Source organism: Melozone crissalis, unplaced genomic scaffold (assembly GCF_028551555.1).
Source record: "Melozone crissalis strain CALT ecotype California unplaced genomic scaffold, PUWL_Pcris_2 ptg000042l_1, whole genome shotgun sequence".
NCBI classification, from domain to species: domain Eukaryota; kingdom Metazoa; phylum Chordata; class Aves; order Passeriformes; family Passerellidae; genus Melozone; species Melozone crissalis.
In genome coordinates this window covers 34,786,901-34,908,796 of record NW_026535820.1, presented here as the reverse complement: position 1 = coordinate 34,908,796, position 121,896 = coordinate 34,786,901, and the positions used below count along the sequence as shown (strand labels likewise).

The following is a 121,896-nucleotide window of genomic DNA, read 5'->3' as shown; positions in this document are numbered from 1 at the left end:
TCTGACTTCTATTTCTAACATTGCTGATTTACATGGACTCTTAATACCCTTAGAGCAATATGAAAAAGCAATATAAACAAATCACCAAACACAAACAACTATAGAGACAAGCAGCTGCAATGAGTTTGCTTTTTGTCTAAGTATATACAGTTGCTAAGGAGACATGTTTAACTTAAAGGAATTCTAATTCACATGTTTAAAAATACAATTTCATTTTTAGATGTTGACTTTAAAACTGCTTTTGTTGTCTGGAAAATACAGCACTGGCTAACCTAAATGTCCTTTTTGAAATATAAGAAATATTTTGCTCGAAGTTCATTATAAAAGAAAACATAGGACAAAAAATATATACTTAGACCATAAAAGATCTTTCAAAGTTTATTTCTTTAGCATTTAAAATACAAAATTGTCTTCATGCTGGATAGTGAATAAAAGACATGTATTTGGGTTTTTCCCATATACATTCATAGACTTAGAAACAACCTATTGTCAGATGAATTTCATTTCCAGTACCATGGTAGGATGAAAAGTGTCTGAGTGTCAGCTTTCTTCAGTATCCATGAGGAGACTTTGTTTGCAATCACATTTATAGATCCTGCATGTGGAACATGGAAGTGAACAGGCTCACACTGAAAGTGATATAGATGTATATATAGCAAGTCAGGAGCCAATCCAATTTAAGGTTTCACTGTAAACTTCTAATACTTCTAAATTTAATGTCTTGTAGCTCACAGGAACAAGGACAATCTCATAAGCTCTTTCAGACCTGCTGTCACCTGGACACACCTGCAATGGCTGAAGTGTATAAAAAGAAAAAGCAGTTCTGTACCTAATGGCAGGCACAAAATAGTTTAGTTTTGGGTAGCAATACCAGAACAGGACTCAAATATTCACCTGCTGCTGCCGGCTCAGGGAGAAAAGTCCATGAATGTCACTTCAGCTTAGGAGGCAGCAGGGTCTCCCTCTGGCTGCAACAAACCAACAAAGAACAGACAGCACAAGCAAGAACTAGGGATACAGTAAACTGAATTCACCAGCCCAAGAGGCAGAAAAGATCCTTCTTTACTGTGGGAAAAGGCCAGCTGCCATGCTGGGCACGGATGGGATTTTCTACTTGCTGGTTTGGAATCAGGAGTTCAGCCTGATTTTTTTTCAGCTGACTTTGGCTCAGAACTGGCACTCTTAAATAACACCCCATTGACAGTATAAAAATAGAGTATTACAGAAGTCATCACTTCTTTCCCTTGCTTCTGACATTTTTGGTCAAAATGAAAAAACTGAAATGTAACACCCTACCAACAGATTATCATACAGCACCTTTTTTGAGATCCCCAAGCTATCTCAAGTGAGCTCTGATGTTCATATGGCTCTGTTCAACTTAGCTCAGAATAAAGCATGATAACTGTGATAATAAAAAAATATCCCAAAGAGCTAAGTTATGTAACAGGAATAACTGAGGTACAATCAGTGCTAAGGTGATTCTACTGTTTCTGTTCCCAGACACTGATCATGTAAAAACTGCAAATACATCTCTAGCCCAAAGTTAGTCTGCACAGGAGTATTCTGCTCTGCCACCCTGCTAAGGAAAGTGGAATAAACAGCCACTGCCACCACACAACTAGTAAAAGTATTTTGCATAATGGACTTGCAAGACAATCTAGGCAGTGTCAACTACTGCGCAGAAATGTGTCAGCATATCTCACAGAAACATAAATCCTCTATTTTATAAGCCTCTTATATCTTCTGCTCTCTTGGTATCACCCACCTCAGTTTAATCACGTTACACATGATAAAGCACGTCACACCATCTGGGGAAAAAGAAGCTACTATCTACAAAACAAATCACTTTCACTTGAAGTAGTCCAAGTAGTTAGTATCTTGAAAGAACCTGAAATGTTTCCCAGAGAAAGAAACTCTCTCAACTTGAGCACTTGAGACGCAGGAAATAGTCACAGACCCAATAGCAAACACATCTAAAGGATGTCCTGTTTGCTGCTGTGTTCTCAGTAGTTTTAACTCAGGATTATCATTTAGACATGGTTTGACCACAAGGTCTTGGTGACCAGCACTGTATATCCAGTTCACCACCATAACTATTCCACAAAACTATCATCTTTGTATCTCTGAGGTGGTGCTGGAGGGTTTTTACCTGTAAGAAGATCCTACAGGGTTCCTGTCATGTTTTGAATACTTTTCTCCATAATTCAAAGAAAAAAAGGCAGGGTGAGAAGATGAAATCTCCACTGTCAGTGACCAAGACATTACTGGGATGTTGCAGTACCTTCAAGAAGTCACCCTCTGAGTAAAGACCACCTGGCTTAAATTCTACCTAGTCAGGACAGCAAAAGTACCTGAATGTAAGCCTTCTTGCTCATATGTGAAACAGATCTTGCAGTTTTGCTGAGCTGATCAATTAATAATTTAATTAATTAGTAACTAATTACCAATGGCACTGATGACAACACTTACTTCCATTTTCTATTCTTCTGGGGCTTTTTTTGTAGCGATTTATTCAGAATAATTTGTTAATTCAAGTCTTCCTAATCAGCTGAGGTTCAGATACCTGAAAAGCAGCCAACTACTTGAAATGCCTGATTCACAGGGAACTTCTGTGCCTCAATATAGCTTTAGGAGCCAAATTTGAATTTTGCTAATGTAGAACTCTTGGCTAGTGCATTTGTAATTTCCTGTTTCTAGAACACTCATGAAAGCTCTTCTAGTGAAAAAACCAGAGGGTTCACATTAGGTAAAGTGCAACATTTCAGAAAGTATTATGATCCACATTCTGAGCTAAAGAAAAATTGAACTTTGTTTGTCAGAACTTTAAACCAGAATTTTGTTTTCTCTCCAGCCTAGTTTAGTCCCATAACATATGCAAAGCTGTGCTTACAGGTTTTTTCTGAGATCACAGGATCTACAGCACATGCTACTGGAGTTCTGCAACTAGTATTTTTTAAGTCATGGCAGGTGGTTTTTTTTTTTGTAATTTGTCCTTTTATGAGGATGCTATTATTGAAGGAGCAGAGAGCAGAAGGTGACTAAAACAGTTAATATGAGAAGCTATAGTTACCACATGGTAATATAAAAATAAGAAGAATAATTTACTGGCAATACCAAAGATAAACTTATCAGGGAACTCATAAATATATAACATCACACCTGCTTTATAAACTTATCAGATGTTGAAGTGCAGCAATGACTTTTACAGGAAAAAGTTTACTGTGTTTTGTGAATACAAAAATACTCCAACCAGCCCAATGCCTAAACTAGCTAACAAAGTTATTCAGCTTGTACAAAGATATTAATAAAGAGCTCTGTGTGACACTTAGCTGTTTACTTTCTGACAGCTGTGTCACTAAAGAGGTTGCATCACTTCCTCACTGCACACGTGTCCTTTTCAACCCCTGTGACCTAAGGATTTATACCTTGAAAATGGGATTAGCAGACACTCACACACGTCTGGTTGCTATTTATCACACCTAGATCATTCTAGCTACAATAAATGCATCTGAAACATATAGAGTAATTAATTAAGATAAAACTAAGAGTACAGCCTAGTTTCTCCATCAGGCTTATAAATTTCCTATGAAGCTTTTTAAATTTATCTGTTACAGCAACAGACACCCCAAAAAATCTGTAATAACACTTGCCATACTGTGCAAGAGACAGCGGTTTAAACATGATTTGCACCTAACAGGCATTTGTTTGGTTTTAATAGGGTTCCATTATGTATGAAAAAATAGACAAACAACAAAAAAACAAACAACGCCCCCCCAAACTTCAGATATTTTGGATTTGGTGGTTTTCTGGGTAACTTTTAATACTTGTTCAGGCATATGAGAAGAGATACCCAGAGCCTTGGCTGGGTATCTCTTACAGTATGTAAAAATTCAGGCTGATGCAAGAACTCTACTGGCAAGGGATGGCAGTATTACATAAGAGTACAAAAATGCTCATCAGAAATGTGAAATGCCTTCACATCACTGCATTTTTTGTGTAAGGATCATTTAAGTTAAATAGTTGCTAAGTCTGCTTATGTCCTCTTGTAAATTCAGGGGGTATTGATAGTACCTGTTAAAATATACCAATCTGCCTGTAAAATCAGTAATATTTAAATGGAAAGCATTTACATGTCAGTGTTTGGTGAAGGGGAAAGGAAGTTTTCACTTCTACTCTGACTCTGCATCAGGTCACTGAAACTTGACTGTCACAATCCAGCTGCTCCACAGTCGATGCCGCTAAAAGGGCTTTTCATCAGGAACTACTGAAACACTTCTGCAGCTGGGGTTTGATGGATGAGCTGTAACAAGAGCATGGCTGCAGTCATGTGATGTGTTACAGGCCTCTGCCCTCAAGAGCCTGCGTTCACCATCCTGCAGTGATGTGGCTTCCCTCTCACTGCAAGGCAGTCTAATATGATATACTACAAATTAATGGAATTATATTAATTAATCTCAACTTTTGTGACCTGATTTGTGATCTAACAATGTTTCCATGCAGGCTGATCCCTCATCCTATCATTCCTCCTATTATGTCTTTATCTCATTCAGTAATTTCTCAGAAGAGGGAGATTCACATTTCCTTCCAGAATCTGTTATTTTGTCTTATGCCTTTTTCTTTTTAATGATTTAATCCACCAATTTTTAAATGAGTTTTAATCCACCAAGAATACTTGCTTGTGCCTTGTGTTGGTCACAGCCTTCTCCAGCAGGAGCTCTGGACTGAGCTCACTGGTGCATGGGACTTTCAGTGCCTCTTTGGGGAGCCTGTTCAAGGGCCCATCAGCTACAGGCTGCAGTGCCCTTCACGGCACTCTTACAGCTGTACTGCAGACAAGTACAGCTATTGCACTCACCACAATTACAAAACACCTCACAAATAAAAATAAAAAAAAGAAGTCAATGAACCTATGGGTTTTCATCAAACAGAATCCTCGAGTCACTCACACCATACATGCAAATTAGACACACTTGTATTTAGCCAACTTCAATCAGCTTTCTTTGCTCTTTCACAGATGTGGTCAATGGATCTCTTTCTTTGGAGCTTCTCTCACTTCAGAGTTGTCCACAGGATTCTAAGCTTACCTCTTTCTTCTTTCCAGACACATGTTGGGGAACTCTCATTCCCCGCATTCTGAAATTCTCACATTTCCAAGCTCACATACAAAGGAAAAGATAACTACCTTAGCCAGCTTGAGCCACGTGCTATAGTCTTGTAGAGATACAATATGTCCAGACTACACCTGCCTTCCCTTACATAATGTGTAACTACAGAAAACAGACCTCAGGGACATCTCCCTGTAACCCTGGGACATCACCAGCAAAATCAAGTGCCTCTACTGGAGTTCTCTGTCTTTTCTGTTTTCAAAACTCCAGTTTCAAAAACTTCCTTCCTCCAGTGAAGGAAGGCAAGCTGTTCACCCCACCTGAAACCCTTCTCCTTGGCTTAATAAGGCATATTGTAAGAGACTTTTCCTAATGCTTGTCTCTTCAATTCATAGCTAGCATCTACCATCCTTGTGGAGAACAGTGTTCCTATTTCCTCTATAACAACTTTTTCCATATTCAAAGACTGTTCACATTCTTCCTTCAGTCTCCTCTTCTTTGGATTAAAGGGTACTTCAGATCTCTTTTTGAGTACTTTCTGTCCTCCAGACTTTATTAATTTACAGCCCATCTCTCTCAGGTGCCCCAATATGAACAGGTACCTCAGGTAAGACCTTATCACATCTTGGTAAAAAAGAAATACCACCCTGCTTCTCACAGGCCATATGCTGATGCACCCCTCCATCACGAGCATCTTTTCTGCAGCAAAGAGTTAACAGTGCTAAGTTTGACATATTCTGTGCCATCCTTGCCTCCAGATATAGCACAGTAATACTCACTCCTCCTCTGTGCAGCTGACTATTCCTACTTAAGTGTAGTTTCTCATACACCTTATTTTTTCCAATCAATTTCTCCTATTTTTCATGATGAATTTTAATTCAAATCTTGCCAGTGAGTCTGTTGCTGCCCTGTGAGCTTGGCTTTTGCTACCTGGATAAATCAAAAATTTAATTATTACCTCCACATACCCCCATAAAGCATATTTTCTTCAATTTTTTTTCCTTTTACCCTCTTCATTAAAGCCAGTTCCAGTTTGGAGACCTGCCACATACAGTGGAGGATTTCTAAGGACACATTCCAATACCCTAATGAGCTTTAAAACACCTGCTATTTAAAAAATAGCTATAAAAGCATTTGGTACGAACAGACATCCTTTGCTAAAATTCTTCCATTTCACATCTAGTTTTAAATTCCTTCGTGGAAGACTCTAGTCTCAATAGTTTTCCATGCACAAAACCCTACAAAACTGGTCAGAAATGACTTAAAAGATTTTTTTGTTTGGAAGCAGAGTTGCCATCACAGTTATTTTGTGCCAGAGTCCTCCCTCCTCTTACTCCTTGAGCCTTCAGTCACATTTCCTAATCAATGAAGCTTTGTGGTTTTATAATAATCTAGATTTTTCTCTGAGACCTCCAGTAGCAGTTAAGGCATCTGGCTTTACAAAAGGAAACATATGTATTACTAATACAAGTGTGGTGGTTGTTTTAAACAGTTCTAAACTATTCTAAGCTTCACATACATTCTATGAAATATATGTAATGTTGCTATAGAGATTTAACTAGCACTTCTTCAGGATGTTCTGCAACTTGCTGCTGGCTTGGTCTCTGAAGTTACTGCAACCTTTTCCAACTTGTGCTGATACACCAAAGTTTCCATGATGTACTCCATGCTATGTTATCTGTATAGGCTTGCTACAAAAGAAACCTGTGATTCCTGATAAATCTCAATAAAATATAGCTCTGTATGCATCTCCCATAAAATGCTGTGTGGATGTGATTTGGATTGGTTATGAGAGAAAAGCACAAACAGTTCAGTTATGTATTTTCAAACAGTATGTGGCATGTCAGTTTGGAAAGAATTCATGTTTAATTGCATCCGGAAGATTACAGTAGAAAAGTGCTGGGGTGAGGGATAAGGAGCCTCTCCTTTTCATTCTACCATGGAAAGAGAAACAATTTTGTCATTCAGCAATAAAAATAAAAAAGGAATCCTTAGCAAGTTTTTGTATTACTGTTTCCAAACTGTTCACTGAAACCAAAACAAAGGGCCAAAGTATGCTTGCCTTACTCAGGAGAATAATTCCCACCAAAATCAACAAGACTGACTATTCAGATATGGACAGCAAAGTTTGGCCCCAAATAAACATCCCCATAACTAGGGAAAACACTAATCACCAAAGTGCACTTTACACCATAGTAGCTACATTTTCTTTATACATGCACAGTTTGTGCGACACTCGGTACATGGAACTAGCCAATGGAATATAAATAAGTTGTGCCGCTTCCTTTTAAATATGAACATTAATAATGAAGCACATTCACATTTTTGCCTTTCAAAGACCTTTAAAAAAAAAATAAAAAACACCTTTCCCAAAGTAACCTGGAACATGTTGTTAAACATAACACATATGATTCAAAGGATGGTATTCAGGTAGAACTTTCACACACAAAACTGGTATTTGCTGTATAATTGGAGTGACTTATGAAAATCCCAAGAAAATACAACCCTCTCACCAGGAGAGGAAGGTAAGAGTTGTAGTGTTAATTCAGTTTCTTCTGCAAGGGCCTCCTTCTATCTCCAGCGCTGTCAGGGCTGAAGTCAGTACAGATACCATTAGGAGCAGAAAGAGATGAAGTCTTCAAGCCGCTCTCAGCTCCCATCTGATCAGCATAGAGATATTCCTCTGCAAAGTGTGGGTGCAACACAGCAAATGTGTAGAAGTCATCTAAAAAAAAAATAGTTGTTGCACAGAATCAGCTCTTTGAAACAGAAGGATGCTAAATTTGAATACTTACACATATATAATCACATGATTTCTTTGGAGGAAAATAGCAGCAGTTAACATAATGCTATCCCCAGTGCTTGTTTTAGCTTTCAGCCTAACTTTATCACATCTGCAGAGCTGAGATGCTGCAAAGAGTTATCTAAGCTCTCTGAAAACACTTCAGGCTTAGCTGTATGAAGGGGTAAACAGACTCAGATTTGTATTAAAATGCATGATGAGCACCACATGCCCTGACATAGCATTTCACTATTCACTGGGGAAGTACAGAAGCCCTCCAGCTGAAGATCACTGAACATCAAGAGCAGTCATTTCTTAAATTCTTAAAACTCTTTTGCAAACATGCCCTTTAATGCTTTGCACTCATAGTTTGCTTCAACCTAACAGCAGCTGTCACTGCTGCCTTCTGCTTTCAAGATTTCAGCATTTTACAAGTCCCAATATTTTAGAGAATAATATTGAGGAGATAATTTATAACACAGGAAAGAGCTCCTGAATTTAATATTAGATAATAACACAATAATAAGAAAAGCCAGATTAGTTCTTGGTGGAGTGGGGAATCTTTAACATCAACAAGTAACATTCTGTGTTGAGAATCAGACACTGAAACTTTGTCTCAATTTGCCTATGTGACTTTATTCAGACGTGATCTGAACACAGCTACTGCACAGGAATCAAGCAACAAGAAACTATTCTTATAATGTAAACTGACACTAGAAAAATCTGCATGTGAATGTTTTCACTAATTCAGTCACCTACAGTGTATCACACACCTCCCACTCCAATTCACTGTGCTATCCCAGAAGAGCTCATGACCAGATGATGATGTGAATTCCCTGGTGTGCAGAGCAGATGACACCAAAAGGAGTGAAGCCCAGTTCCTCCTACAACTTGGGCTGGTATGGAAGAAGGCAAACACTGCAGCTTTCCCTCTCTGCCACTTTTTGAGATGACATGATTTTTCAATACTGCAAAGGGCAAGGGAGCAAGGGAATGCTACATGGCTCACAGGGGCACTGAAGTTGTAGGGCAACCCTGCCTCTGAACTGTTGCAAAGGGAGAGGTGAGGAGAAGGCAATAAACACAACTTTATCCTTTCACTCACAAAAAAGTGGGTATCCTTTATCTACAGTCTATATGGATCTAGAGCATTCTGGACCTGTAACTTCAACAAAAGTTGATGAAGTTTAGGTCATGAAAACCAACATTACCATCTATGTTGAAAAACTCTACACACAACAGGCTGATGGATCATATAAATTATAGTCTTCATGAGGAAAGGGCAATCCAAATTGAACAGAGTAACATTTTGGATACATCTCAGTAAGCCGACATTTTGGGTCCTGCTGAAATAAGTATTGAAAGCATTAAGGAATACTTATTGAAGTTGTACTCAGCAGAGTGCAATGAAAAGTGCTTGGAATCCCATTTGCCTTATTCATCAGAAACGTGAAACAAGGTCATGTAGAAAGAACCAACTATTCCAGCATCTAATCACAGGTCTCATCTTGGAGTTCAAACTGAAAGCAACTGTGAAGCATTAGACTGAAGGAAAAGGTCACCTCAGTCATTAATTTGGGGAAAGAAGGTGATTTTGCTTCCCACCTCCATTAAAAACAAAGAGACAAATAAAGAACCCAAAGCGGAGTTAAGATTCATGTCTGTGTCTTTGCATTAAGTCTGCACATGTACTATAAGAACTTCAAGAGGTTTTTCTCCTACCCTTGAAACACCTACCCTACCACTTGATATTCCTCCTGGAAGCTCTGTGCTCATTAATCTTCTCTAGTTTTTGTTTCCACTAAGCTAAATAACATTATAATCCTGTGGTTAATATATAATTATTTTAAGCAAATAATTTTTCCTTCCCTGATTCCTTATCCATACATATACTCCGAATATGGCCAATTCTCCCTTTTTTCTGGTTACAGCAAGCCAGGCAGTCATCAGAACACGTTCACAGTCTGAATTGTCTATCAAGAGCTGGTGGAGGGTTTCCTACAATTTGACACGCCCTCCTAGAGAACCTACTCAAACTCTCCAGAATCATGTCGTAAGACTGATAAATCTTGCCTCTGTCTATATTAGACTAAAAGGAAAAGCACCACAACGAAAGTGCAACTGAACAACTAAGCCAACTGCACACTGTATAAGAGAACTGATACATAAATCTTTGGCAACCAGAGTGCTTTCAACCATGCAACAAAAATTCAGATTTCCAATAGTTCAGATTCACAACCTCGATTTTGCTCTTGATTATTCTGTTTACTTGCAACCTGAGCTTTACCTTTGAGATGAGATTTGTGTCTTCAAGGACTGCTGTGCATGCAGCAATTTAGGTTTGATACTTCAGGTATTTTATCTTTTGTTCTTACAAGTAAGGCTCAACTTAATATTCCTGCTTTAAATTCCAACACCCTAGAAAGGAGATTGGCAGTAGACTTCTGCTGTGTGTATCCAAAATAACATTAGCTCCATCAGATACAATGCTTTGATTTCTTGGAACTTGTCTGGACAGTATCCTCAGAACTGTGTGGTCTGCAAGTTTTTTCACCTCTCCGTTCTAGTAAGTAAGTGCAACAAATTGAGCATGTGTGAGGTTCCACATATTCTCAAGAAAGGCAAGAGGTTGAATATTGATAGCAGGAATTCTCAAGACAGAAATGCAATACCAAAAGTTTATTTGCAACTTCTAATTCTGTAATCTAGTAACTTGGACATTTACTCCCACTATTAAACTTTCAGATGTGTTAAAATGACATGTTTCTATTATAAAATGAGCACTTCTCTCAGCAAAACCCCTAAGGAAAGTTTCAAAGAAATTATGTAAACATCATCCTGCTATCTGCTTTGTGTTCCATCACAAAAGACTACTCTTGACTGTACGATATAAAATAGTGAAAATGAGGGCCAAGCACTCCAGTGGCCACTGCTGTGGCTTGGTGGTCCAGATTTTCTTGTAATGGGAACATATGATGACCACTTAGGGCAAAAGTGCAGATGAAATGCAACAATTACAGATTAATGTTAAAATATTAATTCTTTGGCAACTCACATGACCTGGTCTGAGTTCACTTGTACATGACTATAAATTTAGCTATCCTCAAACAATGAAATGTGCCAAAATTAAAATTCTGCTGCACTTACCAGCTTAAGATTTGTGCTGGTATTTTTGAAGCTGGTGATTGGAAGGTGGAGGGAAGAGCTGAGTCACTGCACATTATGAGTTGGAAGACAAGGAGCAATGGTGATAAGCAGGAAAAAGGCAACGGGCAGGATGGATGTGGAAATGCTGGGGATGTCACAGAGAGGCACAGAAAGCAAAGGGATAGTACAGCAGGAATCAAGGAGAGAAGACAGTCAGACAAAAAGGAAAGGACAGTGGCAATACTCTCCTGATACTGATTTCAGTAACTTTAAAATATTTATGTATTTGAAGCTTTACATACATATTGTAAGCTTGAAAAAGAGGAATTACTAATGTAGAAACTATGATTTACTAACACAAATATATTATTCTCTAAGATTTTTACCAATTAAATACATACTGATTATCCTGAGGGAAAACAATTAGAACAGGGTATGTCATAAGCACCTCTACTGGAGATACTTAATATGTTGGCTATCAACAACTCAGTTCATACTCAAATGATACAACTAAATTTAGAACCTTACTGAATAAAACATAAATAATCTGAAGTAGCATGTAAATACTCTGACTCCCAGCACAATCTATTCACCCAGGTCTCAATTTTTCAAATGCAACTTTCTCGCCTCCATTCCACCTACACTGCAGACTATAGAATTGGCAGCCTGGTTAACCTCCTCATTTCCTGCTCTCAGACACAAAACAACAAGACAGAGCTAAGGCACGTTTCTTTAAAAATACACATTCACATACATGGAAGTCATAGAACAGAATACTTTGAAGGAGCTAATCCTCATATTATGTGACTTGATGAGGAGGGGAAAACTGAAAATACACAAACATGGCATTTGACACCAAAGGTGAAACTCATTTTTTAAAATGTAAATTTACTTTATTTGCAGTGCTGTTGTCAGTATTGAAGCCACCAAGCCAATTAAAAAAGGTAGAGTTTAATAAAAATGTAATTGCTCTGTCAATATGAATGCAAGCAACTTGGACATTTTGTGACAGTTCAGATGCCGTTAGAATACTTACCATATGTAATCTTTCCTTTTTCCTCTTCATCTACAGCTCTAAAAAGATGTGTAACATCAATTTGTGACACACCCATGGCAGTCTTCAGGATATGAGCTAAATCCTCTTCTGTTACAGTTCCACCTTCTGACTGGTACAGCTATGAATCAAGACAGCAAGATAAATCATTGCAAAGCTGAATGCCAACTCCTATAAAACGCACTACACTGAAGCAAAGCAAATCAAAAAGTTGGTATTAGAAATTCTAGTCACTCTCAGACTGATGTGATGTATCAAGGATTTCAGATTAGTCTGGGTAAAAAATATCATCAGTTCACATGTGTATGCTTAGAAAGTAAAGCTTGCTATAATCAGAAAAAAGTTCTGTGTTTACATGTCTAACCACTGGAATCACCATGATACTCAGCAACAAGACTGCCAAACACTAACATGTTTTGCAAACATATAACTGAGAACAATATTCAGTCCATTGAGCTACATAGTCTGTAATATTGGGAGATATATTTAGGTCAGCCTAAATCAGATACCATTTCTACTTGGTCAGGTGTAAAACTCAAGATTCCTTTGACCAAAATCCAAGAGCAAGCTTGCATTAAATGTCTGTATCTAAATGGTATTAATCAGGAGAATCCTACCCCATATACCAGTGATGGACGCACAATTTTCTACAAGCATTTATTCTAGAAAACAATCATTTGCATACTCTTATATCAGAAAGAGTTAGCTTTATTACTGACAGATTGATAATTATGAATAATTGATCATAGTCTCATTCCATTTTTGCATACATACAGTGTTTTACCCTGAGAAATGGACCTAAATACTTCAAAACATCTGTACCAAATACAGCTTCATTAAGCTTCCTTAAAATAACTCAATTTGCCTATACAATGTGAGGTGAGAGAAATGAGGTTTTGAAATATTTCTCTCTCCTTTTCAAGCATGACAACACTGAAAATATCAAACCATGTAAAAAGTGCCATTTAGGAAACTTCCTTTTAATTTCTCTATATCATTGACAAGGTGGAAACTGATGAGATTGAACAAAACAGGCATAAGTATCTATTTTTCACACAGGCAGAAGCAATTGCCACAAGACAGCACACCTTAGGGGGTTGCCTCCCCAAAAGGGGAATAAAAATATTGAAATTCCATGGATGAAAACATATGCTCAAATCAGGAATCTTGCCTTTTGCCCTCTGGCACCTAACCTGCACATTGTTTCACAGGAATAGGGCAAAGACCAAGACATTTCTTTAATAAAAGCTGCTACATTTTCAGAACAAGTAGTTCAGGTAATATTGGGAGGCCAGTATAAAAACAATATTGACGAGATTTACCTTTATTTAGCAGTTTGGAAGGGAAAGTGTAGCACTTACACTGGAGTGCTGCTCTTAGTCCAAACCTCCTGCCAAGGCAGGGTCACCTAGGGCAGGGTACACCGGGGTGCATCCAGGTGTGTCTGGAATGTCTCTAGAAAGGGAGACTCACAACCTCCCTGGGCAGCCTGTCCCAGTGCTCTGCCACCCTCAACATAAATAAGTTCTTCTTCATCTTGAGGTGGAACTTCTTGTGATTTAGTTTATGGCCACTGCTCCTCATTCTGTCACTGGGCACCACTGAAAAGAGTTTGGCACCATTGTTCTGACACCCACCTTCGAGATATTTATATGTATTAATGAGATCCCCTCTCAGTCTTGTCTAGTCCAAATTAAACATCCCCAGTTCCCTCAGTCTCTCCTCATGAGAGAGATGCTCCAGACCCCAAATCATCTTTGTGGCCTCTGCTGGACCCTCTCCGTTACCTCCTTGTCTTGTGCTGAGGAGCCCAGAACTGGACACAGCTCTCCAGACGTGCCTCACTGGAGCCAAGCAGAGGGACAGGATCACCTCCCTTGACCTGCTGGCCACACTCTTCCCAAAGCACCCCAGGATCCCACTGGCTCTCCTGGCCACAAGGGCTCTGCTGGCTCATGGCCAGCTTGCCATCCAGCAAGGCCCCCAGGTCCTTCTCTGCAGAGCTGCTCTCCAGTGGGTCACAGCCCAGACTCTGCTGGGACTTGGGGTTTTTCCTCCCCAGGTTCAGAACCCTGCACTGGCCCTTGCTGAACCTCACGTTACCCAATTCTCCAGCCTCCCAAGGTCCTGAATGGCAGCTCAGCCTTCATGGGTAGCTGCCATTCCCCCCAGTTTTGTAACAACTCCATATAATGATACTATTTTTCAAGTTCTTCAGTCATACACTAAATACTAACTTTGAAAACTTGTAGCTATATGAAATGTTGCACTTTTCCTGAAAGAAGTAGCACATGGCAGAGGACAGCACCTGCTCAGTCATACACTCATGAATTAACGAGGTCTTTCAATGGCTCCAGGTAACTGTGTTAATATCTTATTGTAGGTGAAGTCAGGACAGGAGGTAGAAAAGGATTAAAAAAGGTTCACTTTCCTTATTTTTTAATCCCAGAAGAAGCAAAATTTCCTCAGCTTGACACTTTTTTTAACCCTTCCAATCATCACTAGCAGGATAAAATGAGCCATACCTGCTTCCCCTTGCTTAGTACTTCCCCTTCTTAATACATGCATAAAGCTTCTCTGCAGTTTTACAGCTAACTTTATATTTTGTAATTAACAAAGTGACTCAAAATTATGTATTATGAGTCAGGGAGTGAAGCAGATAATGAAGAACAGAAATTTTCCAAAGACACAGTTTAATTAATTTCAAGTGCTTCCAGAAAGAAAATAACCATCCAATCTGAGCTTTTTTTCCTCTCAAATGATAAAATTATCCTGCATGTTATCAAGCATGACAGCTAAATTAAAAAAAAAAATTCCACAAATCCCCCTTTACATTTACTTCAAATTTGTTCATTTTAATACGAAGATACAGAGCTGACCAAACAGCACCTATTTTTCTATGCCATTGCACAGCTGAAATGGACTGAGTCAGGACAGAGACTTTTCTTTCTGCTTTTCCCTCAGAAACAGCAATAAATAACAGCAGCTACTAATGGCAGATTTCCCACAACACTTGTAGGAAATAAATATTTTTGCTCCATCCTCCTTTGCCAAATTTATTGGATTCTGGCTGAAGGCTAAGAATGATACCTGTGACACTAAGCATTCACAGGACAGGAGCCTCATTTCTTCAGCAGCACTTATCTAAAGTCATCATGCTGAAGAACCTGAATATAACTACACAGAAAATAAGGTTGCAATGTAGCACCATGCAACTGAATGCTCTGAGCTCCATGCATTCAGCAGTGAAGACAGCATCAAGACTTAGCACTTCTCAGTTTCAGTAACACTGAAGACCATGTGAATTCAAGGCAAAGGGAAAAGATGATGCAGGATGCAGCAGAGTTTGCATGTTGAAACCATAATATTAAAGAAATTAATTGAAAAGTAATAAATCAAGGTGTCAGAAATCCATTGGTTAAGCATTGCTGCTGTCACTTTCCCAAAAAGCTTGCACTAACAATCTATGGTGATGCCACAACAAACCACTGAGGCTAGAGCAAGATCAGGAGCACTTCTGGGAAGCATCAAGTCTGGACAAAGACTGCAGAACCACCACACATACATGGTAAGACTAAGAGGGAAGAAAATTTTAAAAAGAAGAAGAAAGGAGACAGAAAAATCTCTATTAACATGTAGGAAATTAAAAAAGAAATATTTTATTAACTTGAAAAATTAGATTTGATTGAAACATTCTAAGAGTATTAAGTACTACTCAACAGACTGTTTGTTTAGAGGAATCTGTACAACGGACTTGAAGTTTGAAACTTAATTTGCTAAAAAGGATTCTGCCAGAGTTTTACAGAGAATTTCAAACAGCAAGTGTCCATAATTTTACACAACTTACACTTGCAATGTATTCCCTGTTAACAAGAACTCTTAATCTAACTTTCCATTAATATTGTTTTAAAATGTAATCAAGTATCAAAAGGAAATTTGGAAACATCTATTGAGTCTAATGCCGGTATTAGTAATTTCTAAAAATAAGTAAACTACATAGACCAAGAAAATGCAGCTTACCTGAAATGCCAGCTGAATTGTTTCCAGAGTTTTGGATGGCTTACAGACAACTGACAGAGCAATGACAAATTCCCGAATGTCAATTACACCATTTTCATTCTGTGAAGAAAAACCTTTCATCAAAATAGTGCACTTTGCCTGAGAATTTTCATAAATAACTTAAGTTGCTAAAAATGCAGAATATTCAGAAAGATTATTCCATCTGTCATGACCAAAAAACCAGTCTCACTGAAATGAAATCACATGAGGACAAGAACCTGGGTGAAAGCTCTGCAGATTCTTTTCACAGTCTCAGTCAAAAGTCACAGTTTAAATATTCTTGAAAGACAGCACTACTACTGTCACCCCTCACTTGCATATTTAGGATTTTTCCATTAAAGCATCTGAATCAGTGGGCTGAAATAAAAACCAGAGAACCAGAGGACAACATACCCTAATTTAAGCCCTGAATACATGACATCTGCTCCAAGAGAGAACACTGTGGACATATCCACCTCCTGGTCCAGACAGCACCTCATCCACACAAAGATAATCATCATTTCCCCATTCTGACTGATTGCCAGAGGAATGAAAAACTGGCTCACTTGCCAAGATCCCTCAGGTTTCAGGCTCGTAGAAGAACAAGTCATTTATATACAAGGTAAATGAATATCAGCTAACAGACACTGCATTCATTCATCTGCTATGAGCAGCAGCAGAGGTCTAGCCTGACCCTACCTTTCTTCCTCTTCATATTTTCCATCTAGAAAAGAGGTAAGTTTTTGTCCAGCTGATATTCCTTTTAAGTTCTAGCTGAAGGAAAGCTTTATTTAGCTGATGATAGGTGTCCTTACCTTGTTGAAAGGGAAGTGCAGTAAGAAAATTTTATGGTAAAATGCTCAGAAATTAGACCTCAGTGAATTCAATTGAAACAGAAGTAGGCTAAAGTGGAGTTTACCAAAAGCGCTAAAATTCTAAAACTTAATGTTTCTTACCTCATCAAAAAGTGCAAACATACTTTCCAATGTCTGAGAAACTGGAAATTCCAAGTAGGCTGAAAATTCTTTGAGATCAACTTTTTCATTCTTCATTTTCATGGCACTGGCAGCATATTTATCAAGATCATCTTCAAGTGTTTCTGGCTTCAGCCTATAAAGCATAGTATTTTTGCACATTTTAAAAATCAACCCAGTTTTAACAATATGTATTTCAAAATATCAAATGAAAAAATGGATGATTATGGTGTAAAGCATTAAAAAGTCTGGTTTCAGAATTATTACACAACTTTTTTATCAAATAATGTATTTATGTAGTTTTAAAGCTCCCATTAGTTCTCAAGCTGTATCAGGAATTACTGCAAGGGCTTAAGAACCTTGGACAAACTCATGTCCTTTAGTCTACCTTGATGACAAGCCATATGTGCAAGCAGTTCAACAGGAAGAAACACAGTCTAGAACTAGCTAATAAATTCCAATCATGGAGAACTAGGTGGAATTTAGGTCACCTGAAAATGGCTGTATTGTAGGACACTAACATAAACCAATTATGTTTCCAAATTTACTAATGTCACTGAACAGGAAGGACATGATGCATCTTACCTAAAAAAAAAAATAAATCAGGGATTACATAATAGTGATTATACTGTTAATCCTGTTTATCAGTCCTCATTTTTCACATTCAGTCTTGAGTTGGACACCATTATGAGGTAACCCAAACAAAATTCTTGTAGTTCCTACAGCTACAGAATTTCCTTAGTCCTTCCCTATTGCAAAACCAGACATTGATGGATGAACAACTTTATATTTTTAGATATCTACTGTGTGGTTGTTGGCTGGTTTTTTGCCTAAGTCAAGCTTACTCTTTTGGCTCTGCAAAAAAAAAAAAAAAAAAAAAAAAAAAAAAAAAAAAAAAAAAAAAAGCTAACAACAACAACAAAACAACCCCAAAACCAACCAAACAAAAAAGCCCTACTGAATAATCTTACTATGAACAAAATAAATGATGCTGCAGGTATCATGTAAAGAAAAGCAGCTTTCTCCCCAAATACAACATCAAGCAGATCTGGATCAGGTCTCCCCTGAACTGATTCAGGGTAACTTGGGCATCTTTCCACTCAGAAGACAAAAGATGCCAGTAAAGTCTCCTACAATGTCCTTCTGCAGTTGCCTGTTTTGCTGCTTGCTGCTGCAGACAAGGAAAAGCAGTTATTCATACAACTCAGAAGCTTCCACCAGAACTGTTTCCAGACTGCAGCTGGGACTCTTCAGCAGCTTCCTCTCAGCAACAAGAATGAATAAAATGCTTAACATCAGCATTCTGAGGAGCTTCTGAAAAAAGATAAGAGCATTTCTGCTAGGAAGATTATCTGATACATCAGCTCCAGAACTTGATTGCTTGCTGTAGTGACCCTTCCTAAAGATCACAACTCTTAAGTAAAAATACACCTCCCATGGTTTTTGTCATGACCTATATGACTTACCAATATGTACTAACTAAACCGTGCCAAGACCTGTATGTCTGAATTATAAGACTTGAACATGCAAGAATTCTTCCAGAAACCCATGGCTCCTACAGAAAATTCACAAATTCTCTACCCTAGCTTTAAAGCACTTATCTCAAGATTTAGCTCTAGACAATGAAAAAAGAGTGAGACATCCTTCTGCAAGCATTAATTTTCCACGATCAAGTAGAAAAGTAGAAGGAACAATAACAAAAAAAAAAATCCATAGAGGATTTGAGATGCACACAGAACTCATCTCCTCACATGCAGGATTATATGCAAGAAGTGTCCACTGATAATACATCCCAGAGTAGTGGCTGCACTGGATTTTAACTGTAGCACAAGGACAGCTGGCATCTAAATCCTCCCTTGGGATAAGCCCCCACTGACGCAGAATATGTAGTGTATCATGTGTCTCTAAATCAGAGATTTTGTTTGCAATTAATTGTCTCAAAATTCACCTAGAACTGAGGGAGCATTCATTTGGTGGGTAGCACTCAAGAGTTGCAAGATCTCCTCTTCACCAGTAATTAAGCCTGAACAGTTATAGAAGCTTGAAGGCAAAATCTTGTATGGAAAGTCACACAGCTCACCACAAATCTTACAGGCATCTTGTGGTTTATGTTTTGTAAATATAGCAAGAGGTGTAAGGCAATCTCAAAAGCAGTATGTGGATCAGTGAGGCAAACTGCTTCAACTTGAGTATGACAGCATTGTGCTTCTGGTCATCCAAGGTGGGCTCACTTCCCCTCTAACCTTTCAAAATCAGGAAGTCATTAATATGTTGATGACCATAAGCTGCTAAACTGAACTCTTCAGAAGCCAAGTGCAAATTTCATAATAAGTTCTGAACCAATGTGAAAATGTCTGAATGTCGCAACTGCTTTAAAATTGTTACTTTTATCCCAATGGAGGCCATAAATTATAGAAAGCCCACAACAACTGTCTTCCCTCATGAAATCATGTTTGTTGGCTTAATAGTTTCCATGCAGGATCTAGGCTTTATGACATATAAAATTATTTGCTGTTGTGGTGTTTTGATTCATTTTTTAAGTCAGTGCATACTAAAGAGAACAGGAAGTATTCCTGAGTCCATGAAGATGGAAAGGACATTCTTCAAGATTAACAGCTCTGAACATCAGATTTTTCACAGCAGACTTCACAAGGAAAACCAGATCCCTCAAGGTAGAATATTTTACAGCATAATTATCACTATTTTTAGTAAGTATGCTAGTTTTAGCTATATTTGACTATTTGAAAATAAGCTTATTTCTTGCATGCTGGGAACCTGCCAAAAACCTTCAGAGAGCTGGAAGAACAGCTGGATCTTGTAGCTAGCTACTGGAAACTACAAGCACAGAGAAACATGCCCTAAGCCAGAAAAGACATTCAACTTTATGTCTGCTGATGTACTTATGTGCAACTTCTTGCCATCATAGAGCATGTATACTGAAAAACTGCAAAACTGACCCTCTTGAATACTCTTGGCACACCCTGCCTTGATCCACAAAAGCAGGGGCTGCCATGGTATTTGCTGTCATGCCTGATCCTTGATCACCTCCTGTATTGGAGAGCATTGCTTTTATCACAAATGCAGAAGGTAAACACCCTCCAGAGGTTTTTTTCCTTGTTATAGATGACCTCTGAGCACTCTGAAGTCACAGCACAGGTAGTTAGCTGTGAGGGTTTTTACTCTGGAGACACAAAGTTCTACCTACAGTCTGGCCCATTTCAGACACACATGGAGAGCAGAAATCTGCATTGTTGTCTGGATGGTAGAGGCTGTTGAGCAAGAATAGACAGGCACCAGGCCTGAGATCCTTGCAGATCTTGGTAGCTTACAGCTGCATTGACTAAAAGGATCCTCATGGTCAACTTGATGAGGTAATATTGGCAATTAGAACAAACAGAAACTTGAAACAATACGAGCAAATAAATTCAAACCACAACTCAAGGATCTCCTTGCGGGAAACTACCCGAAAGCAACTCATAAGAAGTATTTCATAAAAAGACAGACTACACTTAATTAACTATATTAACACTTCCTGAAGGAGAAGATATTCAAAGAGGTTTTAGTAAGGCACAAAATACAAACAAGATTCAATGTCCAGAACATGGCAATAGATTCAGTTCAAATAAAAATAGAGATTCACTTTACACAGTGGGAACATCACTTACAGAATAAGTCATCAAATGAAGCAGAGGATTTACAATGTATGAAAAAAAAAAGCTTTAACTTAGACTGCACATAGTTTAGCAATTAGCTTGGTGGTCAGACAAACTATCAGACTGAAGAGAAACACGACTCCTTGAGGAGCAATGAATGCACAATTTGAGAAGATAAGTCTATGATCAATTGATGTCATTGATAAAGCAGCCATTTTATCACAGAGTTTGGTACAAGCCAGTTGTACAGCCCAAGCTCTTCCTTAGATGAAGCATGAGAACTCATTGCTGTGCCTGCATGGATTCTGGACTGGATCCCATCCAGCTGAGCACAGGCTAAGCAAATTTTACAGACAAGGATAATGAATCCTGTAGACACAATGTGCACAGAAGTAACTCTTCAGTAGAGCGAACTGAAGTGAAAGTTGATTTCAAAAAATCAAAACCAAAAAGAACTCTGAATTTGCCTTACTATAGGAATCTTAAAACTGGATCTTACCTTGAAAGTATGTCATTGCTCAAAAATAAATGTTAAGACTGGATGAAAAATCCATTGGATAAAATTTACTTTTCCAGTTATTTAGGGGTGCTAGTGGATGATCTTAATGCCTCCCTGACCTCAAAACCTTTGAACAAACAGCAAAATGACTACATTATTATCAAATGTGCATTAGAGATGAAGTCATATTACAATCTTCATCCAATTGTGCCAGAAAAATACCAGCATAATATCCTTCTTATTGGCACATGCCCAAATTCAGAGAGGATTATATTTCGCCAAGGATTAATTGCTCATACCAGAGAGAGAACTTCTGGGCTGCAGTGAACCTCCCTCACATATGCATGTAACTGTTTCAGAGGCCAAAACAAAAGCATAATTTGAAAGAACAGCTTTAAATTGAGCAGACAGAAGCCAGACAACTTAACAAGAGGATTAAACTGAATCCCAGGATTATCAACTGCATAATAAGAGACGTGGGTGGTTGGTTTGTTTTGTTTCACTTGTTTTTCTTCCTTAGTACTGTAAATTCAGAGCCTTTTAAACAAAGTGAGAATCTTTATTTTCCCCTATAAGTCTCTCCTGTCCTAATGGAAGTTTTTCAGATGGAAGCCCTGACAATAGATTAGTACATGCTTGTCATCTGAATTCATGATGTGTGCTGTCCTACATTCCTTATTATCCAACAGAGCTTTTTCTTTATTTTCATTTATGTACACAAGCTGAAGATGAAGGAAAAAATTAGTGAAAGGAAATAAAATACACAATGGAAACATTAGACTATGCTCTGTACTTTCAAGTAATGAGACAAGAAAATGAAAAAAGGTCTTGCATATTGAGAGTTAATAGGATGAGGCTGTACATTTAGTTCATAGTTGCTCAATAAGATCACCAGAGAAGCAGGAGAAAAACTGGGAAACAGCAGCAAGTTCTACTACTTGGTTTAGTAATGCAAATTGTAGTAAATGTAAAAATGTAGCAAAAATGTAAATTTTTCAGGTTTGCTGAGGCTTTTTTGAAAGGTAGAGCTAGCAGGAAATGGCACTATGGGAAGAAAGAAGAGAGGACCCACGCTGCGTGCACTGAGCTACAGCTGCATTAGAAAGTCCATCTGGCAGTGACCTGCTCAAAAGATCAACCACCACCTTGTCCTTCTCAGGAAAGGGTGACCCCTCTGTCCTCACTATTACAAGGTTAATCCAGCCACAAGATTGCTGTTGGCAGCATTTGTTTTCCCTCCACAGATGTCACAGGAAAAGACAATTGACTCTCAACTGTATCAAATGTTAGGAATCCCACAGTATTCCTGATCCTCTTCAGAAACTGTCTTCTAGCTCAGGAATGAATGCTTCACACTCTGCTCACTTGTCAGATGGAAAATAAGAATTTTACAACCAACTCTATTCATTAGGATTCAGGAGCGCTGCTTGCAAGTGGAGTACTGTTTTAATTTTACGCTTGTGTTCCCCTGATTGTATGATGACAACACTCCATTTATACTCATAAATGCAATATTGTTACATGATGGTAAAAACTACAGATATATATAATAAAGATGCACCTTACATATAAATATTGTATATGCTCACCCAAGGCTTCTCACAAGCTTTGCAAATTCTAAAAGACATGTATCTGAAGGTAGACGAAGCTGTCCCTCAGCCAAAGCCAGCTGACAGTCTTCAAACGTGTAGTCTGTCACTGGAACTCCCAATGCCCTTGAATAAACCAAAGAAACACTGTAAACAAGACAGTAAGAAAACTGAACAGAATAATCACTTTTTTCACAGCAAGAAATCCTGTAACAACTATGCTTTCAATTCTGGAAAACTATAAGGAAGAGACAATAAAGTAAGTTTATACAGAGAGAACGAAATATGGCACTTGATCTGTTGCAGAGCATCTGCTTTGAATGAGTCCATGAAAATATGCAAGAACACAAGTCAAAAATTAGGCAGTGCATAGACTTTCATAGACAAATTTCATATAAGTGAATATCTAGGGTTTCAAAATGTTTAATCTAGAACCCAAATATATATTTATTAACAAATGTGTCCAATATTTTTATTATTGATTTATTAATGTGTTAGCGCAATCACCTGAGCAGAACAGCTATTATCTTCAGCTAATATTAATATTACACAAAAGGCAACATTTCTCTATAAAGAACAGCTAGAACACAACATATAAAAACAAGCAGAGTTAAGCTCTAAGCAAACAAGTTATTTTTAAATATTTTCTACATTAAGGTAGGAAAAATTACTCCCAAGTCTTTATACACTAAACAATTCAGTACTGGTTTTGGTTTCACTTCTAACTTGACGCTCCAAAAGATAATTGATGGAAATTCTGATATTGTAGCTGCCCCGTATTTGCTGCCGCAAAGTTGACAGAAAGAGGTGGTGTGAAAGAAGACTTTAAGAATTCAGTGTACAAACATAAGATGCAATTTAGAAAGCCAACATAGCTCCATATAAGCTACTCATCTGCCACATTTTTTATTATACTTGATTTTACTTATCATAGTAAGGAGCATTATCTCCTTTATGCAGCTTTTTCTAGTTTGATGAAATCTTCACAAAATTTGTTTAGTTACCTTAATTCTTTTCATCTACAGTTTGCCTATCATACTGCTAACAACCTTTTTCATATGTGAAGTTCATATACACTAATGGCAAGACTGATGCAAAACCCTGAGGTCTGCCACACTAATTTTGGCTTTGATGAAAACTCTGCATTCAATTTTCTGCTTTACTATAAGCAGTTTGATCTGTAATGGCAGTTACCTCTTATGCAAACAATTTCTGTCAAACAGTCTCTTCCTCAGAATCTCATTCCAAGGCCTTTGAATAGCAAGGTAAATAACATAAGCCAGTTCTCTTCTGTCCAGGGACTCTGACATATAGGACATGCACCAGACCTTAAAGGTACTGATCAGGGCTTCTCTCTTCTCTTTGAGGCTGAGAAAGGCAAACATTTAGGAAGAACACCTCACTAATAAATATTCAAGCTCTAAAGTACCAAATGTGGTAAAAAACCAGATAGTACTTATAAGCTATTTATGCACAAAACAAGGAATTAGAAGGTAGTGATCCTGGCTGAATAGCCTCCCCCTTCCTAAGAAGAAGAAACAAAGAGAAAGAAACAAAAGACAAAGCCCACTAAACCAAATTATTTAGGTACAGAGAAAAGTTATCTTACAAGCAGAATGTTGAAGATTAGATTGCCTCATACTGGTGATCTAAGCAATTAAATCCCGTTCCTCTAAAATTTTCTCTGCTTGATCTGTTCTTGTTTCATCAATCCACTCCTCCTATGAAGTGTCCCAGCAGTATTTGTAAATCAGTAAACCACCTTAATAGAATGGACAAGATTCTTATAATACCTCACCCCACAGACTCATGGTAAAATACAGATGAAGAACTCCCCCATGCTGTGGGGATTTAAATCCATTTCCAAGTTCAACCTGAGTTAGAGATCAGGTATTGTGAGCATGTCAAGACTTCTGTTTTATAGTATTCCATACAGTATTATGAAAGATGCAATATGTGATGTAATATATGTAATCTGTATTATAATAATCTGTATTAATATATGTAATCTGTATTATACAAGATGAAATCACTGGTATTTTACAACACAAAATTAATTTTCCTCAAAAGAAGAGAAAGAAGTGGATGAAAGAAGCAGAGTCTATCCAGCCATTTGAGATTACTTCCTATTCCCATCTTTTGCACTCAATCATCCCTATAGACATCCATGTCAACTGTCTCCAGCAAGGACATGCTACAGACAGTACTACCCAGAGCAGTTCCATAAAAGAATGACACAAAGATCTAGCCCAGCCAAGCACATTACACCAAAATTCATCAGTTCTCCAGGTCACACTAGATATAGCATGTAACAGAAATACAGGAACTTACAGGCAATCAGCTGAAGCACAGGGGAACTACATGCAAAAGGGGAAGCATGTTAAAAATAAGGAAACTGAAAGAGTAAAGTGTTCCTCTGTTGGACATATTAGGAAATTGGAGAAGTGGTGAGACACTTAAATTCTGAAAGGACAGAAAAAAAATAGTGTAATTGAAAATGATTAAAGGTGGCGATTAAAATAGAGAGGCTTTAAAGAAACAGAAGAAACTCAAGCATTCTCCGAAGTGAAATAGAGAAGATGGACAAGCTAAAACATAACCATAAGGTGGCAAGCCAAAGCAAGAAACAATAGCTTGTTAGAACCAAAAGCAAGATGCTGTTCCAACACATTAGAAGAAAGATGACTAACAAAGATCAGGGCACTCAGCCTGGGGGGAGGGTTGAAGCCTGACTGACTGCCAGCCCAGCACCAATGCCAGATTTAAATAACTGCTAAATAATGGTCCTTGAATATGTTGAAGGAGCCTAGCCAAGAGAAATTTTTAAAAAAGCCCAAAACAAACAACAAAAAAAATCAAAACCAAACTTAAGATAGAAAATAAATTCCAAACAAAAGCCTGGGTCATTTCAGACTCAGCCAAACCACAAGGGGAAACACATATTTTTATAGCTTTGTGCACCCCTTATAAAAGAGATGGTAGTTGGGCCAGAATTATATTGCTGCTATCAGTGAAGGAAAATCCCCACTACAATTAATACCTACATGTATGTTCAATGCCAACACAAACACAAAATGGGATTTAGAAAGACAAAAGCAGCTTCTTTTGTTCATCTGTTGTAATTTTCAAGCTGCTGGACTTAAAAAAAACCCAAACAAGAGGGTACATATACATCCAGACTTTCACAATAACAAAGGTCAGAAGTGAGGAAGGAAAGAAACACTTTTGCTCAAAGCAAAGTTCAATCATAGAACCAGCCAAGGCCAGATAGAGTTCAAGGGGCTCCTGAGCTCAGAAGACAAATCACAAGCTGTATAGAGCTAGCAGCTTTAAAGGACCTTGATTTCAGCTCAGAATGTTGAAGAAACTGAAACTGGGCAACATATAAAGTTCATTATTTATGCTAAGACTTGTGAAATTTTTAATTTCTTAGAAGGAAGCCTGGCTTATTAGAGTTCACTGTAAGGCCTCGGTACAAGTGCAACTCACAGGATTTTCTACAGAACCAGTTATCAAACTATTCCAACTCATCCTCCAGGGCAATCTTTTTCTACTTCAATTGGGGAAAAAAAATATCATTTCAATTTGAGATGCAAATCATACATACAATCTCATATTCTTAATAAACTAAAAATAAAACAACTTTTCCCATATCTTCATTTGAAAGATTTTCCCCCCTCTTTTCTTCAAACTACCTCTACTTTCACACTCAGTTCATGTGAGCATAGCCTTTTAACTAGTCCAGCAGATTTAAATGGCCTGATACGAATGTCTCGCTTGACATACCTTGAGACTTTTTCCTTCCCTACCCTCCCCAAGGTGCTGGCTATTCACCTATCATCACATCACACTACATCAAGTTTCCAAGTCAGCAAGTTGCTTGAAAATAATAAACTCAAATGAAACAAAGCCCCAAAAGCTTTCCTGCAAACCCAATCTGAGAAACACAAGTTATACTTGTTATATCCTGATGTCTTATATCAAACAGCTCTCTGTGTCTAACATTTGTGCAGTCATAATATAAGATGAATTATTAACTTCCTCATTTTCTGCATACCAATCCACTATGCATGCAAAACGCCAAACATAAACAGAATGTGACTGCTAGAATATTATGTAAAGTGAAAAAAAATAGTGCAGGCAATATTGTGACATTTGGAATCTACATTTCAACAAAAAGATTCTCAAAACGTTTTACATTGTTCATAAGCAGAACTATGAACTAATCAAGAGAACATTCCACAGGCTGATCAGAAAAACTCCCTTAAATCAGCCATAATCTTTATCGGGTGCTGAAAACATTAGGATTCTATCTAAAAGTACCAAATATGTAATTTGGTATTTTTCTTCATTACTGGATGTTCAGCAAAAAGACACACAAAACACAGTGGACAAATAACTCCAATTATTAGTAGTCATCTAATCTAGTCATCAGTAGTACACAAACTTCCTGAACCAGAGACCTTTTGTACCACTATGTTTTAGAATCACCCATTAACCACGTTTTTCACAGTATAACTCAGCTCTGATGAAGTAATTTTATCTATCTGGTAATGAATGGCACAATTTTGCACATTTTAAAGACTTAGTCTTTTTACTTTTAGCTGATCTACTGTTGAGTGCTTTCCATCTCTCCTGCTATGAAAACTAAGACTTCCTTTAGTATGCTTTTTCAGAACACTGGGATTTTCCTGACCTTCAAAACAACCCTCCACTCTCTTTTTTTCCCATCCTTTCCCAAGCTGAAGTGCTGCCAACTATTTAGTTTTGGAAGGCCAGAGAAGATAGTCCCTTTTCTCTCCTCAGACTACTACTTTGTGACATTCTCCAAGCAAAAGAAGGTCCAGTCATGAGTGTGAAGTTCACATAAGGAATCTATTATCTCATAACAGTTTAATTTTTAGACAGAAAAAGAAGTTGCCAATGACTGTATTCCTGCCTGGTGTTGTTTGAAATTGGGTTCTGTAATTGTTGATTTTGTAGACTTGCACATCACAAATCTTCAAGGGGTAAAAAACAGAGGAGGTTCGCCTTGCATTGTCAGCATTCAAAAACCAGAGTGTTGCAGTTCAAACCAGAGTGTTGCAAAATATTACTTAACATTTAAAAAAATTATTTCTTCCTTGAGAAGCTAAATGTAGCAAGAAGCTGTACAGTTAACCCTGTTCTGTGACTATGTTCTTCACCTGCCACACTCATAGTATTCACAAAAATGAACAGAGTGCACAATGTCTCTCATCTCCATTTTTGTTTATGGCATGAAACCCAAACAATGCACAGAATTTTTAGGTGGGAAAAGACCTATGAGGTCAAGTCCAACCTTTGACTGTTCACTGTCTTTTCAACTAAACCATGGTGTCATGTCCAGTTGTTTCCTGAACATCTCCCTGGCAGCCCATTCTGATACTTAACACTTTCCATGAAGAAATTCTCCCTGATGTTCAACCTGAACCTCCCCTAGAGCAGCTTGAGGCCATTTCCTCTCATCCTATCACTGCCTGTGCTGGACAAGAGGTGAATCTACAGCTTGGAATAACCTCCTTCCAGGCAGTTACAGATCCCCCTGAGCCTTCTTCTCTCCAGGCTATACAGCCCCAGCTCCCTCAGCCACTTCTCACATGATTTACTCTCTAGACCCTTCACCATCAATGCTTCAAATGGATGCTTGTTAACTCCAGCACTACAGTAATTCCACTTATACTGATGCTTATGGCTTTAATGGCATAAAAATGCCAAAAACCCAGTTTGGATTTCAAAGCTGAATGGTGAGCATGCAAACAGTACCTGTGCAGAATCACACAAGGAATTTCAGACAGCACAGGCACAAAACACAGCAGTTTTTCAAAAGCTGGATTCAACAGGCCACTGAATACAGCAAATAGCCACGAGTCAGACCAGTAAGCTACTGCAAACTCCCATCCTCAAGGATACTCTTCTGCAACTCGCATTGATCTATCACATATATTGGCAAAGATCACATTCTGATGCTGTCAGAGCTTGCAAGAAAAAAACCAAACCCTGATTTTGACTGTGTAGAAGATGACAAAAGGGAAGATGGACACTGAAGACTACCTTCACCAGCATGCTGGATAAAAGTACTCATTTTTCAAAAGCAAAATGTAATGCTCATATGTCAAGCTGGTAAGTCAGTGCTTTAACTGTATGACATGCTCCAACACAGGGAAAGTGGTCCTGGCAAGCACCTGACAGAAAACATCAGGAAGGCAGATGTTTCAAGTTCCGTGTCTAACATGCTGCACTTTAATCAATTTCAGCATCTACTGCAAATATAAAAGCACATCTTTAAATGTTTCTGTAAGTGAGGAAGAAAAACAAAATTACTGGACAAATGCAAACTGGACTATGACATTTTGCTATTTCTACAGGAAGGCTGCCTTTCTGGGCTCACCAAAAATGAAACTTCAGAACTCCTGGAGAGTGTCACACATGTCATTACAGTGCTGAGTTTAACACTCAAAAGATCTAGGAATACAAAATGCTCAAATCAGGAGTACTGAAAGAACTTAAGTTCTGAGGTGCTTACAGTTTTGAAAAACAAAGGGCCAAAGGTTTCTGGTTTCCATCAAGTTTCAGTCTCAACATCTGCCACATGCAAAAAAAACCCAAACAAATTTGCAACAATTTGTCTTCTATTTTTTCCCAAGCTGTACCACCCAACCATATTCTTCCCTATTTTGAAGACAGTCTTTAAGAGAAACTAAAACTAAAGGAAAACAACTTGTGTTTGCACGTGAATAAGTGACCTGTGGGTCTGTGTATCATCATCTAGTCAGCTTAAATCTGTAATTTCAGCTGAGGTTACTTTAGACTTGCACAAAGAACCTGCAGTGCAGATTTTCACAATCAGCTGCCTGCACTACCACTGGCTTATTTACGTACAAAATGAATTTTTGCAGCTAACTAAAAGCTAAGCTACTGACATACTTCTTTCAAACATATCTGAGTCCTAAAGAGCAGCAGGGTAACAAACTTGGTTTTCCCCCCAAAGTGGCAGTAAAAGTTATCTACTTTTTCCTTCAAACAGAATTTCTATACCCTAAATAGTACTTTGAGTACAACTAAGAGATGTCTTTCAGAATATGATTGCTCATGAAAATTAGGCACTTAAGAACAGTAGCAGATGGGTACAACTCCACAATGAAAAGAGGCAACTAATATATTTTCTTTAGGGGAAAATACTCCAAACAAACCACAAAACAAATGATTCTTTAAATAGCTATCAGTAAATTAAGAACTATGATGCAGCAAAACAACATAGGTAAAAATGCATAAAAATTTGTAGTTAATGCAGCTAAGAAGCATAAGACTTTTTAATGCATAAGAGAAAATACAAAAAAATAATGTAACCAACTACTAGCTAAGGATAGGAAAATTGTCATTAGGAAAAAAACTCTTCTGTCATGTGCAATACTTACATTAGCAAACAATTAAGATAACAAATCTTATGAATAAAAGTAAGTATTTCCCAATGCTCTAAGAGTGATGGAGATATTTCCTCTAGCACTGAGAAATTTTTAGAAACAAATACTTGTGATTACAAGGTCAAGTGATTTGTTCCTAATAGTTCTGGAAAAGCTGGGATTGAAGTTTCAAGTGGCTGACAATTTTACAACACTGACATAGTTACAGTAAACTATTACTTATTAATTTGAAGATTAAAAAAATCCCAAAAAACAACATGGGCCAGAATGTTTGACACTCCAGTAGAAAATATAGAGAAGAAACTGTGGAACTCAAGAAATTACCAGACCAAACACGGTTGGTTGGCTACCATCAACATCAGATGATAATAGGTTATGCACATGAAGACCAAAATGATGATTTTGCTTAAGTAATAAGAAAGTAAGGCAATATAATATTTACCTACATGGCATTACTTACTAGTAGGGTGGTTTCAGTGTTTTGTTAGAGCCAATAAAGAACACATGAAATGAATTAACACTTTATGAAATGAATTAACACTTTATTTTTTGCTTTTGAAGTACTAGTTGGGACTGATGCCATATTTAAAAGCACTCAACATTTTCAGTGATTGGAAAGTGACTTTAAACACAGCTCCTGATAGCACTTGGTGGGTGACACGAGCATTGACTAAACTGAGTAGGAGCCAGAACAAGGCCAGAAAGCCCAAACAAGACAGACTCACTCAAAAATGAGTTTTATGAGAAAATTAAATGTGAAGCATATCATTAAGATATAAGTAGGGACAATATTTTAAACAGCAGATTAATCTATTCTGCACATACCTTTTGTGCAAATAAAGAAAATGACCCAAAGGATGGCAAGCATGTTCAGCAGCAGTGGCTCTCCTGTATGAGTAATTCCAGTTCTAATAACACAGGCACACTTTGGCATTCAGTTTTTGGGCAAGTAAATTTATCCAATGTGCAAGGAACTAATATCCTAAAGAAGCAAACCTCCATGAATGACAGCACCTCCTTAACAAAATATTTGGTGCTCACTTTTATATATATATATATATAGAGTATCTAGAGACCACCATCACTCACATTTGTGGCCACCCACAGGAAAGCTAGTCAAATATGGATAAACCAAAAATTCTTCAGAGAGTCAACAAGCAGAAGCAGCATAAGATACAGATGTCTTGTCAAATGCTGTGTTCAATGCTAAATAGAAGCTGTTCACAAATTAAGATTATTGTGAAGGCAAACAATTTCAAGAGGAGAAACTGTATCTATTGCTCACTCAGCAACTTCTATCAACTCCCTCTGAAACCAAGAGCAAGACACAAGGTTTCCACAACACTGGCTCTACACTCACAAATACGTTATTACCTGCAAGTGCCACCTTTGATGCTGTAAAATATCCAGTAGAATTAGGCACTTCTGCCTGAGAAAAATAATGGGGAGGAGGAGTAAGAAGACACCTAAAGAGATGCCAGAAGGATCTCTTGACAATAAGATGCTACACTGCCACTAAGTCAATCCTCAAGAAAATCTAGATGAAGCAGTAATATTGTCCTTTATCCAGCAATGCAGAGTGCAATGCTACCACCAAACAGCACCCAAGGTACTTGAGTTGCAACTGTTAAAGCTCCAGAAAGCCTTGACAGCATTTGAGCTGGAATCTCCTGTACCAAAAGCTGCATGAGTAAGTCCAGAGAACTGACACAAGGAGGAGGTATCTGGAAGTGGTCAGAAGTAAATAATTTTTAATTGTGTTGATGTTACTTGGTCTACAGTTATCATGGTGTCCAGGCATCTACATTCTGGTTTATTCCCATCTGCATTTTGACTTCAAAACTTTGATATCCAAACACGTTTGTTTCCCCATTCACATTAACACAGCATCTACAGCCCCTGCTTCGTTCCAAAGTCTTTTTTGACATCTCTCATTCTGACAGTCTTCCTGTTAGATCTGCACTCCTCTTCTGTGACCACAAATGCTTAATTCTTCAGGGGCGGGAGAGAGAAACAATCATGTTTTTCCTCCTAAGCATACTTAGAGGGGAAGGCTTGCAACATGCCAGTTGTTGTAAACTTCTGTAGGCTTTCAAAAGTATTCCTTATAGCACACAATCCCTGTTATGTGATTGGAGCAGAGTTCAGAATGAAGATTTAATAACCTGGCCTTCCACACAAAGTCTGAGGACAGCACTTGCCAGGTGATGGTCTTTAATTAACAACAAAAGTCTTTGAGGCCAGTGCCTCAAAGATTTTTGACTCCAAGACAGGATGATTCAAACAGGTCCTTTTGTTCTTTTCTCCTTTGAGGAATGTCCTTTTGTACAATGGATCTATTGTTATATTATTGTCTCAACATCCTTAAGGAAACTCACAGACCTGGGTTCAAGCAGACAAGAATTCTCAGTTACTACCTACAAACTGGCCTTCGGCTTAAATAGGAAACGGAAGAGAAGTTACACAAAGGAAATTATGATTTCACAAGTTCTTTCAAAATCAGGATTAGGAAGATACATAAACCTTTCAAGAGTTATTAGTGATCACAAGCCTGAGGGTTCACTGTAAATATGGAAAAGAGTTATCTACTGACTAATGGAAGATTTACTGAAAGAACAAAAAAATAAATGAAAAAGATATGAATAAAAATGCAACAAGAGTGAAAGTATTAAATGTTGCCTTTATTATACCCTATGGACAAGTGTTTTAACCGTCTTCACATAAACATTAACTTCAAATAACTTACATTGTATCAATTCTCTGTTTCCAATGGAAATAAAGCCACTTCACTGCATTTTACTGTTTGAAATACTACTGGCTAACAATGAACACATGAAACTATTCTTAACCTCATTAAAACAGTCGCAGCTTAAAATGCAACCCCAATAGCACAAAATTCAGTTACATAACTTTGCTAAAATTCCACCATACCCTTCCCCCAAAAGACTAAATACCCACTGGAGCAAACAGAACTGGCTTGTTATATGAAGGCATGTTAAAAACCCCCAAAAGAACCAACAGAAAAAAAAAATATTCCAAACCCATCAACTCCAACAATTCTTGCTGTATTTGTGGCTCCCTGGCCTCCTCAGAGGGGGAAGTAACTATTATGTAAAAGGTCTTGCAGACATTCCTGCAGACTACAAGGTTCTTTGTAGGCAGACAACCACACCAACTTGATTTCGTGGTATTTTCTAAATTTAAAATCACAGATCTATTTTTACACAGAATTACAACATACTTACTCTGCCATTACACGCCTGACGTTATTGGCATATAACACTGGGTTTTTTCTTTCTTCTTCTGAAGGAATGTACACGGGTAGAAACTGCATACAGAGAACTGAATTATACCAAAAATATTTAACATTTTAAACAATGTCTTACAGCACTAGGGTGAAAACTGTATACAGTTTGTTGTTACTCAGAAAATTACATTAAGACTACAGAAAATATTAAAAATAAAACTTTTAAATGCTTAAGCATATGTCATACTTCTAGAAATTCATATAACACTGACTCTGCTCATTTCTCACCACACGGAATCCAAGTAGAGTTTTATCTTCATTTCCTAAGTGGGACTCAGAATTTTAAAATAATTTAGAAGTATTAGCACTTTCTTGCATAAACCTCACTTACCTTCTGTATTGTTCAGCTCTTTTCAGATAACCAAAAAAAGCACATGCTACAGGAATATTGTTTTATAACTTAAAAATTAAGAATCCAAATTTTAAGGACATCAGGTATTTACTGTTCCCCCTGCACATTTTGAAAACATGTACGACTGCCTAATATACACAGGAAAAGTGTTTTTATTTTCTGCTGTTAGATGTTTTGAAACTTTTTTCCTTCTAATTGGACATAAGCCATTAACGCTCCATTGAAATAAAATCTAAATGAATGCAGATGACCAGAGAACCACAGAATAGTTGTTGGAAAGTGGAAAATTAAACCAGAGCTGCTGGAGACCCACCACAGAAAGGGCAGCTTTCAGAATGGCATGGCCTACATTAAAATATCTTCCAGTATTTAAAGCTGTTTTTAAGTGTCCATTGAAAAATTATGTAAGCCCCAAGATCACAGCCAATCTCACCAATAAAAACCTTCAAAACATTTCCTTCTGCCAAATGACAAACTTCCCAGATAGGAGGAACAAGAGAGGATCACTCTGATCACCACTCCTAGTCAGTACCAGACACACAACTCTCTTAGTAGTGCAGCACAGTGAGATAATTTATGCACTAAGTGAGCAAAATGCTCACAATCCTGTGTAAAGCTTCTGTATTAGAAAAAAAGCTGCAAGAAGCTTAGTTGCAGTACATATAATTACCTACGGGAAGGGAAAATGGAAATTATGACCCAGAAATTTCACACTGGTCTTTAAACCAGAAACTAACAACTGGGTAAAGCTGTTAGTCTTTATTTTAAAGTTCATAATCTCAGCAAACACTTCTCAATAACCACAAAGCTAGATGTGTTTTTAAAATTACTGTGTTTTAAAATTAGCTGTGTTTCTAAAGTTACTGATCATAACTGTATGATCAACAGTACTCAAACACTGCTGTTGGACATTCATCTGTTTCCTGTAAAGGACAAATATTGAATTTATTTTGAGTTTTGCTGGAGTTTTTCCTACGTGCACCACTGCAGCTCAAAACACATGACTCCTGTCTTCTAAGTTTACATTACAAGCAGGTACACCAGCCTCATGTAATATACAAAACCACAAAGACTGTGCAGTTAACAGAGATGGAAAGACTGCTCCTTCAACTTCCAAACCTCATTCCATTTATTTGAGTTGCAAATGGCTATTAAGTAATTTGCCCAAACACAGGAGAAGTTTGAATATGAGGTGATTTCAGAGGTGTTCTGCATGTCTGTGCCTAACTCAACATAAACAGCATAATCATTTCAACATCACTAACAAAACCAAGAGAAGAACTCTCAGCTGCTGCAGACTGTCATGGATGTACAAACACTGAAGTTGACAGGTCAGTAAAACAAACAGACAAGAGCCAAAACAAACAACATGTGCAGATGATCACACATCCTTTCTTCTTCACCTTGCCAGCATGCCATTTTTAAGTACAAGATGGGTGGATGGGCAAATATTTACAGAAACCTATTATAAAACTTACATAGATTTTATTTTATAGTGACACTGGATGACAAACATAACATGCCAGAACATATATTATATGCAGAGAAGCCCAGACTAGCTAAATTTGGATCCTGATTGCTGACTGGTAAATCTTACTGGCTATCATTTAATTAAAAAAAACCTCTAAGGTTGTGTTGTTTTGTTAGAGGTCTTCCTGAGTTCTTGAATCATCAGCAGATAACTCTGGTATCCAGGCTCCTAGGTTTTTGCCAGTATCTGTGCTGATTGAACAGAGCAGGAATATCCACCAACAAACTTCAGAGACCAGAGGAAAAATATGACTTTGAACACAAAACAACCAATTTTTCCCATATGTTACTAGTCCTCACTGCACTTCCTTGCAAAACCAGATTCAACTGCTACAGCTCCAGAAGCGCCTTGACAGCATTTGAGCTGGAATCTCCTGTACCAAAAGCTGCATAACCTGGGAAAGTCTAGAGAACTGACACAAGAAGGAGGCATCTGGAAGTGGTCAGAAGTAAGTAATTTTTAACTATGTTGATGTTAATTGGTCTACAGTTATCAAGGTAGTAACCACGTCATCCAGGCATCAACACTGTTTCACTCCCATCTGCATTTTAACTTCAAAACTTTGATACCCAAACACATTTGTTTTGCCATTCACATTAACACAGCCTCATACTTGCCTTGAGGCATTACTCTGCCTCATACTTGAGAGCAACCTTGCAAACAGGTTTACTCCTCTATCTTCTGCCAACTACTGCTTTAGTATGGAGTATTTCAGAAGGTCACTAGTTAGTTTGCCTTTTTTTTCCCCCAAGAACTACCAAAGATCATAGCTTGTTATGTAAGAGCTACAGAAACCCAACATCTGCTAGCAGCTGCTGCCTCAAAAGTCAAGAAAGCTCAGCAGTGTTCACTCCTGTGTGAAAGAACCCATTTTACTTGCCTAGAGCAGAAAACCATGTTCCTGAGAAAGGGTAAAAATCCTGCCAACAAGCTGGTTTGTCTCAGCCCTGAGTGAGGAAGTCACTCCCTGGCCCTTCTGCAAAACACAGGCCACTGTTCTGGAAATCACATTTATTTTTGTCCAACTGAATTGATAACACAAACCACAAATTTCTACAACACATACAACTATTGAGTGGCTGGTGTTTTGCATATTCATTAATTTTGAGAATAACTGATTGCAAAAATAAGCAAACACAGAGCAATGATCAGAGAACAGTGATCGGCATGCAATATATGTTACTATTGTAACACAGTGTATGCAAACATGCAACAGTTCTTCCTACTGATTTACCCTGCCATCAGTTCCATCTGTCAGACCTAAATAGCTGCTTCATTATTCAAAAAGCGAAAGAATTGCAGAACATCTGTCAAATATCCTATACGACACACTTCAAATACTGTAATTGTCCACAAAAATGCAATTACTCTGTGTAAAATGCAATAGGGACAACAAGTTGAAAGGAAAGCCTATAATTGTTTCCATGTTTTCACTACAATAGTATTCAGCTTCAAAATTACAGTATTTTCCTCAAAATAAAGTTAAGAATATTGATAGATTTTCTCTGTGTTTTCCTATTTCACATTCTGAACAGTGCAGCCTAATAAAAAAATTAGCCAGACATTCAATAACTTATATGGCCTCTAAGAAACCACCTCCAATTTTTCTCTACAAGACATTTCTTAGTTCATACATCAGCATTCACACACTTGAATGTCTAACATACAAAGCTGGTACACTACTTGAAAGAGCAATCAGGCCATTAGAAGACAAGAAATTTGTTCACAAAAGACTTTTTAAAGTGAGTCAGAAATTTATCCACTCAATTCAAATCACTAAAAAAAAAATAAAGTCTTATGCCAACAGGAAAACTGTATTTTGCTATTCCATTTTTAGACTGTATTTTCAGATACAGAAGCCATTTGTATAAAATACAAGTAGTATCTTAACCTGTTTTCACAGACATATACACAAGTTATGAATACAAACTTTTACTGTAGAATTATGTACAATATTATGTATTCTACAACTGCTCAGAATACACTGGAGTTTTTTTTACTGACCTCGATTTCCACAGAATTGTGAAATTGACATAAAGTAAGCCACAGAATTTCAAACCTAAAAGGAGAAAAAGATAGGGAAGGATGGAGAAAAAAAATATATATAGTGAAACATTAATACATTATGCTCCAAAGTCTTCACATAACATCCTACTTGTAGGATAATCATATTCAGATAAAAATTAACAGAAAAGGCCTTTGGAAGTACTTCTGTATATTACATTCTGTAAGGTGGAACAAAAGTTTACACTGAATTGGCATCTTAAAAATACTCAAAAACAGGAAGACAAACAGTGAAAGGTAATACATGCATAACATGTTAAAGGAGGAGTAAGTCTGTTTTAGAAAATGCAGTATTCAGCACAGAGCTGGCAAGATTAATTATGCAACCACTGAGATTTTATCATTACCTCAGTTTGGAATCAAAGTTCATTATACTTCCAAAGTCTGTTAATGAAATGCAGTATGTGTGTTTTAATAGCCTAAGATACAAGATAACTGGAATCAACTTGACCTTAGAAAGCATTAAGATTCAAATCCAGGAAAGGATTTAGTAAACCTAAATTAAGGAGCAGTGTGAAGTAGTCACATTTTCATACAGTATCTAGGTAGTTACAGTAGTCAATCATTGTGAGGGGATGGCAGGCCAAAATCCTCTTACACAGATAAAGTGCAGTTCCTAGAAGCAAAACCCTACTCATTTTGTAATACACCCATGTAGGGCTGTAAAACATTTCCCCCCTGCTTCCTTCTTATTGAGCTTCCAACACATCAAGGCAAAGAAAAGAGTCAGGAACAACAATGGAGTAATTTGAAGTTTATGTTCCTGACAGAAACACGAAAGTCTGGTTTCTAGGTCCTTGTTCAAGAGCATTAAAAACCCCCAATAAGTTACAAGTAAACTTTTCTCTCTGCCATCTCTGTAATCCTCAAAGATTGAACCCTGAATTTAAATGAAAATTTAAAACTGATAGAATCTGTATCTAACTATGGTCAATCTTTGTTATCAAGGTAGACTCAGTTGATCTGTTCCGAACACTGCCAAGGCAGTAAAAACATTACTTTCAATGACTAAATTTGCATGTGACAAGTTTTCAATCCATCTGACAGGCTACAGCACTTTTAAACAAACAGAATACTCCTAGATACAGAAACATTTCCAGATTTCTGTTTTAGTGTTAGTCAAAACATAAAGATATTTTTGCTGAGAAAAGGAAGCCTGTTATCAGTCTTAACAGCATTTTCTGCTAAGACATCACAAATACATTTTAGGTCACCCAGGAGAATTAATCCTAATTAAGCCAAGCTGTAATTTAAACTGACCCAGTCAATTTGCATAACATCACATGCTGCTGCAGATTCTGATTCAGCTTTAATTTAATTTAACTTTATTAGCAGAGATCAACACTTCAGAATAAGGGTTTTCTAGACACTATAGTGAGCTGAGGCAAGACACCTACAGGTTTCTTCTGTCTTCCCCTGTGTTCTTGAGTCCTCAGTTAGGATACTAAGGTGGAAGTAAGCTGCTCACCTTTCTCCTCTATGGCTGAGTTACTTTTTCACATGAATTGCAGTGCAAATGCAAGGGAAGAGGCAGGAGCTCACAAGAACAGAAATCCCTTTGTGCAGCAAATGCTGCAGTGTGTTTACATTATACACAACCATGGACTCATCTACTTCCAAAGTGACAAATCATTTGCAACCTGAACCTTTGCAAGTGATCAGTGATTTCCTCAAGTCTCAAAATCATGTCCTTAATTAGACCTGGATCCTAAGTGCAAAACTTAATTGACAAAATTCTAAATTACTTGAATCTTGGTTAATCCCCATGGTTTCCTCATTATTACTGAAATATAGGATGTCACATGGGACATTCAAAACAATACAAAGCATTAACCACAGAAGCCAAAACTCCTTTAATTAGGGTTCAAAATTTGCTGTTTTCCTCTTGGTCCAAACATTTTGAAATTTTTATTCAAACCCCAATGAGAAAATAATGCTTAACATTTTTTTAAACAAGCAAGAACTGCTTCTTTTAATATCTTATATTGCATGAATTTGCTAAAGAACTTCTAGAACAATATTTTGTTTAAAAAAAAGGTCGAAATTATATTCAGACAAGATAATGGAAACAGTATCTCCAAATTCTTTGAGTGGGTCAACTGCATTTGTGAGAGTAGACCAATTTCAAACAACAGCCATAGATTTTATACAGTAAGATACCAAATCAACTTGCAAGCATAGAGCAGAAGCAAGTTGTTTTACTTCAGGCACTTGGTTAAAAAAAAAAAATTGAAATAAAAACCTAAAATTCTTTCTGCAAACCAAGAGAATCATAGCAGCTGAAGTACATTATTTACACCTGGATACTGCTAAATGACTATTAGTATAATTAGAGAATAAGAGATAAAAGATAAATTAATCCCAAAAAATAATCAAATAACCAGCAACTGGTTGACTATATATGCACATAAGTCATATAAATAAACACTAAGCGAGGAAAGCAATGATAAAAGCAATAAAATATCAACCACTTACGCTCCTGGCCCCTGCCATGTCCATGTGATTGTGTCCTATGAAAAGAAGTGTGACATTTGCAATTAATTAATGTGCATTCAACTTTTTACACTGCACACAGCATAACTGACAATATATTACTAAGAAACTTTCATGGAAACTTCTATGCTCTCTTTGCTAAAGTTCTTAACCCTGTTAGGGATCAGCCCATCTTTTATACAGCTATATGGCCAAAATGAACACTGTGTGAAGCACTAAGAGAGGACAAATCACAGTAAAAGAAATGAACAAGATGCAAATAGCAAAAAGGGAACAGAGACCTGTAAAGCAATATGTAACAGGTAGGAATATGAGGGTAAAAATCATCCCATTTTTAACTAATATCAAGAAACGGCACAGGAAAAAGACTGCAGTACTTAGAGATGTGATTTAAATGTACAAAAAAGGATCTAAAACCTAAAAATTAGTTCTAACTTGGAAAAAGAGTTCAAGTCATTATTGTAAAGACAAGAAGACACATTAAATTCAGGTTTCTGAAAAACCTGATCAGAAAAATATTTTTTCAACCTACTGAACATATTCCAGTTCAGATTTATGCTACCATCCAAACCCATTCTAGAGATTTCAGGTGATCACATGTGCCATGACTATGAAAAAAACAAGTTAACTCAAGTTTTAACTACCATTTAGAGCCACCTAAAGTAAAAATAAAAGGAAACAAACTTATCCATAAATGGTGAAAAATGTGATTAATGATAGAACAACAGCTTAGAGAATAGGGTCAGCACGTCATAAAGATCCACTAAAAATTTAAAACTTGACATTTAACAATTATTTTCAATCAAACAAAATACAATAAAGGATGAATCTATCTGTAGCAATCAATTAATCTGCATTAGAAAACCACACCTCCATGTAGTGATATTTTACAACTATAATGTGGGTAGTTTTACTGTTACACAGTTTCTGGCTATTTTGATGTCTCTGATAACACTGCAAGTAAATGTACTATGGTTTTTGTGTTTTTCCCACAAGGAACTTTCATTACAAACCATGAGAAACCAGTGTAGATAGCTGATAACTTATCTAGAGACTAATTCGCCTTATAGAGCACCAGGCACTACACATCTCCAACTCCACTCTCTAAATTGCAAAGGCACAGAGTGAGATAAAGAAAAATGTGATCTCCATGAAAGTGTCTGGGTCATTGAACAGGGCACAGGTATTTTCAGAATGCAGCCTTGTGCTGGCTAGCTGGCAAGTCAAACTCAAGTAAGTCATCAACAGTCCTGCAAGAAATTCCCAATGCAAATGTCATAGTTGACAGTCATGCTTTTTTTCGTCGAAGAATCAGGATGCATCAGGGATAATGGCCAGGGAAATGGCTAGGGGAAAAAGGGATTCTGATCTGCAAGAGGCAGATCCATGTTATAAGAGACTTCTACCAGCATAACCAATATCTTTATGATAAAAGCATACAAAGGGAAGTAGGATTTTCCTTACATAACTAACTTACCTTTTATATTTACCACAGCTACCAGCTTGCGCTTCTGGACAACATTCCCTTTGACAGCATTCTTTGAAACTACTGTATCCAAGTAATGAATACTTTAAATTGTGTGGAAGTACATAAAATGATACAATAGCTTGGTTGGAAGGGATCTTTTAAGGCTATCTATTCCAACTCCCCTGCAATGAGCAGGGACATCTTCAACTACATCCTGTTGGCCAGAGCTCCATCCAACCTGACCTTGAATGTTCTCCCCTCTGTTACTTCCCCTCAGCATGGGAAGAAACAGGCAGAAGAGCCATCTTCCACAGAGTTTGTATTTGACACAAGAAGACATTGAGAATCATATGCCAACCTTCAAACAGGAGACTGGCTGTGTTTTCAGAGGTTCAGTTTACCCTGATATACAAAAACTGTACGAGAGCTGCTGCTAAACTGCTTATCAAATAACACAGTTACTCATGGAAGGCATATGGACATAAAATGCATTTTAAAGGGCTCTGAGATATCTAAACAGGTATATAGTTTATATATTTTCATCATTTCATAAGTAACACTACTCTGACAGAGTAATTCAAATGAAGAAACAAGGGAAAGAAGTAAAAAATTGTAAAAAGGATTGCAGTAGAGAACCTATGGGTGAAGACATTAGAGCATTTATTCTAACTAGAATATAGGTAATAGCTCTCAGGCATCTAATACCTAAAATATTACCAATCTAGACAACCAGCAGCAAAATTTGGAATATCAGGCCTAAACAACATTTTAAGCATTAAAATTTCTTTCTGCTCATCCATCAAGAAGAGAAACACATTAAAATATTACTACTAAAAATCACTGATACAGGACCAGAGATGTCATCTAATACAAACAGTCACAAGCCCCAAGATGACTGTTATTCAGGGAGCAACTCTATAAAAAATATAAAAACAGAGCTCTTCACAGCAACCAGAACTAGATTTATTTGCTAGCAAAAACCCCCTGAATTTACTTCTTCACTTTTGTCAAGTTTCAGCCCACTGCAGAACAGTAGTGCTTTCCCTAGCTCTTCAACAGACTACAACGAAATAAACATTCCAGAGCGCAGACACCTACTACATTCACCCCAGGCTCTGATCTCCAAAAGCCTCTCAAAACAGCCAGGTGCACTCAAATCCAAGACTGTTCTCATCCATACTGTGGAACTCAAAGCTCTGAGCATAGATCAGAGCAGGCACTTCAAGCAAAACACAGTGGGGTGACTGCACACAATGCATATCTAGAGTTCACCGGCTCAGCAAAGATCTTAAGAAGTTCCTTTCTAAATCTAAAATTATAATATGCATCAGTCAACCAAGGCAACAAGTAGAAAGCCAGAGAGATTTAAAGTTTGCTAAAAATGTCATCTTAGTGTATGAAAACCAATTCCCATTCCCTACTCTGTTCTTACATGTGTTGTGGTTTAATCCCAGCTGGCAACTAAGTACCACACAGCTGCTTGCTCACTCACTCCTCGTCCCCCAGGGTGGGCAGGAGAATTGGGATGAAAAGGTAAGCCTTGCCTTGTAGGTGGAGATGAGAATAGCTCGATAACTGAAACAAAATAATCTAATTCTATATTCCTAACCAAAATAAACCTCACCTTTGTGTACCACATCATATTCCTTCTGCCTCTAACTCTGATGCAACTCTTCTGCAACCCCCAAGCTAACGTGAAAATAAAGCAGTAATAGCAATTATCACTCCTGTCATTAATGCTTAGACCTCTGGAAGGTCTCTAGGAACTAGATCATAGGAAGCTAAATGACTCGAGCACTGAAAACAAAGTGTTTTACAGCAAGTAAAAGTAGTAGGAAAAACTTAAGTCCCATATACAAAGTCATGCCAGCTCACAATGGATATCTATATAAATAGTTAGAATTTCTTTTATGACATTTTTGCAGTAACATAAAAATTATAAAAATTTTAATTTACATTTATATTGTTTTACTCCAATGTTAGAAGCTTACAAATTTCTGTTACTAAGTGTTAGGAAAATTTACTACTGGTTTACAAACATTGAATTTTATGTACTACAGGCAATAATGACATTTCAGTATGCACCTGGATTTTGAAGATATTTACAAAATAACATTGTATAGCTTTATATTGCTGTGGGCTTAACATGAACAAAAAGTTACAAGGCATATTAATATGATATAAGCCATGAGCATATTTGTCATTTTAAATGGCAGTGCCACCAAAACTTCAAACTATTTTTAGAAAAGAATCTTTCTTCCTGAAAATATAACAATTATGTAATGAAACATCCCAGGCAGCCTGCTACAAAGCACTTGATACTATGTAAGCATATCAGGCTGCTACTCTTGTCACAGCATCTGCCACGATAATTTTTGGGTCTGTTACTGCAAACTATTTGATTGCCATTCCATCTTGACTCAGCCAAGAGCAAATAGTGGTCTGTGTATATTAACTTTGCTTGGATCCTTTTTTTTAAATCAAGCATATATTTTATGTTTCACCAGTAAATGACAGAAAGAACAGTGGATGGAAATATTTGTAAGCAACTAAGGCACCAAGAAGAAACAAAATCCTTCCTTAGAACAAAGGGTTGTTAATGGGCTAGCCAGAGATCATCTGATGTGACATGCATCACTGAAAGAGACCAGGTCCTTATTTTACTTCTGACACTCTTCATACCCTCCCTAAGTAACTTCCACTTCAGGAGGGGACAAACTTCATTTATTGTAAATAAACATTCAATAATCTGCATTTTACCTGAATATAATTTAAATTGGAAGAATAGTCCAAACTAGCTAATTGCTTAGCCAAGGGCATGGTGAATGTAAAATGGACAAGATGAGACTTTATAAAGGTGCAGAGGTCCTCAACACATCATCCTACACCATTCATCCAGTCACAGTAATTCATGACTAACACCCCCAAAGGCAGGAGATGAAAAAACATCTTCCAGCAATAAATGGCATTAGGAAAACTCTCCAGCAAACACTGCAGGAACAGGGAGCACTTAGGAACACAGATCCTGGACAGAAATTGCCATTTGTCTCATCATTTGGCGAGCACTTCTTGTAACAACCTGAACAACTTTCAAAGCAGAAACATTTACACTGTCTCAGTTAAAACTCCATAATATTGCTTGAGGCTTAATGAATAAATGCTTAACTAACAATAACTTCGTAATGATTTTTGAATTTTTACACCTAAAAGGTTACATAGTGCACTTCAATGAAAATGCCCTGAATTCCAAGGACACTGCAAGCTGAACTTACCAGTTTGTTTGGATAACGTAAAACCACTGGCTGCACAGGAACCCCAGGAATAAACGCTCCTAGAAGGCACATACAATGCATAATTAATTTAAAGTGCATTTTGGTAGAGAAGAAATTTACTGCAGCAAGAAAAAACTATACAACTAACAGACTGATAGGAAGTAGTTGATAGTGAAAAAACAGGATCTGAAAGTAGCCTCAAAAGTAATCAAAAAAGCAAGCCCTGGAGAATGACAATGTATATCCTCTAATTAAAAATGTTTGCTTACATTATCTAAATTATCCTCTACCACTTACACATATTGTTATTTAAACAAGTCAAAGCTTAGTACCAAATTCAGCTCAACAAATGAATATAAAAAAAATGAGCATGCACAAGATGGTTAATTTTTTCCCTGTGGTCAACAATATTTTTGGTAAAGACCTTGGGCTTTCTTATATAAAAGAAGCTTTCTATTTTTATCTGAACAACAATAATTTATAAGCAATTTGTCATCTCTGAAATAACAGAATTATTGTCACTTCTATTCTGTAGCTATGGGAAAACTAATAGTTACAAATTGAACTAGAGCTATATTGAACTAGAGCTATTATTCAGAAGCATCGCTTCACTTCATGGGAAAATTACAGTTCTGATAAATAAGCAGCACAAGTTCTACGTCATTTCCTAAGCATTTTCTTGGTTTCTAATAAAAAGATTGGGTAATAAGTATCTTGCCCAAGACTTCTCTTAACATCTCTTTCTCTCATGAAGAAATTAAGAGTTTCACTCAAATTATGTTATTCTTGACAATTTACTACAGTCTCCCTAATACTCCAATTAAAATTAAGAACTGAATAATTGAAGTACACTGTATTTTCAGCATAACATTTGCTTTGCAAAATAACTGTTGAGACTTTAAAGGAATAATTGTTTATGGAGTATAAACATCTTTAAATTAAGGTGGTCTGCATAGAATCCTTAAGAGATTTGGAGGCCAGCAGTACCTTCTGCTCAGTCTCAAAGAACAGTCTAAGCAACTTTTGAAATAATCCAAAGCTGACAAAAGCTGAGTGGTAGATGACAACACTACCATTTAAACACAAACACAAAACCAAGAAAATGTGCAGTAAGAATAAGGAGCATAGGCCATGTTACCAGAATGCAGAAAGGCATCCTGATAGAAATAACTTGAATAGAGACCTAAAGTAACATGATATAAGTGAGGAATTTTGAAGCAAAGGATTTCTGGAAGAGTGGATGGATACAGATGCAGGTTTCAGTAGTAAAAGTGAGACAGTCAAGAGGCAGACAGCAGCATGTACCAGACCAGAGCAGAGGAAGATAGAGTGAGAATGTAAGGATGACATACATGGTGTCTGGAATTTCTATGGCACAGAGGGAGGGCAGGAAATCAGGGCTTCACAAGAAGGATTCAGGCCAGCTTTCAAAGCATGGTCAGGATTCAGGTGGAGAGAGAAGGAGAGCAAAGAGCTACAGAAGTAGGTGTTTCCCTAATCACCATTCTGTCATCTAAAAAGGTAAGAGCTGAGAGAAAAGTCTGAGATTCCTTCAGCCAAATGAATCAGTGCAAGGAACCACAGTGCTGACTCACTGCACGATATTCTAAGTGATATTTAAATTGCAAGCCAAACAAAACACAAAACACACAGTAAGACTAGAAACTAGGCAGAAAACTAAGAGGTCCAAAAACACATTCACAGCTGCCTTGCTCACTGAAGCTTCTTGACCATCTCCCTACCTAGGTGATAAAGGCAAGTTTACATTAAAGATTAGTGGTTTACTGCAGTACTGGCATTTGTCCCTACTGGAAATGCAATTTATAGCTGCATCAATGTTCAGTGTTACACCCTCTACTAATCTGATAAACTAAAAGGGTGGTCCTAGTGAAAAGAGCTTAGAACATGGATGTTATGTAAAAAATGGCAGCCTGTGTAACAGCGTTACATGGGAAACATTTTCATGCACTTTTCACCAGAATGCAACTCCACAGAAGAGTTAGAGAGGGATCAGCCAGATACAACACAGCAACAAATGCTAGGCAGCCTGAAATAGGTACACTACAAAGCTTAAGGTAGCAGTGCGTATCTAAATGCTGCATGACAGACCCAAAATAGGAAATGGATGGGGCAAGGGAAAAAAACAAAAGCAAAAAGACACAAACACAGATCCAGGAAGAAACATTACTCCTCCGGTTCATATGCATCTCAGAAGCCAAGAAAAAACCTGAATGATTGAAACTCTTTTGATCAACAGTAGAATTACAATCTTCCTGTAGCATCAAAATTTATATTCCAATTTCACCCCATTGCAAGGTTTTTAACTCAACTTTTGCAACAGCAAGCAAATTAAAATGCAATGGTATTTCAGAAAATGAAGATACAAGGACATTCTGTAGAGAACAGAGAAATGAGCATAATACCTACCAGGTTTGAATGTAATTAGACAGGAACGGTTTGTGCAAGTGCCCTCTGGGAATATCATTATCTTGAAGTAAAAAAAAAGTTGACTTTTAAGAACTATTTCAATGTGAATTTATTTACAAATACATTTTTTCAAAGCTGTTATTAACTGATTACAGCAAAAATGTTCTCAGGGAAAAACAGTTCAGTTAGAGTAAAAAAAAAAATGTTGCTGAAGATGTCAAGTAAAGTTCTACCTTAATAGGAAAAACATTTTTCTTTATCTGTGATTTTGCCTCTTTTTTGCCCTCCAGTAATAATTCTATTTATTGGAACACCGACAAGGACCAGAAACACTTGTTAAGTATGAGTATTTTCACTGAAGATTTTGGTGCTAGACAAAGTATCATAGTCTGTAGTGTACCAGAACAAAACTCCTGCCTACAGGCTAAGAAAAGAGTTATTTTCTCTTTGCTATTACTTGGCATGTGCACAGATGCCCAAATGACAGAGACTGAAAATACCTGAAGATAATTCTAAAAAAAAGAGCAAAACCACTCAAGTTGAACCAATTCTTCAGAAGAAAGTAGAAAAACAAACAAAGCCCTCCCCAAACCCCCCTCCCCCATCCATACTAGGACTAACATTACTAGTTTTATTGCCCACTCTGTCCTAGCTTGCTTTGAAATCTAATGATCAAAGTCACAATGCAAAAGCTATAAATCACCTGTCACATTGTTTATAGCTGTTTATAACATTTTTGCAGTCCAGTAAGCAGAGGTATACCCACTGTTAGCAGCAATAATCCCATAAAAATATACAGTGTCCTAATCTCAAAAAAACCCAAAAAGCACCGGAATGCTTCAAATTTGCATAATAATCACACGCTTCTAGGAATCTGAGATCTTATGTATCATCCTTTCCTTCCCATTGCTCTCTTTCAAGCACATTATAAATAGCCACATTTAAGGCACAGAAAAAAGCCCTGAGCCACTTGTTCTGCCCAGGTTTTCATCATGTGTTTTAACAGAGGTGGTTATTGGAACATCCAAATTTTTTTGGGCTGCTTTGCCCAGCATCTTCAATAATGGCAATGCCAAAATCTTGCAAAGGGTGAGAACACACAGTACTTCCCCAGGTATTCTGCTAAGCACTTCATTTTTTTCCTCTTACAGGACTTCCTCATCTGCTGTGGTCTGTCCATTTAGTTACCACGAAAGAGCTGTCTAGCCATGTACTTACCCAGTTTCCCTCAAAACACAAGGCAATAAGAGACACATGAGAATCTTACATTTTATCTTTTAGAAAGAGGGGGTAGGGGAAATTTCACACACACACACCACCCCAAACCACCTAAAGCCACCCACAATGAAGAAAGCAAACTGCATATGCAAAGCCTAGAAATGCCAAATTGCATCTCAGAGAGCAGCAGAATACAGTACCTGTGGCCATTTACCATCAGACTGGGCACGCCTCTTTATCTCTTCAACAGTTTTCCTGCGAGAATCCTGGTCTGATCGAGACACAAATACTGGTCGGATATATTTGATCAGAGCTGAAGAGAAAGTAAAACAAAAACAAGGACCAGCCTTTATTTTCTCTTTATTTGAAAAATATCCCCCCCCATACATCCCCATTCCCACTCCACCATCAATTAGTCCTCTGGACAAAATTTTTGTTAAAAGAACACAACTACTTTACTATATTACACTGCAGAATTGAATACTCAGTTGAATTACTGCTGCTTTATTGAAGTATTTTCATAAGTTTCTATGAGGAAAACAGTTTTCAAAATTTTGGCATTTTGCAATTTTTCAGTTTTTAATAGATCAATACATACAATACATAGATAATGTAAAACATGATAGTACATATTATGCAGCTTTCTGCAACAATGCAGCTGTGGCTTTCAATAGGCCATTTCCTCTCTCCACAAAAATCAGAAAGTCTATAGCCACTCCCAAACCAGCAAAGCAGCAGGAATCTCTCTGCTACCTAAGTGCTTGTAAAAGACATCCTGACAGTCAAACTGTCTCTCTCTTTAGAGTTTTTGTCTTCTATGACAGCTCAGCTCCACTAAAGGTACAGCACCCAGGATATTATATACACTGATGTTATTTTTTGTGAAGAATCAGTGTCAACAGAAAAGGCATGCTCATTTTCTCAGTTGTCACTTGTTTGCCTGTTCCTCATACCAGATGAATTAGATCTCAGACATGTTCTTTCTGGCTCAGTGGGAAGCCTCTTGTATGTAGCCAGACACAAAATAAACGCAAGCAAAAAATCAGAAATCAGTCCACAAGATACACTCCATGGATGTCTGTCACAAAGACACCAAAGAATATTTCCAAAATAATAAAAAGCCCATACAGCCCTTTTGCAGTGTCCAAATGCACTATAAGAGAAGCATTTTCAAATATAGTGCTTCATGCCTTTATTTAAGCAGGTTGTCTTCCAAAACCTCTTAATTTTTTTATCATGTAATCTTACTTGAAGGTTCAAGAGTCACTAAAACATCAGCTATTCTACTTGCCTCAAACACAGTTTTCATTTTTCCAGCCACTGTGAGAAGAGTTCACTGACACTGTATAATCTGCTTTTGTCAGGGATAGACTTGCTACACTAACGGATCAGCCAGTGCTTAAAGTGTGAAGAAAAAAAACAGTGTAAGGAATTACAGCCCTGTACTCAGCAAAAGCTGCTGGTTATGGTGTTATCCCACTGGAAATTTAGCCACTAACTCACCAAAATTCTTCAATTCTGAAGGTTCTGAGAAACTAATCTGTAAAACTTTACAGCAAGTTCCCAAACATTCAGCCAGCCTCTGAAATATTACTTTTATCCCCCAAGTTGTCACAGCTCAGGAGACAGAGTATCAGGAAAGTTACCTTACTCTTGTATTTTTCCTACATGCCTGTTCTTAGACAATATCTATAGAACAATGCTTGGCAAAGATCATCTTTGGCCAGCTGGGGTTACTGTCAAGGTGAGGTAAAAACAAAGAAGCCCCAAAATAAACCACAAAAAGACTAACACACAAAGAACAGGGCGGGGAAACCCCACAAACACAGAACAAGCAATAAAAATAACAAGGGAAACCATACTTGGTATCATAATTGTTTTCTTAGTGATCCTACTCCTGAGTTTGCCCCACTTTTGCAATTTCTGCTCCATAGCAAAAACATTATAAAGTAAAGGAAAGCAAAAGATCTAACATCCCCAGCCTTGACTTGGAAGTTATTTTTACATTAGGCCCAAATGACAGAATTTAGGTTACTTCAGGCCAAAGAATGAATAAGATAATTCCAGAACTCGCAGGCTCTTTTCTGAGGACATGCTGCAAGCAGGGTCTTATTTATCAAGCATGAAATTAAGCAAGCAGACAGATTTTTCTTCAGGCAATGTGACAGAAAACATCAGACTACACTGATGTCATCAGTATCTGAGAACTGTACAGGCAAGATGGGCAAACTTGGGAGCTTTACTGTTACAACCTCCCCAAAAACAAGCTACTGTAATGTTACTAAGCTCCAGAGGAACACCAGGTGAGCTATCTTACAAATAACCAGCAGCACAAACAGCAACACACCACCGTGCAAAGAAAAATTACTCTGGCAAGCTGAAAGGCAGAGGCAACTGAGAGCTTCCTATGGATTTGTCCTGCCTTTTCAATTAGCCTATTAGGTTAGTTACATTAAGCCTTACTTTCTTAGACATTGGACTAAAAATGCTGACAGAATTCTTGTTTTAATATTAAACAGAAACTGAAGATCCTGCGAGACACCAGCTACCAGGCCCTTAGTGGTTAAGTCCAACACTTTAAGTGAACTTGAAACTCTCAGTCATCAGTAAAAAGCTGAAAATACACACCCCAAGGGAAGGCTAAGTTTTACTTTTCTTAACCAGTTCTGAAAACAGAGCACAAGGCTACACAGACCTTTACTTTCACCATACATTTTCATCACAAATCTGAAAATTCAAAGGCTGTACCAAGTCGACCTGTGCAACAAAGTCAGGAGCAGGGCCAAAGGTCTGTAAAGAGACGCTGAAAAACATACCAAATAGGCAGCCAAGATGAGACTGTGTCAGAAGTCAAGTTGAAACACAGGGAGACAGTACCTAAGGTAGTATGTGATGCAAGGAATAGGCAGGACTAGGGCGAAGTCAGGCCAGAAGTGAAAGCAGAAAATGCTTCAGACAGCTGGCATGCTGAGCAACTAAAGGAAACCAGTAGAACTCTGCAACATGTTCAATAAACAGAACATAATCATATCCTTCTCTGCTCAGCTATTTAACTGCCCAAGACTGGCTGTAACCAGATAGTGAAGACCACATCTCAAGTGTTCAGAGATTCTGAAAAATGTGCTTGCCCAGCTCCTCTCTCTCCATTAAAACCACCCTCGAATTACCAAATCTAGTGGGCAATGACAGAGAATCCATCAATTCACAAAATTGATCTTGTGAGTGCCATTATTCCAGCTTTTTCTCTAGCATGTCAGTCCCATTTCATCTAGTCCCTCTCATTCCCAATTTCAGATCATACAAGGAGTCCTGAGGACATTGACATGCTGTATTCTACCTTCTTAGACAGGAATTTAATATGCAATTTAAATAGTGCTGCCAGTAAATCATTAAAACCTCTGCCTCTCAGGGCAGCCAGAATGCCACAGACATTCTAACCAACTGAAAGTTGCTTGAAACAGTCTTTTTAAAGAGAGCCTGCAAAAACTCAGTAATGCTTTAATTAATAGAAGGGTGGCAGCTCCAACTGATTTCAGAACTCCCATGCAATCAATTTCGGCACCAGCTCAATGCATAAGCAAAACTTATCATTCTTCCTGATAAGCTGAACACAAACAGTTGGTGTCTTTAAACTTCTCAGGACAACTGCAGGGAAAAAATTATTTCCCATCTCTCTTTACAGGCAGGTATGCATGAGGAAACCTTGTTTCAATTCAAGACACAAAGTGCTGTATAACACACAACAGCAGAAAGTACTGTAGCAAGACATTTATACTGGCAACATTGCCACTGGTTCCGCAAGGCACCAGAGAACACACAAAGCTATGGAACAGACACGGGGCACTACATATAGTTCTTCTAAAATGTATCCATACACGCATTTTTGAGTGGGCAGTTACATTTTCACCACTGTAGAATCAGCAACAAACAAAGTGACAGCTGCAAAAGCAGAGAATGCTGAAGTTGAGGCTTTTACTTCGTGTCTCTCCTAAACAACACAAACCCCCACCACTACATTCCCCTGACACTCCAGGAGAATCCTACAGAGGCAGCACAACTGGCTCTGCTTGCTTTTAACATTGGAGGTAAGCTGTACAAGTAGCCTGCAGTGGGATATCCACTTACAGTATTTACTCCGCAGCTTTTCTCTAGTATGGAAAAAACACAGTTATTTTTCTAACAGCAGTCACCATGCTGTGCATTCTGTATTTAGGGGTACAAAACCCATGAAGGATAAAGGTTGAAAAGCTCTACACGCCCAGGAAGTTCTGAACTCACAACTTTTCTAATGAAGTAACATCTTACATGAAAACTGCTCTTTTCTGTAGAGAAAAGAAGAAAAATCTGTAAGAAGCTCAAAAGTATTCTGAAAGTTATTGGGGAAGAAAATCATTAAGGTTTTCTTACAATTACTTCCTGTGCATATAGACAGAGACCTCAAAAATGGAAAAACTCAAGAAACATAACACACACCAAATAGAAAAAGGTGTATCAATGCACAAAGCTTAATTCAACCAAAATTAGGATCTTTTGCACTTGGGATTACATTGTTCTTACAAAAGAAGGGTTTTTATAGTCATGACACTCTGTAAGAGATTTGTAAAGCTGGTGGTAGTATCTTATTTTATATACAGACTTATATCTAATATATATACTTATTTGACTCAAGTCTGAATCAACCACTGAAGATAAATGTATGTGAAGAAAACGTGTCCAAGTCTGACTAAATGCTTAGCAGATGGACCACCTGACTGCAGGCATGCCAAGTATTCATGGCATTAATGAATGGGAGGCAGCATTAATGGGAAAGTTCTTCTCCCTGCTTCCAAAGAGAAAGGCAGGAAACAATGCAGCCTATAGGACAAGGAAAGGTCAGCAGTGGGAAGTAAATAATTGGTGTCCTCTTTAGCTTTAACAGAAGGAAGTTGTGGTATTTGGGTTGGTCTTTCCAAACGTGACCCACTTCCTTTAAGGACTCCTTGAGAGACAAAGACTTCTTTTTTATCTCAGAGACACCTGCAACACCTCTATGAGGACATGATTTAATGTTTTAGCTTTCTGCTGCAAATCTAAAAAGTATTTAAGGCAGGCAGCAGTATTGGTTTGAAGGTTTCCTATATACTGCAGTTTGTAACTTCAATAAATGATATTAACTAGTGATGGTGGTTTAAAAGCATTCCAGCAGCAGTTTAAATGACAAGCAATTTTTACAGAGTTTTCCAGGACTCTAAGCCAAATGATAAACACATACCTATAACACACAGGTGACAATGCAAGTATTTTAAATCTCTCTGAGACAGCTTCTGTGAGACTGAAATCTTGCAGGACCATCTGGGTGCCCACAGTCTGAAGGAAACATTGAATTTTGAAACAGAGGGTTTTAAAGGAGAAGATGAAATGGGTAAATTTGGCAACACCTTCAAGATGCTGCTCAGAAATGGGGAGCTCAAGTGTGTACTCAAGGCAGGCTACAATGCCAACACAGCATAGGATGCTGGCATTCATCCTGGTGACCTCAGCATTCAAGCCCCTGATTTACAGTGTATAAAAGAGAAGAAATCTGTAATGCCTTCACCTTAGAACAGATTTTTCCATAAAGAGTTTAAGGACTGTTTTAGTTAATCTCCTAAGTGTTTAAATGTGGGATTCTCACAGAAGAACTATGGGGTTACCACAGTTCTCTTCCTTGTGCTGTATGGAAGGGGTGGGGAGGCACTTGGGATGCAGGACTAAAGGATTAGGTTGCACAACAAGGCTAGTGGGTAATTTGGCACCTTTTAAGTTTTGAGATGAAAACATAGCCAGCTACCCAAGCATAAATTCTTTCCCCTGAATTACTTTCATTCTCATCTTTTAGTCATGATGCTTGAGAAAGGCCTATAACGCACTTTCAAAAAATGAGCTTGAACAAAATTTCATGAGTTTACTAGGTGTGGAAAAAACCATCTACAACAGAACTGATAGTTTTATAGCACTGTATGATTCTCCCTTTCTCTGTAGCTCTGCTGTGTTCTGCCAAACACAAATTACCTCCTTCCCCTTTATAAACTTAAGGTAACATATCATCCTGTACATTTCACAGGTACCAATTCCCTCTCTTTCAGAGAGTGGTGTTAGAGATATTGAGAAGTTGCCTAAAGTTTAAATTAACTTTTCACTTATATTTAGTTCCTAAAAGTTCAGGCCACTGAAAATGCTCAAATCATAAAAGTGGTCACAAGTCTCCATCAATTCATATTTACTGATAAATTCCTTGTCCTTCTTACTGAAGCATTTCTGCAGCAGGACCAATCACTGCAGCAATGAAAAACTACTTTCATCCAGGTTGCTTCAACTGCCAAAAATAAGACAGTGAACTATCCAAAATTTATGCACAAACCTTGTCCTGAATTGAAGTGGGATTCAGCAGACAAAACAGGGATGTTTAAGGATCTGTACTGATAAATTGATCTGACTTCTTAAGACCATGTAAGGTATAACAGAATCCTACATGCCATTTTCCCACCGTAAGACTGAAGTGTTTCAGCAAAATTTACATCTCCAATCTACCAAAACTCTGGCAAGTCATTGTATAGAAACATTCATCTTCCTTCAGCATCATGACATATTCCATCTGTTTGGCATTCTCTACTTCCAGATACTGGGGTGTTTTTTTTATGATCATTGAAATACTGTTTATATTTGGGCAAGCAGTTCCTCCCCGGAGTTTGTTAACCTTGTGTGTGTGCCAAATGGATAATTTTCTTCACTACTGACCACTGACTGAAGAGTTCATAACTCTTCTCCCAGAACCAAAGGGCATTTTTAAATCTGGTTTTCTTTGTTTTCCTTAAAAGGATGAAGATATCTGTAAGAGTCACAAGACACAAGTCTGCTTCTGAAATTGGACTTTACAAACCAGGAGAGCTGCCTTCAAGTTAGACAGCAATAAAACCCTCATACACAAATACAGTTGTGGAGTACTTCCAATCCCATAAAGAACAGGCTTTTAATCATCTGGACTTTCAAGTGGATCAGAAGCTTAATATTCCATGACTGACTAACTAAGAGTACAATAATATAGGCAGCTGTTCCAGAAACCTATTAAGATGCTTGCAGAACCAATCTTAGTAACCATTTAGCAATCAGATCATTTTGTGCCTGCTAAAGCACCTGATCCCTCTGGTATACAGTGTACAATGTCTTAATAAACACTGTCATTACATCAAAAAGTCATTTATTTATATCATACTTGAATATACAGGATGAGGATGTACTCTTCACCCAAAGTCCTCATCCTTGGAAATTGTCTTTAAATTTCCTCTGCCACTTCATTTTTTACATATTTAAGTCTGCTCAGATACTTAAATGAATGTACTTTATTCAAAGCTTCCCAGAAGACTCAGAACAACCATTCACAAGACTCAAGAGATAACAAGTTTAGGAACATCAGTGACAGGCTCCAAAACCTTACTGAAGATGGTATACCAAGCTTGTAGGACTTACAAAACTGAAGAACACATAACATGATTCTGACCTCACTGGGATAAATTTTGGATGAGTGTCTAGAGTGTTCACAATTCACCAAGCAATCCAACAAAAACATGAGCACATTATCACATAAGAACAAGAGAAATATCAGTGGTCCAGTAACATGAAGTGTATTTTTTATGTGTGTCCATGTAGAGAGGTGTAAATAACATTTGGATTAAAATACTAATCAAAGGAGAGGATAGTCAGCACTATCTGCTTCACAGAAAACTTCTCAAAGCAGTAAAAGAGATTTAAAAAAATCAGCCAAACTAATCAATACAGTGATTACTAACCTCTCTGTTAAGGTCCATTTACCTAAAGAACACAAACTACTGTAATTGATGTTGCTCATATAGAAGTCCACCCCTAAAAACAAAAATGGTTTTGAACTCTCAATCCCAGTTATGACTTTTGGTATGTCTCACTTCTGTGGCATTTTTGTGAACATTTCACAAGTGACTACATAACTTCTGTGGTTGCACAGCATAAAGTAAATGCAGCTATACAAGACAAAACATTCATTTATATGACTGCACTGTACATTCCAGTAATATTCCATCAAATCACTACATGTTCTCTTTTTCTGTAACTGGTTGTACTCACACACGAACTAAATGAAGTGAATAATTTTTAAAATGTATTGTAGGCAGTCTAGACTTTCAATGGAATGCTGTAAAAGTCACCTCAAAATTAAATTAGATATTTAGAAAATAATTTTATCTTCTTAATACATATTATTTGTGCTACATTCAGGGGAACAACAATCTCCATATCCCTACAGATTTTCCTGGTTCCCACTGACTCTACTATGTGGAATACTTCAGTAGTCATTACAGCACTGTCAAATGCCATTCTGCCTTTTCATCCCATTGCAGTACCACAACATGGACTGCAGTACCACAACTGGACCCCATTTAATTTGGGTCCTCCAGACAGACCACCTTCAAATCAAAGGGAGCTCCACACAGACTACTTTTATTTTGCTGAGCCAGCAATTATTAAACAGTCAACTGAGTCACCTGAGAAAGAAGATAAATCAGCCCCTGCTTCTATGTCTGGACTGCTCCTAAAGCCCAAGTTGGCCTGGATACACCTGTGCTGTACAAGACTGCCAACATACTGTCTCACAACAGTATCTTCTTTCAGTACTGAACAAGAGAGTTCAGTTTCTTTTTGTTTTCACACAGTGTTGTTTGCATACACTTGTTTTCAGAAACACATGCCTGCTTGCACCCTTTTCATTTTTTCAAAGGATCTATTCATTTTTACATAGATTTTTCACTGCCACAATTTTCTAAATGCCATTAGTAATATATGCAACAAAATTAAGATGCAACTACAGATCTGGCCTGAATTTTACCTCATACAGGCAGACCCTTATATGACAAAATTCCTCAAATGAAACTTCCATAGCCAACCACTCACCCTTTGTGGCCATGTCTCAGCTTCTGGCTTTGAATGTGACCTTAAAAACACATTGTCAAATTAAACTTTAGAAGGATGTCAGCACCAACAGCCTGATTCCACTTAGCTGCAAAGGAGCTCAAAGCTTTTGTTTAGATTTTTGCATTTAAGAATCCTACCCACGGTTGAAGTAAAATCTTTTGTCACTTTTATATTACCAATAAAAATCTACACAATGAGACACAGGGATATTCTTGAACTTTGCTGGTCACTAGACACAAGATGCTGGGTTTCTCCAAAATGATTCCACACAGACTTTGGTTAGAAGTCCACAAGTCCAAAAGATTACACAATTTTTTGCCTGTCACAACTGCACCAAAAATCACAGGTATCCCTCAAATATTTGTGAGAACATATATGAATAATTCCAAAGACAGTATTCAAGCACTACTGACTCAGGCATGTGCTTTTGTCATGACTAACCTCAAGTGCACACCAATCTGCTCTTGTGCTCATCTCTCACACTCTGCCTGAAACAAACTTATTGATGTGTGAAGGATTAGCAGCACTCCCTCAAGGCAGGGTAGTGTTCAGAGCAGACCACATTCCTAAAACACATTTCTGGGAGGGCACCCCAGCTGGCACCAAGCCTTGGTAGACTTTGTCTCTAGCATAAGTCTTTGCTTCCATAGCCCCATCCTAATTTGCTTTTCCATCTGGCAGGTCTTAAAATGCTACAAGTTCACTGCAAATTAAACCATGAGTTTCGATGGGATTTGACTTAAGAGAAAGTGGAAAAACAACATTCCCCTCCTGCCCCAATTTTTTCTGTTGGCATTCAGAGTTGACCAGTTAGAAAAACAATTCTCACCATATATTATACCAAATTTTCCTTTCTGTTTCAATCCTTCTCATACACATCCAGTGAACTTCCTAAGCAATCTTTTTTAAATTGTTCTTGAAAAATGAAGTATCTACCCACTTACTTCCCCAAACAGGGATATCTTTGCTTTCTGCCTTCATCACAATGGAGGCGAAGGTCATGGTCACTGGAATGGCATCGAAGTAGGAAGAGTGGGGAGCCACCGTTAATATTGCTGCTTCTGCTGGCAATGCCCGTCTGCCTTTTACATTTATCCAGTGGAATCCACCAGCAAGCCACATCATTCTCATTATTGCCTTCAGCAAAATATCCACTATCCTGTAAAGAGTTGGGAAAACAGGTATGTTGCCACAGGAACACCTTAAATAATAAAATTAAAAATGACATACAATACAAAAGTTCAGATAGGATATAATACTTAAAACGGAGCTGGAGCACTGCACGTACTTTGTTCTTCTCTTTCTCAGCTGATTTAAAACCACTTTTTAGGTAAGATGCTGTTCAGCTTCATTTATACCTGAACACTAATTCATTCTAGTCTCCAAGATCATCATTTACTTCATCATTAATTTCAATTCGGACTATGACTTAAGTTTCTTCTACACAATGCCTAATAAGGTTTTCTAAAAAGCTCTAATAAATTCAGTCCCAAAATATGCTATTAGGATATTGCCAGAATGCACTTACCCTGGTTCTTGGTTTCAAGTTTACCCAAGCAAAACAGGACAAATGTAGGGAAAAAAATCTCAAATACAGGGAGGCCTACAGGATACATATGAGAGCTCTGGAAATATTTTACTTTCTTCCCTTTCGTCATCTTCTCCTGAAGTGATTTGGATTTTTGTTTCTTGCGGATTTTTTTTTTTTGGCGGGGTGGAGAAGGTTTTTTTGTGGAATTTTGTTTGTCTTTTTAAACTGTCTGACAGTCATGAAAAGAAAAACTTTGAATCAACAGAGTACAAAAATTGAATACCACAAATTGTAACACTTACAGGGATTGGAGGCTGGAGAGCAGGGTAACACTGAAAATTAGAATAAATAAGGAAGGAGAATCTAAAAAGATTCAAAATAACTGTATGCAAGACTGAAGGCAGTCAATTATTCCATTAGTTATTGTATTGATATCACTCCAAATGAAATGTAAAATGGTTCTCAACCTCCTTCCCTCCTGTGATGCAAAACACAATCAGCTTCCTTCATGCTAATGCCAGCTCCTAATTTTAAAGTTGTCTATAGAAAAGGTGATATGTCCCTCCTTTTCTACTCCTCAAATGGCAGTTTTCATGGATGGAGGACTACCTAAATTAGCATTGCAATATCAAAGCAACCACAGACTTTCAATAAGCACCAAAGTATGGGCAAGCCCTCGGGGAATCAACACCAGTTTTGTCAGTTCATCACAGGGTAGAAGACAATGGGGTAGAGCAGTTTAAAACAACAATTTAGAATATGAAATCTGGGCACATTCCACAGAGTCAATCTTCATAACCAGAAGTTGACACTACAGGAATAAATGCAATGGAAGATGCCACAATAAAGCTTCACACTACCTCCTCAATAAAGATAAGAAGCCAGAGATTACCAGTGTAATTCTTGGACCACCTGGCAAATCAAAGAGTTGAGGCATTTCTAGTTTCCCAGCTGAGGAAAGTGTTTAATAATTTTTATATTTTTCTTTTGAAGAGAAGAGTAGGTCTCTGAGACAGTTAAAAGCTATTTCCCATCCCCTCTATTCTGAACTGCTGAACTTTACAATGATCCTGTCAGTATCTCACCACACCAGTGACTCACTTTCGCCACCAGGAGAGGGGCTTTTCAAGCTCTTGCTCATCAGATCCCATTGAAGCGATGAACGCAAAAGGCCAGGCCAGCAACATCATAAAAGCAGCAAAAAAGAGTCGGATAGGAAACAGAGTCAAGGTCATGAAGGCAATCTGCAAAATAAAATAAAAAAAACATTATTCCAACACAATTTCAGACTGAAAAGGTCAGTGATTCCTAGAAACTGATACCATTTCTTAACTTAAAAATATCTAATAGTAGAAACAGCAGAATACCATTCAATTCCAGATGTGCCAGATAAGGTTAAAAAAAAGCACACTTTTCAATATCACAATAGCTGGGCAAGGATGAGTAACCATGCATAAGGTGCTGTCTCATGTTGTGCTTAATCTGATGCATCTCCAGGCTGCTCTGGAAAGATTAATTCACCTTCTTCTCTTCCCCAATGCAGATCTAGTCATCATGCAGCTCACTCCCCACTTCCTCTCACTTCCCAAAACAGCTCAACAACCAACTCACTCTGTAGGTGCACAAATCTGTAAATCTAGGGTAAGTGCAGGGAACACACAGCAGGAGAAAAGCCCAAGATACCACTTTCAAGCCCTAAGCTACCAGCCCACTGCAGTTGGATTTTACAGTGCTGGTTCAGACTGGCACCATCATCTCATAATAACCACAACCTCACTCTACAGAAGAGGATCCCAGTCCCTATGTAGACTCTGCTTTAGTTTGCAGAACCGACAGAAAAAGGAATTTTTTTTTCTTAGGCTAGTTTCCCAGATGAACCAGTAAAACTTCACACACTACAATGGTCAGATGAGCACCAAAGTTACACCAACTCACACAACTCTGCATCCACAGACAAGACCACCATGCCTGTCAGCAAATAAAGGAGCATTCTGGAGATGAGAGCAGCTGCCTTCTAAGTTTCTAAAATGAGAAGGACCAGCCACTAAGAAATAAGTGAAGTAAAATGCAGGTGAGGACACAGACCTTTGGGATTCACACCCCTTTCCTCCCTACCACTTCTCCTAGTTCAGGGCAAAGGTGAATGGCAGGTGACTGGTAGTGAGGTATTCCATCCCTTGACTCTCTGTACCAATGATCATTTTAGTGCCACATCACAGAATGAAAGCAGAAGTTGCACCCATAATGCCATAGAAGATGGCATAAATGTGCAGAAAAGGCTTTTTGGTCTTCCAGAGACAGCAGGGATAGTAATGGCCAGCAAGAAGCAAATGCACCAAATGTACAGGGTCTGGCTGTGACACCAGCCTCTTTTTAGAAGGCAGTAGTTCAGTACCTGCTCACACAAGAAATTTGGCTGAAGAGAAAAGCATGTCTACCTCCTGAAGAAGGTTAGGAATCAAGAAAGGTACAAACAATTGAAAAGTAGCTCAGTCTGTATCTACATTCAGACATCCTCAGGTAAGAAGGCTTCTATCCTGTAAAACCTATGTACAGCAACGGTGTCAGTGTCAGACAAAAAAGGAGAAGATCCTGTCCCCACTGGCCACTGCCAGAGACCAGAATGCAGGAGACATACACTCTGGCTCTGACCTTATGTGGACACTATTTTGGTGATCACATTCCTACATATTTGGGATGTTCACAGAGACATGTCTTCCATTAAAAATATGAATTCTGTTTGGCAACAAATAATGTGTGAACACCTGTGTTTTGAGATACATTAAAAAAAACTCTAAAGGTCTGTCTGGAGTTGTACTTTGAGGGGCTCAGCTCACGACCAAGGAAATCTCAAGAGAGGGTTGACTACAGCTTATTTAACATTTGCTGGTCTACAGCATCCAACTGAGTTTTTCAGAAGCTGCAGTGTGTACTGTGAAAGACCTATGGACAGCTTGTAATGGAAGGCTGCCCTGGGAAACTGATCTCCATTCTTCCATCAGAAGGGCTTAAATCTGATATAAGGCAAGTCACTTAAACTAAATAGGTATCATATGTTCCCCTTGTTTAGAGAGACTGCATTCAGATTTAAGTATGACCTCACAACGAAGGCACAAAATATGAACTCAAGTTTCAAGTTCTCCAAAATATCTGGTGCTACGTACCTAAGCACTTAGCAAGAGAATCACAGAGTACCCTTGTTTCTACTTCTTAGGTCTGTTTCCTATCTTGAAAACCAGTATCACAGCTCTCATGCACAGGGAAGCTAAAAAAAATGCAACTTGGAAATTACCAATACCATAAGAAACATCACTAAAACCAGTTTATTCCCAACAAAATTTCCATGACTTGCTACAAAGTAGCAGTCACAACACTGAGAAAGGAAATACTATTTGACACAGTAGATGTTTTGATTTTTCTTTTACACTTATCAGATAGAAATTACATCTTACACTTCCTCACTATTATCACGCTATAGCTCAACTCACCAAAGATGGCAGTGCAGGAGCTAGGAATCAATCCCTCAACCATTCTCTCACTACCCACTTCCCCTCTCTGCAAGTTCCCCAGCAGACACATCCATGGAGATAAATACAGCAGGATATATTTTCCTGTGCAGCTAAGCCAATCTAACAGATCGCTGCTGTGAAAGAGTGGTCCTGCTCACTCCCTCCTCAATCCTCCCCCTGAGTCAGCTCTAGCACTTATGTGAGCCACCAATGAGCCAATATAGCTCATTAGTGAGAAAAAACACAGCTATCCAGCAAAAGAAAATAATCAGAACACAAAAACACAATGATATGCTGGTTTAATGAGCCAAATCAGCTCACCAAGGCACCAAATGAACACCAGCACTGGTGAAATAAAAGGGCCAGAAACACTGGAAGAAAGGAAAATGGCACTGTATTGTGTTTGGAAGCAGCAGGGAAAAAAGCTACAGATGCTTACTGACAGCTCCAGTAATGCTTCTGCCTGCTCTGCAGTGGTAACAAGAATCAAGAGCTTGGACTTACATGACAGGTGCCCAGAAAATGTTAGTATGAATAAAATCCATGGTTAATAAAATCATGTCTGTCTTTCTCACAGAAAGAATATTTTTATTATAGTACTGAAATAAAACAGGTAGTTTCAAGAATAACCCCTACTGTTACCCTCAGATCACTGTAAAATAGCCATGATTTCTACAGATGAGACTGTTCTGAAACAGCCTTACTGCTTTTACGCTCTTATAATCTCCCAGTTTTTCTGAAGTCAATGAAAGATGACTTGAACAGTTCCTTGATGGTCAGAAGGATTTCTCTGTACTGTTGTTCTTTCTCCTCATGGTTATTTACCCTCTCACTTTCTACCTTTCTTTCCCTCCCACAGTCTCGGGCTGGGACATGCTAAAAAGCATCTACTTCTGAGCGGCACTGATGAATAAAAAAGCTAATCTAACCTCTTGCAGAGTGCAGGAAGAGGTTGTAGCAAAGATAATGGGGCTATCTGGCACACCATCAGCAACAGACACCAGACCATGGGACAAAGCAGTCTTGTCTCCCAGTCCCCCGGGCTCCCTACTTTGTGTAGCTACATTCCTAACCTTCCTCGACAGCCTGTGCAATCCCAGGAACCCCGTTAGGTTCTCAGGACAGGCAGAAAAGCCTGTGACACAATGCATGCCTGCAGCTGAGCAGGAAGTGAGTTCAGCTGCAATAGTTCACACCGAGAGCTCCTTGGCTCTACAAGGCTGTTCGGAGGAGAATTCTCACTTGTGTAATTCATCTGGGGAGCACTTCTTCTCAAGTGGAGCGGTTCCACAGCGCTGCTTTAACAGCTTCTGCCTCAAGCACAACTTTTAATCAGTGAAGAGGCTGGAAAAGCATGACTAAGCCAAAGGAAAAAATCTACCACAGTTCTGTATTCCAGCTTATGGACTTTTTCCTGCATAAAACTGCAACAGTAAGACTGAAGGGAGGCTGGGTTAAAGAACTCGGTGCTGCTGTATGTCAGTGACAGACTGCTCGCTTAAAAAGCAAGTGAGACACAGTCTGGTGAGGAGGCTGCTCCTTTGGCCTGTGCACTGTGACAAACTACAGCAGTTTGAACACATCTCATCTTCACTGAAAACAACAAATCCTTGAAATCCATTGGCAAAGCTCACATCTTATCCCTAGGAACAGGGCAGCCCACGCAGAAAGCAGGTGTGTTCTACAGCCAGACACTGTACCTCAAGGTCTGTCAGGACTAATATCAGCAATGCTAGCAGCTCCTGTGAGACTCCATACTGCAAAAACTGTCAAACAGAGTCTGCTCTCCTCTCCCAGCAGTATTTTAAAAAGTTTTTATAAATAGCCAAGCAGAAAGCGACATTAGTTGTTATAACTGGAGACAATCCTAGTCCCTATGAACATGTGCTATCTTTGCTTCTCTCTGCTCCCTGAAAGACTTCTACCTCATTAACTGCATTAATCATGACTTCAGGAACAAAGTATGGTTTGGAAAGGACAGGAAATCTTTGCAACTATGCAATTTATTGAGGAAGCTCTAGATAAAAACTAAATTAAGTAGATGACACAAACCTTTTCTCCCTTTTCCAGTTCAAGCAACAATTAATGAGCAACCACTGAATATACATACTGGGCAACTTAATAAAAAGTGAAAACCTTTTCTGCTTGAATATACTATAAATTCCTTGGCTGTCTGATAAATGAGGCACATTCTGATGTTTTTTTTAAGTCAGGCCATACATATCCTGTGTTAAGCATCTGGGCAGCAACAGGGCAATGCAACAACGAACTTCATTCAAATGCAAATCAAAGCTGGATCTAAAGCGCCTTGACCCAAGAGGTTTAATATTAGTGAATCACCATTTCCAATGTTAGCAGGTACTGAAGGTTGTCTGTCAGGCGCCCAAAACAACAGCATTATGAAGCATTACAGTGATGGAAGTGGCAGAAATGGCCACATTCCCTCATTAGGTGAGCCTCTGACGGTATTTCTTCCTCCAGCCAGTGACCCAGATCTTACCGAAAGCCTAAGACAAGGGCCATGCCCTCTGAATTCCCGACCACTTACTGCTCACCGTGCGAGGCGAGGCAGAGGCTCGGAGGGGAGAAAAAAAACCCCTAAAACCAAACAATGAAATAAAACGCCACGCAACTGCAAATTTGCATTTTAATACCGCCTCCCGTAGTCTCACCGATACCTGCACAATACAATACCTAAATTACGCCGCAGGGACTATTTATCCAGGGGCAAAACTTCAGCCGCACCGGGATGCCTCGGCCCAGGTTAATACCTTCCTTAACTTAACACTGAAAAAGAGCGGCTCCGCAGGGCTGCTCCCCCGTCCCCCATTAAAAAAAAAAAAAAAAACCAACCAAAAAAACACAACACAAAAAAACCCCCCGAAAACCAGAAAAACTGAAAAAAATTTCCCAAACCTCAAAACGCCAAGAAAACCCATAAAAAGACCCCCAAACCAAACAAACAAAAAACCACCAACAGCTTTTTTTTCCCTTTGAAGGAGGCACGGGAGCACAAGTTGAGGCGCACGCCCCGCACTCGAGCATCACGGCCGCCCCCAGACTCCCTCCCTCCCTCCCACCCGGCCCGGGCACGGCCGCCCCCGGCCGCCGCCTCGCACACGCCCAGCACCGCCCGCTGCCCGGCTCCGGGCTCACAAAGCGCCGCCGGCTGGAGCGGAGCCCCCGCCCGCCGCAGGACGCGGCCCGGCAGCCGGTGCGCCGCGGGGGATGCGCGGAAGGCGGCGGCGGCGGTGAGGAAGGGGGGCCCGGCGGCCGCACGCCCCTACCTTGGCTTTCTGCAGGGGGCTGAAGCGCAGCTGGTGCACGAAGGGGCTCCGCGGCGGCGGCCCGCGCTCCCGGCTGCCGCCCGCGCAGCATCCCCGGCCGCGGCTGCTCAACTTCATGGCGGGGCAGGACGACGGGAGGACGCGGCGCGGGAGAGGGCGCGGGCTCCGCGCGGAGGTGGCCGCCGGTCCCGGGTAGCGGCGGCGGGCGGGAGCGCGGAGTGCGGGCGGCACCGGCGGCCGGAGCGCTCCCCGCTGAACGCCGGCCCCCGCCCTCCCGGCCGCCCGCGCATGCGCCCTGCGCGCCGGCAGCAGCGGCTCGGCTGCGCGCCGGTTTCCGCGTCGGGTGGGAATGGGAAGCAGCGCCGGCGGCGGCGGGGTGGGCGCGCGCCCTCCCGCCCTCCTTCCCTCCGCCCACCTACCCACCCTCGGAGAGTCCCCCTCGGGCATGCCGGGAGCGGGGCCCCGCCCGGCCGCATGAGGGGCGCCGCCCGCCCGCGCCCGGGGGCCACGCCGGCGCCGCATCCCCCGCGGCTGGAGGGGCAGTGAGGCGGGGGCGGCCCCGGGGAGCTGCCGGCAGGGCCGCGCAGGTGCTGGCACCTCGCTGGAACCCCGAACCAGGGCTCCGCTGGGAGTACGGCAGCCGAGGGGGGATTCAGAGGAAAAGGGGAACGCTCCGGGCTGGAGATGGTGGGAGGTGCCGCGGCTGTAACGGAGCGCCCGGCGGTGGGGCTGGGTGGGCACCGCCGCCGTAGCTGGGAGAAGCCAGGGGTGCTGCTGGCATCACGCGGCTGCAGTTTGTGCGGTCCGTGGGGAAAGCTCTGTTCCAAGCAAACCTAGACAGTTTTTAATGAAGTCTGGCTAATTTGCACCGTGGGATCTTGACAGAGTTGGCTGAGGAAGTAGCTAAGTTTGGGGTTTAATAAATCTTAAAATGAAAAGTAAGTTATTAAGAAGTAAAGAAAATCGTTCGTGTTCTGTCCATTTTCAAAAGATCAAGCTGGGTGTCCTGTACTGTTCTTTACTGTTTTAACATAAACCATAGGCAAAACATTAGAAAAAGAAACAAGAGAGATAAGCTTATCTCCTAATAAAGGGATGAATAAGTTATCCTTAGTGTCAATCACCTTGATCGCCTCGACTTATAAAACAATTCTGATAGCCTTATTCAGTAACACAGGTAAATTGATAAGAGTAATTGCAGAAACATCACGGCTTCTGTTTTTAATCTAGTAGGCTTAGAACTGCAAAATGGTTTCTGAGTCTTTTGGTTAATACCATATGTACTTCTAATGACTAATGCCGTTGAATGGTCAATGTGTTAAATAGAGAAATAGTTTTGAACTTCTGAAAGACGAGTTTTCAGAGGCTTGTCTTCATGGTTTTGGGGTGTGCAAGTTTCTGCAGGCTCAGCATTTTCAAGATTTTTACCAGAGATCCAAGATCAACTCGCTGTTAATGAAATCTGTGGATGTGCTAAATGGTAACTTAGTAAACTACTGTGAGAGCAACTGCAATGTCATCTGGGCTGCTTAATAAAATTAACACTTTCAAACAGCCAAATGTGCAGGCCAGATTTACTGCCAAATTTTCCAGGAATACAAGCCATGCCTCTGGAATGAGAGCTTATGTCTTAGAAAAAATTGTCTAAAAATCATGTCAAGCAAGCTGTTTTGGATAAGGTATGGCATGTCCAGTCTGACTGTTGGATGTACTACCAGCATTACAGTGTGTATTAATGGGAACTGAAAGTAGAACAAGGTGTGTGGTTCTTGACATTAAAGATCAAGTGGTGCAGGAAAGACCTGGCAGAACATTGTAGTACTGGAGAAAAACTCTTATAATGATTACATTCTGAACCCATTATCAATTTGTCAAAAAGATCTGCAAGATTTGCTGTGCTAAAGCTTTTTAGAATGGTAGAAGAGAAAGAAAAAAAAAATCAGTGGTCAGGAGCTGAGATAATGTAATGCAAATGTAATGGTTTTAATCAAAAACAAGCTCCTTAGCTCAGTTTGGGATTGGTAGTAAGGCTTACTGGCCTGTGGTCAGAGTATGTGATCCGATGATCCCTTTTAACCTTACACTCTCTGAAGTATTTTGGCTGCATTCCAAACAATTTGGCTGCCCTCACCTTTTTTCCCTCTCCAGTGACTTCAGGCCGGTTGCTGGTTCAGCCATATGGGGCTGATTTCAGTAATGAATGACAGATTTTTTGCAGAATGAAGGAGAGACTCTCTCTAACAGGACCCACATGCCACGTAGCCTGGGAGTTCAGTGCAGCTTCCCTCAGGGCTCTTGAGGCTCTTCAGGCAGTAAGAGCTGTCCTGCAGGTCAGCAGGGAGGAGCTGGTGGCCTCTGGCTCCCACACATGGCCCGTCAGAGCACTCCAGTGCACGCTCTTCCCCATCTGGTAGGTGTAGGACACAATGAGGGTATTGGAATGGGTTCAGCTGTGAGATGTAATCAGGCTTCTCCATTTCTGCTGGTTGTGTTTTATTTGTTTTCTAAAGCCAGCTTCCAAAAATGATTTATTATTATTATTATTATTTGTATTCACATTTGATATTTGTAGCATCTTCCTCAGTTATAAACCCTAATAAAGTGTTAGGCACCTGCCTGGTCCTTTGGCTCTTAAACCTTTGCTATTAGAGCACTTGTTTTGTATTACTGAGTGAACGAGCAGTGTTCTAACTTTTTATTACTGGTTTCATGGGTTTAGTCAATTATTTTCTAATTAGCACATTAACACCTGACAGAGTTTCCAGGAGACTTTGTAGTTTTATAGAACTCACTTGTTCAGTAGGGATAATATAGCCTCTAAAACAAGCTAGGAAATGGTTATCAAATTACAATTCATGTAATATGTACATACATGAACTACTAGGATGTTAAGTTTCTGGTTTTCATTTGTTTTTTTCAAAATTCTGATTTGATCAGTATAACTGAAGACAGATAACTTAAAAAATGTACAACCTAGCAGTCTTAAACTTGCAGGAATGTGTTTCCCTATCTCTGTAGCCCCTTTAATCTGAAATTGTAAAAAGATGAATGTAAGCTCTGTTTCTTGTGTAATAAAATCTGAGCAGCGAAGGAACTGAGCATGAGCCCCGGAAGAGGGGCAATCCCATGGCAGGACTTGAATGGGAAAGGCAGGCTAGGAATCTGGAAGCAAACCAGTTTGGCACGTGATAAAGAGAGGGGTGAAGGGATCAGCCTTCATGGCAGGGCAGAGTCAGCCACACACAACAGCACTGCTTACTTGGTAGTGAACTGGAAAATTTATTTGAATCCTTCCAGAGACACATGATAAAAAACTTGCTCCTGGAATTTTATTATATGACCCTGGGAAGATGGGCTTAAGACTCTGCAAGCATGCACAAAAAAGGGGCAGAATTTTATACTTATAATACACAGAACCATAGAATTATTTTAAAAAATGTGGATAATTTTTGTGAATTAATTTTGTACTTGAATAGAGTATGTCTGTAGTATTGGAATTTGATTGCTACTTCTTTGTGCAAAGCACTAAAGAAGCATAACTGTGCTGTTGCTTTCTAGGCTGGCATGTGCTACAGAACTCAGTAATGCAGGCTTATAAGGACATAAGGAGAGGTGATGAATTTATTGCAGGATTTATGGAATCTACCTTGCAGCACAAGAGGTGTGATACATTATGTTGGATGTAAGTGTATTGTGAATTGGAAAAGGAAATGTTGAAGCTGACTATCGTGAGAACAAATTGCAGTAAGCTCTCAAATAATCTCCTCAGGGAAACTGTGGAACCTGAAACCATTAAAATGGGACTGCACAACCATCTAAGAGCCATTCCACCCTGAAAAAGCTCTAATTGGTCCTTTCTGTCATTCATTTATGTGATTTATAAGGAGCTGTATAAATAAGAGGACTCATGCATAAAGAGGATACAAATATTAAGAAATCTGCTTCTGTGAACCTTGAAGTAGGAAAAGGAGTATTCAATATTTAACAGCTAAACTGAAGTGGTTTTCTCAAAAATAAATCAGAGGTGTTCATGAAAAGCAAATACATTGACCGCAGCCCTGAACTTTATTTCAAAATTTTTAAAAACAAATATTGCCTAGGAAAAGTCCTTGCTTTGATTTTTATGATGGTCCTTGACCTTGATGGCCATTTGGTAGAATCAGCTGGTACCTATTCAAGCATGATTCTGGTACACTTCCACCCTTAAAACAATTTTTTTACAGTTGATTTCACATGTTCTGTAGGGGTGTTTTTCTTTGTCTTTCTTATTTTTTCCCTTATGGCTTTCATCATAAATCTATTTTATGTTTAAACTAGGAAAGGTTTTAAAAATATTTGATAAAAAAAGTATTTTGTGAAGGGAAAAATTAATTTTGAATTAGTAGAAGTAGTACAAATTTTTGCAATGAAAATGCATGAACATTTTTCTTCTGCTTTGTGAAGAAACACAGAATCCATCTGACTTTCTTGAATCAGAAAAGGAATGGCTGGAGTTAGTGGCAGGTCTATGGGAAGAAGAGCAGTTTCTTGCTTTGATAGTTAAAAAAAGAAAAAGACCTCCCTTGTTCAGAAATTATTAGGAAACATAGCTTAACATAATTCAGAATTTTCAAGAAATAATTGTTTTCTTAATACCTATGTTTTACCTCAGGATTCGCAGTATTTTTATATTTCACACATGACCTTGGCTTCAGCATGGCAAAGAAACTCTTTAGATCCCCCCCAATGATGGCCTCTCAGTAGAGGGGCAGGAGCAGGCTGATGTTTTGGGTGTCACAGACTCTGCCAGGTGCTGAGTTCTCCACACTTGGTGGACAAACCTCCCCCTGCACACTACTGGAAATACCCAGCCTCATGAGAGTGAGGGAAGTTAAGGTACAGTGTGTGCTGATTTCATCCTTTCCCTGTGGAGGAAAAGAAATTTTGGTCAGCAGGAGCTTTGCTGACCTCACTCAAAGGCTGATTTAAGACTGTGGAACAGATTGCTGTGCAATTTAAGATCTGCCTCATACTTGATCAATTGATCAATAGTATCCCAGTTTGTCCCATGTATTTTATTTCTCTCTTATTTTTTTAAACTGAAACACAGAAGAAGGAATCCATACTAGTTCTGATAATATCTCAGAGACATTTAAAATATTTGGGTTTTAGGGATGGTTTAGATCTAGACTGAACTTCTCTCAGTTCCTACTTGGAAAACCACATCCTTGTGAACAGCTGCACACACAAGGTGTAGTAAGTTGAAAACAGAGCCCAGATAAAGGGAACTAGGTACAGAATAAAGTAGCAAATGTTTTCAGTGCTTCACTATGATTGTAGCCCTCTATATATGTATTCATTTCTTTCTCATGCTCATATACCTTCTCCCTCTTCTCTCTCTCAATGTCTTGGCTAAAAATATTTTATGTTTGTAGTTCTGTCAGGAAAGTGCAATACTCAGGAAATAAAAAAGTATGCCCTTGATATAAGATAATCTTGGAACGTAGGGAATGAAATCCTCGACTTGTTATCTGTGCCTTCTCAGGTACAGCTGTCATTTGCAAGTAGACTATACATGCTCACCAAATTCTACAGATGCAGTTGTACTCAAAAGAAGGAGTATTTCTCTGCCCCCATGTAAATCCCATGCCCAGGTATATGGCAGCTAAAGCTCAATGACTGTAATGATAATTTCTGCAGGTTAGGACACAGAGTAAATACTTCCCCTCTTCTAGGTCACATTATACAAAGTAGATAGGAACATCTAAAGTTTTCTGAGTACTCCACTTGTGTCTTTGTGCAAATATTGCAATATCTTATGAAATTACCTTTTGAATTCCAACACATTTGAACTGTAGTTTGCACTTGTTCTCTTCCACCCACTTCCTATGATTTCTCATTTCTAAGTTATTGTACTTATTTACCGAAGTTTAGTATTAGGCAATGTTTATTGAAGGAGTATTACATTAACATTATTCAGAAGAGGAGGAAAATGGTATCCAAAGATTTATTTTTGGAAGCTTTTTTCATTATTCACATCACAAATAGGAATAGAGATTCATTTATATGAATCAAATTCATATAAATGATATCACCAGAAGCAGCCTTCATGAAATTAATACCACGATCTAATTGCATTCAATACTGTTTTCCAATCACATGAATTCTTAATTTTTCTGAAATTGTGTGATATTTAATATGTTTTACATATTTATTTACTATAAGCTAATAACAGTGGCTAGATATGCAAAGCATAATATACAAACATTTTATGCTTTTGGAAGTGCAAATAGGATGAGCTGCCAGAAGATCCCTGGGCAAAAATGTCCAAATTCAATCTGTTGCCTTGGATTTTAGGAAGGCAAAATCACAGCCTGAAGCCGTAAGAAGCCCATATGGGAGTCACAGTGGTGCCAGCAGCCTTATGCCCAGCTCATGCCCCTGCCCCTGGCAGCTCCCTGGCAGCTGCAGCCCTCAGATGGAGCAGGGCAAGGCAGAAACAGGCATCCACATCTTTCATACCTGTCTACTCCCTTTGCTGTGCTGGGGAAAGGAGTGTGTGTGTGGATGTTGCTGAGGAGAGCAGGGCTGCACTAACTGCTCTCCAAATACTGATGAATGCACAGATCTTCCATGGAGTCAGTAAAAATCCAGTAAAAACACAAAATATGGCTGTGCCACAGTGAGTGTCTTTGGCTTCCACGATTAAGAACCACAAAAGGCTGCATCTGTATGTCTGCAAGTGAGGATAGCCCAGAGGCAGGACAGGACACAGGGACAGCAGACAGTGTAGCCTGGAGAACCAAGCAGGATGATGAAGAACTGCCAAATACAGATACATTGCCTCAGGATGCGTCATGGACTGCGTCATCCAGTGGAATAACCTATCTAAATCTAAGCATATTAAGTTCTCCAGTGAGTTTATTAATGTGGGCTAGCACCATCTGTTTGTGGATGCAGGGCATTTTATCTCTCATTACCATGAAACAGCAGTTAAATTTAGATAGGCTCTTCTATGAGCTCAGAATTACTTAGCTGTTTCTCATGCTCTGAACAATTTCTTGGAGCTGGAGAACAAGAGTGGTTAGTTAATGTTGTGCCTAACTTTTCTACAGCTTTTCTTAAATTCAAGATCATCTAGCCAATAAAAGGATGATTATCTGAATAGAACATTTTGTGTTAGTAACATTTCAAAAGAAATATTTTACAACAGTGTGCCATGATGACAAACAGTAAGGTTGGCTATACAGAGTGCATTAATTTGATGTGAAAGTTTAAACCCTGTGAAGTAGTAAAATTTGCTTGAAATGATTCAGTTGTAAATTGCACAGTCCTGTTCTATACTAATATTGTATAGATTAGATTTTAACAGTTTTCATTGGCTTTTGCCAAAAGGTAATTGATTTTTTTTTAATGTCTGTTGTATAAAGTGGAAAAAGATGGCACTAAGTATCCAGTTTTCAGTTTGCAGGAGCTCCCTGCTAGTGACTTTTGATTCATTTCTAGTGTGCTATTGCTGGCTGGATCAGACAGTTTTCCCAGAACTTTGATAAGGATGGATAGATCTTAGAAAATCTACTCAGCGGCAGAGAAAAAGAGAAAAATAGTCATAGTGCTGGTCCACAGAGCAGCCCCTATTCAACAAAATGTCTTACACCAGCTTTAAGCTCTTCTGTGTGACTTCACACAACTCCACCCACAACCAGCAGTAATCACAGGTCAGCCAGCAGAGGATTTGCAAAGGGAGCAGGGAAGATTATTGCTCCTGTGCCTTGCAAACGATGCAGAGCTCCTCACATGCTGTCCCCAGGAGGCAGAGGTAGTTGCATTGCCTGTGTGGTGGCTGCAGCCCTGTCTGTGTCCTTTGATTCATGTGCTGTAATTCTGTGGCTCACATCACAGTGAGAGAGAAGGGAAACAGTATTCAGAGATGGTGATTTTATTAAGAGAGCAAGGAGATCAACAGCCCAGAATCAGCTGATCCTCCCTACAAAATGTTCAGGCTCCAGCTCATGTAACACGCATGCATTGACATGGCTCTCCTGTTTGGATTGAGCATGGGACATTCCTTTGCAGCTTGAGTGAGATTGGTACCAGAAGATTACAGCTTCATAAATGATGCTAGTGTTTAAGTGAGATTTCAGCCAGAAAACAAAAGAATATTCTGTGGTCTGGAAAAAAAGCCTGGCTGGTGAGAAAATTGAAGTCTGATGTATCCTGTAGGATTCATAATTACAGGCACTTAAGGAGATTGCCAATGGTAGATGACTCTAACCCTGCAGAAAACAATATCATAACAAGATCCAGTGACTGGAAGAAAGCTAAAAGCATCCAGATTGAAATTAATCTGGAGAAGAGCCAATTTGGGAAAAGACTAGTGAGAAAAAAAAAATTAACATTCAAAGGTTTCCTTTTAGATGCTTACATTTCTCACATTAGCTGTTGTAGGACTTATTTTCAGTCTTCCATAATGGAATTAGAAATTCATGCAAAAGTTGCTGTCTGGGATTTGGGGGCAGAAGTTACAGAGATCACTTTAGGTGGTCACGTGGTGTTCTGCCTGAATGGCCATTGCTCCAGAAGTGGTGGACTTCACCTCTTTGACTAGTGGGTTAACTAATGAACTGCACAGAAAATCTACCAGCAGCCAGGGACTTGGGCAATGGTTGCAGTATTGGAGACAAAAAGCAAAGTGTGACAGGTAGCCAAGCTGCAATATATTTCAAGGCTCATCTGCCCTAAAAATCTCAAGTTCACTATCAGTAGCATGTGTGAGACTGTTTTTGTCACACAAAGCATTTGTGAAAGTCAGGGAATGGAGGTTTCTCAGAAAACATTTTTCTTCAGATATGCTGCGGCGATTGTGTAAAGCATTTTTTCTCCTCCTTTTTAACTACTCTTTGGGATTTTTCAGAAAGCTTGAGAAAAGTTTATGCCCCTACTTGTGTCTCTTTTGAACCATTAACTCACTGCCTTCTGATTTCTGACATGATGAAGAGAATCTTTTATACTGCTTTCCAAAACTGAACCATGCTAGAGTCCACAGTCCATGGGCACTCTCTTGGCTTGGCTCTCTCGCTTGTGATAAATGTCAAATTTTTAGTTATTAGCTTATTCTATGACTTGCAAGAAATATAGCTCAGTATTTTCCTGCTCAGGTCAGCAGAAGCTTGAAGCTTTGCAACTGCATCATATTTATAAAAAGATACTAAACAGTAATGTAACAACAACAACAACAACAACAACAACAATTTATATCTATTCATGCACACAGATGCATACACTGTACTTTCAGTCCTTGGTCTCACATAATTTACCATATAGGAACTGGTTGCATGCAGGTAATTTGTTGAGACAGACCACATACAAAAACTATAGTTTCATATCTCCTTTCAAAAGATACAGGTCAATTAACCCACAGTGTCTTGTGCTCTTCTGTGAAATCCCCAAACCTCTGTTACACTGGCATGTTACTCTTCACTCAAGACTGCTGCTTAAGGCTCTTAGAGAAAAGAATCCAAAGAGGGTCAGCTTCACTGTAGTTTGCAGTAAATACAATTTTGACAATTTGTACAGTAGGCACTTATTTTATTAGTAAATTTTGTAGCCAGTCTTTCTATTCAGCCATGTTTCATCTTAAGTCATGGAGTGTGCAGCTTTTGATAACCAAATCAAAACTGGTTTTCCTCCATTACCATTTAGGTTGGGGTAGTGTTATTCTTTAGCAATGAATGAAGGAGCTGAATTCTACATCTGCATGTGTAAACTCCTGAAAGGAGGAGATTCCAGAAAGGGTAACACAGTGCATATATGTCCTTCTTGGATGGGTTTCAAGTAACTGCCAACTCCAGTGAGCTGGCAGCAGTTATCAAGGAGGCTGCAAACCCACTACATTGACTGGAAGTCATGGGGGGAGGCTGCCTTGAGAGACCCTTGAGAGCACTTTCAGCTTCAGGAAAGTGTGGTAGGCTTATGCCATATTTTCATCACAGGTTCTTCAAACCAGGGTCAGTCAATCCAACAAGTGTATGTCTGGTGGAAGAGGACACATCAGAGAGCCTGATGCCTTTGTAAATAATGGAATGAGTCCAAGGACTTCCGCTCTGGAATAGAGACCAAAGTTGTCTCAAAACCCCTTTGAAAAGAGGTGAACATAAGACACCCCTGTTTGCCACAATGCAAGGTGTTTTATTGCAGTCTCTGCAATCAGAAATACAGCACTGTAACAGTGGTTTCAATACCACTTCTGTTCCATAGGACAGGAGAATGCAGCCTATTTCTGTGAGGGACATGTGGTGGAAAGGAACATCAGGACCCTCTGACCACTGCTATCACTTCTCCTTGCTCTACCAGGTGCTCTACAAGATAGCACTGGGGCATGGGGCAGGGAAAAGGCAGGCGAAGGAGGCGACACTCAATAGTGAGGGCCATCAATCTGGGAGAGAATGTGTAGATATTTTTATTTTGGGTAGTGTTCTCAGCACTCAATGTCCATGATGATTCCCTTTAAGGAATCATTGCCAGGTGCAGAGGTGGGCAGTCTCTAGCATGAAGTCAAGGCTCTACATGGTAAGGCAAAGTGGGCTTCCCCCATCAGTCACAGAGTTTCACTGAAGGGACATCTGCAGTTCAAACTTCCAGCAGCTCTGTCTCTCTGTTTCTTCTCTATGTCTTGCTCACCCAGGAAAGGTTAAATGGATCTGTCAGACTCAGCCTCATATTTCTCATTTGCCTGTCAGTACAGATTTCCCTGTTGATCTGCCTAAGGCCATGGTCAGCCATTCTTCTCTTCTAGCAAAATAATTATTAAAAGGGTTTGAAGCCTAGAGAGGAAAACAAACTGTCTTTCTCTATTCAGAGTGATAAACCAGTCTTACTGTAACTAGACTTCTCTGTAACTCTATCAAACAACAGAGGAATATTCTTTCCATGAGTGCACTCAGTGTATTGGATACATGAATCTCACCAGAAGCCCACACGACCGTGTGGTCTTTCCAAAAGCATTGCAGCACTGTGGACTGCTTCTTCATGATGGCAATGTGGTCTGCTGTCCCAACAGCTGGTTTATCAGCAGTGTTCCAGTGCCAGCAATGGTAAATGGTGATCTTCCAGATGTCACAGGAAAATCTTGCATCCTGAATAGAAATCTCACTTCAGTGGACTGTGGCAGTATGTTTCTGACACAAAAATTGTGATGGTGCTTCCAGCTGCTGGGCTGTTCCACCCACCTGAGGAAGCTGTTTTGAGCCAAAGACAGGCAGTTCTTGCAAGGAGAAAAAAAAACCCAAGCAAACAAATAAAAAACAAAAACAACCTCAACCCACAACTCTTGTTGGGAAGGCTTCATACTCTGCTCAGTTTTAGCTTCTTCCATCTTATAATGCACATGAACCCTGCTGCACACCAGTGCTAACTTGGATTGAACTCTGTCTGTATTTTTGATTCTGTACTAATTCTTTACTTTCTTTTCCTACCTTGGGAAATGATTGTACTTAAACACTTTTAAAATGGACAGATTTGAACTTTTTGAATCTCTCACTAGGAGATACTTTTTTTCCTGTCTTTGATCATTTCAGCAACTCATCTCTGAAATGTCTCCAGTGTTTCAACATCCTTTTACATATGTTGCTATTCTGAGGGGGCTGATGAAAAAGCTGCTCTGCTACCAGATGGAAGAGAATACAGGAGAAGGTATCTCTAAGTGTTGCCCAAGTCAAAAGAATTAATGCCTCTTGGTGGGCAAGGAGATGTGATATGGATTTATACAATCTGCCAGTGGAATAGCAGTGACTGTATGTCAACAGCATTATTTAGGTTTTATTTTCTTTTTTTACCTGTCAAAAATGAAGAAGATGGTAACCCTTAAGGAAGTAGTGGAGGAGATAAAAAGAATAACAGTAAGAATGAAGATGATCAGATAAAGAACTTGCATAATATATGCATATAGATATTTTTTCCTAAAGCAGCTTTCTGAGAGATGTGGTTTCTGCACAAACCTGCTTTGCAGAAAATGTTTTAGAGGCATCTTTACAGGCTTTGTGAATTTTTGTGGGTGAAGGCTGGGGCAGTCTCTGTGATGAGAAGACTGGAACATGAGAATGAAATGGAAAATATGCTTGTGAGTCCTTAGCAAGTATGAGGAAAGGACAAAATTACTGCCGCCTAGGGCTCTAGAAATGTGGATTGAGATCTGCAAGATGCCACTTTGCATTTGTTGGTTCACCAGCTCATGAAACAACTTGTTCCTCCCCACGCAATGCAGCAGGTATGAACCTGTTTATGGCTTTCCCAAGGGTAGGAGCACCATCTAGCGGAAAGCTGTGCTGCTCCAGCAAATAAACCTGTTCTTACAGGACAACAGATAATTTGTCTTTACATTTGACGTATATACACTTGCTTTTGTCTCTGTCTACAAGCCCAGCAGAGAAGTTTAAGTCTAACATCACAAATCAAATGAATTACAAAAGTGTTTCTGTTCTATCCTTATTCCTGTTGAGCCACTGTTACTATCAATTCCCGTGGCCATCATAAGAATATAATATCACTTTAGACAGTCCTTTCTTTTTAAGTGCTGTGGATAATTCCATTGCTATACTTAGTATTTGATGTTTTCATGTTCATATTACAGTACTCAGTGTCCTCACAGTTCCCTCAGAGTCGGCTCATGTGCCTGTAAATATCTGAACTGTGACAGAGGGGTGCAGAAGAGTCTGGTACAAGGGTAGAGTCTGTATTCCATGAAAAATCAGCACAACAGAAGACCATAATAGGCATTGAAAATTATCTATAGAAATAAACAGTTATCCTTTAAATTCCTATGCTTTATCTGTAGTAAATTTTGACATTAAATTCTCAAAGCTACCTCCTAAAATATGTACTTTCTAACACTTTATGAGAATAATTTTGCACTGAGAGATAAAATACAAATAAGTAGATGAACTGCTTCAGGCTAGAAAAGAGCTGTATGAATGTATGGTAAGGAATACGATAAAGATCCCCCAATTTTTTACTGTTTTCTCATAATGTGGTTAGTAGAGCACTTTCAATGAAGGTGCCAAGTGACCTATTAAAAGTAACGAAGATGAAGTGCCTTTATTCACAGTTTCTAAACAGTTTAGGATTATTGTTGCAAGATAATGTGGAGATCAGAAACAGGTTAAAAAAATGGGATTAAGCATACTTTTGGAGGCTAAGCCTGTTGTGGCAGTCAAACTCAGCAGTTTAGCTGCAGCCATGGAAACATCCCAGCTGCTGCTAACTGGAAGCTGGTAGGACATATAAGCCTTAAGAGCAGAGGAGTGGCTGGATTGGTACAAATCATGGGCTAACTAATCCATCATCCTGTCTCCAACAGTGTCCAAAATCCTGTGGCTTGGGAGCAATAAAAACAAATCTATAAAATACTTCCCTTTTAAAACTTTCCCAGCTGAGGGTATTTCTTGAATCTGCTGTGATCTCTTTTGCAACACTTGGGACCTTTTAAATGCTCCTGCAGACTCTCTTAGAGGCCTATCACACTTCTTGAAGCTGCAGCCTCTGAGTTGAGGAGTTTCTCATCTCTCCACCTGCCATGTGGTGAGCCACTTCCTTTTGTTTGTTTTGAGCATGGCTGCTATTAAATAAATTTTTTGGCTTTTGCTTCTGTAATGGACAAGACAGGGAACAATCAGTCTCTTTTCCATTCAGGATATTGCAAAACTATTCACTGCGAGCCCTCGCTGTCCCCACATGTTAGTGGAGGGCTGCTCCCAAGTTCTAACTCTCCTTGGTGTACGATGGCATGGTTAAATTCCAGCTGATTTCAGGGGGTGTTTTCTTATCTGCAACATAAGGCAGACTGCTTGGGGCTACTGTGCTCCTTTTCTCTCCTCCTCTTCTTCCCTGATCCTGCTGCTGGCTGCAGGCTCCTGCCTCCTTGCATCAACATCAATGCAATTCAAGAGCTGTGCCTGTGATAGTACTGGGATGCTTTGAGTTGCATTACTTGCATTTTCAGCTTTGGAAGTGTGGTGCAGGGATCCCCGGGCTGGATTTTCTGAGAATGGACTGAGACGAAACCAAATGGGCTTTAAACAAAAAAGCACAGATTGCCCAGGGCTGTCTCAGGTCAAAAACTCTTTAAGACCTGAGACAACTCTGCAGGTGCTTTGCTTTCTTCCACAGAGGCTGCTGAGTGTGGGGTCCTGGGCAGGGGGCTGGGGGTGCACAGGCTGCCAGACAGGCAGTGTGTGCCAATGGCACATCCCACACTTAAATAAGCAGGATGATAGAACATTTTTCTATTGTGCCATCTCTTTATAAATTGGGTAACTGCTACTATCAAATAAGTTAGGTTTTCAGTAACCAAGAAAGCTTCTATACCAAGAGGTTTGGTTGAGATAGGCTGGAAACCTCATCACCAGTATTTGTAAAATCCTTTTCTTCTTCTTTTTTTTTTCTTTTGTTTTGCTTTTCTGTTGCTCTTCCAAACTCCTTCTTTCTGTAAACCTTCTTATCTAGAATTTGTTTCCTTCCAGCCTTATGGTTTTGCTTTGCTTTATGTATGCAGCATAAAAGAGTGTGTTAAGGATGGGAAAGTCTATCTTTTGGTGAATTTGGTGTATCTATGTCATTGATGTTGTTGCAGCTGAGTTGGCTGTCTTGGGAATGGAGCAGTGCTATTTGAAACAGCAGCTGCTTTTGTCTGAGCCTCCAACCTTGTAAGTATGAATTGTGCCTGTGGCAGCAAAATTAATGGCTAACATAAAAGGAGAAATAGAAAGCAGGTGGCCTCTTGAAAAAACAGCCAGAGCTGCAGGACCACATTTGTACTGCAGAGCACATCATCAGCCATGCATTTTCTTTACCTGAAGTATTTTTGTGGCCCTTTTCTGTAACCTTACTCCCTACTTGACCTACAGTCCTCCCAGAGGCCCATCCATCAGCCTGGGGAACTTGATATTAAAGTATTATTAAGATGAATGTGTTCAGACCCCAGTAAAAGGACCCCGAAACCCTGCAATGTTGCACTTGTCTATTCATTTATATTTACTGCTCAGATGCTTTTATTTGTAAAAGCAATTGAGTCATGAACAGCCCTATTCTTGAAAGAATGTGGTTCCATCATGCAAGGCACTCAGCATATTGTTAAAGGCTGCATCTTCCTTTCTAGTTACATTGAGTGATGTCTCTTTGCTAATTCATCTCTATATATCACTAAACTTGATCAAATATACTAAAAATCCCTTTTTCAGAGAGGAGTTGGAGGCACAGAGATCAGGGGGAGCTACGAATCTGCTTCCCAACATCTCCATTTTTTTTAATGGATCTGCAGTCTGATCCACTACATCAGAGGATCCTTCCCTAACAGTGGCACGAAATATGAAACTTATATTTTAAAGACTTTTTAAAAAACCCTGCCTTTTAAGATAGGCAAAGGGAGCTACCTAGGGGTCCTTATGTGAGTAAAAGCTGATAGACTGGGCAATCCATCTGAATGGGTGATTAATTCAGCTAAGTCTACATTTTGTGATACACACTGATACTACAGAACAAATTATTTGTAACATTTTGTAAGTACTAAAATTAATGTTGTATGAATTTGTCATTTCAACAGAAAAGTTATAGATTTTGTGTATTATAATTTCATCTTGTTAATGTAAAAGAAGGAATTTTGCTTTCGCTGGCCTCTTGGGAAGCAAAAAAATAGTGTATCTAATTATCTGAACACTCAGGAACATAAAAGAATAGCAAGTGGTGAAATTACAAATCTGTTGGAACAACTGCATGTTTTCTGATTAAACTCTATTTCTGGTGGCTCTCAGCAATCATGTTCCTCCTATGTTCATAGTAATTGCATGTGTCAAAGCTGAGGCCTTGTGTAAACTGTACCAAATGAGTTACAATTTTAATTTAGAAGGAGATAACTGTATTTGCCCCTGCAGGCAGATTGCATCGGGTCAGAAGTTTAAAAACGAATAAGAAAGAGAGTAGGGAGGAGGCTGGAGGGTCTCCAGGTTAATAATAAGTAGAAAATCTAATAAGGCTTTCATTACAACAGTTGAATTTTAGGGGAGGGAAGGGAAGAAAAAATGCAATTTGCAAGCATGAAGCCAAACTCTGTTACTTGCATGTTATACATGTGTATGAGTGCATATTTCTAACTGCATGTGGGTATGTTTGGCATGGTTAAGGACTATTTCTGTATTTTACAGGTAAAGGCTACTGTGCACTTTGCCTCTATACAAAACTGATGAAAAAAATTTGAAAAAAAGTTTTCAAAAACTTGTGAACTCTCAAAACCAAGTGTGTTTTTACTATTTAAAAATATGTTCTCAATCTCTATTATTGCATTATCTTTCAGAATGCTTTTGGCCTAAGAAATACACCAGGTAGTTTTCTTAATGCTATGTGGCATTTTTAAAAGGTTAGTGTCCTCATGAAACACAAAATGTTTTCTTTAATCTAAAATCTTCTTTTTTTTAAAATTGTAATCAAGCAGAAATAGAAATATGTTTGAATATGACTCAGAAGCTCCACTAATTCTGTGTATATTTGAAAGCAGTCACTTTAGCAATGATTAGATACTGTTAATAATTTTGCATAGTACTGAGATATGAAGGTTGTTTTCGCCTAAGCTTCCGTACAGAAGACCAGGCTGACCCAAAGGTTGTTTGAAAAAAATGAGGTCTTATTGCTACTTATAATTAAGGCTTAATTTAATTTGTCTACAGCCTTGCAAACCTTTCCCTTTAAGGAGCTTGCTTCAAACTGATTCCATGTTTGTGCATGCTTGATTTTCACCTGAAACAGTCTGGTCATTTCCCAGAGTGATATTACAAGAAGAAGCCTGTTTGGTACCTGTTAACATTTTCCTTATAATTACTTCATTAGGAAGCTGCACTTCCTTTGTGATTCGGTGCAGGATAGAACTGTAGAAGGGTTTGGATTAGAAGGGACTTCAAAGGTCATTAAGTTCCAGCCTCCCTGCCATGGGCAGGGACACCTTCCACTACAAGAGATTGCTCAAAGCTCCATCCAGCCTGATAGCCAGCACCTCCAGGGATGGGGCATCCACAGCTTCTCTGGGCAACCTGTGCCAGTGCCTAACAACCCTCAGAGTAAAGAATTTTTTCCTAATATCTGATCTTAACCTTCCAGTATAAAGCCATTCCCTCCTGTTCTATCAGTCCATGCCCCTGTAAAAACCCTGTCTCCAGCTTTCTTGCAGGTCACCTTTAGGTACTGAAAGGTTCCATAAGGTGACCCCAAAGCCTTCCCTTCTCCAGGCTGAATAGCCCCAGCCTGACCCCATCACAGAGGTTTTCCAGCCCTCTGGTCATCTTCATGACCCTCCTCTGGACTCACTCCAAGAGGTCCACGTCTTTGCTCTGCTAAGGGCCCCAGAGTACTCAGTACTTAGGTGGGATCCCAGGAGAGTGGAACAGGGGGGAATATCACCTCCCTTCCCTTGCTGCCCATGTTACTTTAGATGCAGCCCAAGATATGGTTAATTTGAATAGTTAATTTGAAGACCATGAGAGATGGATAATCAGCTACTTCCTCTATTACCATTTTCAGAGGTAAACTACTCTCCCCTGTAAAATATTCTGCCTTTTTAATAATGGGGATGACAAGCTTTAACTTTCAACCTCATTGTTGAAAGTTGCACTTTACACTGCTGGTTTCAAAAACTTCTTAATTCTTGTATTAGTATTTTCCCCTCATAGAGATGATTATACTGTCTAATCACTTCTCAGTCTTCTGTTTGTTATGTTAAAGTGATTGAGGTGTTAAAGTCTTTCTCTCTCTATTCTTAGAGATATTTTTTGCAGTTCATGAATATTTTTTGAACCTTTTTGAAGCATCTGCACATGCCCTACTAATGACAGTGCAATACTCTCATTGCATTTCTTTGATTAGAAGGAAGTGTGGTCCTTGTGATTCTTTACTATCCATTTTAAGAATATCTTATAAAATAAGATATTCTTAAAATGTCTTTTTCTGCTCTCAATTCAGTTTGAGGTCTCTTGCTCACAGGTAACAGATCTCCCTGGTCTTTGTTGCTACCAGCACAAACAAGTCACCTTTTTTGCAAGGTGCAGTACTTCCATCCATGCTGCAGATGCATCTCGTGGTAATACTGAACCCACTGTTCTGTGATGGTGTTTGTGCATTCAGAGTTCTGAGCAGGACCACTCAGTCAAGACATGTAATGTTTTATTGAGAACCTTAGTACTGAACTCATGTGTTTGGGGTTTTGTGGGTTCATTTTTATGGGGTTATTTGTTTCTTTTTTCTTCTCTCCACCCTGCCATTAACTTGTATTAATTCATTTCTTTGTTAGAGTAACCCGAATCATCTTCAGCAGTAAGAAACAGGATCTGCAAGCAGTACAGGACGCAGTAACATCATTCTTCTCTCCACAAATGAACTTCATGCATCTTTTTTGGATAAGACTGGGAACTCAAGGGGATTGCACACAGTTCCTTTTTTTAAGAAAAAGCAGTTCTTCATTATTGTGAGGCCAGGTCTTTCATGTGCCAAATGTGAACCTCCAAAAACATGTCGGATCAGTAATAATTCCAAAATGCTAAAAAAAAAAAAATCTAGAAAATAGCACATATAATTCAGATTATAATCTTCATTAGAGTTTTCTATGACTTGTATATGTCAGCCATGATTATAAATTTGAAAAAGTCTATGGAAAATGGATAACTGAGCACATCTCCCACCAGCATATTTGCATAACTATATCACAACTTATTTACTTATCATGTCTACTTATTTTTTGGTTTTGTGTGCCACTTTTGAGCAGGATGACCTAACAATCCATCAAGAATACAAAAGTCTATAACTTAATAGTTTAAAATTGATTGTGGTACTGATTTAATATTTGAAGAAGAAGGATAAGACAGTAAACAATGTGGGCAGACTCCAGCTCATTTCCAGAGAGAAGCTTTAATGTAGTTTTGTGCCAAAATGAGCCACAGATGTAAATGGCTCATGCATTTTAGATAAAGGAAAGTATTATTCAAACTGAGGGGAGTAAAATCAATTATAGGTTATATGTTCCTTAGCAAGCAGTTCTATCATTTCCAATTCAGTCTCCTATAAAATAATTCCTAGGATAACTTCTCACTGGCTGAAGGCAGATGGAAATACTTTAGTCTTTTGACAAACAAAACTAGTTCGCAGTAGAGTCTCCTGCAGTGTTTTGTAAAGTGGCGGGTTTTGCTAAAGAGGTATTGGTTCCACAGAAAAATTTCCACCCTCCAATGTCTAGAGAAAAAATTTGTCCTTTTTTGCTTAAAAGAAATAATGCCTTTAACATGAGAGTCAACATGCATTTATATAATCAAACAGTTTAGTGTGAAGTATTCAAAACCAAAATAACGTGACAAATTATAGCTTTGCTGATTCTCTTGGAGTTTCAAAATTACATAATTAGATGTTTATCCTGTTCCATGTGGTCTGTTAGCAAACATATTTCCATTGGATGTCCAACCTTGTGTTTTCTCAGAAACAGACTTTTTTAGTATTGAGAGACATTTATTAACAAAAGTAAATAAGTGGCTGCAAAAGACCCCCTTTCTGTAGATTTTAGCTTTCATTTATACACGGGAAAAACAATACGGGGAACAGTCACATGCACAAACCTTCTTGTATGCAGTCAGTTACTGCTTATTTTGGTATGAGTAATTCTGAAAATGAGCATTAGGTTAATATACATGAGAAATGAATTCTGATAAAAGACATTGGCCTTCAGTGGCCATAGGGACTTTACAAAAGTGACAGAAGTAATCACAGTTTTACATCAGGCTTAAAAGAAAGTGGAATCTTTCTCAAAGTAATGCAGTGAGTTCCTTCATTTTGCTTAACCCTGTTTCACTGCAGCAGCTACTACAGCTTGCATGCTGTTAATTGCTGTTAGTGAAGCATACTTGATTTCAATTGCTCCTCAGAGCCCCATTCCCTGATACCAAATGATTTTGTGCAAAGCGGAGATCTTTGATGATTATCAACAGCAAACAAAATTATACTGTATCTACTTTCATTCTTGGCTTAAAATATTTGTTGCTTCTTTTAACTTTGAACTTTTATTTGTTTACAGGTTTCTTTATCTGGAAAACCATTGTAGAATTTCATCATTTTCATGAGTAAAAATAACTTTGTTTTTTTTCCCAAACATCATAAAAAATTACATTAAAACAGCCCCTGTTTAAAATATTGCAATATTTTGGTGGGTTTTGGTTAGGGTTGTTTTGGTTTTGCTTGTTTGTTTTGTTTGGTTTTTTTAACTTATAGAAATATATAGCTAACTTTGTATAGTATAATTACACATATTTTTAATGTTTTAAATCACTGTGATATAGACACAATATGCTATAATATTACCAGCTAAGATTTAAAAGGCTCAGTATTCTTTCAAGGTGCACTTGAGTGTTGCTGTTTTGACATCATTTCGTTACTGATAGCTCTGCCCTAACATGTTACTAAAATCACAGAATATACTGAGTTGGAAGGGACCTATCAGGTGTATCTAGTCCAACTCCTGGCCCTGTGCAGGACACCCCAAGAGTCACACCATGTGCCTGAGAGCAGTGCCCAAACACTTCTTGAACTCTGTCAGGCTGGGGCTGTGACCACTTCCCTGGGGAGCCTGTTCCAGTGCCCATCCACCCTCTGGGTGAAGAACCTTTTCCTGATATCCAAACCACACTTCCCCTGACTCAGTTTCATGCTGTTCCTTTGAGTCCTGTCACTGGTCACAAGAGTGAACAGATCAACAGCACCTGCCTCTCCACTTCCCCTTGCGAGAGTGTTGGAACAGTCTCTGTCCTCTTCCATCCTCCTTTGAGATTTGAGTCCACCAGCAAGGAAAAGTGTTGCTAATTTTAGAAGTGTTGAGCCTTGAGGTTGAGATGGGAGTGACAATAAAGAAGAAAAAAGGCATCAGTGTTTCACATCCTCAGCAGCAGCTTTTTTCCTTCAGCCCATCCTTTGGTGCATACCCAGGGCTACTCTCAAGGCTGCCATTCTTCCCCTTGTTGCCCACACCATTCCTGCAGGCTGGCCATGGTGGTGACTGCTGAAGGAGAAAGCCAAGAAATCTGTCCTGGCCTTCCGCTTGGGAGAGGTTCTAGCAGCCACATACACGATCAAGGCTAAAAGATACATGCAAATCCAGAGCTGGAGAACACATTCCCAGTTCAAACACAGCCCTTTTCTCCTTGTTCCACCCTCTGACCCAGCAATTGTCCCCACTGTGTAAATGACTGCTCCTTTTCACTGCTGGCTGGTCTTTGAGCTCCCTGCCCAGTTATAATCACCTGTATTTTCCTTCAGAACTGACATGGGAGTATTGAGGAACATTTTCCTGGCAGCTGATCCCTGAGAGAGTTTATCAGGAAAATGCTTATTATCAACAAGTCCTCATTAGTAATTATGTTTGGACGACCGTCATTTAATGACTCTACAACCAGTCTAATGTGAATAATGACTTCTCTAGTGATTTTTTACTTAAAATTATGTGCATTACTAAACAGAAATCTTTCAGGACAAAGCTTGTTTTTATAGTTATACTTAATGCTAGTACTAATAAAAATATAATGAAATTCAATGCAGATTGAAATTGGACAAAATCAATGTGTTGCAATAAAGTATAAGGCTAATTTCTCTATCCTTTTTGTCAAAAATAGTCATCGGTACCAGAAATTGGATTTGTTCACCCTATAAAGAGTCACCAAGATATAAAATTTGTGAGCATGGGATTCTACCTTTTTGTAAGGAAGTCCCCACTTAAAATCACACTGCGCTATGCACAACACAAATATGATTTCATCATGCATGCCAAAGTGAAGGCTAATCCATTGTCATGACAAATTTTCACAATGATGTCAAATCCTGTTCCAAAGTGGATTCAGACCACTCACTTGGATCTACCCCCAAGACCAAAATGAACTGACAGCCTAGAGTAAACCACAATGTTTGTAGCAGTGATAAGGATGGCAAAAAAAAAGCCTCCTCCTTTTTTTTTTTTGCCTGAGACTTTTCACATACAGATTTCAAAGAGCCAAAAATTGAAGAAACTGCATTGTTGTGTTTTTCATAATGTGCATATTCTCATTGTTATCAAGTGATGGAAAATAAAAAGAAGGTTTTATGTACACAGGAGCATCTGTGCCCAAAAAACTGGCCTTTTTTTTCAAATATTAGTTGGTCTAGCAAAGAATGATGATTACATATGTTGCTATTCTAATGTCCTTTGACCATAAGAGCAATATAATGTCTGTCTCAGATAAAACATTATATTTATAAAGAAAAGTTGTTTATCCAGCCTTTGTCTTTCAGTAACTGGCACCACTGACAAATGCACTCTTTTTCAAAATACATTAGCACCAATTTTCTCATTTTTCAAGACTTTTAATGATATTTCTTTCTGAGAATCACCAAGCCCTACAATGGAGGGTGCTTGCTCATTGCTCTTAATTTTCATTAAATAAATTATGAAAGTCCTCAGGATGTAATGCAACAGATGACAAAGCAATTAGCACAGACTGAAACATACAATAAAAAACTGTATTTGGAATAAACAGTCTCCTGATATAGCATACAAAGACACTTTCTCTAGAAGCTTTCACCAAAAAACCAAAATCTTTGTGCATGCCATTTATGGCACGTACCTCCTTTGTGCAAAGACTATTTCCTCCGCATCAATGTAATCTAAGATTTTCACTAACTGTCAAATGTTCAGGGTATTTCTTTCAGTCCAATGATGGGATTTCCTTCACTGACACAAATATTGCTGAGTGTTCATCTGGAGAGGGAGTTGACTCAACTTACAGCAGGTCTTATTACCTTATAAGTGTTTTTTTTCTGATGTAGGCATTGCTCGCGTCTTAGTGGTGTTAGTGTAGGCAGCCCTTGCACATCCCTCTTGTGTGCCTGGGAATACTGCTGCTATTCCAGGATTAGTCCCACAGACTTATGGGTTCTGTGCACTACCCAGCTTCAGCTATAATTTTCTAACAGTTTTCATTAAATGATTTATTCTCCCTGGGAAGGCTTTGGCACTTTTTTAGCCTTCTAGAACTGACACCTGACATTGTCTTTTGGGCTCATGGTCCCTCAGGCAGCCGGAGGAGGCTGACAAAATATTTATTTTGCTCACAAATCAGCCATCTCTGTGGCTTTCTTCACTGATGTAGGTCAGACAACCAGTCTGCAAGATGATATCAAGGGGAGAGTTCTCAACCTTTTTAGATTCCTATGACAGCAAAAAGTAAGAAAAATACTCTTGTTTAAGTCTCAGCCACATTCAAGTTCAGTAATATTTTATTATTATCTCTGTCATAATGTTGAATCAGAAAAAGTATCCTGAGAAGCTGATTATAGCAGCCACAGCAAAGAAACTCTTCAGCCAGATAGCTAACTTCAATGACACAATATTTCCCTCAGGGAATGGATCTTTTTCACAAGAGACATGAGGAGACAGGAGTAGTCTGCTGTCAAATCAATCAAAATTCTAAGTTCAGGTGCAAACTCTTGAGTTCCAAATCCTGAGCTGGTGTAGAGTGCCTGATAGGTAGCAATACAATATAGATAAACATAGAAGGTATGCTTTTTTAGTAAAGTTTGATATTTATGGGTTCCTGGTTGTAATTGTTAATTTGAATGTTTGAGTATAGCAGCACAATTAAGATGTATGGGTGTAGCCAAGCACTAATGTTTCAATATAAAATCATCAAGGATTATGTTTAGCAGTATCTCTGCTTCTATTGCCCTTTGTTTGCCTCAGGAAATGGAATCTTATGAACAATTTTAATGAACAAACAAACAAAAAAAAGCCAATTTAGTTCAAATGACATTTGTTTTGAGTTCAGTATTTCTGAGGTTAAGTTTTTTAGCCAGGCAGTGGTGTTTATTGCAACAAAGAATTGATTGGGTCATGTAGGGCATAGAGTACAAACAGCAGTGTCATTCACCAATAGGCACCACAATTTCCTCCAACATGTACTGAGCTCCTACTGGTCCTTCCAGCACCAGTGGAAGAGAAACAGGAGAGAGTATGAGAAAAGCACACTTCGTTTTCATTTCTATATCTTAAATAAGCCTTGAGGCTAAGGCTCAAATGAGTGACAGGCTGGCTTATGTTGTTTTAGCCTACAAAAGTGTTTTATCAAATCGGCAGTGCTGTGTGTCAGTTATGTGTGACCTCTGCATGGAAAATGTTTACATGACATTATTAACTGTTTTGCTCCAGGGTTTCCTTATGAATCTACTATATTCCCTGCATTAAGAGCATGGCAACCAAGCTTCCCAGATCTCCAAACAATTGTTTGGAAATATACTCCTACATATACTCAGAGTCTGATCAAGCACTTTCATTCAGATTTTTGGGGAAAAAGGTTATTATTAAATTTTAACTTGGGATTAACTCTGTTGCTTGATCGTGTTTCAGGCACTGAATACATTATTAGTTGCCAGTTCATTCTCCCCTACTTAACAGTAATAAGCAAAGACAGATGATTATTCAATGCTGTGATAGAAACACATCCTTTTCCCAGATAATTTCTGCATGGTGTCTACTTTTTCTAGGAAAGGAATTTTTCTTTTGAGTCACTCTCTAAGACCCCTTCAGATCCACACATTCCCCCTCTTCTTTTACAAGCACCACATCACCACCTTTTGAAGTTACGTTTTTCTCTCCTTCTTTACTTCCTGTCTTGTGAGACTTGCTTTGCTTGGCTAAGGTTATTTTTCCGGACCCAGAAATTACAGTTCAAGAGTGATCTGTAATCTACACTTCCCTACCGCAGAAAGGACTTGTATTTGAAAGATACATCTGATTCTTCATATCCATAAATATACATGTGATCCTTTATACCCTGAAAGAGAAAAGAAGGTGTTTCGGGTAGAGTCTAACTGCCTGAGGTAATTTTCTTATGAAAGGTATATTTTCTTATGAAACACTCTGCAGCCTTATGGCTGGGTGATAGAACCAAATCTCTTCATCTAGACTGTGGTGGTGTTACCTGTGTCACTTGTTTTAGTCATTAGAGTCTTTTTCATGTTCCTGACCCATAGCTCAGTGAAGCTGTATTCCCACTAACTGTGTTGCTGCCCAAGCAGCTACCTGCTCCTTATTCTGGCATGTTTTGCTGCTTGGTTTGCTCCAGGGCACTGGTTCTTTGGTGCCTTGTGCAGAATGTACATACTCTTTGTCAACACTTTGACCACTTGCAGAAGAGCAATTCTCCACATTCCTCCCCACTCATGCCCACCAGGAATGAAGAAGGCTTTGATGTAGCTTCCTGTACCATGAAAACCCTGAATCATTGCAGGGACACTCACTTCCACACAGCTACACCATCCCTCAGGTTTTTGCTAATCAGAAAGCTTATTGAAAAGTCCCTCCCTTCCCAGACAGACCTAGATGGTCAGCCAGGTGGCCACCACACATAAACACACACATCCATTCACTCAGTCTCCCAACACAGAACACATGCGCAACCACTGCCCAAATTCTTGCAGTTGTGAGACCACAAACTCATACAGATGGAGCACAGACAGATGATGAGAACTTCTAACTTTGGTACTTTCTTTTTGTCTTACCAAATTGAATTCAGACTTGGCAGAGTTATGAAATGGTACAAAAAGAATTTTTCCTAGCTTACATTCCCCAGGGAAATACAGGTTGTCAGGGTAAATCAATAAATTTACATGTCAAAATGATTAGAAGTATAGTTCTGGCTTGCTGTGCACAGGTTGGAAAATGCCCAATTTGCAGTTACTGTAAAGTTACTGTTACTTTTCAGCTCTCTTGCCCTTCTGACCTGTACAGTACATGACATGGAAGTCTTTCAGGAGAAGTTGCACATGCTCACATATAGCAAATCTGGTTTATTTGTCTCTGGGATGACTCATCACTATTGCCTTATTCTTTGGTACAGAGTTTCTGTCACAACCCTTCTGATTTGTACATTAAAAAAAAATGGGTTATTTGTTACTTGTTGAAGAAGAACTTGTCATTGCAGATATGCACACATACTAAATAACAGTGGAATTTCCTCCCAATGAATTCTTGGTTGTTGGAAGACCAATATGTCAGCTTAACCATGGTTTACAGGCTGCAGACACATTGTGGATTTAAAGCCCCCATGTCAGTGGCCACGTTAAGTCAGATGGCAAGCAGTCAGCAGGCTGATATGAGCTAAAGACTTAACCTTTTAACAGCAACAATGATGAGTGGAAAGGTTTATCTAAGTCTGGCACTAAGCAAGAAATTGGAAGCTGAACAGGAGATACCTGCAGATAAGCCATCTGATATACTGAAAGGATTTAGTGTGCTGAACATGTCCTTTAGTGGTCTTCTGAGAAGTTAGAAAAGCATCCTGATGCTATTTTGCACCAAGCAACATTTTGATCTGATTGGAAAGAAATGTGTATGGCACTGAGAAATCCCATGGAGATGTGCTTCTTCAGGAGTTTGTGCAGGCTGGCCAGGTCTGCCAGCAAGGTTTCTTGTTCTGCTGCTGACACCTTGGACTTTCACTGAGGCAGATTAATTTTGCTGAAGCAAGACCCTGGTGAACTCATAGGACTGCTGGAGGAGGAGGAGGAGGTTCAAGTTTCAAAATGTTTCTTTCAGTCCTCCTTGAATCCAGCCTTGGGAATATTTATGTTTCAGAAAAGACAGGTCTTATTTATAAAAATGTCAGCTAACAGTCAGGTGCCACTGAGAGATGAGGACCACATTGCTTCTCAGAGCATTTGTTGTTTGGCTTGTGCTGCTGCATGGGGCAGTTTGGACAGCCTGTGCTTCCCATGGTGGTTCTGTTAAACAAGGAGGGGAGACGGCTTCTGCCCCAAGGGCAGAGCAGGTGGACAGAGGGGCAGGGTGAGGCAGGAAGCAGGGTGGAGAGAGGGATCTTCCCTGCAATGCTTCAGGGAACAAGAGACGTGTTTAAATATTTGTGAATTTACGTCATTCACTTAATAAGATTTCTCTACCTGACAAGTTACTCTGCACTAATATGCTGAGTTCTAATAAATCCCGCTTTAAAAGCTGGAGGCAGATGGTATCTTCTGGTTTTCTCCCTTCAGAGTTATGTGGAGCAGATGTACCTCAAGGCTTTGGTTGATTCCGTCCCACCATCAGTACTGAGCACAGCAAACAACCACAGACTGCACTGGGTGAAACTGCAAAGCAACACTGCCCATCTGGGTAGGACAGGTGAATGAAAGCAGCTTGGGACCTGCAGAGAAAAGGATTTGCACATGGAACAAGGAAAAGCAAAGTGCTTGCCCCTTTCTTACCTTGAAAATAGAAAGTCCCAGTCTGGCAGCACTGTCTGCACTGTTTTCTAACTTTCAGAGATTCAGGTGCCTTCTCAGGAAATACAAGTGTAATTGTGGCTAATGATGCAATCTCTATGGCAGATATTAGTGCTTTGGTTTCTTTAATTACCACCTCACTCTACAGTCAGTAGATAGGAAGGGCAGCTGTGATCTTGTCAGCAAGCAGTGAAGAAAAATATTTTAACTGAGATCTTCCAGCTTTGGCAGGCAAGCAAACTCAAAAGCAAGCTTGGAGATTGTTGTGAGTATAACTGCCAACAGTTTGCATCCTGCTGGATTCACACAAGAGGATGGAGTATCTCCAAACAAGGACACTAACCTTGGTTTGCCAAGGAAATGAACTGAATATTACAGAGAGTGTGTCCATTTCTCTGCTTTAGTGACCCACACCTAAAATTCCACACAGCGACATTCAGTAATGCAAGCAGTCATTGTCTCTGCATACTGACAGTTAAATACCTTCAGCAGAACACCTGGAACAGTTTTATTTCTGAGGCATGTCTATATAGCAGAAAAAAATTGTGTCAAAGCGTGGAGATAATCCATTTTCCCTCTGCTGGTTGCCACAAATCTGAGAGAAGAGCTAACCTGCCTGTAGGTCATAGCAGCTGCAAGTAGCCCTGAATAGATGCAAAGAGTAATTTTAAATTATTGGCTTTGAAAATATTAATGGCTGCAATTTATTGTTTTTTAAACATCTGTTTCCTACTTTTCCCCCGATGAATTTTTAGGGACAGAGGAAATTACCTTAAAATTCTATTTTTTCCCCCTCTGTGTCAGGGTGACACCCAAAATAAGTCCTTACAGGTAGCTGCCCAAAGAAGAAAAAGGTTGTTTTGCAACATGTTTGCAGCTGGATTTATTCAACCACAAGCACCTTTTCAGCACTATTGGTAACTAAATAGCATGTTGGATAATAGTTTCTTTTAAAAAATCTTAGATCCATGCAAATGTATGTTTCCCAGGGAACAACAACTCCTTAAGTTCTACTTGGAACTTCTCAAACTGTGATTGTATAAATGGAGAGTAGATAATAACATTTATTAATGTGATTATTAAAGAATACACTTATTCTGACAGAATAACTACTCTTAAAAAACTTTAGACATCTGCTTCAGTAAGTTACAAGCCTCTCACAACCCTTAATCTGATGTCAGTACCATTCCTCACCTACAAGTACTGCCATCTGTATCTAAATAAAAGAAATCTGAAATGGTAGCTGAGAAATGAATGAGAGGAAGATTTCTTTAAAATTCTTTCCTCATTCAAACCATTCAGCCTTTTGTCAATACCTACCAGAAAAATTCCCAAACACTGTTTCAGAAACAGAACTATAAAATATTGTGTTTGCTGCAATCAAGGGAATTGCCCAAGTCTGTGCTGCTTCTGCTTTATATCTTCTCCCTCTAGTCTGGAAATCCCCTCCTTGGCAATTACAGAATCACAGAATCATCAGGCTTGGAAGAGATCTTCAAGATTATCTAGTCCAGCTGCCAACATAGCAGAACCATAAATTATATCCCCAAATGCCACATCCAGATGCCTTTTGGATACTTCCCAAGACACTGATTCCACACCTTCCTGGGCAACCTACTCCAATGCCTAACCACTCTGTCCACTAAAGGTTTTTTTTTAATATCTAATCTGAGCCTCAGCTGGTGCAACTTAATGTGATTTTCTCTCATCCTTCCTCTTGAGACATGGCAGAAGAGCCTGGCACCCCCCTCACTACAACCTCCTTTCAGGTAGTTAGAGAGGGCAATGAGTTCCTCCTTGATCCTCCTTTTCTCCAGACTAATCCTGGCTCCCTCAGCTCAGTTCCCTCATAAGACATGTTTTCCAGACCCTTCACCCTCTCAATTGCCTTTCTCTGAGCACAGTTCAGCACCTCAGGGTCCTTTTTGAAGTGAGGGGCCAAAACTGGACACACTGTATTCAAGGTGGGGCCTCATCAGTGCTGAGTACAGGGGCAAAATCTCTCCCCTGGTCCTGCTGGCCCCACTGTTCTTGATACAGGCCAGGATGCCACTGGCCTTCTTGGCCACCCATCTGGCTCATATCCAGCTGGATGTTAACCAGCACCCCCAAGTCCCTTTCTGCCGAGCAGCTCTCAAGATGCTGTTCCTGCAGCCTGTAGTGCTGCCAGGGGTTGTTGTGACCAAAGTGCAGGACATGGCATTTTGCTTTATTGAACCTCATGCTATTTTCCTCAGCCCATCAATAGTTTGTTAATGGGGAGACCTTCTGTGGAGATCTGTCTGCGGAGACCTTCTACCTTCAACACTTCAACACTCCCACCCAGCTTTGTTTCATCTGTGAACTTACTCAATTGCCCTGTCCAAATAATTCATAAAGATGTTAAACAGATGTTTGCCTTAGGTGGGAATCCCTTGTGCAATCATGCCACACACACAGGCTTTTTGTGTATTGAAGTCTCTTGATTCCTCTGTCCACCTTCGAATGCACTGGTTGGTTTCTGCTGAAAAGCCTCAGTATGGCCCTGAAGTAACTTCTGCAGCTTTTCCTTTGGTCCTGCAGTGCTCTTAAAACAACTTCCTTATTTTTTTTATGTGCATGACAGAGACATATAGAATGCTATTGCATGTCACATGCAACCTGTCTTATTTCTGAACTTGTGACACTCAACAGATGAATTAAGCATTCACAGAAATGCCCAGCAGGAATAGAAATGTCAGTCACAACGTAAATGGTGACAATAATGTTCTTTTGGCAATCATTTTGCTTTTTGGAACAGAAGCCTTTGACCCTTCTTATTTTTTGGTCAGTGCCCTTACATCTGGTTTAGTCACATGATCCAAAGAAAGAGATGAATGCATATTCTTCTTTAAAGACTTTTTTGTGACTTGTCTTACTGTGCTGGGTCAATCCCCAGGACTGAGTCACAACACCTGCTCTAAGAGGATAGCTGTGGGCCCTGTGATGTGCCAAGTACAGAGGGAGCAAAGGGAACAGGGCGTAGGCACCTCCCTGTAGGACTTTGGCAGTTCTCATCTGTGTTTACATTTTTATTGCTTTGTATGAAGAAACACCCAGTTGTTACTGGAACCAGTGAGAGAGGTTTCCTTTTCTATGAACGTGAGTTGTTGTAGTTGAACCGGATTTTGTAATCTGCAGGTGTTAAAATCTACCATATTTTTCTGAATTATAGTTGACAAAGCCACAAATTAGTGACACAAGCTATTTTTCCTGAATGAACACACCTGACCAGAATAGAGACTCATGGTAGAACAGCAGAATAAATCTCTGTTAATATATATTAATATACAAATAATCATATACAAGTACATGTCTGGGTTTCCTCTCCTAATTCCCAAGAGATACAGTACTATCAAAAACAAAGAGAGGCTGTCACATTCAGTAACATGCTGAACTCTACCTCTGTTTTAAATAGAAAATTTAGGCAGGTTAACTGCACCTGAGTTGGCAGCAAGCGCTCCTTTTTCTATTTTCTCTTTCACTTTACTACTTATTCCATCTCTGTTAATAGCATGAGATACTCATGAACAGAAGGACCAGCCAAAATATGCAGATGGTAATTCACACTTTTAAGGTTTGAAGTGTGCTGTATGGGTAGTATTGGTTGTCTGACCATCTTCTTGTGGAAAACTCCTGCATTTAGCACCTTGACATCTTTTTGGGATTCTGTTAATACTCTTTCCCTGTGCCCAGCTGGGCTTGCTAGCCTTTCCCTGTGAGACCTGCTTTGCTGGACTCTCTCTCAGCACTCAGCCCGATCTGCCCTCCCAGCCCATGCTCTCCTGGTTTCACAGCCTTTTTGGTGTATAATCCCAAATCTGAGAGTAAGTGTATTGAGCCCTTATGAATGGATGCTGCCTGTTTGCATTGTAAGACACAATCAGAGACCTATAAAAACTGTGGTTCTGACCACACCAGCCTCAAAGGTGTTGGTTTGAGTTAGGCTGCAGAATAGCTCATAGGGGGATTGTGTGTGGTGTGGTTATACAGGGACTAGAATAGTTTTCCTGGACTGATGAGCCTGGTGGTGCTAAAGGTGCCTAAGCATTGCAAAGTATTCCCTGGAGCTCTAGCTTGGTAAACAGGGTATCTTTTTGCTATTTGTACAGGCAAGTCAGCAGAGCAGAGATTATAATGGAAAAGTGCTGGATTAAAAATCAGGTACAGGAAATGCAGAATGCAGTTGTGATTTATCATTCCAAATCTCAAGCCATAACTCAGCTCAGTGACCCTTAAATGAATGCAGTAGCAAAGAGGCGTGACTTATAAATCAGGTTTGGACTTCATACATCAACTAGGCAGGACGTAAATCCATTGTTTGACAAGGTATGTCAACAATTCAAGACATAAATAGTATGATAAGTATTTTCTGACAAAGGTCATCTTGGTTGTAGCCAGTACTCAGTAAGAACAAAGGGAGGAAAGAGCAGATGGTATTCCTGCATTTGCTGTACAGAAGATGCTGAGGGAAGAGCTGGTTTTGCCACCAGGAGGAGAAGGCAGCACAGCCACCTCTGTGGGGAATGCCAGCCTTGCACAGCAGAGATCAACACACAGATCTCTTTGCTGGCCCTGATCCTGCTTGGCTGGGAGATGTGAGCTGTGCATGTGCAGTGCTGAGCTGAGCTAATTCGCTTCTGTGCTTGAATGTGGCCAGGGATTTAGGTTTGTATTTTTGCAGAGAGCTCTGCGGCTCCACATAGGTGTGCTGGCTCCCTCCCAGGCAGATGGGTATCTCTGACAATGCTCTGTGCTGTGCTGTGTACACATGCCCTCTGCCAGCTACATATTCATTACAAGTTCTCGTGGAAATGCCAGGACAACTTAACACTCTGGGTAAATAAATCATGACCAAATGACAGAGCCCAGCATGACTGAGCTGGGGAGCAGGGCTGGATCTGGGTGACTGGGCAGGATGTGGTGCCTCTGGAGTGGGGGCTAATCTCCTGCTGTAACTGAGCACTGTGACTTTTTCTGGTCTCTTAGATTTATTAGGCATAAGGCTGTTTGCTGCAGTTACCAAAGAAACAATTACTACCATACTTAGCTGCTCTGGAGTGACTTGCTGCATTATGAATTCACTTAAAATGTGCCTAATCCAAATGCTTTTTGAGCACTTCCAGTCATGGTGATTTAACCACTTCCCTGGGCAGGTTGCTTCAGTGCTTGACAAGTCTTTCAGCGAAGAAATTTTCCTAATATGCAATGTAAACCTCCCTGATGTAATTTGAGTTCCTTTTGTCTTGTCCTGTTGCTTACCTTGGAGAAGAGACTGATGTGGCCAAATGATAAGATTTTCCCTGATGCCAAACAAAGTAAGGAAACTGTCAGGGACATGAGAGCACAGCCAGCCCTGGCTGTCCCTGCTCAGCCCCCTGCAGCTCTCCTAGCCCAGGCTAGACTCCAGCTCCCCACAGCCCTACCCTGGCCCAGGGCAATGAATTACAGAAAAAAAAGCATTGGTGCCAATACCTGTGAACCCCCCTATTAAAGCAATAAAATGAGTTACAAACAGTGTAGACTTGTCAGAAAGAATTTGTGGTAATTTGCTGAATTTCTTCAGCAAGATGAGAAATCTCTTGCACAGATGAGCAGCAGTTGGTGGCGTTGGTTGCTGCCTCATGTCATGCAATGACAGCTGAGATAGGGAAGAGCATTCCGGACAAACTGCAGTTTGGAAATTCTTCAGAAAAGTATGCTCAAAGATTTTTTACAACTGATAGCACTGTCAAAACAGACAGAACCCACTTTGTGTCTACAGCTGCTCAGTATTTTTACAAGTGACCTAGAGTATGGGATAAAGAATAAATCTGTGGGCATGGAAGAAAGAGCGAGGAGGAGAAGACAATGAAGGCAGGCACATTTTGAAATCATAAGAGCTATGAAAAACTGAAGGAAGAAACTGGGAATGATCATAGGTCTGGAAAAAGTCCTCAGTGAAGGAAATCTGAACAAAGAGGGGTAGCCTGAAGTAAAGAATGCAGCATTAAACTAGGCTAGAAGCTGTTAAATAAGATAAAGGTGGCTAGAGGGAAGATAGCAGACACATGGAGCACTGCTGAGGAATCACCATTCCAATTGTCCATCAGAAGACTCAGCTGAGACACCAGAAGAAGCTTCTGTGCCCTAAGGATGGTGAAACTGTGCAAGAGATTCTCCTAGTGTACCAGCAAATCTCCGTCTTGGGAGGTATTTAGATTCAGACTATGCAAAATTCTATGAATTTGACACAGGCATCCCTAATTTTGGTTGGGGAGTGGGGAACATGCTAGAAGGCAATTCCAAAAACTTGCCAGTGCTGAGTTTTATGATCCTGCCAAGCAATCTGGATTACTGTGCAACTGGCTGGTCCTGAGTATCACCTATCACACTGCCAAGCTGTCACCACAGTTTTGTCATTGTTCATTTTCTTTTTGAAGCATATGACTATGTTAATTAGTATCGGACTTAGCAGTGATTCTTCTTTCACTTTACTGGGAGAACAGTAAATGTTTGACTATTTTCCCATTAATGACTGCTGAGGTCTAATGATAATTAATCATCGTAAAAAGTAGTCATTGCACAAAGTAGTCATTGCTGCTGTGCATTTCAGCCTTGTGAGACAGACATGTGAAGCAGGTGCTAGTGTGGTTGAAGTCTGGATCAATGCTAGCATAGGTAGCATAAAAGGTGTGTGCATGTTCCATGATGAAGTAAAACCTTTTGTTGTAGAGCAACTAGAAATCTGGACTCCTGTGTCATGAAAAAGGAACTGTTGTATCCATATTATACATATAAAGTACATTAGCCTGGAGCCATTGTAACTTCTGTATGTATATTTTTAGACTTCTCAAAATATTAGGGAATGCAATGGATTTAGCCTCAAAATGCTCTTCTGAAGTGTGTGATCAAATACTCTTGTTCCTAGCTGTTCAAACAGGAAAGCTTAAGGCAGTGTGAGACTAGCACAGACCTTGAAATCACAGGTTCCTGATAGAGCTTTGCTCATATTATCTGTGTCCTGCTCCTTTCCTTATACTTACTATGAAGTTAGAAGACTAAAATAAAACCAAGTAAAAGGGAACACACAGACATACACAGAGTGACACTAGTCTGACTCTGTGGGACAATGAATTATCTCACCAAAAAGAAAAAAGAAAAAATCGTACTAGAAAACCCCAAACTGGAATTTTGTTCTGTTAAAATAAATATTCTTTTGTGTTCTAATTCTTGTGCAGTTTCTTTATGGATATCAATATTAAAAAGCCAATTGCAATCTAAGGTGCGTCTAGGAGACTCTTGTACATTGGCGGTATCTTCAGAGGATGGTCACAGAGCTCTAAATCCCCAGGTACAGCAAGGTGCAGATGGGTCACTGCAGCTGTTTCCTTCCCACAGCTTTCTTTAGTCCCTTCAGTGGGGAATTGCTCCCGGGGGAGGTGGCAGCTCTGAGCTCACGGGCACTGAGCTCTGCCAGCTGCTCTGTGCTGCCCTGTCTGTGTCCCAGCGCGCTCCTGCCCTGCTGGGTGCTGCTCATGGGGGCTTGCCTCTGCTTCTGCTCTCCTGCTTGTCTGCACACAAATGCTTGAAACCAACACCTGGCAGCTTTATGTGCTCTGTAGAACTGTGCCTTTTATTTTCTGTTTCCTGAGAGGAAGGTATGGACAACGATGCCAGTAAGAAGGGAGATGGACTGACCATTGCAGAGCTGCGTTTGTAACAGCAGAGATAAGATTGGTTCATCATTCCATATTTATACTGCCTACCCTGAATCTTGTTGTTTGGGAGCTTTTCTTTTTGTATTCAGGACATTTCATCTTGAACCTAATCCACTTTCTGAGCATGACATATCTTAGTTACAGGTCAGGACTTGGCTTTTCTAATGCTATCATGTTAGTCGAGTGACTATTGTTGTTCAGTATCACCCAACACTTTGAGTTGTCGATGTCCCAAATATGATAACCTGCTTCCTTTTTCCTGCAGCATGTCACCCATTAGCATTCCAGCTGCATTACACACTGCCTTCAGGGACACAAAGTTAGGGCACCAGCTCCCCTAACATTAAACAAGGGACCGTCTCGTGTCCTTGAACACTCGGGGTTCAGCAAGAGGAGTTAATAGAGATGAACACTCATTTGAATAAAAGCTTTCAGCTGGTTAAATTTATAAAAATACAGTCTCTTTAATTATCTTACTTGTCTCCTTAATTAATTTGTGATTTAAAGAACCTATATACTTAATAGAAACTGTGATTACTGAAATATTGTTTACTCACTCCTTACATCTTACCTCTGTATTTATTGCAAGCCTTCAGCCAGCTCCTGGTCCAGCTCCTGGTTGCTCCATGCACTGGACTTGTAACTTTGATTCTCAGGCTCCCCTCATATAATCAAAGCAATCAGGATTTGGGTCATATAAAGTAATCCACTGGAATAGAATAATTAGTTATTCAGTGTGGATTTATATTTGTAAAATTGTTGCTTTGAAACAACAATGGAAGATAAGAGAAACCAGAATGGAAACTATTTTCTGAAATAAAAATTCCATCCATTTGCTGAAGTGAGGCTCATAGTTTTCCTTGTACCTTTTCCAGTCCAATATTAAAAATCCCAAGGGATATTAAATAACAAATTAGACATGAGCTTCCAATATGTTGTGCCTGTGAAAGAAAGGTCAATGTGGTTTTGGGTTGCATCCACCAGGCACCCTATCATCCTGGACTGGAGCAGGAAGCTAATAATCTTTCTTTATGTGGTTTTAGGATGCAAAACATGCTCTTGCAATGCTGTGTTCAGTTATGGGCATCTTATTACCAGAAAGATATTGACAGATCATAAAAGCACAAGGGCTCAGGTAATTTTCATTTGTCACACAGTGTGACATTCCACCCTTCTCCTTCTCCCAAGAGTAAAAAAAAGCATAACAAAATTTGTCTCCAGAAATATTCTGATTTATTTATTAGTAAGTTATGGTAATAAATGCATTGTTCTGATATTGTATTATGCAAGTTTAAGTGACCTGCCAGTCTTGTGAGAGCAATTCTGAATCCTCACCATGTATAAAAAATGCAGAATACTGTGCTTGAAGGTCCAAATGAGAAATCTAAGATGATATTGCTATATATTTCCTACACCAGAATGGTAAAACAATTTAGGTGCCCACACAGATTCAAAAGCTGTTGGCATCTAGAAACCTTTCCAGGATTCCAGGAAGTCTTGGCACGCCCTTTAAAATGTGAAGAGCTTTTTTCCATTCTTATCACAGGAGTTACTATTATTTTAAAAATTTAGAAACCTGTAAGCACTCTTAAGCTAATCACACTTGTCTCCTTTATAGAGTATTATTAAAGTTTCTGAATTAGTAATGTATTACAATCTTTTGTGATTATATTGATATTTTAATTTTGTTTCATAACTCAATGCCCAAAGAAAGCATTTCTCATTTTATAAATTATGGAGCAGATAGTTCAGTAGGAGTATTCTCATTAATTTTCTTTGAAAAGCTTGTGCAATTCTTTGGAGTTTGTTCAGCTTCTCACTGGAGGAGGAGCAGATTTCCAAAAGCAGCACAATTTTTTGGGCTTTATTCTGAATTTGAAAATACTCTTTTTGAATCTCTCATTCATGGGGCTTCAGACATGCTTTCAATTATGTCATAAGAAGAATGAATACATTAAATATTTATTCATGTCTCAAGGGAGACTGTCACCTGGAAAAGGACACAATGCTGGCCAGAGTGGGGATTCCCTTGGCACTGTGATCTCAGACACAGGACAGGCAGCTGGAGCCTGGGGGCAGCAGCCACCAGTGCTGCCGGGCTCAGGCAGCCCCTTACCCCTGTAAATAAATCTGGGCTTTGTAAATAAACATGGCTCAAGGTGCCTGTGATCTTTATTTGAAGATTGACTCGTATAACATCTCCTGTTGCATATAACAGGCAATACCTGAGGTAAGGCATGATCTATAAGCAGATTGTGATATCCATCCTTACACAGTAATATGCACAGAGCTGTATGCACACCTGCAGTGTATAAGATGATAGGAGTATGTTTTGTGTGCAACAGGAAAAGCTACTGAGGGGATGAAAACCTGTTACTCCTGCTGTGTTGCTCAGGCCTGGTAAACATCAGGGTTTCATTAGTTGGTCAAATTTCTGGATTTCTGAGTGACTGCAGTGATGGTGCCTGGTGCTGGAGCTGTCTGAGGAGATCACTGCAGCAACTCCTGCTCTGCCATGAAAGTACAAAGTCATAAAAGTAGAGTCCTGAAATACAAATGCACAAGGCCTGGAAACATTGTGGAAAGGCAGAAAGTGCACTTTGGGGCATCTATTCTGGAATGAATTTCTTCCTTATATCTCAAAAGCAACCATTTCATTTACCAAATCTGTAGTTTGGTAATTATAATACTGTCAGAACTTTGGAAAACTGCTCAAAGCCTAACCTGGCATTTGCATGTTATTTTTCAGTCACATTTACTCCCCCAGGGAGACTAATTTTACATTATATGATTCTGTGTGGGTGGTAAGCCACTGGAACAGGTGGTCCAGAGGATTTGTGGATGCCCCAGCCCTAAAAGCATTCAAGGCCAGGGTGTGTGGGACTTGGAGCAAACTGGTCTAGTGAAAGCTGTCCAAGCTCATGGCAGGAGAGCTGGAACTAGATGATCTTTGAGGCTCCTCCCAACTCAAGCCATTCTCTGATCCTATCCTGAGTTCACTCTTCCTTGGAAACAGTGCAACACCAGATTTGTGCTAATTTCTACTTAAAACCTCACAGATTTCAGTTTCTGCAACCTGGACATTTTATTAAAGTCTGAATGGACTTGTAAAGAAAAAAAAAATCTGAAACATCTGCTGGCTTTTAATTTTTGTTCTGTATAGACACTTGTTCCAGTTTCAAGAACAACATGTTTGGTTTCAAGGGTAGCCAAAAGATATTGAAAATCTTTAAACTTCTTCACTACAGTAATCAGCCTGGAGAACAAGGAAGTAGAAAAGGAGAAGAGAAAAACATAGGAAGTTGTCTCCCCTGTGGGTTGTTTCTCTGAGGAGCAAAAACCAAAGGTGTGATTATTAATTGTTTTGAGTAGATGACTCCTAAAGCACAAAGGTGCCTGCAATACTGAAAACATAACCCAGACTGGTGTCCCAAACAGAGACACTGTCACATCATAAGCCCATCCTACAAAATACACCACAGAGAACCCTTAATGCAAATAAAGTATAACTGACTGGTATAATACAGACAAAATGCTGTGAGTATGAGAGCAAATAAGTCCAAATTGTAAGTAGCAGCTGTTAAACCAATGGAGTGAATGTTTATAGCAATTTTCTTTTAACACATTCTGGTTGGATCCGTCCTTATCTCAACCCTTCAGGCCCCAGACTGGATGCCAAAAAGAACTGTCATGGTTTCAAACCCAACTGGAGACAAAACACCACACAGCCACTTGCTTAACCCACCCTTTCTTCCCCCTCTACCCACCCTGGTGGCATGGGGAGGAAAATTGAAGTAAAACTTGTATGTTGAGGTAAGAACAGCTTCATAATTGAAAATAAAGTAAATTGGGTCAGTTCAGGTCATCTGTCCCAGCTATGCTCCCTCACAGTTAGGGTTGGGTTTTTTTTAAATTTATTTACCTCCTCACTGGCATGAGACAAGGAAAAAGTCCTTGACTTAGGACGAACATGACTTAGCAAAAAACCAAAGCACAGTGTGTTATCAACACCATTCTCATTCCAAACCCCCAAAATAGCACTGTAACAGCTACTGAGAAGAAAAGAAATCTACCCTAGCTGAAAACAGGAAACTTCAAAGTGCCATAAAACTGGGAAATTCCCATTGGCACTGGTCTCTGTATGTCCCATGGTACCTCAGGCACGGTGGTGCCAGCAGCCTGTCCCTGTGTGACAGCATGGTTCCACTCACTTGGTGCCAGGCAAGGATGGTGTTGAACCTTTCTTGAACCATGTGCTGCTTAGCCATGCACAAATCTCAGTTCCCTTCTCCTCTTCTTCAGACTTTTCTACCCCCATTCCTGAGCACTGAGAAAAATGAGACCTTGTCCTGCAGCGAGGGCGTCTTGGGAGCAGGAATTCTGCAGCTCTCTGTTTATTGCAAAGACAAGGCTGGCAAACGAGGATGTGCACCGCTTCTGAAATGTCACCCTGCCCGGCAAACCTCGGCCTGCCTCTCCTTGTCTCGCCCTTGGCAGCGTGCGGAAGGATGCACTGCTGCTGGCCAACAAATGGTGGAGCTCTTGCTTTGGGAAATGGGGATGATAATTTCACTGCTCCCAGGCCGTATCTGTGTTAAACTGCGGGACTGCTGAAGGACCAGTTTTGTCTGTTAGACGGATGCCAATGGAGAATAGAAATGCATTATGGCCAAAAAGACTAATTTTTTTTCTTTTGCTTTTTTTTTTTTTTTAAGAGCAGCTACCTTAGAGATGGTGGCTAAAAGATGCTCCTGATTCAACCATCTTCATTTTCTGAAACAGGCATAAACAGAGTTAAACATAGCTCATCTGACTTTTTTTATTTAGGAATTCTGTTTATGTACAGCAATTAAAGTTTTATTTTTTTATAGACAAAAAATTCCATTTTATATTTTAGTATTAATTCCTAGAAGGTAAAGAAAAAATAGGCTGTAGATTTTCTAATGCATTTTTTGTAATATTTTCAACACAACAATTCAGATCACTCACTAGAACTTTACAAAACTGTGTCAGAAAAAAATTGTAAAAATAATAACTTTCATAAGAATATTCCTATGGAATATTAACTTTATTAACTTTAGGAATATTAGCTTTCATAGGAATATTCAAACCAGACTTTTTAGGTTTCCTAGAATTACTTTTTGTACAAATCTTTATTTGGACACTTTTCATAGATATGTTCCTAAGAAAGATAATGTTTTGTCTTTTTTTTTCATTTCAAATGACACACAGTCACTGGACTAAAAGTGTTAAAAAATAATTTCTCCCACACAAACAAGTGTTTCAGAACATAGGCAATAAAGTTTTATGTGACTGCTAGAGATATATTTTTATCTTTACACATAATGTTGCTAATACATATATTTGTGGGAAATACATGTGTATTTTAGCTATACATATATATCCAGTTACATCTTCCTGGTGTAGGAAAATATCCCAGATATTTTCCCCCTGTCATAGCAATACACACATAAAAGCAGCAGCCTGTGTTACACTGTCAGTGTCACAGCCCAAGTTCTGGCTTGTTCCCCCCAGCTACTGACAGTCTTATAGCTTTGGGACCAAAATATCTTTCACATGCCTGTAAGTGATGCTTGGGATAGTAAACCACCATGTAATAGTTAGTAAGACACTAATTACATGGCAGATTAACTAGAATATCCCAGGCTTTGTGTTGCATAATGTGCTTGATAAATTGAGTGCAAGTTGTTCTGCAGAGCAGAACCCCAAAACAAAATAGAAGCTGCACATACCCTCAAATCCAGCCTTCCAGCTTGCAAGAAAACTCCAAACAACATAAAGTATTTCAGCACAATTTGGTTTGGAGGAGCTATAGGGAAGTAGCTGGACAGCCAGGGAAGCTTTCCTCCTCCATTTCTTCCTCTGCCATTCTGTTTTTCTCCAGGAGAGAGTGACTGCTTGTTGTCAAATAATGCCTTCCTCCATTATTTCTCATCAAGAGCAATGGAAGGGCTGTTAGCATTGTGTCTTCTCAGACCCTAAAGGATCTACCAATACAGCTTGCTGAAAAGCCATTCTATTTGAAGGAGCATTTAATTTGTGCTTTAGTCTTACTGCAGGCCATGAACACAGGTGTGGGGATTTTTTAAGGGCTCATTTTTAAAGGGGCTTCAGGGTTCACAGCACAGCAGCCTTTGCCAGTCAGATAACAGTTTGCACACAGTGTATACCCTTGGAAGTGACTGCCTGGGTGATTTAGCCTGAGTGCTGATCTGAAGGTGACTGGAATAGATATACTTGTTTGGGCCTGTAATTGACTTGCCACAAACCAGTTTTGATCAATCAATGCACTTTAATTGTTACTTCTGTGACTGTTTCCTGAAGCAAAGGGGGAAAAAATGTTCTATAAATGTCGTGACAGGATTTATAAAAAAATGATCTGATGTTGTCAGCAAGCTGGGTGGGCAAATGAAGAACTTGAAAATTACTGCTGAATCCTTTCTAAAAAAACTGGGTAGAATGATGCTGCCACTCTTAAACTGAACTTGGGCCAAAAGATTTTAAATCATATCTCATACACAAAAGAAGCTTGGAAAGCATTTAAACTTCCCTTTTGAACACCCTCCTTATATTTGCAAACCTAATGCTACAGCAGAATTCCCAAGCAGCAATCCCAGGCTGGTCTTAGGAGCAGCAGATTTTGTGCTGGAGGAGGACTCTCAAGGGACCTCCAGATTTCAGATGCTCCAAAATTTCTAATTTTTCAAAATCTTCTACTGGAGCAGACTGCACTATGGTTTTAATAACTTCTTTTGATAAGATAGTGTACTGCAGTGATAAAATGCCTCAATTAAATTTCTCATCTTTTATAAAAAATGACTGAAATGTAATTCAATATCATAACAGGAAGGTGCTTAGTTGGAAGTGGATTTGGGATGTTCATTAGAGTCAGTGACTTGGAAGGAGGCATTTAGATCCATTCCATCAGTTTCCATCTCTGCTAATGTCAGAGAAAACCAGTCTAAATAGCTGTCTAGAAAGATTTTCCCCCTGTGTTGCTGTGCTTTAAATTAGGTGATTATGAAGTTTTCAATGCAGCTAAGTGCAATTTATATTAAACTGAAGTATGTCTTATTATTTCTGAGACTGTGTTGAGCTTTTGATTTCAGGTTGATGAATTATTATAGCAGTATTCTGCATATTAACTCACTTCCTGCAATGGATGCAAATGATTGAGAGATGGGACACAGCTTGTTAACTAGCCTACTGCAAGTTAACTGATACTGCAGTGTTACAAAGCAGAACAAGTAGATGTGAAAGCTGTTCAACTTTTGCCAGCCCAATATCTCTGCAAATATCTTCATGCATTTCTCACGTAGGAGCTCTCAGCCAGATCCATCTGCTGACAGCTGGTGGCCAGCACCAAAACATTTCCAGGCTATTAGGGTCCACAGAATCTTGAGACCGACAGCTACCTTGAATTGTTCAGTTCTCCTTAACAGCAGGCACAATTTCCATTTAAATTTCTATTAAGCTTTAATTTCTATGGTTATTTTAGATTTCAGGGTAATTTTCTCTCCCTGCAATGTTGGTTTTGCAGACTCTATCCATGTCTGTTCTGTCACAATAGATGCCTGCTGCTACTAAGCTAACTAGTTTGCAGCTGGCTTAGGTTTCTTTCCACCACAGGGCACTCCCTGGCTGTCACATTCATACTGACTGCAATATATATGTACTGATAGCTATAGACAAGCTGGCACCATGCTATTCTTATGAGTACCAGCTATACCCACTGCTAGTTAAACCAGACAAAATTTCTCTTCCATTTGCCTACAGAAAGATTCATTTGTGCTCTCCTTTCACATCTCCCCTGGGATCGTGCTGTTGGATCTCTTTATCTTCCCTTAAAATTTCTCTTTATTTGCTTTTACAGACACTTAACTTTTTTCCCTCTGTAACACTTAGGAGGAGAAAGGTAAAGCTCATGCAAAAGCTCATTCAAGGATGTTGATTTTGAAATCATCTACTTCTTGAGGGGATACCCTAGGCAAATTCCAGGAAAGTTAACCTGTCAAACCTCATTAGCTCTGCTTTTTCAACCCCTGATACATCTTCCTCCAGTCTCTTCAACATTTATTAACATAATTCTCTTCATATTTTTTTTTCCTAAATAAAATATGCAGGGCTTGATCTTACACTGAGGCAAAGTGAGTAGCATGCTCCAGCTGAAAATGCAGCCCCATAGGCTGCCAAAGAAGAGATTAATTGGCCAAGATTTCTACATGCAATATCAACACTGCAAAAATTTCTACATGCAATATCAACACTGAGGAGACATAAGCTAGCTTTTTACATGTATCTAGTTTGTTTGCTCTTTATGCTGGGAAAAATGTTACTGTAAATTAAGACCCTCAAAACTAGAGAATATCAAAATGTTCATCAAGGGCTGTATAAACTTTGACACTGCATTGCTGAAGATATTGTTGTTGTACAGAATATTTTTCAGAAACAGAACTATGTGAATAGTCTTTCCTATTTTCACACTCTCAGCTACTCTACATCTTTGTAACCAACATCCCCAAGCACTACTAAAAAGTAGTTTCTCAAGTAGTTAACTTGTTTCTCATAAAGTCTCTTGCAAATACATATTCACAGATAGTGAAAATAAAAGACAAGGAATTTGTCTATGAGGTAAAGATTGTTACAAAACCTCATGAATGTTTTCATCCCCAAGATGAACAAAAAATTTCTGACCGATGCTCATGGGCTCTCCTTGTAAAGTGAACCTCAGAAATCCTTTACTCTTCTCTGAGGTCTATTGAAAAATGAGTGAACTTTACAGAATTTATCTTTATTTAACTGACCTGTTGTAAAGGCTAAAACATAAGTTTTCTATATATTGAACTTCTGGTTAATTATTTTTTACACGCATTAGCACAGTTAAATTAATCCACATTAAGTGACAGTGATGTTAACTCTGTCCTGATTTAGTGGCAGTTATTATCATTCAGTATGTCTGGGGAGTGTTCCTGGGAGAAATCCTAGGACAACATATGCTTGCAACAGCAATGGGCAGTTAAATACATTGTACTACAATTATATTTTATATATGTGTGGAGAACTTTTCATCAAAACACTGCATTATGATTGAATACTGAATCATGTTCCTGCCAACAAGTGATGCATCAAATCAGTATGATTACAGTCAGGATTGAATCAGGAAATGAACTGTCAGAATCAATTGATGGTTATCCTGCTTTTGGAAATTTGTAGTTGCATCAGTCAGAAATGGACTTGAAAGTGTGGGCCAATAAATGTGAATAGTTTCAAAAGATAAAAAAAAATCACAGATCTGAAACTAAACACATTCTCAGAAATGTTGTATGATTTACTTTAATATAAGCTGGTTTTAAATGCATTTTTAGATTAATAAATCCATCATGTAAATCACCAGCATAGAAATGGGAAAAGAAACACAGCAGAAAATTAATATATCCTGCTCCTCAAATCATCACAAATGAAGATGAGTTCCATGCTTCTTCCCAATGCAAAGTCTAATGATCCCAAATCCTGTTAAGGTCTAAATACTCAGGTACTTGCCAGAAGTCTATGTAATAGATCATTCTAATTCTAATACGTATTAGAATATTGCCAGGAAATGTTAGAAAGCTTCAATGGTTCAAGGCATTATAGATTTTTTACACAAGGAGGGAAGTTAAATTTAAACACCAGCTGAAGGGGGACCTCCTCTCTACTCCTTTGTTTCAGCTGAACAGAAATACAAGGACGAGGAGGAATTTCCAGTGTATCTTTGCAGCAGCAATCTCTGGCTCCAGTCCTTGTTTCAGTCAATGTGGTGGCTTTCTGAAGGGCAGAAAATTTCAAGCAGGCCCTTCCAGACCCTGGAAAGGGCTGTCTCTGGGACATGCCCAGCAGCCATCCTGCTTCCTTCACCAGCCTCTGCTGTGCTGGCTCCTGTGTCAGTCCTACCCCTCTTCTCCCTGCCACATCCCACTGCATGAGAGCTTCTCCCCCTGAAAAATGCTCTAGTGCGAGGGCAAATGGGACTCTGCTCCTATAAATAAACAAAATTTAAAAACTGAGAGCAAGAAAATAAAGCAGATACTGTCCTTCAGGCTGGGTAACTCCTTTCTTTGGGAGTATGACTGGTAGGGGAGATAGTGCTTGCATCCAGAAGCTCAGGGGAGCCCTCACCTGCCCTTCTCCCTCTTCCATGAATTTAGTTTTCCCATTCATCCTGTCAGCTCTGTCTTGTTAGCTGGTTCCTGTTGAAGTGACTTGCCTTCAGCAGAAAGATTTTGTTGAGTCCCCATGGTTGCAGGTTTTCAAGATGAAGTTGGTCAGGGTGCTAGATAATCTCCTCTATTCTCCCTTTCCTCTGAAAGGTTGGACTAGATGAGCTGTGAAGGTCCCTTCCAACCAGGGCTGTTCCATAATTCTTTGACTTTTTCAGGACATAACTGAGCCAAGAGATATATGACTCTGAAAAGGAATGATGTGGCATTCATGTATAAAAGTGAGTACTGGGTACTAATTTGGGCCACAATAACTGAATCAGCTTTCTAATCTACATCTACCTTGCATAAATGGCATGTATAAACTCTGGAGCAAAGAATGGAAACTCTCTCCTCTTTCCCAGATGTGACACCACAAATACTGGGCTATATCACTGATTCCATCAGTCCATTTTCCTTCCCTTTATTTTGTCTCAAGCAGGTGTGCTCCCCCTGTCACATAGCACAGAGACCTGTGGGGGCAGCGCTCATCTCAGAGTCATGAGATGTGGAGCTGAAAGGTTTTAGGGAGAAGAAGGAGCTTATTTCACCACCAATCATTGAGCTGTCCTGCAAGAAAGAGGCAAAACCCTTATTGCTTCTTCACCTTGGCTGCTGAGTTGTTCAAGGGAAAGCCAGAAGAGAGGGAGCCTCAAGCAAAGACCTTGATGGGCCAGCTGAGTGTCTTTAGTAGGGAAGCCACATGGTGAAGGAAGGGCACAATTTTGGGAATCCAAGGTGGATGATATTTGGATTTAATGGTCCTGTGTTGATCTGAGTACATTCAAAAAACAGTGAATCACCAAAGCACCAAAGTGCAAGCATGGTCCCAGGGGGAAAAGAATCACTACTTTAGACTAGGATTGAAATGATCTCTTGTCTAACTATAATTCCTCTGCATGCCAGCAGTGTGCCCAGACCTTCATCCCATATGTCTGTAGAGCACAGTCATCCACTCCCATTGGTGCTCGGACATTGTCTTCCAGAAAGTTAAGTTGAATGGCAGGAAGAGATTTCATACCCTGGAAGTTAGGGCATCTGGCTGGAAGCAGGAAGTCCTGGAATTTGTTAGCTTTTCCTTTGATAGTGTATATGTTTTATGTTAGACACCTGTTGGATAAAAAATAAATTATTGTAGAGTGTGTTAGGTGAGAGAGATCTGTATCAAGCAGCATGACATTGCTGAAAACATAGGAGTGAAAGAGAAAGGTAATAGAGGTAGAAAGTGTTCAACATCTAACTTGAACTTTTCAGCACTAACATCATGAATTTTGTTTAGAATGCTTTTGTTAAGCAATGTTACACTGTTTACCTCCCATAGACCTTAGAATATCAGAAAAAAATCAGCAAAACTAATGTGTGGATCTCAAGGACTGTCTATTGGGATTAATATAACAACTATCAGGAAAGGGATTGAGGCTAATGTGCTCATTAGTATTGCCTCTCCCACTGCATATAGAATCACATTATTTATAAAACATGGAAAAATCCAATGCAAAAATTAAATATTGGTGGGAAAATTTACTGTTAGAGTTTCCCAGATTTGAGTCATGACTGAGGTGTTTGTGTAGGGAGAAATGTCTGTAAATAGACATTTCAAATAACAAAAATGAACACTGCAATAGGATTCACTGATTATCACAGGAGATGATCTCAAGATAATCTCCTCTGTGCTCCTTTTCCTGTGAGAGGCTGGGCTAGTCTTTAGTATATTAAGTGTAAGGTCTTACGTGTATTAGGAGTGTAGGGCCTTTTTGCACATTTTCCTGTATCTTCATAGTATAAAACGTTTACACGACCCAAGCTAGTTAGACTAATCTATTTTTTTTCAAAAGCAGCGTCTTAATATTTTGTTCCCAAATCTTGATTTAGATGACCTGCCGAATAATCTTAAACTCAAACTAACTTTTTTAGAAGCTCACTTGCTTGATGAAAGAGTATGTGTTGGGCTAAGTTCTTCAGTTCTCCAGTTCTATGACTGCTTTACATAAAACTGGTGAAATGGGACCAGTTTGTCATGAAGATTATTGGTGAAGTTATAGGAGGAAAACTTGGGACCAAAGCTGAAAGAAGATAAGGATTTGCAAATCACACCAAGGACACCAATTTTGCAGTCACTCTACTGACTGCAAGCAGTCTTGCAGACTCCAGCTGAACTCCTAAGAGTGTTCCAAGGTAACCATGCGCCCAAGGCATTGCTGGACCTAAGTGTCGATCAATAAATCATCATTCAACACAACTACCATAACATGAAAAGCCTGAAGGAAAAAAAGACATTGAAAAAGGAGAAATTTTAGAAGGTAAGTGTTTATTTCTTTCAGTGTTAAAATGTTCAGAAGTAATTGAAAGGTGCAGGTGTTCTATTTACATTAAGAAGTAGATGCGTCCACCTCAACAGAGGATGCAAGTCCAGTTGTCTCAATTGTTGAAAATTGACAATGTTGAACTCTCAACCAAAATGTCTCAATTACAAAATTACTTGGTATTATTAAAGGTGTGTATGTGTATATATATATATGAAAGACTTGGGATTTTATTGATATGGCACTTGACCACTGAGTGTGGCAAGCCAACCACCCTCCTCTAATCCACAACATGAAGACGAGAATAAACACTGTTTTCATTAGCAAGTGAGTGACTGGGGACTTGTTGCATTAGAACATGATCAAATTACCACATTATCCAAATATCCATAAATATATCCATAAATATTCATGTCTGCTTTTAGCTTTAGGTAGATGAAAGAAAACTGGAATCAACTGAGCTCAGAGTGAAAAACAGGTAGGGGATTAAAATCATGTTACCTGCTTGGGCTGAATAGCAGACTCTGCATCACCAGAAATGTGAGTGATGTGCACAGGTAAGCAAGCCACCCCAAACTGCTTGGCGGTGCTTGGGATGCTACCAAGATTTATAAGTGAGACATGCTCTGCTCATTTCATGTGCTAGCCAGGCTCATATAAACTAACTTGGACTTGGACATGTCCCTGGGAAGAGAGGCTTGCACCTGGCTTACACTGATCATGAAAGATAATTTAACCATAAGCATACTGGAATAGACTGAGAGAGGGAAGGGAAATGGAGCAGAGAAGAAGGGGATATTGCAATATTAGCTCTGCCACTTCTTTGTTGGGAAAGAAAGGGCCACACCACCCTCAATGCTTGGAAGAAAGCCTCAGCACCTAATTCCAGGAGAAAGGTCTTGGTTATGAACAACAACTGGAGATAAACATCAAGAATCCTGTGAGGAATAGGACTTAACCTATGGTCTTCCTACCAGCATTGCCTCCCTCAGCAGCTGTAGCTTCTTGTGTGGCATGCTGGTTTCTGCAGATCCCATTTCCAGACTCTTTAGTTTGACTGTGTTTTCTGCAAAGAACCTGGTCCTGCCTAGTTCACAGCTGAGAGCTTCACTAGGCATAGCTGCCTGGAAGTTAAATGCTGCAGCACTCAGCATCCCAGGGCCCTTGTGAATCAACCCACAATGTTTTCAAATAGAAAATCTGAAGATACACTCCGTTGTACACATTGAATATTGATTTGATTTCTGAAATTGAAAATGCACAACCTGTTCCTTTCAGATGAAATATCTGCTCATGAAATACTACTGTTTCTGAATAACCAAACTGACACCTTCTCTTCAGCACCAAGTTTGAGGGAGGAAGGGGATTGCTTTTTTAATTTCTGTGACTCATGAATCTACTTGTTTACAAAGTAGATACTAAATTTAAAATGAAAATATCTAGTAAAAAAAATGAACCAGGTACTTGCTAATAATCCTAACAATAAAAACCTCTCCTCTCCTCTCCCATTTAAGATTTGATGTGTCTGCTTCCAATTGGTTTCTGGAAAGAAAATTTTTCTACTCAATCTTTTTTAACAGCAATTGTTTAACCAAGCCCAGTTCCAAGTGATTAACATCCCTTATAATGTAGCCACCAAGCCTGTATGTTTAGAAAAAGATTATATATTTACCCACTGAGAATAAACACTGAAATATTTATGGCAAGACATAAAATCAGAAGTAGCTATTGCTTGTAAATCAAAATTTAACCCTCTAGCAAAAGTAATTGCTTTCCCACTATACTTCAATTGATAAAAAAAATTAATAGAAGTATTAAATATTGTATCAACACAGTATGAGCTATATGTGGATTAGTTTTTTAGTCAATTCTCAAAATAAAAAATTGGAAAGTTCCAAATGTGCTTTACATATTATAAAATATGTTTTTTCTCAATATAAAAAGAAACAGAACTTTTTTCTTCATTAACATTTCAATTTGATAAGGTCAAACATGCCACGAAACCCTCTGATCTACTGGAATTTTTATGGAAATAAGTTTATTCTTCCTGTCTTTGTCACAAATAGTATTTTTGAATGCGAATTTCCCAGCCTATAAAAAATTATTCTAAATATCCCTAGCTATAAGAATTTATAGATAAATTTTTAGCTATAAGACAGAAGTTCACTTTTTTTCTTTCACTGAGGTCAAATTTAGAAACTTACATCTTATTTCATAACAAATTAACGTTTGACCCAGGCCTAGAAGAGAGATCTTCACTGCCTAACACCAAACTTAATATGTCCTAAAATATGTTTCTATAAAAAAGACAGGCAATTATGTTTACCACAGGAAAAAATGTTTTGTATTCAAGTCGTCCCCAGCCTTGGGTGCAAAGGTAAATGAGTACTATTAGCTCAACTTTATGGATTTGAAATGTAAAGCTCTTGACAAAATAAAGACCAGATTCTTTAGTTACACTGAATAAACCTTGTTACAAGAATAGATACATTCTTTTTAGTGGGATTTAATGGTGAATCATTACTCATTTTGAATAAAGGTGTAATGAGTACAGCAACCATCTGTCACAATTTCACTTCCCACAGCAGGGATTAGGCATAAAATTGTGTTAGCAGTTTTGATATTTCACCTCATGTAATGGTCAACTCTGGGCATACCACACAATTTTCCAGAAAGTGGCCCAATAGTCAAAAAGTTGTTCTGCCTTTTCTTACAGAAATGTAAAATATCACGCATAAAATGAGAAGGTATCTGTAACTACTTTGTTACTTCTTATAAGATATAAGGCATACAATACTCTGTGCCTTTTCCTATCAAATCTGTTTTCATTCAGAATGAGCTGGATGGCTGATCACTATGACCTTCAGTATCTGTGAAATGGGATCAAATCCATTGAATTTACAGACATTCTGAAAACATACAGGATTTTAGGAATGTTGTCATACTTTGATCATAATTATTTTCCATTTTTACATAGTAACAATATCATTTCTTCACTTTTGAGTTCGAAATCATTGCAGACTAAACTAAAAAATATTAATAGAGAGCGGATATTAAACCTCTGGTAATGATCCTCAGCCTCTATTGTGGAGAAGCTGCAGGGACTAGAATAATGAGCTGAACTATAGGTAAAGTTATGCCAATTTCATGATATCAAATGTTGTGAATCTGAGCTTGAAATTGAAAAAAAAAAGAAGTGAAAAATTAATATAATTGTTTCCAAATCTATTACTTTATCTTCTTTCCCTTTCCCTCTTCTCTTCATGAGATAGTCCTGCCCGCTTTTGATTTGCTTGTGCCTAACAGATCTGTTCTAACAGGCTCTGTTCTCCATCTCCACAGCTCATCCCAAGGCAGAGTAGTCCATAGGGATTGTATCTAGAAAACGCCCAGCTCAGGACTCCAATGAACCTTGGGGTGCTGCTCCTCCCCTTCCTTTCCTTGAGTGAGAGCACTTCTAGGTGCCAAACAAAAGAAAGGCAGAACTGCCCTTCCTAAGCAGTCTAGATAGGTGCTTCTACCCAGAAAACAGGCATCTGGAAAATGAAGGTTTTTCCCACAAACAAGCCTAGTACTCATTAAAAAACAGCATTTCTTCTGTGGTAGATGCTGTCTTCAGAAAGAAGCAGTGTGTCAAGAAAAATCCCAAGCTTGTTACAGCAGAAATTGATGACATATCTTAGGTGCAGATGTAGGTGAGCACAAGTTTCTGAAATTCTCAGTTTTAGAGAATTTGGATTTAGATTATTCCTTTTTAGAAACAGGACATCTATGAGATCTGGATTCAGGTTCAAAGCTGAGTGTTGGAATGCCAAAAATAAGCTAAAGAGAGTCTAGAGCTTGGGCTTTGATATTGTAGACCAGAAGGATTCTCCTGGACAGCAGCCATGTGAAAGATGGTCTATCCCATGTCATCAAATGAGAAACCTCCCCTGCTAATGAGTGGTGTAATGAACTCACACTCAGGGAGGCTTTTGCAAAAGCAATGGCCAGTATGAGAAAGAAAAAGAAAAAGATGTAAAATTGCCACCTGATCTACCAGAGATCAAAGAATTCCAGCAAACAGCAGATACTGTTGTGCTTTTGCACTTGTTAACTGATTGCACAAGAGGAAAGACAAAGGAGAAAAGCTTAGTCTGGGCATCTGCTTCTCTGTGAACTGTGACAAAGACATGAAGAGGCATTTACTTGTTATCATCAGCCCAGGGAGAGCCGTTCTGAGAATGGAAATGCTAATCATCAATCTCCCTGTGCATGCAATGTCTCTGTTTAATAGCTGATAGAGCGTCTCCAAAGGGCCTTTTTTTTGCTCTTTGTTTAAAATGACATATAATGGACCTGGACTTATCAGTGTCTCTAAATGCATTTTCTGTGCTTTATCCTTACTAAGGGATTTAGTCCGTTCTAATGAATATGTGCAGAATTGATTTTGAGCTTGGTATAATTTAATCCATCAATTTAACATTAAATTAATATGCGAAGGGGGTCTCTTTGTGGATGAAAAACAGAAGGGGAACATTCTTATTAATTTAAAATGGACTTGAGAAATGGAAAGAGGCTGCTGCTATTAGTATCTGCCACTGGGCTTAACCACTGGTTGGTGAGTTACCTTATGTGAATTCCGCTAAAGCCACAGCAGCCAAGAAATCCCTGGCACACACCGAGCCTGGAGCTTGGGAGGCTGTTGCCACCTCTCTGGGAATCACACTGCTGAGAGATGTCTTGCCAGGAACTCTGGTGGTTGAAGGCTTCTCACCATCCTCCCACCCAAAATGGTTTACTGCTCCCCAGACAGTTTTTCACATGGAAGAGGAGTCCAAACCAAAGCCGTGTCCCAAGTGCTGTTAAGTGTTTGTGTCTGTGATCAGATTTCACAGCTGACTCCTAGTTCTTGAATTTGACAAATTCTAAATAGGAAAAGATATCTGGAATGGAACGTTGTGGAGCATCATCAACCAGCACAGTTTCAAACAATGCTTTTAATTCACCTATGGTGATATTATAGATCTCACAAAGATGGCACATAGCAACAACTAAAACACAAAAATTAATGATATAATTTTTAACAAAGAGATGCAAGAAGGGCACTGGGAGCTGGAGCAAATTTGTTCAGAGCAGCGTACTTTTAAAATATCTTTATCAAAAGAACGTTTCAGTCAGTCCTTTATTTTCCTTTGGATAAGGTCAGACTTTCAGGCCTGTTAACTGATCTATCAGAATTCTCATTTTTAGCACAGTAAAATACTAGAAATGCTGGAGGACTGGGAGGAAGCTGCCTTTCAGCTACTGCTGAGAATACCCAGGAGGTTCCTTAGTTTTGCCTTCAGCAACACTTGGGAGCCATGTGGTCAGGACTTGCTGAGCCTGTGGGTATTTTTCAAAGTTGCTGTTAGAATCCTTTGGGATTGTGGTTAGAGAATAAAATTATATGAGATGACTGTATCATCTTCCTTTTGCTTTTAAGAGTACGGGCTCCCAAGAGCAGGAAGGTGGCAACAAAAGCATGCTGGAGCTGATCCAGGAGACCCGGAAATACTCCAGAGAAATGTAACAAGCCAAATCAGTGGTTTAGAACAGTCTTCACGTGAAGGGAGACAAAAATAAACTAGGCTTCCTAGGCTTAGACAACAGAAGATATAATAAGAAATAACAGGGAAAAGCTATTGGTTTGTCACATCCAAGTCACCCATTGACAACCAAACTAAGTTATCAATAAGAATTTAAAATAAATGAAAGCTTTTTTCATAACACATAATTACATTTTAAAATGTATTGCTGTAGGGGATTGCAGGAGATAAAACTCTAATTCAGAAATACACTAGAAAGAGTAGTGAGCTGATTTGTGAGTATGAATATTTTAACCAGAGGTTTGGCTGCCCAGGTACAAACGATACTGTAGAAAAATTTACACTTTGTACAAGGCATCTTTTATCAAATCATCAGAGCTTTTTTCCTTACGTGGTATTTGCTGATTTGCAGCAGAAGAATGAACAGCTGATAAAGAAGGAATGCAGATTCCAGGGTGGGAATGCACTGATAAGTAACATGAATCCTGGATGTATGGGCTGGATGGTCTTTACCTCTCTCCTAATAATATATGATTTATCTTGCAGTATTACCATTCTAACACATTAAACTGTAGAAAGACTGATTTGTATCACATGCAGATCAGGAAGATGCTTTCTCTTGAAATGATTTGACCACATTTAACCATTTTATCTGTTCAGGTACACATCAGAGAGCTGTCCATGAGAGAGCACCAATGAAAGCAAAAATTGGAAAGCCAACTAGAGTGGAACAGATATCGCCTCACCAAATAGAAAATACACATAGAAAAAATGTGAACAGCAGAACAAAGTGGTGGGCCTTTGTCAGATGAAGCACCTGCTGCTCACAGAGTACTGCAATTCACATGGAGAAGGAGGAAAAGGAGGAGAAGGAGAAGGAGAAGGAGAAGGAGAAGGAGAAGGAGAAGGAGAAGGAGAAGGAGAAGGAGAAGGAGAAAGAAGGAGAAGGAGAAGGAGAAAAAGAAAAGGAAAGGAATCATAAAGTAAGACTTTTCCCTGCTTACAGCTCCTGTATACAGCCCTTAACACTTTGGTAAGGCACTTGTCATCAGGACTAGTGTTCCTTGAAAAAGGCAGATCCTTCATCAGGGTTTCTCATAGCCCTGTAGAAGGAGCCTTGTTCTAGCAGCTTTCAGTGGAGGGATGTAAACCACTCTCCCTTCACTCCTTTCCCATCACAGCTGGTACATTCTCAACCCTGCAATTCCAGTACTTCTGGACGTGAAGCAAATGTGCAATGGTGGCAGGCCTTCATTTTTTGGTGTTTTTTTTATGAAATTCCCCTCCACCACCATGCAACATGTATGTTTAAATGTGGCAATAAGGGAATGATTCACTTCCCTTGCAGGAATGGCTACAATAAATGTTTCTGGAAGACAATTTGTAGCAGACCCTTTACAGTTCTAAATATATTCACTAGCTCCTTGCAAAAACTATCTCATCACTTCATCACCTAGTGTGTACTTTTGTCATTGCAAAATTGCTCTCCTGTTACAATTTTCAAGAGCTGCAAGCACCAGCACATTACCTGCACTCAGTTTGTCCTATGATGAGCCGTCATCGCAGCTGCTCTGGTGGGTTTAGGTTTTGACTTAAATCCTCACAGAGGTGGTAGTAGTAGTGTCTTGCCAGCAGAATTGCTAGGGCAGTAAAAAAATCCCGGTATGTGCACCCTGCTCTTGTGCACTGCCTGTTTGGGAACAAATCCAACATCACTCCAGCAGCAGAGACCTGCTACAGCTGGGGCACTGGAGGAAGGAACACTGCCAAATTTCTTCTGCCAGTGCCAGAGATAGGCAGAAGTAAAGAGAGAATTTTTAAAAATCTTTGTGACACCCATGTCTTCTGTTTTCCAAAGGTCTATTGAGCCCACCTTTCAGAGGAAGAGGAAGATCTGGAGAAGGGAAGGTGAAGGGTTTGGGTTCAGTTACAGGGAACATCAGAGGCCTCAGTGCCTGGGGAAAAATGTCATCCAAAGCTGACCAGACAGCTGTGGTGGCTTGCAACAATCAAAGCTCTTTGTGCTGCTGAGGACTCTGAGCTACCTCTCATAATGGTCCAGTTTATTAAATCTGACCAGTTAGATTCTCTGACAGCCTTTGGCACAGGACTTTGACAACAATATTTTGGAAATCTCAATCCCTGTGTCCTCAGGATAGCCCTAATCTCAGGAGTTTTGCTCCTTCAAGGAACTCCACCATATGCAGATTCCATGGCTTGTCTTGGCAAAGGCTGAGCCTTTCACTTTGCAGTGCTTTTATCAATGTATTTGCCAATTCTAGTCTTTTGTACAACACCTTGCAATTCTTCTTGTACAAGTGTTGGCTGTTGTTTCTTGGATCAACCTGGAATCCTTTCTAAAACTTGATGCCATGTTTGTCATCTTTCATTTCTCTGATACTGAGGTAAATTTAAGCACAGTTTATTGCATCACAGATAGGACAATATAATCATGTTTAAATTTTCTTAGACCTCTGCAGTGAATACTGTCTACCACTGACAACCTTTAAGTAGTTATTTTATTGATTTGCCAGAAATCTTTTTTAAGTTTCTTCAGAGTAAGGATACTCCTCTTGCATGTTTCTTGAAAAGAAAGGTTGTCACACTGTCACACCATTCTTTTTTTTGGCAATGAACACTGAAGCAAAGAATATATTTTCTTCTTGTTCCGACCTCATTTTCTGAGTGCTTTTATTGAAAGGTGATTCTCTGGTAAACTCCCTGCTGTAGATATTTGAAATTTTTTTGAAGTATTTTAATTTTTTATATATGTGCTATTAATTTATTATTAATTAAATATAGTTTCTATTAATGTTATATTTCAATCTATTTTGTCCTTCATTTGTTGGTCACCAGAGTCAAGGCTCCATTTTAATTTGGTTGTTTGAATGTCAGTTCCAGTAATTGAAGGATTCTAGTTTAGTACCAGTAGTCCTCTTACTCTACTGTTTTTCATTCTAATTAGGAGTGGGAGAATTTCCTTAATAGGTGGTATAACCATATGACAATTTTCTAATAGTAGTCTTTAAAAATACTTTATTATTTATCCTCATAA

General features: G+C 39.1%; 1 protein-coding gene across 1 annotated transcript; it reads right to left on the bottom strand.

The window, feature by feature from the left end:
• Nucleotides 1-5,766: 5,766 nt before the first annotated feature.
• LPCAT1 (lysophosphatidylcholine acyltransferase 1) lies at nt 5,767-65,817 on the bottom strand. The gene is made up of 14 exons (XM_054285443.1): nt 65,701-65,817; nt 60,006-60,148; nt 58,318-58,532; nt 48,616-48,728; nt 47,198-47,258; nt 44,771-44,829; nt 40,013-40,047; nt 37,478-37,532; nt 33,529-33,611; nt 22,842-22,967; nt 17,083-17,236; nt 16,109-16,207; nt 12,071-12,209; nt 5,767-7,830 (listed from the first exon to the last, which is right to left on the bottom strand). Exons 1-14 carry the CDS (start codon nt 65,815-65,817, stop codon nt 7,646-7,648), a joined length of 1,584 nt encoding a protein of 527 aa, XP_054141418.1. The 3' UTR covers nt 5,767-7,645.
• Between the last annotated feature and the right edge of the window lie 56,079 nt (nt 65,818-121,896).

What these genes read in the sequence shown, in the direction of transcription:
- LPCAT1 (XM_054285443.1), bottom strand. Translation starts at nt 65,817, where the DNA reads ATGAAGTTGAGCAGCCGCGGCCGGGGATGCTGCGCGGGCGGCAGCCGG. An exon ending in TCTAATTACATTCAAACCTG is followed by an intron (nt 44,830 to 47,197) that starts GTAGGTATTATG and finishes TGTGCCTTCTAG; the next exon opens with GAGCGTTTATTCCTGGGGTT. An exon ending in AAGCTTGTGAGAAGCCTTGG is followed by an intron (nt 17,237 to 22,841) that starts GTGAGCATATAC and finishes TATGCTTTATAG; the next exon opens with GCTGAAGCCAGAAACACTTG.